At 38.2% G+C, this 144179-nt stretch overlaps 1 protein-coding gene across 2 annotated transcripts; it reads left to right on the top strand.

Moving 5' to 3' along the window:
* The first annotated feature begins 34106 nt into the window (after positions 1-34106).
* On the top strand, positions 34107-141708 carry Man1a2 (mannosidase alpha class 1A member 2). Of its 2 annotated transcripts, none has more exons than XM_051199212.1 (13): positions 34107-34517; positions 59891-60146; positions 62383-62479; positions 66558-66676; positions 70232-70312; positions 82108-82202; positions 95979-96102; positions 99053-99146; positions 114317-114432; positions 118761-118980; positions 123755-123927; positions 126630-126745; positions 139301-141708. In XM_051199212.1, exons 1-13 carry the CDS (start codon positions 34216-34218, stop codon positions 139431-139433), a joined length of 1926 nt encoding a protein of 641 aa, XP_051055169.1. In that variant the 5' UTR covers positions 34107-34215; the 3' UTR covers positions 139434-141708. The 2 variants fall into 2 exon arrangements, with proteins under 2 accessions (XP_051055169.1, XP_051055170.1); XM_051199213.1 differs by lacking the exon at positions 34107-34517 and adding an exon at positions 52244-52267.
* The last annotated feature ends 2471 nt before the right edge of the window (positions 141709-144179 follow it).

The raw sequence follows: 144179 nt of genomic DNA, 5'->3' as shown, positions 1-144179 counted from the left end.
AACTTGCTAGGGCTCTGTTGCTTAAGAAGACAAATCTTTGGGTGTGTCCCTAAGGGAGTTTACAGTGAGATGTGACTGACCTGATAAGACCCACCCTGGACGTGGGTGTCACCTGTCTAAGGACTGGGTCCCGCACTAAGTAAAGAAGGACAGATGCACACAGTGTAACCTGCTGCCTTATGCTTCTGGGGCTATCCCTTCCCTGCCATGATGGGTTGTACCCTCACAGCAGGGGACAATGTAAACCTTCCTTAAGTTGCTTGTGTGAAGTAGGCAGCAAATAAGTAACCAATACAACATTGGCATAAGCTTTTCACAAGTGTCTTTTTTATTCTCTTACTAAAGCTGATTCAGAATAAAACTGTAATTACTACACACACACACATATACATACATACATACATATTCCTGGATTCCAGTTTTCGCTAATAAAACAGGTTTGTTGATCTTATTAGTAAGCTTTCTAGTAAATGTATTATATTTCAGCTAATATGTTTCCTCAAGGAAGTTTTTTGCTTATTTATTATTTTGTTTTGTGGTTTTTTTGGACAGACTCTCACTATGTAGCTCTGGCTGGCTTTGAACTCACAGAGAATCACTTGCTTCTGATGCCTGCATGATGGGTCTAAAGGCATGCAGTACCACACCTTCCCCCAAAGTGTATTAAAAATTGCTTTACTTCAACATTAGATATTGTTGAGGGAAATACAGTTTTACTGTTTAAGCAAACCCAGTTTATGCCAGGGAAGCCCCAAGGTTGTTCCCAGCATCAGACATACAACACCCTCAAGCAGTATTATTACACTTAGTCCTTTCCTGAAGCACAGTATCACCTTGAAAGAACACTCTTGAAAAACCAGGGCCAATTCTCCCAAACTACTTTTCACTTTTGAAAAACCATTCAGAGGATCTAATGGTCTCTTTGCACTTTAAAAACTGTCCCAGGAGGGAAGACATTCGCACTATATCATTAAATGAAAAAAAAAAAAAGCAAGCTGTGGGGAAGTCTGGATGTGTCCAGCCTGTTTTATGAAAATGCACAGCCCAGTCTTGACAGATAAGGTATGGGTTATGTTACTTTTATAGATACAGCAGGCCGGACTGGAAGCACTCTGCCTATTTTATCTCACACTTTACCCATGATCACCCAGTGAGGAGGAGAATACCATTGTCATTTTTGTTACAGCTGAGAGTGTTGATGCCCAGCCTTGAATTATGAACACACAGAGAACGTTCTGAAAGTGTGTCCTGAACGTTATGAAGCCACAAGTAACAATACCAAAAAGAATTTACATTATTTACTTATTTAATTAAATTATTTGAGTCAGGGTCTGTTTGGCTTGGAACTAGATATGTAAACTAGATTGATCTTGAATGCACAGAATTATGCCTGCCTATGCCTCTTAAGCCCTGGGATTAAAGGCATGGGCCATCATGGCCGTCCTGGATTTATTATTATCTGTGTAACAAAGTTAAAGGGAAGCTGGAAACCTTACACTTGTTTTTTCCCATTCTCATCTGAAGTCTAAGAGTAGTGAGCTGAGGACTATAGACCTGACCAGCCAGCAGATGTTGATCTGCTAGGATTTGGGAGAGCTCACCTGCTCTGCAGAACGTGAAATGGTTATCAGGAAGAAGTGATTACGTCAAAATGTCCTTGGTAAGAAACCATCCATCAGATGCTCTACTAGGCTAGGAACAGTCAACACCAAGCCCCAGATAAGCCAGGCTTGTGGAACTGTGTTCACCCACCTGGCTCCATGAGAATCAGATTTGATGTCACACATGTTCCACTGCACTGTTTATTTTTGATTTGTATTACTGATCTATGTCTCTGGTTAATTTGCCCAGGGAGGTTGTAAACTCTTGGACAGCAGTGATGCTTTGGGAAGTAGCACGTTCTTCCCAGGATGCATAAACATAAGAAGTGTTTGGAAAATGGGAGTTGAATGGAAAGGAAATAAATATGTCATTGTAGATCTGGGCAATTTGGAGTATTTACTTTCTGTTTTAGACTAGGGAGAAGAGTACGCTGAGTATGAAGCCCATCACTACAAGAGAGTGTTTTATACAAAACAGATGAGTTAGGTACATGTTCTAAAACATAACAAAAAGCCAGATGTGTCCAGTTACTTTGTGGTGCTGTGAGCTGCTTTGGAGTATCTAATCCAACTACAAAGGTTGGATCCATTGGCTCATGTTCAACAAAGGATGGTAGAATCCTCCCTTCTTTCCCCTTCTCTATCCTTTCTCCTCCTTTCCTCTTCCCTTGCCCTTTTGTATGACTCAATCCTAACTCCTTTATATGGAGCAAAGCAAGACACACCTGTGTTCCGGTGGGTAGTTGGGTATGCAACATTGGAACTTCTTCATTGCTGTGACAGAATCCTTGATGAAGGAAAGACTTATCCGGGTTTACAGTTGGGGGTACAACCTGTTATGGTGTGGAAGCCATCCCATTGTTAGTATTTAGGCATCTGCACTGGCCTGCCTGTGGGGTCCTGACAGGATACACCCTCAGCTGCTGCCACTAAGAGCACCACCTGTGCATATCTGCTATGTTCCCTTTTAAAAGGGTACTGTCCACCTCCCATCCCCCTTTGCCTCTCCCTCTTTGTTTCCCCCTACCTCTCTCTGCCTCTTTCATCTCCCCTCACCTGCTATCCTTGGAGGCCAGCCCCCCCTTTTCCCATTTTTATGATCCCTTTCCCAGATAGAAAAAATCCTCTGCTTGAAATCTGTTGCATGGTGTCTTTCTCTTTTGAGCTGCTTTTTTAAATAATTACTACACCCTGGGCTGGAGAGATGGCTCAGCCATTAAAGGCTAGGCTCACAACCAAAATTACAACACCCATGATGGAAAAATTGGGAGGAGGCAGTTATACTACTTCCAAGTCAGGAAGCAGAGAGAGATGAACGCTGGTGCTCAACTCACTATTCCCTTTTTATTCAGTCCAGGGCCCCATCCCATGGATCCCATGGGTGAGGCCCACATTTAGTCTGGGTCTTCTCACCTTGATTGACCTAACCTAGATAATCCCTCACAGGTGTGCTCAGAGATTTGTTTCCATGGTGATTCTACATCCCCATCAAACTCAAGATCAGGTTAAACTATCTCAGAAACCAAACAGGATGAAGAATGTATTGAGGAAAGGGGACAGTAGCAGTGATGGGAGATTGGTTGTCTACAGGGAATTGATCTAGTAGATAAATTCACTGAAAATGATGGAAGCTAAGTTTCCCAGTGTTGTAGAAGAGAGACATAAACTAAGAAAGAGATGCTAGTGTGAACAATGTGGTATTGAACTGATATGGAGACTCACTGGATTTAAGTGAATATATACAGATAAGGAAATAAATATTTCTGTATATCTATGTGCTCATACATTTGTGTAGACATATAGTTCTTACCAACTTTCCTAACTTTGTTATATTTTCAACCACAAATTCCACTAGTTTTTAAATTCATCACTTTTAAATTTACCTGGTGTGTGTGTGTGTGTGTGTGTGTGTGTGTGTGTGTGTGTGTGTGTGTGTGTAGAAAGAGAAGGGGCAGCACACTTTTTTTATCAACTTGCCAGCCAATTTCTCCAACACTATTGAATAATTCATCTCTTCCCATTGATCTGAGACATTTTCATTATCATATATTATGCGGACTGAAAACATATTAGAAAAACAACCTTGATACTTAATGATGGAGCAACGCTGACACATGTCTGTTTCTTCTGCTCTGATATCTTAAGCATCAGAGGCCAGCTTGGTGTGTGTGTGTGTGTGTGTATGTGTGTGTGTGTGTGTAGATCAGAAGTCAACAGCCACGTGTCTGCCTCAACCCTCTCTGTCTTATTTTTTGAGATAAGTCTCTCACTGAAAATGCAGCTCCCCAATAGGATGGTCTAGCTGACTAAAGAACTGCCCACCTTATTCCTGATCCCAGTGCTTGGATTACAGACACATGCAGCTCTCTTTGCTGGCCTTTATGTGAGTGCTCGAGATCCATCCAAACTCAGATCCTTGGGCTCGTGTGGCAAGCCCTTACCAACTGGGCCATCTCCCCAGACCCCAAAGGATATTTTAAGTTCAACAGACACTGCCTGCCTGAACTCTTGCCTCAGAAAACATCACCATCAGTTTCACTGCTCAGTTGTCCCAACTATCTCTGTCCCTGCCTTCCCTGCTCAGCAGGCCTCCTTCTTTTCCCTTTTCTCTGCAGACCCTCCGGTTAGGCTGTCAGGACTTCCCCCATGTTACTGCAATAGCCTTAAATTCTTCAGATTCATTCTTCATACTGATTCCTGGAAAACAAAAAAGTCAATAAGTAAGCATGATATGGCATGACCCTCTGGCTCTGCAATTCAAAAGCCTTCAAGTCTGCTCTCCGTCTTGAGCAGTGCAGAGTTGTGGAGCCCGCTGACTGACCTTCCAGAAGCTCCTCTCCCACCTGCCCCATGCACATTCTACACCTTACTTTCCAGAGCTAGGTTTGAACCTCTGAAGGCAGCAGTGTATCTTTGTTCTGTCTGAACTCTATCTAAAATGAGCAGTTTCAGTCCTATTTGACACAGGACCTAAAAAATGACTTTGCCCCCCCCCCCCACTTCCCAACCCAACTCCTTCCACATTGATTTAGTAAGTGACACTAGTCTAGCAACTTAGGATGTTGTCATTAATGAGACAAAGTACTTGTCCTCAGGGAGTTTACACTCCAGGAGGATTTTTGTTTGATCCCATCAGGAACCTGCTGACAGAAAGGCTATTATTCTCGAACCATTAATTATTCTTTATTTGTCAGGTGCCAGAACCGGGAGTTTAGACTCTAGTCTGCTCTGAGTCACTTGTCCAAAGCACCAGGCTTTGCTGAGGATTTGTGATGTGAAAAGAAGTTCAAGCAGGGTCCTGCTTGGGCGCTAAATAGAAAGGAAAACAACTTGTTGGCAATGTTGAAAAAGCCACAACCCCTTTGCTGCCTCCAGTCACTCAGAAGTAAATATCGGCATCATGTCTTAGATCAAAGTTGGATCTTTGATTCTATGGACTGGCTTGATTGCTTGATTACAGAAACATGAAAGGAAGAAGGGAGGGAGGAAAAGGTAAATGCATTTAGGCAGTTTAAAATAAAATTGTTTATTCAGTACTGTGGACTGAGCCAGCTTTCAACTACCAAATTTACCCTGTCCCTGTTTGTTTTTAGTGAGACCTATCTCACTAAACTGTTCATCCAAGGCTTGAACCTGTGATCTTCCTGCCCCAACATCCTAAGTAGCTGTAGGCCTGTATCACCAACCCAGCTTAACTAATTTACTTTTAATACTCACAAGAACAATGCAAAATTGACATTATGGTCTTAATATTACACGTAGAAAGACAGACTCAAGAGGGTTAAATAACTGTCCACCACCCCATGGTCTTCTGGCATTACGTTTGCAAGAATTTTATAGATTATATACAGAACTGGCACAAATCAAATCACTTTGAAAATGAACAGGGCCAGTTGCTGTTTAAAGAACTCCTAAATGGCTGGGGGTGTGGCTCAGGGATAGAGCACTTGAGAGAGAACACCTATGAAAGACAGATTAATTCAATAAATAATAATGGAGGGTTGGTGGTATGCTATTTTGAGGTGAAAAAAAAAAGGAAAGATGGAGAGAGATGGAGAAAGGACAGTTAATAAGCCAGAGAGTGCAAATTGATGGGAGAGACACCGTGTAACGTTCTGCAGCACAGTAGGAAGATGGCTGATAACAATTCATTGAATATTTTAAAACAGCCGGTAGAGAGGATTTTGAATGTTCTTAACATCAAAATATGATAACTAAGATATAAACCCGTTACTTATCATTATACATTATATACCTTTGTTGAAATATCATACTCTACCCTATAAATAAATACAATTACTATGTGTCCAGGCAAAACACAAATATAGTTTTAAAGAACTATATTCTAGCCTCTCTTCTTAAAAAAAAAAAAAGATTTAAGATTAAAGTAAGTGTGTGTGTGTGTGTGAAGATTCCTCCTGCAGTTGGAGTTACAGGCAGTTGAACCACCCAGTGTGGATGAGCCATCTTTCCAGCCCCCCCTTACCTTGCTTCCTTAAGCCAAAATAACTACTAGATACCTCAAAGACTTACTTGTAAAACATGAAATCACCAATATCCCAGAAGAATATACATGGGTGCATAGTTTAATATATGTGGAATGAGCAAGACTTTTAAAAATATAACACAAAATCCGGACATTATAAAGGAAAAGGTTAGTAAATCTGCTTATGACGATTAGAGTTTGGGGACTGAAGAGATGGCTCGGTGGGTAAGAGAGCTTGCTATGCAAACCTGAAGACCTGGGTTTGGATCCCAACACCCATGTAAAAAGCCTGACTGCCACGGGCCTGTAACTCCAGTGCTGTGAGAGGCAGAAAGAGAAGGACAGCTATCGTGGGCCCTATCAGCCTATCCCCTAGGGGTCAGTGGGGGAAATAAGGCAGAGAATACTAGAGCAGGGCAGCTGACATCCCCCTGGCTTCCAAACCCTTGAACGATATGCACATTTGCATACAGAGGTGTGCATACAACACACACACACACACACACACACACACACACACCCTGCAATAAAAAGTTTTCTTTGGTTTTAAAGCTCAGCATTGACCTTTGTAGTGAAATCCCTGCTGGTGATGTTGGACTGTATGATCTGCCAGACGTCTACACAGAGCTCTTGCTTGACAAGCTCCACTGATCATAGGCATACAATCAGAAACAAGATGGGGATATATATTCTCTGTCCTGGGCTGTGCAACTTTGTTCTTGAGTACTTAACATGGCCAGATGTCTGAAGCTTCAACAGCAGAATGGACATAGGGGTCTAACACACTTGACATCATAGACAAGGCTGAGCTGATGAGCCTCAGTGACCAGATCCCCAGGGCTCCCTGTCAATCCTTCCTTAGTTGTTTTAAGACAAGGTCCAATGGTGCAACCCTGGCTCGGGTTTGACACACTCCTGTCAGCCTTCCCAGTGCCTGCTTGAAGCTGGGCTTATGCACACAAGACAAGGGGAATACAAGCATGAAAAGACAAGTGCAACCTATTTGCTTCTTGATGGAGCTAAATTCTCCTATGGAAGGTACTGTTTTACTATTTTAAGAGCTATTTAGCTGAAAGGAAGCTATAACTGTGTTTATATGGCTTTCCTTAACAAAATTGTGGGATGTATCAATTTAGAAAACATTAGGGACTGACTTAGAGGTCTGTAGGGGAATTGCTGTGTGGATGCTTACACTTTGTCATTTGCAAAGTGCATATCCTCTATTAAGCACTGTCTCAGGGTGACAAACATGCACTAACACTAACGGGATGAGCAATGAATATTTTTTAGTTTTGCTTTTAGTCTCTTCAGTCATTTAAATCACAGTACTTTAAAATGAGACTCCTGAATAATACTGAAGCTTTGCAAGAGAAAAGTTTGATGTGTGGTGGTGTATGAATGTGGATATGGGTGTACGTAGGGGGTAAGCATAAGCATGTGGTGAGTGAACATACAGGGGGTGTGCATGTGGGGTGTGTATGAGTGTGTGTAAAGCGTGTATAAACCTGCATGTGCATGTGTATGAGAGTGTATGTATGTGTTTATATGAGTGTATGGTGTGCATGTGTGTGTGTGGATCTATGTACACCCATACACATGGGTGGTGTACATGAGTGTGTGGGGTGTGCATGAATGTGTGTGGTGTGGGAATGAGTGTAGGAGTGTGTGTAGTTTTCTTCTTCCTGTATTTTTTTGCTTTTCTGAGCAAGGATCTCACTATGTAGCCTAGGCTGGCCCTGAACACGTTGTCCTTCTGCTTCAGTATCTAAAATGCCGAGATTACAGCATGACCAATAAGTTACAGCAGGGCCATAGGCTAGAGACACAGGAAAGGCCCTGCCTCTGAATACAAAAAAAAAAAAAAAAAAAATGAACAACAACAAAAACATCTTAAAACATTAAAAACTTACAACAGGAGAGAAGTCATTAAAGAGCAGTTATTGCTCTTGCTGAGGATCCAAGTTTAGATCTTAGCACCCACATCATGCAGCTCACAAACACCTGTAACTCCAGCTCCAGGGGATCCAACACCCTCTTCTGATCTTCACAGGCACCTCATGTGTGCATACCCCCACAGGATAGACATAATTAAAACTTAAGGATAAATCTTAAAACCAAGAAGCAAACACAGCAACTACAACACTTTAGGCTCTGGGTAGTTCCTTCATATCCTTACTGTGTAACAGGGTTCCAGAAAGCTGGCCTTCCCATTCCAGAAAGATTACCACGCTGTTGTAGCATAAGAAGGAAACAAGAACTTGGGTGGCATATGTTTGTGACTCCAACCATCAGGCTGAGGCAGAAAGTTTACAAGTTTGAAGCCATTTGGACTATGGCTTGTGAACCTGTCTAAAACAAAAGGGAGATAAATTCCCAGTATACTTTATCAAGGTGGGCAGCTGATAAGTCAGAGTGGCCCAGAGTGCATGTGCAAACAGCCTTGAGGAATCCATGGAAAGACTTAAATGGTGAGGCTCAGGAGCTTCACTGAGAGATGGTCCAATGGTTAGAGCATTTGCTGTGCTTTCAGGGGACATGGGTTCAATTCTCTACACCCTCAGAATAACTCACAACCTCCAGGAATTTCAGTTCCAGGGAACCCCATGCCTCTGCAGGTATCAGGTACTAGGCATGTATGTGGTACACATATGTGCAGGAAAAATAACCATATACAGAAAATAAAAATAGATCTTGTATATTAAAAAAAAAAAAGAGGCGGTGAAAGCCAGAACAGACCATGCTCTTGGCAAAATCAGGAAAGACAAAGAGATAGAGATGCAGCTTGGCGTTGGTGGCATATGCCTTTAATCCCAGCATTCAGGAGGCAGAGGCAGGAGGATCTTTGTGATTTCAAGGTCAGACTGGTCTACAGAGCTAGTTCCAGGATGGGCTCCAAAACAATACAGAGAAACTCTGTCTTAGAAAACAAACAAACAAAACAAAACAAACAAACAAAAAAGAGGATAGAGATGTTACAACTTGGGGATAAACACCTTGATGCCACATAAGCTACTAAGTCTGAATGTCTGAATGCTGTCACATTCTAGGGTCCTTCTGGAGTTTTAGTGACACCTAAGTGCTATCTATACATATGTGTAGCAAAGACTACTATGAATTTCAGCCAACTGATATTTGAAAATGATAGTGATCTTGTGGGAGGGCTAACACATAGAAATGGATTCTCAGTTCATACAGGCAACAAATGGAGAACCTGAAGTGAGAAAACACTGACATCTGCCTTCAAGATCCTGTAGAGGGCCGGGGGCTGAGCGGTGGTGCTGCACGCTTTAGTCCCAGCACTCGGGAGCCAGAGGCAGGCTGATCTCTGTGAGTTTAAGACCAGCCTGGTGTACAGAGTGAGTTCCAGGACAGGCTCAAAAGCTACAGAGAAACCCTGTCTCGAAGAAGAAGAAGAAAAAGAAGAAGAAGAAGAAAAAGAAGAAGAAGAAGAAGAAGAAGAAGAAGAAGAAGAGAAGAAGAAGAAGGAGAAGAAGAAGAAGAAGAAGAAGAAGAAGAAGAAGAAGAAGAAGAAGAGAAGAAGAAGTAGTAAGAGAGAGAGAGAGAGAGAGAGAGAGAGAGAGAGAGAGAATCCTGTAGAGGGTTATGGCAGTGGGAGATGCAGCTTCCTTGGCTTAGTTCCTTGGTGCCCCCTGGGGGAGTAAGAAGATGCTCTGCCCAACCTTCCTCTCTCTCTTCTACCTTGACTATAGATCTTTCCAGATCAAGAACTTAGACAGGTTTAACAGTTGAGGTCCTATCCCAAGGCATGTAATACTGTAGTAAAAGTAGTTAAATGTCAGAGGACTTTCGAGCAAGTTTTCTGAGTGGAGTCAATTACAAAGCTACACATAAAGTTGTTAAACAAACAAACAAAAAAAGAGGACCCTGTTGTGGAAGAAAGTGGAGAAGAAAGCATGGATCCAGCTTTCTGTGAAGGAGCAGTTGCTGGGTATGGTATGCCAATCAAAGCTCTAGCTGCCAGCCCGGGAGCAGGCTCCTAATTGCATACAGCTACGCTTAGGGGCAAGAAGTAGGAAATGCCTATACAAATCACAAAGGAGCCACCAAGACCAACCCGGATAGTCACTAAACTGTGAGAAGGCAAAGGTCCAACCTCAACCCTCATTATTCTGAGGCCTGGGGGGGGGGGGGCTTTTGCCAGCCACAGGGTCAGTCAACCCAGAAGCAAACATAGAAAACGGTATCTCTAAAATTACCAAACAGGCTTTGGTGACACATGCCTTTATTCTCAGCACTCGTGGAGGCAAAGGCAGGCGGATCTCTGTGAGTTCGAGGCCAACCTGGTCTACAGAGTGAGTTCCAGAGTGACTCCAAAGCAATACGGAGAAACCCTGTCTCGAAAAACCAAAAAACAAAAATACAAAACAAAACAAAAAACCCCAAAAGCAAAAACAAAAAAACTACCAAACAGGACTGTTCCTCGATGGATTCTGTAGAGGACAACACTATATTCATAGGGGCTGTGTTTAAGAAGAAAGCCTAACAAAGCTAGAGTCATTTGGCCAGAGGGAACTTCAACTGAGAAAAGGCTTCCATCAGACTGGCCAGTAGGGAAGTGGGGGGAGGGTCATTTGCTCGATCTTGATTAAGATTGATGTGGGAAGCCCAGCCCCCTGTGGGTGGTGCCACCACTGGTAGGTAGTTCTAGGTTGTATAAGAAAGCAGGTTGAAGAGATAGTAAACAGCAAGCCAGTAAGCAGCATCCCCCATGGTTTCTGCTTCAGTTCCTGCCTCAAGTTCCTGCCCTGACTGTGAGCTGTAAGATAAAATAAACCCTTTTCTCCCCAAGATACTGTTGGTCATGTAGTTTATCGATGCAATAGATAGCAGATGAAGAAAATCATATATATTTGAAGAAAAGGCTGTCAAAACCCTATAGCTAGAGGAATAAAAAGAGACCATTAAATAATTTATGTACAATTTCAATTGGAGGAATCATAAATGGAATGTCTTTTCTCTAGGTCAGGATACTATTAGCAAATGTGCCTTAATAATAGCATAAAATGCTACAGAGAGGAAAAAACAGCAAAAACTAAGTGATTCTAGGCTGCTAGTTTTCAAGCTTTCATCACTCCAGTAATAATACCTTGAACATCCTTCTCTATCTTTGTACTTAATATTTTCCTTTAAATTGGTGCACATTTTAAATTTGCATATGCTTTTTAAAAGATGAAACATTAACTCAGGACTATAAAAAGAAAACTGATATCATTTGCTGCAAATAGGAGGTAACAATAAAAACAAGCACTCTTATGTAATAAAAACCAAAACAACATTATACAACTCTAGCTAGATACTATTACACATGTCAAAGGCTTTCAGCCTGGGGCCTGCTCTCTTTTCAAAGGGAAGATTGGCAACTGATAGCTACACAAGGACTGAATGGAAAGTTTCTCCTTGAAATGACAGACAAGGACTAGGAGAGAATTAGGAAGGGAAATTGCATTCATTGTGTAATTTAATGTCAGTGTCTGGGTATCATGGATAGTGTCTCTTATGCCCTATAGCCCAAACTATGATTTGAATTCTTGGATATGCATGTATGAGGAACACAGCTGTGACCCTCTGAAATGAAGTAGAACTAAGATTGGAGATAAGAGAAAGAAGAATTTTATCTATTTATTTTAATTTGTAAAAAAAAAAAAAAAAAAGCACATTAAGAGATAGGAGCAGAAGAGACACAAACACAGGGCAAAAGCAAAAGAAACCAGGAGGGTGAACTTAGGCTTGAAAGTTATCAAAGACAGCTCACAAAATAGAGAAGCCAGTCAAAAAAAAAAAGCCAACTGGCTCCAAAGTGGTACTGTGCTCCGTCAGATGCCCCATCAGTAAGAAGTGGAGAGCAGAGAGGTACCCAAATGAGGACGAAGGTTAAGGCTACAGGTCATGTCAATGTTACACGGACCTCTGTTCTTGAGGGGGAGTAGAGAGGGTGTGAGAGAGACAGCTGACACCTCTCTAGAGCCCAGTGAGATCACTGCAAGACTTACCCAGCTGGCAGAAGTAACAGGACCAACTGGCGTGTCAGGTATTCCAACTTCTTCAGTTTTCCCTGGTGGGGGAGGGATGGGAATTTGTCCAGCTGAGTTTTACTTCTCAGAGAGCTATTTTGCATGTAGAGTTTGAATTGCCTATCACTTAATTTGTTTTTCTAGGAGGTAATAAAAAATGTAATTTATAACTGGTGGGTTGAGTGGCCAGAGAGAGTGATAAAATTCCAAACCCAAAGCATTGCTATTTGGTACCTTTAGCAATTCTGCTATATAATCTGGTTTACAGCAAGGCAAAGATGGGCCACTTGGGGCTACTGTAGTTGCCATTTATACCTCAGAAAATAGTGCCTAATGATTGGGAAAGGGTAAGTAAATAGAAGACCAATAAAGCTCAAGGTAAAATCTAAACAGATCACATCAGAAGTTACACAGATGCTAGCCAACATAAAACTGTTATGTTGCCTTAAAAATCATACCATCTGGTTACCGATTGTGACTCAGACATAAGAAACCTAAGCACTTTATATTGTATCTAACATGAAGTAAATACTTTTAATATTTACTTTTGTAGTATTTAACCTATTATTCCTTCCCCCCCCCCCCCCCGTTTTAAGACAGAGTATAGCTGTGTATCTCAGTCTGACCTTGAGTTCACTTATTTAGCAAAAGCTGGTCTCAAAGTCACAATCCTCCTGCCTTAGTGTTCCTAGTATTGGGATTACAGCTGTACGCTACTACATCAAACCTTCCTCTATTACATCATTTTAAGATTTAAAACAGTATCTCTAAAGAACTACTCCAAATTCAGCTTTCTAATTTTTATTTTTTCTTTCAGGTTTTTTTTTTTTTTTGTTGTTGTTGTTGTTGTTCTCATATTGATGTATTGAAGGAGGGAGCAATATTTACAAGATTTTCTCTATTTTTATGTACAATTTAAAATTGTACATTAGGGCTAGAGAGATGTCTCAGCAACTAAGAGCCCTGACTTATCTTTCTGAGGACCCGTGTTTAATTCCCAACACCCACAGGACAGCTCACAACCATCCCTTGGTAACTCAAGTCCAAAGGGATCTGATGCTGTTGCTTGGCCTTCTTGGGTGCTGCACTCATGTGCTGTATAGACATTCATTGTGGCAAAACACTCATACAGGTAAAATAAAAATAAATGCAATTTTTTAAAAAAGCAGTATTTTGCATTTGTATAATGTATTATACTCTACTCACGCGTCTTCACCATGAGTTTCTGAGGCAAGTAGACTTAACAGAGGGGTAACAGGCAAGGTTGAACGCTTGCTTCATGCACACTCAGCCTGTAAACACAGGTGACATTTGAAATGAGCCTCAATTGAAGGTGGTGCTCTGCCTGGGGAGGAGAGGCTGGCTGTCTCCTCAGACCTCACAGAAGGCCTTATTTCATTAAGATGCTTTGGTTGTAGGCACTGTGTGAGAGACTTCCTGAGGAGGTATAACACATCTACTCCTCCTAGAAAGGGTACTCAAAATAGTCCAAAGTAATTGTTGCACCAAAGTCCCACTTGGTGAATCAGTGAATTGGGGTTCCCACAAGAAGTATGGATGAATGGTTACTTACTGGAGCCAGGATGATGCTGAAGGAGCTGTGTCTTGGAAAGCCCACCAAAGCATAGGTGATGTCTCGCCAGAGGAACCCTAGAGCTCTCTGCACCAAGCAGCTCCACAGGTCTGAGAGGTGCCTGGTTGGTCCTCAGCATCTTGGAACTGTTTCTATAAAGCAGAGGAATGTGTCTTTCAGAGCTCTGAAAGTTTCACCTTTCCTAGTCATGTGATGTTTGTTTACCACCTGGGTCTCAAAAGCCTTCTGTCTACCTCTTGTAGAGAAATGTTTCATTTCCCATGCACAGTAGGATCTGTTCCTAGCTTGTTCCAGAGTTTGTTTTCAGAGGTAAGTGAATATCACTCCTAAACATACAAGAGACTGAAGCCTATACCCTTGGCCTGGTTTATGTGCAGTGAGAACCAATGTCACCTCACAGACCAGTTAGAGCCAGTCTGTGTGTACTGTCCCTGATAGCAGAATTATATATGATGATGTACTGTATAATGAGACTAAATGATGAACATGATGGGAGGAAGATGGCAGATGTTGGGACAAAGAGAAAAATGGCATGTACTGATGCTTGCAAAGTGCCTCTTATTGTTGTTGTCCCTACATCACCAGTGCTTGCTGCCATCATTGGTCCCAGTCTAGAAGGGAGGAGATGTAGCTGCAACAAGATTAATTATTTTGCCCAAGAATTTGTTTCATTTTTATTTGTAGGTATTGCTTCTTAACGTGTTGTTACCCTCCAGCCAGAAACTTATAATTTCAGCAATAGAGAACTATCTCATGGAGGGCTAGGGCTTGCAAGTAACAGAACTGTCTGTAGATAGAAAACTTCCCCACTTTGGCACTTGGGAGGTAGAGGCACACAGATTAGGAGTTCAAGGTCATCCAGTGTGCTACTTGAGATCTTATCTCAAACAAAACAAAACACCCACATTAAGGACCAAGTCAGTTTTATTTGTTTGGAGTCTTGGCTCCTTAACTGGCAAATCAGCTGTTTATGTATAAATTCACTTACATGATTCCCACCCCACCCCCCAACACGTGGCCCTCTCTATTGGTTCCCTTACATAATGAAGCTAGCCAGGGCATGGTTCATGGCTTGAATTTAAAATTTTCAAGAAACTTTTTGGAATTCTTTACTTAAAAGTGACATAAATACCCTATGACTAATATTTAATTTGATGAGCAGCAGTCAGGGACTCTTATCCTTTCTACTTTTGCAATTTTATCACTTCACATTAACTTTTAGAGGTTTAAATATGTCATCTCGTCATGACTCTGTACATTTTAATTATCAAAGCAGCTACATCAGTTTTTTTTTCTTTTCTTTTTTTTTTTTTTTTTTTTTTTTTTTTTTAACCAAAAGCAGAGTGACCTTATTTTATAGCTGAAACAAAACCCAAAGCTCGGTCCCAGCAGCAGGCACTTAATAGGTCATTCCATAAAGATTTATCTATACTTAGTGGATAGAGGAGAATTTCAAATAGGGTCAAACCATGTACTCGGTTATCTTTAATCACTTAAGGCAGGCATGTCAGGATTTTCTCCCAGTAAAGGCTGCATGTTGGTTAAATGGCATTTGTATTTTATGACGACTCAAAAAAAAAAAAAAAAAAAAAAAAAAAAAAAAAAAAGAAAGAAAGAAAGAAAGAAAGAAGAAAGAAGCCCAAACAAAACTACTGCATTAACAAATTCAGTGACTAATAATTTTCATATAACCGCAGGGGAAACAGAAACAACAAGCTAGTTTTCTTTTATTTCGGCAGAAGGTAGCTTCTCTATGAAACCAGAGAAGCAGGCAGGGTTTCATAACTGTATTTATACACCTGGCATAAGAAACAAGTCCTCCAGAAAGAAAGCAAAATCTAGGGCAGAAATATCTGTGTGTTGGAGGGAGGTGGGCATGTGTGTAGGAGAGAGAGGATGAGGAGCATGCGTCTCCTGTCTCTTAGATTTAGAAATATCAGTTTCGACCTGTCTTCTTGCTTACTTTGCTGCTGCGCAATTCTTTGAAGAGATGTGATTAAAATCCTCAGCCTCTGCACCCCCATTCCCACTCCCACCGCTCCTTCCCCAGAAAAATTTGTTGCCAGCTTCTTTTCTGTGGCCCTTTCTTGCGTGGATTTTCTCTGCGGACTAACAGCTAAATCAGGAAAAGGTCTTGGCCACAGCTCACTGCTTCAGTGACTACTCTGAGGCCAGCTGGGGGCTGACAGCCTCAGACCCCACAACCACTTGCCACACAGATGCAATTTCCTTGAAAGGCAGATGCCTTCCCCTTTTAACCTCATGTGGAAAAATGAAAACGGGAAGTGCGGCGATGGTTCATGCAGTTACCCCCTGCTCACTCTAGGAAACAGAACCAAAGAAATGTTCTGTTGGAGCGAGACGTGGGTTTTTTTTTTTTTTTTTTTTTTAACAAATAAACATTTCACATGCAGAATCAGTACCAAATGTGGTTTGCAGAGTTCTCTGAAGAAAAAGAAATGGCTTGTTTTTCTTTCTTTTTTTAAAATCGTCCTATCAGCGAGGAGCTGAGGTAGTGGTGGTGTGGAGGCTGGAGGGGAGATGCTTGCTTGGTATTTAGAGAATAGGCCTCATTTTCTTGATTTTACAAAACATCGTTAAAATACACATAAGGCTTTCTAAATTATAACTTTGTCATTACAGGTAAGAGTATCCTTTCAAGCATGTTTTGGATGAGGTCCGAGGGAAGGGGATTGTTAACGATGTTTGAGATCTCTTAGTTGGCTGCCGGAATTTTCTGTAATGTGGAATGTCATTTGTCTGCATTCCCAAGCCCACCTTTCCCTACCTGGGCAGAGATGAAAGGCAGCCTGTCCATTGGAAAACAGTACAAGAGACAGAAACAACTGACTACCAAATGGAATCCGCATCCAGTAGCCCTGACAGGGGTGCATGCCCTCATAGCCGGTCTTGTTCCGGCTCATTCCCTGTAAGCTTGTTCTGTTGGTTAGTAGCCTCTTGGATCTGCTTGAGTAGATATTTCTCCTCAGTGAGGAGCTTGCTTGCTGGGGCCTGCATGCCTAAATGAGCAGGGACAGGCGAGCCCTCCCACCCATGATCTTCCTGTGTAATCACAGTATTCTCTGCACGATGGGAAGGCCGAGAGCCTGCTTCCTGCAATCCAGATGTCACATGAGCCAGCAGTACCCCTCCTCCAGATTCTTCAGGCTGAGAGAGACTTGTAGCTTAACCAAGGACCAGAGGAGCTTAGCCTTACAAAATAGACTCAGAACTAGAATCAAATGATAGAAGGCAGGGGTGTATATGTGTGTGGGGGGGGTGTGGGGTGTGGGCGGGGAGCTGCACAGATGATGGATGACCGGTGTCATTTGAGTCCAGGCTGTAGTCAGATAGTCTGGCTTTCCTACTAATTTACTGGGGATATCTAGTCCCTCCATTGTTTCAATGTCAGTCCCAAGTCTTCTCATCTCTGAAATGGAAATACCTGGGTTCTAAAAAGCATATGTGAGAGCCAAAGTGATTGTTTGGTATATAGTTAATGCTCAACAAATAGAAACTGTTATCAGTAAAGGCAAACTGACATGAGGTTTTCAAATGCCACATGGCAAGCCAGGCATGGTGGCCCACACCTTTAATCCTTGGAAGGCAGAGGCAGGCAAATCTCTATGTTAGTTCTATGTTGGTCTCGTCTCCAAAGTGAGTTACACCAAGGCTGTTACACAGAGAAACCCTGCCTCAAAACAATAAAATAAATAAATAAATCCAACAACAACAACAACAACAACAAATAGGCAAAATCAAATGCCACATGACTCGTCGTCTTTGAACCAATTTCTTGAATGGGCAAGTGGTGGGCATATTTAACTTAGCTTTAAAATATATCTTTTATATCAGTTTTGCAAACGTTGGTTTTGTGTGGAGTTAACTTCTGTGCAGGGAAGCAGACACGAAGGCAAGCTCCCAGCCGAGCATTTTTGCTTTACACTATGCCTGGCATCTACAAGTTGTCTAATGAATATTTATGAATCGGTACTAATACATGTCTACCTCAGAGAATTGCAGCCCAGTATCCTCTGACCTTTCTTCCTGTCTCCCTTGTTTTCTGGGGTCTTGATACTGACAATTATGGTTGTAACATCTATTTTTATTAAATGAGAAAGGGACAAAATTAGGAAAATGAAAGGCTTGGGTGCACTTGGCTCCGCTGCTTTTTAAAGCACGTATTAACTATTAACGTTAACTTTGTTCTGGGCATTCTGCCAGCTGCTTTTCTCATTGCTCTATCTTTTAGTCATTTCAAGAACATAAAAGGAAGTTATTTCAGCTGAGGATCTGAGAAGTTATGCAGTCTGTTCTAAGCTAAACAGCTTGAAATGGTGGGGTCCTAAACTCTCAATAGCTAGAAATATCTATTTTTCACGTCTCAAATATTGTTGGAGGGCCCACTATGTGCTATTCACTTTGCTAGGCACTAAGGGCATGGTGGTGAACAAAAACAGACTGCTCCTGCTTCCCACTGGGCTGCTAGCTTACTGGGGAAGGCTGACAGTAGAGGGGCCATTGCAATTCAGTATCACAATGTAGAGGGTGTGAGTGGGTGGGGTAGGCAGGAAGGATCTGACCTTTCAAAGTCTCAGGTGTAGAAAAGAGCAAGGGACTTCTAAAGCTCTGCAAGGAGTTACTATGTCACCCAATACATTATAATCAAGGCATGGTAGAACACCACAACAGGCTCTCAGGAGGGGGCCACTTCTGCTGCCTGGGTAGGTCGGACCAAGCACAAGTTTACTTGAAGTATTGTGCCGCTGAGGCTCTTGGGATGTTCCACAAAGTGGTAATAATGGGCTCTGGGGTGATTATGTTCATTTCTATGATTAGAGTTTTTCAAAATGAAATGGAATTTAAAGACTCTCCACAGTTATTCCTTTTTCTTGATTCCCCCATCACATGAGCTGAAAGGCAGCCTTGACTGAGTCAGAACATAGAATAAGGTATAGTGGTATGTGTATGAGTGTGTGTGTGTGTGTGTGTGTGTGTGTGTGTATGATGCATGTGGGAACCAGTGTGAGATCTTGATGTGTGTTATGGGCACAAATCTCTTCTAATAATACCAGTTGGGCCTGTATACCTAATACTTGCCTCAGGCTGTGTCCTTGAACTATACAGGTTTTAAAGGCTCATTGAGGCTCCTTATAACCCTAGGAGCAGGATCAACTATGTCTAGTGCTTCCGGTGAGGAAACTGAGGCATAGATACATTAAGAGATGTGTGTTCATACAGAGTAGGCAGCAGAGCTCAATCTTTAATGCCGGGACAGGGTGGCCTCCTGTGGGATAGCTGACAGTATAATAGAACTGTATGATGTATGATGCTCGTGAAATCGCTGGTGTCAATTAAGTGTAACTCTTGGTTCTCTGGCTGGCTGTTTCTTTGACAGTCTCCAATACTATCTTCAATCCCAGATGTTAGAACTTGTGAGTGGCATTGGCAGAAGAGCAAGGTGTCCATTCCTGTCTTGTGAGATGTTATGGAGGAGAGTCCTGTCTGTGCTTGGTGGCACTTTTCACCCAAGCCTGAAGGCAAAGCTAACTTTTCCCCAGATGTCTCCACAAACTCTCAGCCATAGATGGGTGGTGCTGACATTGGCAATGGTGTGTTTCTAACAAAGTGCTTTCGGCTTAGAGTAAGGACTAGAATGTCAAGTTTTTTAAACAGACAAATTCCATGTGTGAATGTGATACATGGGTAAGAAGGTATGATATAAGGATAACAGAATATGATGTACAGATAAGCGAATATGATATACAAATAAGAGAATATGATATAGAGATAAGAGGTCCTTAATATGTCTTGTTAACAGAGAACAATGAAGAATTCCAGGTATCACCCATGATGATGATGGTGATGATAGATTAAGGTAGTTGAATCAAAGACTAGAAATGTTTCCATGAAAACTTGTGGCCTAAACACTCCCAAATCCCTTTTTGAAACGGGGTAGAAGTTGGATTTGAACTCTTTGCAGTCAAGGTTAACCTTAGTCTTCTGATCAGTCTGCCTCTGGCTCCTGAGTATTGGGATTACATTCACATACTACCAAGCTTAGTTTTATGGGTCTCAAACACAAAGGGCAAGCATTTACACCTTTAGCCCCTTGGTCTGTGATTTCATTAGAAACATATTGGAAGGTCTGTAGTCCCCAGCCTTTGTTATCCCGGTGTTGAGATCCTTGGGGGTTATTTTGTTTCTTTGTTTGTTTGCTTGCTTGGTTTTGTTTTGTATTTTAGACAGGATCTCACTGTGTAGCCTGCACTGGTTTCAAATTTACAATCCTCCTAAAGTGAGCAATCCTTTATAGAAAGTAGTACCCTAACTTAGTTGTCATTTCTCCCTGTGTTTCTCATATAAAACCAGCTCCCAGATCTGTATCCTTTGTTTTGTCCTACTTACATAGTCTTTTCTTGTATATGTATGGTGTGTATATGAGTGTTCGCATGTGTGTGGGAGCACCTCTGTGAGCACATGTGCTCTTGGGTATGGAAGCCAAAGGCTGACAAAAAGTGTTCTCCTTGGTCATTTACTAATATTTACTTTATTTGCTGAGGCAGGGTCTCTCCCTGAGCTGAGACCAGAGCTCATCAATTCATCTAGTCTAGCTAGCCAGGCTCCCATCCCATTTCTATCTCCTGAGCCTAGGATTACAGGAGATCTACCACACAAACTCAGCATTTGTGTGGATGCCAAGGATCCAAATGCTGATCATTAGGCTTGTATAGGCAAGACCTTTCTCTCCTGAATCATCTCTCCAGCCATTTGCCTACATTCAGAGCATTCTCCAGTTTTTAAATTCAATAAGCCCTGAGTTTTAATGGCTGCCTTGACATCCCCAGCTCTGCCCTCTATCTGTAGTGAGTTTTCTACTGTTCCATTAGCAGATGTGACTCTGTTGTTCAGAAGCTGCTTCCACCATTCCACCAGCTGCCTGCAGGGATCTCCAGCAGGAGAGGAGAGAGGGAGATTCAGAAAATAGCTTTGATAAAATAGCCAGACATTTGAAAGCCTTCATTTCCCCCGAACTCATAGATGGAAGATAGTCATTGTCTTGTGGTGACACAGGGTACTTTGCTGAAAAATGAGAGAAACCCCTCACAACTCACTCCTACTTCCCGGTTACTATGTTATAATAATGAGGAAATGGCTGCAGCAGATGTTGAGATGGCTCATTTTGTTTCCTGTTGGCTGCTAATTCTATCTTTAAGCTTGGTGAGTCTTCTTGGTAGTGTGTGTCCATCCTAAGACATGTTCACATTTGCTCATGTAGTGGTTCATTTGTTTGTCCATCCATCTATCTATCGTCTGTCCCTCCCTCTTCCCTTCCTTCTTGAATACACATATCCAGGAAACACAAAAGTTAGAAGAAAATTTCAACCACCACTAATACAAAAACAAAGAGAACATAACTTTATTTTTTTGATAACCAAGAGATAAAATTTCGTTATTATAGCCCCTTTCCCCCCACACTGTTTGAAATCAGTACACTAAGATACTTTGGGGGGGGGCACAGAAGAGTATAGCACATCCATTCTGCAACATTCATTTTATTGAAGATGAACACTAAAGCATTTTTATGGCAGCGGCTCTATGTTTTCAACATTTCTTCTCAAGAGTGAGAGTTCTATAATGCAGCTTATAACTCATCAAGCTCAAGGTTGGTGACACTATATAGTGTGGCTGGCTACATAGACAGACTCTGCCCCTAAAGGAAATGAATCCACTTTGTTGTTTTGCTTGCATGTCTCTGATAAGAAAAGGCTCCAATTTTAAAAATTATGTGCTCTTAATGAGATTTACAGTGGCTTATACAACAGACTCCATGAGAGAATATGAATATAATGTTAGGCTTCAAGTAAGTGTTAACTAAAAAATACATGACTATTGTTTTCTTGGAATGCATTCTTGTCATCATTTATGAGACAACATTAAGCTTAGCATGGTGGTGTATGCCTATAATCCTAGCACATGAGTTCATGCCTGCTTTACAATTTAAGTATAGGACAGCCAGAACTGCATAGTGAGGTCGTCTTAAGAACAAACAAAGCAAAACAATAATAAACGATAACACTAGAGTCACACACACAACCTCATTATGACTCTATTACTATCCAGAAACTTTCCCGTCTGCAGACTCCCAAGAAAATTTCCTTCAGTGGTTTCAAAAGGCCTCATGCCTATTTGGGCAGTTATTACAGACTCAAACTTTATTCACATTTTTAGCAGATTAGCCTGAAATTGCATAGCACATTTGGAATGTTAAAAATCTACACCTCATTTGCATTTGGGAATTACTATAAAGTAACTACAAAACCTCACAATTCATAATTGGAAATCTGTAAATCCTTTAAGCCCTTTCCATGCATGAAGCTGCCAAGTTAAATGCCTTTGGAATAATAGCTCCTAATGTCCAGCATTTTATACCTCAGTTTGCATGTATAATATGTGCTCATCCCCATCCCCCACTTTCCCATTCCAGTCACTGCAAAACCATTGTTCTCTGAAGAATAATTACTACTTGTAAATGCAAACATTAGTTTAAAATAATTAATAGCAACCAGTAAAAAGAAAGGGATTTATGCATCATGAAATGTATGCTCAAGAATTCATGGCAAACTGGGCAAGTGTGCTTGCTTTCATTTTTTTCTTTTACTTTGGTGCTGGGTACTAAGCTCAGGCCCTAACATGTGCACTCTATTGTATTGATAGTTACAGCCCTTGCCTTGGATGTTCCTGTTTTTGTTTGTTTTTTAAATTTATTTTTGTCTAAGTGTGTGTGTGTGTGTGTGTGTGTGTGTGGTGTGTGTGTGTGTGGTGTGTGTGTGTGTGTGTGTGTGTGGTGTGTGTGTGACTGGATTTGTGAGTTTGTGTCTCATGTGCATGCCGGTGCCTATGGAGGCCAGGAGAGGATATCACATCTCCTGGAACTGGAGCTACAGGTGGCTGTAATCTGTTCCATGTGAGTGTGGGGAACAGACCTCAAATCCTTTCCAAGAGCTGTAAGTACTCATAGCGGCTAAGCCATTTTCTAGACCCCCACAAACCATTTCCATGCACTGTCAAATGTCAAATGTGATTTTCTCCCATTTATTGAAGTATCTCTACACATGAGTTTTGAGGTGGAGGTTATAGGCCAGTTGGGTAGAGCACTTGCCTAGCATGCATGAGACTAAATCCAGTCCCCAGTACCACACAAAAAATGCTTTTTGGTAGATTTTTTTAATTGATATTCTTACTTTATATATTGAATATAATTTAAGTTTTCAGTGAACAATTTGAATGTCAAAGTTGAGGGGAGGAGAGTTTTAAGTACTATAACCAGAAGCAAGGAAACAGTATCCACTTCCTCAAGCAACTCCGCTTTCCCCTGCTCTTGCCATGCAGCAAGTCCTCTCTATAAGGTTGTGGATGCTGTCCTCGTCCCTGCTATCCAATCAGCCATGCTGCCTGTCCCTCTTTGCCAAGGATTCTCCTATCATTCAGGGCATCTTTCTTTTAGATGGCCGAGATTTCTAGCTGCTCTGTCTCTGTTGTAGTCTAAACCATCCCGAAGTCCATTCTTCATTTTATAGTCAGAGTGACCCTTCTAAAAATGGATATGTGATCTAATCACGCCTCTGCTTAAAACTTTTTAATGGCTTCCTGGCGCTTTCAGAATAAAGCCTTCCGACTTTAATGTGGCCTCCCTCAAGGCCCTTCATGATTCAGCCCCTACTACTTGTTTTTTTGTCTGCTTGATTTAGCTGTTTCTGATTGTTAAAAATGCCCAGCCATATGGTGAGCTTGTCAATTCCTCTTTGCAACTTTGGCCATTCTTCTTTCTATAATTGAAAGCTATGTTGTTGGGTAAATTAGGTTTCTTAGTAAAGACTTTTATTATTATACTACATATTTTGGTTTAAAGGATTATTGTTTGATATTTATAGCTTTATCAGCTGTCTTTTTTGTTATTATTTTAATATATATCTTGTTATAGCACCTTTCTGTGGTCTACTTTGTGTATCTTATGCTAACATCACATCCTTGAATATTACTTTTATTTTTTGTTAAATTTAAACCAGTATGATGTTCCATGTCTTTATAAAAAGTAATTACATTATGTTTATTATACTCACTGCTATTTGGATTTAATTCTATTTTGCTTTTTTTTTTTGGTGCCTATATTATGTTTATTTTGCTTCCTGCTGAATTATTAGTTTTCTTTGTTAACTTTCTTCCATTCTTGGCTACCCAGTCTCTCTGCTGACTGAGAAGCTCTGGATTTTCACTGGTATAAAACAACCAAAATATGAATTGATCAAACTAGTGGCATAGTGACCTAGCTATTTGGGAGGCTGAAGGGGGTAGGGTCATTTGAGCTCAGGAGTTGGATACTTGTTTGGACCACATAGAAAGACCCCTTCTCAAAGAAAAAACAGACTTCAGAGAAAGTCATTGATCTTGCCTTTTCCCAGACATGACAAAGGTCTTACTTAGAGCTCTACAACTATCCATTTTACATTTGTCCACATGCATCTATTTCCCTGGTTGTGTGTTGTTTTTTTATGTTTTTTGTTTGTTGTTTTTTCCTTTGAGTCAGGCTTAACTTTGACTGAGTACTGGGATAACAAGTGTGTTCTACCATGCCTAACGTTTCCATCTATTTAAAAAAATAAAAACACAAAGGTAGGGATTATTTAATTCTTCTTTATATTTTCTTAATTCCTTTGCTTGTTAGTATCTCTTCTGTCTTAAACTTTCTCCCCAATGTTTCTTTTTGTTTGTTTTGCTTTTGGTTGGCTGGCTTTGCTTTAACAGTTCTTTTAGTATAGAACTGTGATCCATAAACTCTCTTAGTTTTTGTGAATGAAAGTGACTGCTTCAATTTCTTCCTTAAATGAGTTTATTTAGAAAACAAACTCTAAGTTGATGGTTTTCACTCAGCACTTCCAGCATATTCAATTGTCTTCTTTGAGAATCTAACTATAGTTCCTTTGCAGATAACCAATATTTTCCCTTTAATGACTTATCTTTACTCTTCATCCTCCTGATCTGTGATGTCACAATTTTGTGGTAAATGTCCTTATCTTCATATGAAGTTCTGATGTTTAATAGTAAACTTTGAGCCCACTCACACTCCCTTGAGTATAGCTTTTCTGGTCTTCTTGGCTGTTTTTATTATTGGGATTCTTAATAAATGTAAGTTGGAGTAACCCAATGTAACTCCAATGGGTCTGGAAGTTCCCCTCTAATTTGCAGGTCTCTATTTTTCTTGACTCTATTCTGGGTGAGGTTTTGGTGTATCCCATTGATGTATTCCTTTTTCTCCTTGACTTTGGTTAGCTCCAGAGAATTTTTTCCTATTTTAATAACCATGTTTTTATTTTTTTAAGATTTCTGTTAATTCTTTTTCATATTTTGCCTGTTTTTTAATTTATGCTTCCCATAATTTGTCCTTTTAAAAGGGATGCTGTGCCTCCATTTATTAACTTGAAAAAGCAAATGTACTTCGTTTAAAGATCTTTGTCTGGGGCCAGAGAGATGATGACTCAGTGTTTAAGAGTACTTAACTGCTCTTGTGGAAGACCTGAGTTCAGTTCCCAGCACCCACAGTAGGCGGCTCACAACTGCCTGTAGGTTCAACTCCAGGGAATCTAATGTCCTCATCTAGCCTAGGAGGGCATTGTGTGCTGCACACATAAATTCAAAAATAAAGCTTAGCCTTTGGGGCACCTGCATTCATGCACACATATTCACACAGACATACTCACATAATTTAAAATTAAATTTAAAGTTCTTTTAAAAAACATGTAGATCATGCCAGGTGTGGTGGTGCATTTCTTTAATGCCAGCTCTCTGAAGTGAGAAATAGGAATGTCCTTACAAGACCAAGACCAGCCTGGTCCACATCCTGAATTCTAGGCCAGTCAAGGCTACTTAATGAGGGCTCCCTTCTCCCCTTTCCCCCCTTTTAAAAGGTTTTATTATTATATTATTATGTTTAAGATGGGGTTTCTCTGTATAGCTTGGCTGTCCTAGAACTCACAGAGGTTCACCTGCTTCTGCCTCCGAAGTGCTGGGATTGTTGGTGAGACCTACAGCTGAGACCCTGTCTTCAAAAAAATTCTCTAAAAATCTCTTTCCATTTGTAGAGTTAATCTCATCTGGAGGACACTCGAGTTCTGAGTGTTTGTTGAATAGCTTTCTTGGTGTTAGACATTCCCATGTATTTATAACCTACTGGTTAAGGTCACTTTGAAGAGGGCATTTCTCCTTTGTTTTCCTGGTTTGTGTTAGCATAATTTTTCCTCTCCTGCTGTGCTTCCTCCTTCAAACTTTGTCATTTTCACCTCCAATTGCCTCCTGGGCCTCAGTTCCAGAACCAGGTCTAACGTTAGTATTTTGATGTCCTCACTTCATCCACAGGGATGTGGGGACACCATGGAACCAGCTGTGTGGCTTGGTTCCTGGGTCCAAGGCTGGCTTTGTCCTCCTGCTTCCCTGGCATGGGGTGGCAGTGATAGTTTCAGCCTCCTTTCATTGGCTCATACACTCAGTCTGGTCCTGTCCTCCCTACTTTGAAGTCTGTTTTGTTTCTGCCACCCCACAGGAGACAAAAATCTTGGCTTTGGGGCCGAGCCCCCAGTGGGCTCCTGGCTGTAGACTGCCAGGTGTTTTCTGGTTTAGGTCCATTTCTGCCTCACAGTTTTTGCTTTGTTTCTGAGCCCTTTTGTTTTTTGTTTGTCTTGTTTTGTTTTCTCTTTCTGTATTTTAGCTTCATTACTTTTTTCTTTTAAACTTAGAAATAAAGTATTTTCTTTATTTTTACTTTAAGTGTATTGGTGTTTTGCCTGCATGTATGTTGTATGTGCATGGTGTACATGTCGTGTCCACAGAAATCAGAGGAGGGCACTGGCTTCCCCTGGAACAGGCAGTTGTCAACTGTCATGTGGGTGATACAAATGGGATCCAGGTCCACTGGACCACCTTTCCGGTCTCCATCATTGCTATTTTTATGTAGGAAAAGGAAGGAATGGCTAAAACTTGACCTTGTTGCACCAGCTTGAACAAATGTAGTACCCCGTGGGCCTCTTCCTCTCTTCGCTCATTCTTCCATTAGAAGCTTTGCTCTAGAGAAAAAGAACTGCTTTTACTTTCCACATTGTCAACAAATTACATGCCTTTTCTGGAATACCAAGTTAGGATGATATAAGCCATAGCAGACATATAAAGCAAGAACCCACTAGTTTCCAGATCTGTAACCCAAAAGGGCCTGTTAAATTTCTGATGACCTTGACCCTCACAAAATCTGACTTCAGAAAAGCCACCAAAAAGGAAGGATCTATAAGGCACTCATGCTTATCTGAGATTGTTGCCTGTGTAGGTCAGGGGGCAGGAGAGGAAACTATGAATGAACCCTTCATAACTGAGTCTTTTTTCGCTAGAATAGCTCCAGTCAAGAATAGTCAAGGCTGATGATGTGATATATGCACTCAATTGTCCAGCTAAGTCAGAGTGCAAAGAATGGTGTAAAAAGCCTTAAGTGGTACTTCAGTAAAAACCCCTCTTTCTCCTCATGACATCCTCCTAGGCTTTCCAAGGCTTTCCCAACCTCATTTGTCCCAGAAACTCCTATTCATCCTGATGCTCAGAACAAAATTAATGTTTATTACATCCCAACCACAGAGGAAGCATCATATTTATCTATTTAATCCTTGGGACAAACCCTATGAGGTTTGCAATTTCTAAATGAAGTTTCTCATTTTTAATATTATGAATGAAAAAAAATTAAGGGCAGGGAACATATTAAAAAACTAACAAGTAAATGTGAAAAGCAAATTAGACCTCAGTTTCCCCAGCACCAGAGCTATATTCTTTGTCATATGTAGGCTATCTTAGTCATCTTTGATGTCTATAGCACAGTATAGCACCAGAATACATAAATCAACAAAATATATTCTCAAGCTAGCTGCCCAGAGTAGGCTTGAAGAAACTTTAACGCAAGGATTTATACTGTTTAACCTTTTTTTTGGCATCAGAGTCCTCTTTATAAATATGGATATGAATATCCCATCTGAAGGTGTCTGTAAAGGCTGCTGAATTCAGTAGCTTTCCAATGTCACTTCTGAGCAGCCTATTCAACTTACATCTTCTTTCCCTGGCCGCCTGAGGAGACAGCTGTTCTCCTCTGTCCACCCTGCTTATGTCCCTGGAGCAAGTCTGTTTGGTTCCAGAAAAAATGGATTACTTTTGGTTCTTGATCTCTTACATTTTTAAAGTGAAGGAAATTTTACAAACTAGTGGCAGCCATAGTTCTTTCATGTCAAGACATGCTAGACATTGCTTAATAGTTGGTCACAGGCCACAGAAACTAATTCCAAGAGAAAAATAATTACTATGCTTGTGTAATTGTGTTAGTACCTTCCTGTCACTGTAACAAACGCTTGAGTTAATCAAATTAGCAGGAGGAAAGGGTTATTATGGATAATGGCTTGAGACCCTGAGATCCCACACATCCATTACCTTTAGTCCTCTGGCAGGGATGCTGGGTAGCAATGGCATGGGGCACAAGCTAAAGCAAAGCTTCTCTCCTCATGGGAGTAACAGAGAAAGAGAAAGAGACAAGTCCACCAATGTCTCTAGGGCCATACCTGTAACCATCTGAAGATCTCTGGGTAGGTTCTGATCTCAGTTTCCATTACTTTTTAAAAATAATGTTATGAGCTAGTGTCCAAGCCTTTGACTGTGTGTTCTTGGGGGACAGTCCAGACCCAAATTTTGGCATTCTGCTTATAGCTCCCAAAAGCCTATGCCCATCTCCCAATGCAAAATGCAATGTGCTTTTCTTTAAGAGTCCCTGATAACTTAATTGTTATGATTGCTCACAAGTCCAACTCCCACTATCTCAAGGCAAGCTCAGCCATGAACCTTTCATAAAAAATCAAAACAAGTTGCACTATTTCAAGGTAGAAAGGCATAGCATAAGACATCATCATTCCAAAAAGGAAGGACAGGGAGACAGACAGAACCCAGAAGGACTATGACTAAATCTTAACATCTCCATTACCAGCATCCAAGGTAAATTGGTGAGATGTGGACATCTGAGGGCTTTGGGGCCTCATCCTGTCCCTATGGCTTTACTACAGAGAACACTTGATTCTGCCAACTGCCTGCAGATTCTCATTCCATAATGCAGACCTCTGTGACTTCTTAGGGTCCCCCATGAGCCTTGGTGTCACTCTCAGAACTTTGAACACTGCCCTGCCAAGGATTGCTTGCAGGGACTTTGGTCCTGACATGTATTATATACTCAGGCTTTCTTTTGACTTCTTAGTGCAAATTAATGTTCGGATGTTGTGTGCTTGCAGAATCATTATTACACAGAAGAATCATGGTCTGTTTCTGTGTGAATTGCACCAGGTCCACCTGGGCCATAGCCTCAGAGTACCTTGCTGAGTAATGACAAGGACATGGCTTTCTATGCACTTTTGGGCACAATGGACACCCTGGCTTTCTGGAAAATCTGAGCACTCAATAGGAGGCATGTGTAGATTTTCTCTTCAGTGTCTCTGCTACTTTCATCATGGCTTCTTTCAAGGTAGCTCAACTGAGACCCATAGACTAAGTTTAGAGAAAGGATAGTTAGCCAGAGGAAGGCTAGGTATACTTCAATCTCTAGGTCACATAAATGGGAAACTTATTTTATACTGAGCCAATGAGTTGTTTTTTGTTTTAGATTTTTTAAAAGAATTATTTTATGTGTATGAATCTTTTGCCTCCATATAATGCATATATGCATTTTTTTTCTGACTTTCCTGGAAGTTGCTTTGTAGACCAGGCTGGTCTCTGCCTTCTGAGTGCTGGGCCACCACTACCCTGCATATATACTTTTTGTTTGATGTGTGTGGTAAATACTTGTGTATTCATGTATGTATCTCAGAAATTGACATTAGTTATCTTCCTTTAATTCCCTTTTGTAGCACGAATTCCAACTGTTCTTAAAAATAAAAACCCGGAGTCATAAACAAAATATCACCACACTCTTTTCCTTAATTTTTTTGAGAAAGGGTTTCTCACTGAACCTGGGGTTTGCTGTTTGTGCTAGACTGGCTACCCAGCAAGCCCCAGGGACCCTCTTGTTTCCAGTCGATCCTAGTGCTGATGTTACAGGATCATGGTTCCATGCCTGGCTTTTTTATATGTATGCTGAGGCTCTCTAGAACCATGGAGTCAATTCCCTAGTCACAAGCTTAGTTGATTCTTACAAATAAGAATTTACTTGACCGTAAACAGTTCTAGTAATAGGCACCACTTATTATGGTTTTATAAATAAGCAAGTGTAGTAAATTCAGAGATTGGACTAAAATATATGTATTTTAGCTACTGGTTCAGTACTCTTGTCCATAATCTACAGTACCTCTTCTTTGTCTGAATAGCTCCATTTTACCAATGGATCCAAAAAGAAAAACCATTTACCTGAAACCACAGAATAGCGTTTATGAAAGCAAGGATCACTGGGGGGAAAAAAAAAGTCTTTTGATTACAGGTAGGTGTTGATGACATGCATTAGTCATTGTGAGCCCATTTTACTTACAGTGTAGGCAATAATACCTCACCATCTTAACTTTCTCAGTTGAAGGATATGGGGGAGGGGGTGGATCAGAGCTAGGCAAACTATTGGAGAGTGCTGTGGTTACATCACACTAGGCTAGAACAGACCCTGACTAGGTCACTGGAGGCCCAGCTCGGGTGACACTTGACCCATTCCTCCCTCCTTCCCTCACTGAGGTGACTGAGGTGCCCTGAGTTCTCCTAAGAGCTTTCCCACTATCTGGTAGTGGTCACCACACACCTATTTGCCCAGATAACTGCAAGCTTATTGGAGATTCCTGCTACTCTAGTCTTAGGACTTGGTAGATTTGCCACACGTAAACAGATTTATCGTTATGAGCAAATAAACTATGCATCTTCAGTCCCAGAGAGTTGGCCTAGGCTTGTTTGGGTTTGCTGACTTTCGTGCAGCTAACCTGAAAATTTCATAGCTTTAAACTACATATTATCCCAGATCTTTAAGGAAAATGCTTTCTAGAGACAAATAGTAGTGGAGGAACAAGCAAGGCTGGAGCCTAGTTATTTCCCTAAGAATCCAGTGGTAATACCCGGTCATTTCTCATCTGACATCTTTTCTTGGACAAGTTGGAAACCAGTTGGAACAAGGAAGAATCAGGTTAAGTAAATAAAAACCCATCTTTTTGCACTACTCCCCTCCCAGTTTCATTTAGAATGGGGCTAGATGATGATACAACCTGGATCAAGGTCAGAATTGTTTTATTTTAACAATGGAAGAGTCAATATAAGGCTAAACAAACATAAGGAACATCAATATTGTAGTACATGGGTGGATCCCAGGAATGGTCACGTCAATCTGAAATCTGTAGGGATTACTTTATTTTGTTAAAATTTAATACTTCTAACCTCCTAAAATAGGAATTAACTTATATGGATTTGTAAGAGGGAAATTACCATTTAATCTGCCTCTTTGGAATCTTGTCTACACCTTTGATCAAAGCCTGACTATGCTTTGAAAGTGAAATATTCTCTTTAGGCATCTGGAATGAAATTCCTCTGTTATGTACTCACACATAACCCAGTTCATTCTCTGCTTTCTGTGCATTCCCCTCAGATGCATCAGTCTGTGTTCACCTTGATATGACTGACTCCTTCTCCTGAAATCTGACCTTAACTTTCTCAAGTACCATTCTTTATAAATTTTTAATTAAATTAATTATAAATGTAATACAAACAGAACACATGGGGAAAATTACACATAATACCAACATCTTAGCTAGTCTCAATATTCCCTTTTACTGTACTTATATGCATATTCTCATACTTGTAATCATGAATTTCAACATGCTTTTTAAAAACAGTATCGATCCTTTTAATTCTGTCTTTTTAGAAGTGAAAGATGGAAAGGGAGATGAAGGAGAAGACAGGAGGTGGGTTGGAGAGGGAAAGAGGGGGTAGGGAGAATTAGTAATGATTTGAAGGATGGTGTAGGAGTATAATAAAACAGTTCAAAAGTCTGTAAAATTAATACTTTTATCTCATGCAGAAGAAAAATAGGCAAGGGCAAGAATGAGAGCCAGGCGTGTATAAAACTTTTCACCAGCTCTAAGACTGAAATTTCCAAAGTCACATTTGTAGAATAGGTTATGGCAGATTTCCGACGATTGCTATTTCTTGTGGCTAACAGTTGGGTGTCAAGCTAGGTAATATTTACTTTTCAAGATTTATACAACTTGCTATTTTGTTCAGAGTTCGGTATGTATTTCCCTTGAGCCTCTTATGGAAAAGAATGACCTCAGCAGGACAGCATAGCATTTCTTTGCCTCTGGCTGCCACAGTCTCAACACTAGAGATCTATGAAAACAACACATTCGGAAGGCAGGGATTTCTTACATCCATTCACAAGTGTCCCACAAAAAATTCACTTTGGATTCAGCACCCTTAGCAATGACCCTTAACATTTTTATGTCTTGTGTTGTTTTATTTTGTAAAGCAAAGACTTCTTTTGTCCTGTGGTAGGAAGTTAGGTATGCAGTGCCTCTAGAAATTTCTACTGAAATGTAGTTCTGAATCCTGCCAAGGAACATGGAGTTTTTCGGGCTGACTTCCCACCCCTGCATTTACAGGCCCCCTCGCCAATTACCAGCCACCAATGAGGATGTGTACAAGAACAGAAAGGAAATATTAAGATTAGAGAAAAAAACAAGCTGAAAGTAAATTGGATCCAAGATACATATGCATTGCTATGAAACCCATTATACTAAACCACAACCTGATTCTTCCCTATGTCATAGATAACACAATTGACTCAAATTGTTTCTAAGCCTCAACTTCAACAATATTTCCTTTTAACACCCGCCCATTCATCTCTATTATCTTTTGGGGGCGGGGAGGGTGAAGATGACTACAGCGTGTCCTAGGGACCGAACCATGGGGACTCTCCAGTCCTACTCAGGTAGCCGGATTCCTTAGGAAGGAACCCAGTTGAAAGGGCAAGGCTGCCATTTTAACACGGAACCGGCACGTGGCTGGTGCCACCTTCTTCATCCAGCCTCGCGTGCCCAAGAACGCGTGGAAGTTTGAGACTCTGCAGTTAAACCCCGGGCCCGAGTCTCTGTTACCGAGGCAGGCGGCAGCCTTGGCCCCCGGAATCCGTCAGCTCCGGTAATCCCAGATCCCAGCGCCACTTTCCAGTCCCGGGCGCCCGGTCCCCCTCGTCTGGCCGCCGGGGTTTCCGGGAGCTCGCGGCTCCCGGCAGCGGCCAGGCCCGAGCGGCCCGGCGGGCGGGGGAGGGGCGCGGCGGCCGGGAGCGTGCGCGCGCACCTCACACTCCGCCGCCCGGGGACGCCCACTCGCGAGTCGGGGCGGCAGGCCGGCCCGCACACCCCGCCGCCGCTCCGCTCGACCCAACCGGTGTCCGCCCGGCAGCCGCCCCGCGTCCCACGGGCTTCCAGAGGCCAGGGACCAGCTCCGGGCTGCGGACCCGCACCGCCGGCGGCGAGAGCGTGCGAGCCACCCGAGGCCCGGCCCAGCCGGAGCGAGCCGGAGCCGCCCTGCGCCCGCCCGAGGCGCGGCTGCTCGCCCCCGCGCGCCCGCCCGCCCGCCTCTCCCAGGCGGTGCGAGGAATGAGCCGGCGCCGGCCCCGGGTGGTCGGTCCGAGGGCCGCGGCCCGGTTACCTCGCACGCCGCCGAGGCGCGGGAGCTCGGCTCCCGTGGCTGGGCTCGGCCGGGAAGCGGGCGGCGGGGCTCGCTGAGGAGGAGGAGGAAGAGGAGGAGGAGAAGGAGGAGGAGCCGGGCGGGGGCGGCCGCTCGGCAGAGGAGGAAGTTCCGCTCCTGACAGAACGCGCGGGGCGCGGGCGCTGAGGTGTTCGGGACACGGTCGCCCTCGCGGCCCCGGCTGAGCCTCGCCGCTGCTGCGCCCGGCGCCGCTGCTCGGAAACCGCGGAGGTTGCGGAGCGGTGGAGCGCAGGCTCCGGACGCGATCAACTGGACCGACCTGCTGCAAGTGAGCGTGTCGCCGGGCGCCCACCGGGGCGGGTGGCCGCCTCTGAGCATCGCGCCGGGGCGCGGGCATGGCAGAACCCACCTTGCAGCTTCTCTGCAGTGTGGCTCGCACGCTTCACTTCCAGGAATGAAGAGGGCATTCGGCGATCACCCGGTGAGGCACTGAGCGCCAAATGGCGAGAAGATCTTACCGGACAGGAACCAGCGATCGCTTGGGAGGTCAACCGGGTTTCTGGATGTAATTGGAGAGCGTGAAAGAGGTGGCCTTGTTTAAAAAAAAAAAAAAAAAAAAAAAAAGCAAAAGCACAACAATCCTTTGACAGGAGGGAAATTGAGTTTGAGTTATCCATTTTTGCCAAGCTTTTGAAAAACGGTTCGATGTCTTGTACGTATGATATAAGATGAGAACTTTATAAAGTATTCCGTCCAAGAGCCTAAACGATGACTACCCCTGCGCTGCTGCCCCTGTCTGGTCGTAGGATACCACCTCTGAACCTGGGGCCGCCCTCCTTCCCACACCACAGGGCTACCTTGAGACTCTCTGAGAAGTTTATCCTTCTCCTTATTCTTAGTGCCTTCATCACCCTGTGTTTTGGGGCATTCTTCTTCCTTCCAGACTCTTCAAAACACAAACGTTTTGATCTGGGCTTAGAAGATGTGTTAATTCCTCACGTAGATGCCGGCAAAGGGGCTAAAAACCCCGGAGTCTTCCTGATCCATGGGCCCGACGAACACAGACACAGGTTCGTTTGTTTCTTAAATTCTGGTACTCTCAAATTGAGGCTCTCTTCTTTTGGTAGAGCAAGGAACAGTTCACTGCTTTCTCTTTTTCTGTTTTTGCTGCTGTTGTTTTCAGTGAAACGTCAGTGTTAAAGGTTGAGGGCTCATAGCTAGCTGAGTGGAATCATAGCCGGCTAGAGTCCCTTAGTTTTCAGACTCCTCTGTTATGGACAGCTGTGAGTGGGGATGGGAGATTCAGCGTGCGCTCATCGAGGACGTGTTGCGGTCAGTCTTTCTGCCATCCCATGAAGTCACTGAGTCTTGACAGCTGCTAGACTTTGCTCACCCAGGGTTGTGCTCTGTTTTTTGTTTTTGTATTTTTTAAATGTAAGACATAGGCTTTGTATAAATTTGGTCAGTTAATCTGACCTGAGCTCTTGGGGGGGGGGGTGTGTCATGAAATGGGAGCTCTGCTTGCACAAGCCTTTAAGTCATTTTTGTATTTTTACCTAAAAGGAGACTTGGGAGGCAATTCACTTTTAACAAACGTGTCTCTTTTCTCATGAGCAAATTCTCGAATGTGTGAGGAAGGATCATGTATTTGAAGTGAGACCACCTGAAAGATAGAACCCCTGTAGAAAACTGGTAGTGGAACTTAAGCGTGAGGATTTTGAAAAGCCTAGGTTAAAATTTGAGCCCCAGTTAAATAATTGGGACAATACATTATTGTAGTGAGGGCTTTCTCTGTCTGTCAGCATAGTTAATAATTGCTTGCCTGGTGGTTCATTTACTTTTGTTTGTTTACCTATGGAGTACTTCTAGTATAGTTTCATACTATTTTTCTGTAATTTGGTTTTTTTTTTTTTTTTTTTTTTTTTTTTTTGCTATTTCAACTTAGGTACTTTCAATTTTTTTTTAATCTTTGCCTTTGTAACTGAGGGAAACAAATCTTATTTGATCTGGGAAATATCTCCTGAAAAAATAAAGCAGTTTTTCTGTACAGCTTTATTTCCCATGGTATGTATATAAGATCTGATGAGCATTTGGGGAAGAATGTATTTAAGGCTGGCATCAGAGCTCTTTTGACAGCAGTGATGTTTTAAAGTCAGTTAGCTATTATGGTCAACCGCCATGTACTAATAAGTAGCTTCCTTTATATTTTGTATGGGCAAAAGTTTATAGAAATTTCTAATTTTTAGCTTAATGAATTTCTATTTAGACAGTTAAGAATTTTCAATTGGTTGAAGTTAAAATACAAATTTGAAGGAAAATGTAGATGTGTACATTTTATGGCATAATTTTAAAAGGTCTATTTAAGTCTTGTAATAACAACCCTTATACTTTATAGCCCATGAATGAATGGATATATATTGTTGTTCCTGAGTTCGGTGTGAGAAACAGAGTTCTGATGCTGAGGGGTGGTTAGTGAGCTGCATCCTTAGTTTGGGATAGGAAGCAAATGATATATATTGCATTTGCTTGGTACTGAATCAGACAATTCGAATTCATGTGTCGAGAGTCCAAGTAGCGAAGGACCTCTGTATTATCTATTTCCACAGCATTAACAATTTATATTTCTCTTTGTTTAGTATTTTGTTGTTGTTTCCTCTCATCTGAAAACAGTTTATTAAGAGTAATTTTACTTTGAGCAAGCAAATACATTTAAAGTTAAGTGTACATTTAAAATGACAGCAAATTAATGTGTAAATATGGACTTGATTAAGAATAATTCAGAAAGTATTTTTATAGAATCATTTGTCATTGAGATCATACTTATTTTGTGTGTTTGTAATATAGAAGGTAAAAATTGTGTGTGTGTGTGTGTGTGTGTGTGTGTGTTTAAGGGCTAGGGACAGGAGTGAGGAACCTCACTTTACTAGGTGATTGGAAGCAAATCATGGCCATATTTCCTGTTAATGGTGTTTAAGAGCTGCTTGTTGGGTTAGTGTTTCTTTATGAATGCATTAGTTAGTCTAGTAGGGGTTTAAGTTCAGGAGTTAGTCATTTTTACAGTTTTTCAGTGACTAAAATGTGTGATTTTTGAGCTAATTTCTAATCAGCTCAAATTGTTTTCCTCTGTATGACCGAGACATCTACTTTACAGGTTGTACTGAGTGACATAATATGTGCAGAGTCCTTAATATAGTTCATAGCATTCAGCCAATTACCAATAAATCTTAGGTTATTATTACTTGTTATAGTTGGAGTATTATAATTCTGACTCTGCTTTAAGCATTTTATGTTTCTGAAATGCTAGGTATAGTTTGATAATTATTTTAAGAGGAACATTTTATAACTATACTGTTTTATAACCAAGTTACTAGTTAATAATAAATATTGTTCAGACTGCCCATCTGGAGCCTCCCATGTGGAGAGGTTAGTGGACATTTAATAGGTGATTTTTGGTTTGGGGAGTTAGAAAGTTGTACTCAGAGCAGTCAGAATTTAGGGAAGGACTGTCTAGCATTTGTCGTGGAGGTGGAGAGCAATGAGAAGAGGAAGGTTTCATTGAGGGAGAAGGGGCTCTGAGACTTGAAGTGAAAGAAAGCTAACTGAAGTGTAGTGATGGGAGGAAGGGAGTCCTGGTGGGAAAAAGGCTTGGCATCCTCAAGGATGCAAGAAATGTTTTAATGACTCATATAGTAGTTGTGTGGCCAGGTGAAGTGAATAGACAGGGGCAGATGTGGCTTACAGTTGCTGTCTATTCCCTAGTCATAGAAACCTGAGTTAGTTATTAGCATGCACAGAGTGGGAGATTCATGTGAAAGTGGATCTCTGATATTTCCTAAAAGATTTTGAGGCTAGATCCACACTCCAGTGTGTATTTTCAGATGGCTAACACTCAGTTGGAATCTGACTCCCTCTGGACAGGCTTGTGCTCTCCATTTTATGTCACTCACTGAAGGTGTCAGATAAGTAATGTAATAAATCAGTGCTTAGTCTGCTGGTAGTTAACTTTGCATCTCTAGGCTGGATTCAAGTATCTGTTGCTAAGTATTTTGGTCTTCATCCTGAGTAGCCTATGGGAAGTCACTGAAGCAAATGAACACCATCATTTTGAATTTAAAAACAAAACCAATTATTTAGTACAGGAGGTCAACCAAGCCTTGAGGGTCCAAGACACAGAATATTGGTTTAGGCTATAGTAGTAATACTAGGGAATAAGAGAAATTAGTGGAGAAATGAAATTAAGTGTTTGGCTAAGGTAGGAGGAGGGAGTCCAGGCTAACCTGAGTTTCTGGTTTGCATGATCTTGGATCAATGCAAAAATTTTTTCTATTAATGCCTTTTAAAAAAATTATTGTGTTATTCTTGCCTTTATTTACATAATTGGCATTATATGAAATTAATATATTTCCTTGAGGATACCTTAGCATGTTCCCTTCCATTAAGTAGTTTACACATTTTTTGATAAACTTTACATGTTTATAAAAAAATATTTATAAAGTATTTCAGAGTATCAGTCAACTGTCAAGTGATAATAAGACAAACAGTTCCAATATTTAAAAATTACATTTGTGATTTTAAATTGCTACAAATAGGAATTTGTTACAGTGTGCATTAATGTTATTACAATGTTTGCTGATTTATACAAATCTTTCAAGTTTGTGTATGTAATCAGCAGTTTCAATCCATTTAGCAGTCTTTCATTTTGAAACATGTTTACTTATGTAAATGATATTACACAGATGAGCTTGAGCCCCCCCCCCCATGTGTACCTGTGTTTAAAACATTGAACATATATTTCTAAGTTATCCTTTAGTTAGGATAATGTTAGTTTAAATTAAATAATTGAGAGTTATGTGTATTTGTTTCTGGTAGTATTCTTAAAGAGGAAAAAAGTAGGTTTTGCACGCTATATGACAGTGTAGTAGATGTAATCATTTTGAACCTGCAGTGGTCCTTACTAGTTACGTCAGACAAAATGTGTACTTTAGATGGATGTGGAGATGGCTTAATAAGGTACTCTGGAAGTAGAGGTGGATGTATCTCCATGAGTTCAAGGCTAGCCTGGTCTACCTAATGAGTTCCAGACTATCCAGGGCTATATAGTGAGATGTCTCAAAAACAAAACACAAACCCAAACAAAAATGAAATCCCACAAAAGTGCTGTGATGAGAGATTCTTGAACTCTCTCCATTCTTAGATTGAGATTTATTTATTTGAGTATCTTTCTCTATGTGTATGACATGTGTGCACAGGTACCTATAGAGGCCAAACAGAGGAGGCGTTAGATCCCCTGTACCTGGAGTTTTATAGGCCATTGTGAGCTGTTGGATGTGGGTCCTGGGAATTGAACTTGTGTACTCTTAACCACTGAACCATCATCTTTCCAGTACTTTGAATTCTTTAGTCACATCATAATTGCTGTGTTTTGCTTGTGATTCATCATTAATTTTTAGTGCATTTCTACTAAATGCTGGACAGGAAGTAACTTATAGGCAAAAGGGTTTATTTTACCTCACAGTTGAGGAATGCAGCTCATTACATGGCAGTGGGAACAACTTGGTCTGTAGTGCTGTGGAATCAGAAAAGGAAATTCCAGTGTTTATCTAGCTTTCTCCTTCTTCTCTTTTTATTTAGCCCTTGATCTATTCCATAGGATGGTGCTCCCCAATTTTAGGGGGGGTGTTTTATTTTTTCTCAATTAAATGTTTCTGGAAACACCCTTGGCAGACATACCTGACTTTGTGCCTTGTAGGGAGTGGAGGAAGCCCTGAGTGAGTGAAGTCCTTAGTGAATGTTTATTGTTGAAATGGACTCCAAGCAGACCCATGGGAAATTGGCAAACCTGTTCCCTCTATAGTTCAGGCTCAGAAAGATTTGAGTGTTTACTGATAAGTGATCAGGGTATACAAAAGCTAGCAACTGTAGCTTCCTCTCCATGTTTACAGTCTTGCCTACAGAGACCCACTACCAAAACTAGCAAGCTCCTTGTTGTCTTATGCTGTACTTGAACTCACTGAGGTTCTGGATGGATGGCAGAAGTAGTAGCTTAGAGTCTTAACAGTTTTCAACACTATTCCAAAATCTATGGTCTCTTTTGAGATTCAAGGTAGTCTCTTATCAATGAGTCTCTCATCCAATAAAATTTAAAACAAAAACAAGGCAACTTATATATTTTCATTTATTGTGGCAAAGAGTAAACATCCCTACTCCTAAAGGTATCAGTGAGGGCATAGCAAAGAAAGATAGTGCCAAAAGCAAGACTGAAATCAGACAGGACATATGACAAATCCTGTAGCTTCATGTCTGGTAGCCAGGGTTCTTGGTTGATATCATAGGGGCTTTAACAACCTTGGGTAGTTATTCCCTTCCAGTTGTGTTGTCTACAATACAGCACACCTAGCCCTCTCTCTTAGGCTGGCCCCATTCCTTCCCTGCAGTATTTTTTGAAGATATGACAGGTTCTAGCAATCTCCAACTTCCTGGGATCTCGACTTAGGCTTCACCTTTATAACTTTATGCAGTCGCTTCTGCATTTTGTGTTGGGCTGTCTTTAGGGGTTTTCTGAAACCTTGGTACAAGCCTCCATGACCCTGTAATCCTGTGAAACTAGCACTCTGTGTACAGCCCCAAGTTTTATTCTTGGCTCAAAATGTAGTCTGTACACATGGCCTCTGTGTACATTGGCAGTTGAACCTGGGAAGACACTTCTCTAGGCAGTTACTTTCCAGCAAGAAACTCCTTCAGTAGTATTCTGAGTGCAGTCTCTTTTCCTATGAATTATGAATTTGCATTTTACAAGCTAAGTCTAATGGGTGGTGTCTTGTCCTATAAGGGAATGTTATTTTTTTAAAAATATTTTTAAATTTACATTTATTTCTTTTGGGCATGTGCGTGCGTGCGTGCATGTTTGTATGTACACATCCAATGGTGCACATGTAGAGCTCAGAGAACAGATTGGTTCTTTATACCTTGTTGATTCCAGAAATTGAACTCAGGTTGTAAGCCTGGCAGCAGGTGTCTTTGCCCACTGACCCCATCTCTTTGTTCCCAAAGGGACTTTTTTTTTTTGTCCTAGTACAAAACAAGTGATTTCTCTTTAATCTCTAAAACCCTATCCCTTAAACAAAATGTTTTTTTAGATTATTTAATACATGTGTGTATGTTTGTGTACATTTGTTCAAGTACCAAGGGGGCCAGAAGAAGGTGTTCGGTCCTTTGGACTGGAGTTACAGGTAGCTGCAAGTCTTTTGCTATGGGTGTTCAGAATTAAATTTTGCAAGGGCCTCTTTAAGAACAGTGCATCCATCCTCCTCTAACTGCTGACTCTTAATTTCCTTAATAACTGAGATTCTTTGCCTCTGCCTTCCAGTGTACTCATGTTCCTTTTCTTGCTAAACTGTACATTTCCCCTATTTTTCTGCTCTCTTTCATCATTAATCTGGGCGAGAGCAATGGGTAGTAACCATGCCACAGGCTCAATGCTCTGCTATGAAATTTCCTCTGCTAAACAAATTACTCCATTACTTTTGAATTCAGCTTTGCTCAAGTTGTCTGGATATGGACAGAACACAGACATATTTTCTGCCACAATGTAATATGAATGTCCTCTTGTCCAGTTTCCTGCTGAGTCTCTTTTATTTCTGACTGAGGCTTGGTGAACTTTAATTTCACTGTCTGCATTTTTATTGGCTCTCTCGTCCTCTGCACTCCCACTATAATGGCTGGTTAAGTTCCATTTATAGCATTCTAGTGCATCACCCAAGGATTAAACTCTTGCCACTTTTGATTCCTGTTGCCTAAATACACAGAAAAAAAATACATATGTTAGGTATAGATATCAAAAATTTATTTACAGTAAGTCAGATTTGTTTAAAAACTCTTCTTTGATTTTCATATAACCTTACCATTTATTAAGCACAAAAGCAAGTTTGCATACTAATGATATAGATATGTTTATTTTTATGTAAATATATAGCTACTTTAAAATAGAAATCTTGAGTGTATATTTGATACTGCAGGACATAGACCATCTTCATTTTTCAGAGTTGATTCGTATTTTAATTTTATAATTATCAATGCTGAGAATGCTGCTTCACTTATATTAGTATAAAATAGCAAATTGTACACAAATATATTTTTATTTTTTTTTTTTACATCTATTTACTTTTTTATTTAGTGTGTGTATATGTGTGTGTCTGAGCATGCACATGCCTCAGGGCTCATGTGGAGCCCATGTGGATGTCAGAGGACAACTTGTAGGTGTTGGTTTTCTCTTACCCTCATGTGGGTTCTGAGGTTTGAACTCAGGCTGTCAGGCTTCATGGCAGGTGCAGTCAGTCACCTGCTGAGCCATCTATCTGGCCCACAAAAGGCACCTTTAAAGTCTTTTCAGAAATTGCTGGAAATTGTACCATAATCTCGAGCCAAAATTCACTTAATGATTTTTACAATAAAACTTGGAACCTGAAATAGCATCTTTAAAAATGAAACATTTTAACATTATACAGAGATGAACTAATACATGCTGATCAAAATATTAGAAGCTTTTGGTTTTTATAATTGAATTATTTTTTTGTTTAAGGAAAAACATATGCATAAGAAAAAAACATTGCAGCCCATAACATACAATGCTCTTGAAGCTGAGTTTCAGGAGTTTATTGCATTGTATGGTGTATGGTGACATGTACAGTACGAAGTGCCCATTTCATATGTTCAGAATCAAGGTTGTAGTGAAGTCATGTGATGCAACTTGAGTGAGCATTGCTAGAAACACCCCAGATTCAATACACATTTGATATTGAATGCATCTTGGGTTATTGCATGTGCCCTGTTGCCATATTTTCATGCCTCCTACATTCAGTTACATGTTTCTATCTATGGTTGTGACCCACATTTTAAGAAGCCTAGTTATACTCAAAGATCCAAAGTCTTTCAAATTCCTCTTGCAAACCAGTTTTAAAAGACCGTAAACTATGTAGACAAGCTGTCTTAGTTCCAACTTTTCTTTGCTGTGACCAAATATCTGACAGGAAGCAACTTAAAGGTAGAGGGTTTATTTTGGCTTTTAGCTTAGCATGCAGTGTAGGGGGAGGCCTGGTGGGAAGGGCTCGACTCATGATTCTGACCAAGAAGTAGAATGTCAGTGTTCATCTGGCTCTTTCCTTTCCCCAGTCAATGGAATGACACTACCCTGCTTCAGGGTGGGTTCCTCCATCTAGTTAACCCTCTTTGGAAATCATACAAACACACTCAATGGACTGCCTTATTAACTAACCCTCAGTTTTTCTTATTCCAATCAAGTTCATAATTAAAGTGAACCATTATAGTGTGAGCTAGAGATTATAAATATCAGTATTGCAGTTTTAATTTTTTTTTCATTTTGTATTCACCTGATCCCTCTTTTATGTCTTTAGACTTCCTAACATGTTTATTTTTTGAGACAAGGTCTTGCTATGAGGCTCAGACTTTCCTTCCTCAGTCTCCCCGGGTATCAGAATAACAGTTATATATACTTAAAGCTTTTTGGTCCTTTTGCAGATTTGATGTTTTGTCTTCTAGTAAGTCTGTTGGATATTCCACAACCTTTGTAATATATGTCCCCATTTAGCTCATAGTTTATCTTCTCTTTACTTAGATGTGAATTGTATATAGTTTTTTTATACTTTATATTTCTGGACCAGACTAGAGTAGATTTCTTTATTATTGTTCTTCTTTGGATAAGAATATGACTGAATACCCTTTCTAGATCTGTAGTTGGAAAACAAGTAGTTTGTATTCATAGACTTAACGACCTTATTGCTGGAGTAGATTTTTATGTAGTTCTCAAATTCAGAATACAGTTGGCAGTATGGATAGTCTCTATGATTCCTTCATCTCTCAGAGTATAGTTCTTCCTAGTTTCTCTGCACAGCTCCTCCAAGAGTTGCTCTCAGATAGAATGAAGGTGGTTGGAAGATGAAGTATGAAGGGCTCTGTATAAATATTTTTATATCATACATATACATACATACATGGATGTTCGGACCTGTATTGGGTGGACTATTGGCCTTCACTGAGATATGGAGCACTTGCTAGGGAGGTAGATTGAGTATTAAGGAAGGCCTAGTTGTTTTAAATCTAAGAGTGGTTATAGACTTGTAAATAATTTGTCTGGATTCTGATGCTAAGTTTGTAATGGCTGGTTGCTTGTTGATTTGGGTTTTTTTTTTTTGTTTGTTTTGTTTTTTGATTTTTTTTTTTTGATGGTCTGAGTTTTTTTGTTTTTTCTCCACTTTAAATCATTTCTAGTTTTTTTCACAAGATGTTGTATAATGAACTGCTCACTCACAGGGTAACCTTTAGTGTGTTCTTATTTAAAGCCTAATTTTGATCTGAATCAAAAGTGCCTTTAACTTTGCTTTATTAGTTAAGCAGTTTGAAACCACAGAGTATGTTTTTTTATTCTTATTTGATATTATAAGAGGTGAGTATTATATGCCATAATAGGTAGATAGTATTTATTGAAGGGCAGTATTATTACTATCATCATCATTATCATCATCGTCTCATCATCATCTTCATCATCATTTATTCATTTATGGTTCATACCTTTAATCCCAGCACTCAGGATGAAGAAGCAGGCAGATCTCTGAATTTGAGGTTAGTTTGGGGCCAGCTAAGGCTACAGAGAGAAACCCTATCTCAAAAAACCAACCAACCAACAAACAAAACATATAAATGTTTTAAGGAAATAAAGTTTGTTCAAACTCTAGTTTATTTCCTCCAAAAGTTATGATAGCTTTTACAGACTTTTCTTTGGCTTTCTTAAAAAGAGTTATAGGACTAGGAAATGTTTTTTCTTATCATTTCTTCTTTTGGCTTCCTTATTAAAATATCAAATTTGTGATATATGGTTATCCCTTCCAAAATACTGATAATTGATTTATTTAGTATAGATTAAGGTTGTCTTTTTAAAAATCTAAAACACAGAGACTTTAAAATTGCTACCGATTCTTTATTAGCAGTGGAAATGGAGTTTCTCTTTGTGTCCTTATCCAGGTAGCTTTTCTGATAATAAAGGTAGACTATAATCCAGGAAGACTGTTTGTGTAACAGTCATTTCAGTCAACATTGAACTGTGGTTCTATACAGGATAGAAATCTTGTAACATTACAGTGGAACTAAGAAATGCGTATCTCCTGACTAATGCATAGCTCAACAAGGGGTAAGGGAAAGGAAACTGCAGAAGGGTGGGTCTGGGAAGACTCCGGGAATCAGTCCACAGTAGATTTAGCAGAGCTTTTTAGAGCTTTTGTAGACCTTAACGAACTCCTTTAAGCCTTTGAAAGTATGGCCCCCAACACTAAAAGGCTTTAATTAGCAGAGATGAGTGAGCATGTTATATTATCTGTTTATAAGTAAAATATTATTTTCTATGACTGTTGTACATCTGTGCTTTTGAAATATTCTGAGGTTTTTAAAAATACTTTTCTAATGGTGATTTTCTTTTAGAACTTCAGAGTTCTTGTTACTTGGAGCTCTGTGTCCTTTATTACTAGCTTGCTTGGCTTACTCCTTTAGCTCCTCTGCTATTAGAGTTTCTTTAAAAAATTTTTTTAGTCTTTTGTTATGGTATATTCAAAAGATTATATAATCATTGCTTCCTGATATGTCTTTCACAATGATCCTTGATGACAGATAACTATATTTTATCTATTTCCAGTGCATGAAGGCCTTTTATTAAAAAAAATGACAAAAACATTAGAAATAATTTGTATTTGCTCAATCTAGAACAAACTTATTCCTGGAATTGTACCTAATAGTACTCAATGCCCCAGCACTGAATTTCCATTTTTTTTTTTTTTAAAAAGAGTAGAAACATGTGATAAGTGTTTTCATGTCTTTAATCCTCTCTAGTTTTCTTACCAGAGTTGTAAGTGGGTTTTAGTAATCTCATCTTGATACTCTAACATTGAAATCATGCTTATATTTTGAAAGCTTCCTCCAGAAGCTATGTATCTACTAAACATCATTAATTGATGTTTTAAACGTGTGTACATGTTATATTTCCTCTTGATTGAAAATGACAAAAAACATACAAACTGAGTCTGTTTATTTCTTGACTAGGAAAATGATTTTGTTATTTTCAGTTTTCTATTTGTGCAAATTCTGCCAAAGATATTTATTTGCTGTTGTTTTTGTTGAGACTTCTTTTTTGTTAGAATATAGTTGAAGTAAAATGTATGATGGAGTATTGAAGTATATTAAGATAAAGTATTTAACTTTCTTGTGCTTTGATGTCCTTATTTGTGAAGTGAAGGAAGTGATTGAATCATCTTTTGCTCATGAACATTATCCAAAAGTAATCTATGCAATAGGGAACTGACATGTGTGTGGTACTTTACACAGCACAAAGACTGAAGATATAATGTATCTTTTTTTGTACATAAAATTAGAAGGTTTTTTTTTTGTTTTTGTTTTGTTTTGTTTTTCCAAGACAGGGTTTCCTTTTGTAGCGTTGGCTGTCCTGGAACTAGTTTTGTAGGCCAGGCTGGCCTTGAACTCACAGAGATGTGCCTACCACTGCTTCCCCAGTGCTGGAATTAAAGGTGTTCACTACTGTCTGGCTATAAAATAATTTTTAAAAAGTGAATAAAATTTATAGCATGGTTATATAGTATTGGAAATTTAATAAATAAAAATGGTAGCTAAGGAGGTGGTTTGTTGGTTGGGTAAGAGTGATTGAGGCACAAATGTGAGGACCTAAGTTTACATCCCCAGCACCTATATAAAAGCTAAGTGTAACCATGAACGTGAGCCTCAGCACTGTGAGGAGTGGAGGCTCACTGGGGCTTGCTGGCCAGCAGCCTAGTCAAAAAACAACAACAACAACAAAAAGGACTCCAGGTTCAGTGAGAGACCCTGCTTCAAAGTGGAGAGGGATAGAGTTGGATACCCGACATTGTCTTCTTGCTTCCATCATTATATACATACATACATACATACATACACACACACACACACACACACACCCCTAAGTAAAACATTAAAACAAGTGAAAAGACTTTTCACATATTCTTGTTTCTCAGTGTAAACAATTTATTGAATGTTTGTATGTACCATTTGAAAGAAGAGTTCAGTATGTTTAGAAAAATGTTCCTAGGTGTCATTTTTTGGAGTTGGGTCACAGTCACACTATCTAAGCTATGAGAGTAGATTTTGAGAAAACAGTCCTTGAGTAACTGAGCCATCAGGCCCTTTAAGGGCCTTCACTGCTACTGAGGTGCACATTACCTTTGACTTAAGACTGTCATTTTCTAACCTTAATATTGAGAGATGTCCCTGAAAAGATTTGCTCTCTTTTGTTCAGAAAATTGTACAAGTTAGGCACTGTGTTTTGCTTTTGGTTTTGCTTTTAAAGGGAATAGGGTAATCTGGAGATAATATGGATTATTGCTTTGCCTTTTGGTATTTTGTCATTTACATATTTATAAAATCCTCTATTATTTTTGTAGCCCTCTTGGTTTCTCCTTAACTGATACTGATACTACTATTAAATTATTATTCAGCAAGTGTTTTGAGATTTTATTATGTATCAAGTAATATACTAAGTATTAGGCATTATTGTGAAATATAGAGGACTAATTTTTGACAGTGGACACTACTGCAATCCAGAGTTTGTATTCAAAGCCAGGCAGTGGCAGTGCAAGCCTTTAATCCCAGCACTTGGAAGGGAGAGGCAGGCGGATCTCTGAGTTTGAAGCCAGCTTGGTCTACAGAGGTAGTTCCAGGACAGCCAGGGCTATACAGAGAAACCTTGTCTCAAACAAACAAACAAACAAACAACAACAAAAAGTTTAGATGTAAATCTTTTTTTATATAATTTATCTAACCTTTATTTTATGATCATTGATGTGAAGCTCTAACCTTTATTTTATGATCATTGATGTGAAGCTATCAAATCCCCTGGGACTAGAGTTAAAGACAGTTTAAGCTGCCATGTGGGTGCTGGGAATGGAACTCTGGTAATTGGGATAATGTAGTTTAGATAAGGTAGATTAGATCAAGTGTGGTCTTCAAAACTTCTTACCTTACTAATTCCAAGATCATAAACACTTTTTATTCATATAAATTTACCTAAATGAACCTAATCATTTTAAAGTGATAACTTACTTAATGGCATTTGTAGATGTAATATTACCCAACTACCATCCCTAATTTGAAAACAGTTTTAACACATTGAAAGGGGTCACTATTTCCTGTAAAGATAGGTTTCCTAGTTTTTATAGATTGCTGTTAGAATTTTGTAAGAGATTACCTTAAATCTGAGGGTTGCTTTGAGTACTGTTACTGCCCTAAAAGTGTCAAGCCTTGCAGTTTATGATAAGTCTCTGTGACTTAGATCTTCCATACTTTCTGCATTGTTTTTAGGTTTCAGTCTAAGTGTTTTCTCTGCTTTAAATTCATTGCAGGTATTTTTTCGTTTTCTCTTTAGATTTTCTTAGAAATATGATTGTATTTTTGGAGTGACATGGTGGTGCACGTCTTCAGCTCCAGCACTCAGGAAGCAGAGGCAGGTGGATCTCTGTGAGCTTGAGGCTGGCCTGGTGTACATGAGTTCTAGGACAGCATGGACTACATAAAGAGACTCTTCCTCAAAATAAAAAGACAGTCCTACAGGTGGTTTTCTCTGTTCATTAAATATAGTGGCATCTAGTTTTCTTTATTGCTTTAATTTGATTCTGGAGCAAAGCAATGCTGGCCTCATGCAATGACCTGAGGTTTTCGTCTTCAGTTCCCGGAAAGCTTCTGTGGAGCTGATACTAGTTTTGCCCTAAGTCCTTGGGGGAATTCTCAAGTGAAGTCATCTTAGTTGAGGAGTGTGTGTGTGTGTGTGTGTGTGTGTGTGTGTGTGTGTGTTTTATATTTATAAGATTGCTATTGTGCCCTTTTTGTCATTTCTGATGTTGGAAATTTGTTATGATTTCAATACCTTTCACTCAAGTAATCAAGAGAAGTATAAAGAAAATCAGTAGGGACATAAAACCAACTTGACTTGACATTTATAGAACACTACCCAACAACAGCAAAATATACATTCTATTAAGACCATTATCTAGGCCATAATAAAGGGATTTAAGTCAGTGAAATTAGCTTCAGTGAAATTAAAACACATTGATGAGGTAAAGATACTGGATAGTCTCCAAATGTCTGGAAATGGACATCTCTCTGAATCATGGGTTACAGAGAACATAAAAAGTGCAGTTGGATGAGAAGTAGGTGTCAGTGGAGTTTTCCTGTTCCACAGCTGCTCTCAGTGATCAGTCAGAGACTTACTATAAATTATAAATGCTGGGCCAATAGCTCAGGGTTGTTACTAACTAGTTCTTACAACTTAACCCATTTATTTCTGTTAATCTGTATGCTGCCCCAAGGCTTGTGGCTTTTACCTCTATCTCATTTTGTATGTCTGGCTAGGGACTCCGGACTCTACCCTTCCTCATCCCATCACTCTTAGGCGTTCCTGCCTAAGTTTATCCTGTTTACTATTGGCCAGTCAGCTTGTTCCTTCTTCTTCCCTTCCCCTCCCTCCCCCTTCCCTTCCCCTTCCTTCCCTCCCTCTCCCCTTCCCTTCCCTCCCTCTCCCCTTCCCTTCCCTCCCCCCTTCCCTTCCCCCTTCCCTTCCCTTCTGCCTTCCTTTCTCTCCCCCTTCCCTCTCCCTTCCCTTCCCCTTCCCCTCCCTCCCCCTTCCCTTCCCTCCCCCTTCCCTTCCCTTCCCTTCCCCTCCCTCCCCCTTCCCTTCCCCCTTCCCTTCCCCTCCCTCCCCCTTCCCTTCCCTTCTTTTCCCCTCCCCTCCCCTCCTTCCATTCCCTTCCCTTTCCCCTTCCCTTTTCTCATCCTCATCCTCATCCTCCCCTCCCCCTTCCTTCCTTCCTTCCTTCTTTCCTTTCCCTTCCTCCCTCCCTCCCTCCCTCCCTCCCTCCCTCCCTCCCTCCCTCCCTTTCTTTTCAAGACAGGGCTTCTCTGTGTAGCTTTGGAGCCTGTCCTGGCACTCACTGTATATACCAGACTGGCCTCAAACTCACAGAGATCTGCCTCCTCTGCCTCCTGTAAGCTTGATTCTTAAACCAATCACAGTTACTGTGTAGCCTAGGCTGGCCTCAAACACAGTATTCTTGCCTCTGCTTCTCAGATGCTGAGAATGTAGGCATACGTCATCATGCCTAATTGTTGCATGAATTCTCTTTGGTTTAAAGGTTAACAGAGCTCACATCAGCACTAGAGAGGTATAAAAGATAGGACCAGGGACTTCAGTTGTCAGTCTCAGGAGTCTCTAGCCAAGTTGAGGAAAGCATAGCAGTCTGAGTGAGCCTGAGGAGCAGTGAAGTGTGGAGTAGTTTGACAATCGCCCCTTTGGTCTGAGCTGAGGTAGAGATAGGAGCTAGTGGCTGGCTGCTTTGCTTTTCTGATCATCAGCTTTAAGCTTGAACTTCGTTTTTAACTTAGCATGTTACACATGTAGCCCAGGGCGGCCTTGAATTCACAGAGATCCATCTGCTTCTGTCTCTGGAGTGCTAGGATTAAAGGTTTCTACCAACCCTGCGGGCTTCTATAGATAACTAGTGGTTTAGGCAAGCTTTATTTGTTTCAGCATAAACAAAATATCACATCTCCCTCCCTTCTTTTTTTTTTTTTTTTTTGTCTAAAATGAATGGCCCAATTTTCTTTCCTACTTCTTCAATTCTGTCCCAAATATTCAAAGCTGCTGCCCAACATAAAGCCAGGGTGTGGCCATCATATAGGGTTGTCTGTCTGTAGTAGTGTAATCTCCTGCTGCAATAAGTTGATCTTGGGAGCTTTCCATACCTCTACTCCACTCTGGTGTCCAGTGGTCTTAGCCTATTTTTTCTACCAGGTCCTCCATGTAATTGTGGATCAGCAAGACTGCTGCAACCAAGTCTCTTCAGTATTTAGGGATAATTCTGTTACAAGTAGATCATGAGTTCAACATTGATTTATAAATGGTGAGTGCATGCTATATGAGACTATCACTTCTTTGAGTCTCCTTAAATCTAACATTGCCACAGGAGTCCAGTCAGCTCTTACAGAGCCTCTATCATTCAGCAATTCCTGTTAGGTTACTGGGTATATTATTAAGGTTGGTTGTTTGAAAACCTTAAGTTTTTCCTCTCCAACCTTATAATGTAATGATGAATTGGTTCTCTTTTAAATTCCTTTGTCTGGGTTTCAATATCTGTATGATCTGTTTTATTAAGTTTTTCTAAGGCTTGTATCTTGGCACTTGTATCAAACAACTTTTTAAAAAATAAACTAAGAATTTTCAAAATGATAATTAACATGTCAATCTTGATTTAGCTGATTATCTCTTCATTTAATTGTTCCATTTCTAAATTATGCATTGCCTAATCATATAGAGCCCTAACTTTATTGTAATTGTGTTTACCATTTTTTTAACATGGAGAAAAACTACTCTTTTAACTAATTCCTCCCTTTAAGAATTCCCAATTTTCTCACCAAGTCTGCTGACTATTATGTTGAAGATGTGAGGCTGACTGCTGCTGTGTAGATGGTAAAACCTGACTGGATTTCAAGGCAGCTACCTAGTTTGGCAGCAGCCTGAAAGGGGGGGGGGGTCCAGGAAAAGCCCACCAGGAGAGAGGAAAGGAAAATCTAGCTGGAAGAGAAGTGACTCTAACTGCATGTAACTCTGGTTTGTGCTGGTGGCTGCAAAGCCACAGACAAATGAGTTTTTTTTTTTTTTTTGGTTTGTACCCCCAAAAGTTGGGTGCCAGATGTTGTACAAATTCTCTTTTGTTTTAATAATAAAAACTTGAGGTCAGCTATCAGGGTGAAAGCTGAAGGTTCAGAGAAGCAGAGCAGCCCGCCACTCGAGTTCTTACCTTTCTATCAATGCTCAGACCAAAGGGACGATCCTGTCCTCACTCAGACTGCCTGAACTCCTGTCTCCTCCCACCTTATCTAGTTATTGAGGTATACTTTACAAATCATTTTAAGTGTACCCACTTAAATTTGTTACTTAGCTTTCTCATTACTGACAGACTTAACAGAAAGGAGGAGTTGTTTATTTTGGTTTGCAGCTCTAGAAGTGTCAGTCCATTGTGGTATGGAGGACATGTTGAAGCAGAACAATCTATGTCATGGTGATGAGGCAGGGAGAGAGATACAAGATACACACAAGAACCTGCTCCAGTGACCTACTTTCTGCAGTTAGGGATCACCACCTAAACATTCTGGAAGCCCCCAAAATGGTGCCACTAGCTGAGGACCTTTGCCTTAATGTGTAAGATTGTATGTTTGTGTGTGGGTATAGGTCATTTCATATTAAAGCATTAATATTTGTGTAGAGTTAAGTGAGAGCTTTTACTGCCTCTTTAGGGCATATGTTTTCCAAATCCATGTGTTCACGCTTAGGTAGCTGAATATCTTTGCTTTGTTGACATTTGACTTAGCACATCTTAAGTCATATTAGTTATGTTTCTCACTCTTTTTATCTGTTTCCTTCTTTGTGTGTGTGTGTGTATGTGTGTTTGTATGAATGAGGGTGTGCATGCACACACGTGTTTGTGCATGCATGTAAAGGCCAGAAGTTGATGCAGTGTCTTCTATTGCTCTCTACATTTATTTATTTACTTATTTATAGACAGAATCTTTCACTGAACCTGGAGCTGACTGACTTGGCAAGACTAGCTGGCGGTAAGGCTCCAGGGATCCTTTTGTCTCCACTATCCTAGAATTGGTATTGGAGACATGCACCGAAATTTGCCAAGAATACAGGCATGCACCATGGTACCTAAGTTTCCATGTTTGGACTCTGAACTCAGGTCTTCATTACTTATATGTCAAGTGCCTCATCGACTGAGCCATCTCCCCATCCTGCCCTTTCCTTCTTTATTCTCTACGTTAATATACCTGTTTTACATGCATAGAAAAATACTGTTTTTAACTTCCTCCCTTTTCTATGAATATGAATTCACCCAAATTTATTGATTCTGCCTTTCTAAGATAAACAAACAAAACCCCCCAAAAACGTCTCTCTCTCTCTCTCTCTCTCTCTCTCTCTCTCTGTGTGTGTGTGTGTGTGTGTGTGTATGAGCTTGTGTATGCAAAGAGAGCATTGTATTTCTTGGAGCTAGAATTACAGATAATAGTGAGGTGACTGGGTGATTTGAACTTGGGTTTTCTGGAAGATCAGCAAGTGCTCTTAACCAAAAAGCCATCTCTCCAGTCTTTAGGTTCTGCCCTTCTAAAATTAGACCTTTTTCCTCATATCTAGTGTGTATGTGTGTGTGTGTGTGCATGTGTTCTCCCTCATGGACTATTTGACCTTCTAATTCCTTTCCCAGTCTCTGTTCTTTCTCTACCAAAGTCAATCCTAATATCTTTCTAAATGTAGTTATGTTGTTTCAAGTTGAAGTCCTTCAGTAGCTTCCTCTTGTACTCAGGATGCACTGTAGTATCAACTCGTGCATTGCTCCCCCTCCCCTGGTTTTCTTGTTAAGCTCATTCTGTCCTTCTGTAGTATGTTTTCTTCTCATGATTTGCTTTATTAGCTATACCAAATTATTTTGTCTAGTATGCTGTGTCACTTCTTTATGCCATCATACACTCTAATTTCTATATTTTCATTTCTTGTTCAGCCTGGCAGATTCCCATTCTTTGAATTTCTTTTGATGTTCACATCTATCTCTATACAAATCTGTTTTCAGATCATTCTCTGTGTGTTTAACATATAGCTGTTTTTTCCATGCATGGATTACATTTTTTGTAACAGTTGCTGGATTGTACTTTCTTTGTTGTGATATACTTATTGTGTACTTACTCTTTACGTATTTGATTTTTTACTCCACTGAATGAGTAAATCTTTTGCCATGTATTTATATGTGGTGTGTGTGTTCCCAGAACCTATTTTAGTATTCCTTACCTTTTGGAAATATTGATTATCATTGGATTCAGTGACTGATAACTATTCTTTTGACCTAAAATTATTATTAAGATGAAATCCTATTAAGACTCAAGTTAGACTAATCAGTTAGTGTTCACTGTATAAGCAGAAAAGTATTAATAGCCAGATTGATGTCTGTGTCTGAAGAAAAAGAATGGGTTTATGTTGATGGTCATGGGCTGCATCATTGTGTAGCATGCTTTGGAGCCTGTGGAACCTGATGACAGATTGGCTTTGGCATATGTGCTTGAGGCTCAGTAGGTTTCTCAGTGCTTATCTTTGAATCTCTCTTGAACCTTTGTCATGTGGCTTATGCATTACTTGTATTGATACAGAGTTAGGCTTCTCTATTAACATGTCTGAAAAGGAGGGTGCATTCTTATGGGATGGGGAGTCCTATGGTACAGTTTGTACTCTGATTCTTAATCAGTATCCTAGAAAGTGTCTTAGTTGGCCTACCATGATATTATACAGAAACTTCTTTGTTACTTTGTGTGAGTGCTATTCTGTATAGATAGAGTGCATTCATTTGCTACTGAGAATCATCTTAGACTGAATTGTGAATAACTCCCTTATAATAGTTGGCACCATGTTATCTCCTGGCCACCTCCAAGTTTGAGGGGTCCTTCTGTCATGGCCTTGAAGGTGAAGCATTTATTTTAGAAGTCTTCATTTTCTTCAGGTGCTTTCACTAAGTTGTGCAGAATTTCATTTGTGTTATTTTACTGTTTTCTTTATTAATTGTTGATTGTCCTCTAGTCATTTACTAAAACTATTCTTGCTCTATATTGTACATCAGTAGCAATTTACCTAACTTTGTAAGTTTTTTTTTTTTTTTTTTTTTTTTTTTTTTATTTCCTACATTGTGTGAGATTTCCCTTTAGAGCTGTTTCATAGCTAATTTTTAAATTTTGGTATAGGCTGTCAATCTTAGCAAGGAAATAATGACCAAGCTCATCAGTGTAAACATGATATTGCCATAGAAGAATCCATGAAGACTAGGAGTTTAGAAAGGCAGGACCACAGGTAGAGGAAAGTGTTTGCTAAGTACTGGCTGGCCATTCCCTTCCTTGCTGCACTTACTTACAATAGAGTGTTAATTCCTCTGCCTGCAACAGAGACTGTTTTTAAGTCCTCTTTATCTGTTTTGTTCTTTCTTTTATTGCTTGTTTAGTTTTTGCTGTGATGGTTTTCTCTGCAGTCAAGTAGAAGCTGTGATAGCATCTTGTTCACTCATCTTGAAGGGGGTTGCTTTTGTAGCTTAAATATTTGCCTTTGGAAAGTATTTTTTATTTTGTTTTCTCTTTTTCTTCTTTGTTATTAGGTATAGACACCAGAAATTGATAGGGACTTTTACTCTTTTTTTTCTTTTAATGAATTATTTTATTATTTTTCTTTATTATTAGACTAATTTTATTGCTAAAATTCTCTAAAGGTTTTAATATTTTGGCAACAATCCAATTATGTATTATTTTTTCTAGTGCTTTTTTTTCTAAAACACTAAAATGTAAGGAGTTCAAGTTTTTAGTTTTGAAATTAATTATAAAATTATGTAAATTGTCAGTTCACACATGTTGCTTTCAAATGTACTTGTGGCTGAGCAATTCTAGCATTTACCTAATAAAGTAAAATGTTGGGAGCTATTGCATGACAATATTATTAACAGCTAGATGTTCTACCACATGAATTTTTGTTTGGGTTTGAGGGTGAATTTGGCAAGTTACTTACTTTAAAGACAATTGTCACTTATAGCTCTTTGTATCTCTGCACTGGGGTAGCAACTTGGAACTTGTTTGCCTTTGAATCCTTCTTGAGCCTCTCTTACCTGCCTGTTGAGCTAAGCTTTCCATGGTAAATCTGAATAAAATCCAAAATCTCTGGACTTAATATCTTTTATTTTATTTAGAAAGATATTTAATCACAACCTTACATATGCCGGTATTATGAAAGAAAGAATTATGATGCCATGAGACTGTGTTAGAGAAACTTCCTAATCCAGGAGTTACTTGAAATTGTAATTGATCTATGGCTTGAAGGTAAAGAAAGAGTTTAAGAGTGTTTTAAATAAAGAGGAAATACCATGAACAAGAAGTTATTAGTGGAAAGAGGTTTAGGGGACTGCAGGGAGTGTGGCTGAGCACAAAGGATGCTTGTGCAAGATGAAGCTGTAGAGATGGAAAGAGGTACATTTATGTAGCTTTTTTTTTTTTTTTTTTTTTTTTTTTTTTTTGCTACTATAGTAGGATTCCTCAGAATAAGGAGGGAATAAATTTCAAATGAGGGTGACGTAGTTTGTCTGATGTCAGAAAGTTTTGGTTCTGCCATATAGCGGAGAAGAGCTTCCAGTGGAACCACAGTGAATATGTGAAGACTATTGGGAGGCTATTACAGGTACAATGGTAGCCTGGATCACAGATAGAAACACTGGAGAAAGCAGACAGTGTTCAGAAATATTTAGGGGGTAAAATGAGAGCAGTTTCTATTGAGTTTCATTGAGATGACAAGAGAAGTTGCTATTTATTAAGATGAAGAATGAAAAGAAAGTGAATTTTAGGGATGGAACCCACTATTCTAGTATGGATTTTTCAGTAGAGGCTTTGGTTAAACCATTACAAACACTATTTGGGGACTTGGATTAGAAATAAGAATTTTCCTTTTGCTAAGTGAAGAATATTAATTACATTGTATCTTTGAGTTCATATTGTTAGTATTTAGGCATCTTTACTGGCCTGTCCTTGGGGTTCTAACAGGATATATCCTCAACTGTAGCCACTAAGAGTACCTTCTGTGCATATTCACTATGTTCCCAATAAATTGAGCCCCTCTCTCTGTTACCCGCTCTTTCTCCCCCCTTTTTCCTTTCTTTCCTCCTGCTACTCCTGTCTCCAGAGGCCTGTCTCCTCTGTTCCCTTCCCCCTTTTTATGATCCCTTTCCCTAATAAAAACCCCTCTGCTTGAACCCTGTGGCATGGTGTTTTTCTCTCCAGTGCCTCTTTCCTTAAGTTACAGCACGTATCACATGTGTTTTATAAAAGTTAATCACATTTCTGAAAGAAATTTTAATTTTTGTAGATCTTCTAAAGTTGTTGGTCTATGAAAGGGAACTTTGATTCATAAATTTTATTCTCTTCCTTGTATACTGTGGCTCAGGCCTTGAAGGAGTTTTACCTGGAGGCTTGCTCACCTGCTACTCTGTGAGAGGCTGTGTGGGGTTCCTCCTCATAGGGTTTCTTTGTGTAGCCCTCTCAGCCCTGGAACTTGCTTTGTAGACCAGGCTGGCCTCGAACTCTGCTGGGATTAAAGGTATGCACCACCAGGCTGAGATGCCATGTAGTTAGAGAAAAAACTAATGAGGCCATAGTGAAGTAGTTGAACTGGAGTAAGCTGTAGTTGTAGGGTATCCTGGGAGTTTGAAGTTCCACTTTGGGAAGCTTCTTTGTCAAGCATTTTTTGGGCCACCTAGAAACAAACACCGATCCTATGCATATAGTGTGACCTAATGTTCACTTCTTCAGGGACCTACTTGGACTAAGAGCTACAGGAAGAATTGAGGAATTATAATCTTTAATGGTGGCCTCAGAAATAGGTTGGTGCAACTATGAGTGTTATTGTAGGCACATGGACAAAGGAAGTGTTGACACTGGACTAGAGGGGAGAGAGAAAACATAGTTTCCCACCAGTTTTGTCTTATGGCTTGGTGCCTTCTACATTTTTTGTAAGTTTTCCAACAAGTTTCTATTATTATCCTATTTTGGGAAGCTGAAAGGTGTAAGAGTACAGGTCTTGATCCCAAAGGACAATGACAGTATATTAATTAGCTATGTATATGGTTGTGTGTGGAGAGTGGGTGGAATGAGAAAGGGAGAGCAGCTTGGAAGAGAATGAAGGAACCCAATTTAGGGCTTGCTGGACTTTCAGCCTGGGGTCCTCTCATGCATTCTTATAGTAATTGTGTTTGGCAGAGGCCTTCTGTCATATGAGAAAGGAGGTTCAGAGAGGTGATGTGAAGTATGTTTAATTTACCCACTTAGTGAAGATTATGCAGGCATTGCAGAGAGATGTCCTAGGTTAGTGTATTTTGTCTTGCTGTGGTGAATAAAGTGACTATGACTAAGTAATCTTGGGAAATACTGTGTTAGATATTTCTGTAAAATGGTCATGTTTCATTGAGCAGTTTTGAAAAGACAGGTGAGATATATTGTGGCTTGTATCCCTTGCCATCTACTTCAGGGCCGACTCTAGGGCTGTTTGCAGGGGTTCAAAGGTGGGTGAAGATGCTGTGCAGTTATGCCTGTGAGCCTTTGCAAACTTGGTGGGCTTTTGAATGTTACTCAGCAGTTAGGTGAGGCAGTGAGGTTCTGGACTAGAAGCTGTTTCTTTACTTAGTGGTTACATAGTGTGCCCAACTGGTTTGGCCACCCATTCTTTACAAGCCCACTAGAATCCACTTTAATAATGAAAGCAGAAAAAGGGTATTTGTTCAGTGTAGCCACATTATGATGGATGGACGTGAGGGGGTTGTCACTGGATCTTTGTTCTTTATTAATTAGCTCCTTTAATTGAATTATTGAGAACAGGTGGCTTGTTGGAGCATGGGACGTTAGTCCCTAGCTTCCTTCTGGAGACTCCACTACTTGTCACAGAGACCGAACTTCCCTTGAAAGGACTAGTTCTCCTGTTTGACTGTACTCTTCCTTGGGGAGTATTGAGCCCTCCACTGTTCTGAACCTGTGCTTGCATAGAGTAAGTCAGGGAGACTTAGCTGAAAGAGTCAGAGCACCCAACTGTCAGAAACTCCACAGAATCTGAAAACTGGGGCAGGCAGTTGAGGTCTCCAGTGGAATCTCCCTTTCTTTTCTCTCTTGATTCATGCTGGCAATTTGTCCTCATGCTGAGATTGTCTCATGGTTGACTCATAAAGCTGTAACAGCTACATTTGAAGAGAAGCATAAATAGTTGTGTCAGTTTGGACTTAGTAGTCAAAAGGCTATTTTCTCAGCTGGCTTTGTCCATTTCTTAATGCACAGAGAAAAATATTTCCCAGTAGACCTCTTTTTTTCTTATTTATTAAAGTATGTGATTACACGTAGCTGTGGACAGGTGAGGAAGATCTGGTTGGCATAGATGGATTATGGTATGTTCTATTGGGCAGGCACAATATTCTATTTTTGGTAAACTAGCTTTGAATTTTTTTGTATGTGCTCAAGTGTGTGTGTGTGTGTGTGTGTGTGTGTGTGTGTGTGTTTAACCATCTATTGAAGGACATCTGGATTTTCTAGTTTGTGTCTATTATGAATAAAGCTTGTATAAATGTTTATATAGACTTTTCTTTGAATTTAAAAATTATGGTAAAATATAATTTATTATGACCTTCTTGAAGTACAATGACATTAGGTGCGTTCATATTGTTGTATAGCCATCAGTTGTGATATTTTGTTTATGATCTAACAAATAAATCTTACCTGAAGATCAGGGTACAAAGCTAGCCACACTAGTTAGCCATAGAAACCAGACAGTAGTGGTGCTACCTTTAATTCCAGCACTTGGGAGACAGAAACAGACTAGTCTCTGTTAGTTCAAGGCTACTCTGAGCTACATGAAATTGATCCAGTCTAAAAGAGAAACGAGCACACCCAAAGGTGATTCCAACACTTGGGATTCCACACCTTTAATCCCAGCACTAGAGAGAAATATAAGGCAGGAGACAGTTCAGTGCAGTATGACGTTTGATGGGGAGCAGTGTAGTCTGCAGATGAAATCTAGTGACAGGCTCACCATGACACAGGTTGAATAGCCCTTCTGAAAAGCCGGCAGGCATGGCACGCAAAAGGTTTCAGATTTCAGAGCATTTAGGAGTAAGGGTTTTTACATTAGGGAAACACAACCAGAATTTTCAAAACCTTATGATAAACTGAAATCTGAAACACTTGTGGTCTCAATTATTTAGATAAGAAACAATATATTCACCACTAACTAAAGTAGAACTTGTATTTAAAGAAAGGCTGAAGAGAGTTTTATTATTCATCAGTTGGGAATCATTGTGGTATTTAATCTTGGCATTTGCAAAGCAGCTTCAGCAGCATATGCTGCACTAAATAAATGAAAGTTTCCTACCTCTAATTTCCCATCTTTTTTCTTGGTGTTTGTCCCCTCTCTGCTATTTAAACCCACTGATTTACTTTCTCTTTCCCCCTGGCCTTCTTGACCCCTTCTTTGCCCTCTTATGGATTTCCTCAAGTTACTGGTTGTAGTTTTAGAACTTTTTTCTAGCCTTCTTCTTTCCATATTAAATATGTGCCCAGCATCCAGAATACATTTTCCTTTTTATACAACCTTATTTTTATCTCACTAGTCTTATCTTTTAATGGGGGGGGGCTAGAAAACAAGCATTAGAATTTAGAGGAAGAACTTTAAGCTTTGGTGTACTACTCTTTCTTACCAGTTTTTTAAAATTTAAATTTATTATTTATTTTTAATTCACAGGGAAGAAGAAGAGCGTCTGAGAAATAAGATTCGAGCTGATCATGAGAAGGCTCTGGAAGAAGCAAAAGAAAAATTAAGGAAGTCAAGAGAAGAAATCCGTGCTGAAATTCAAACAGAGAAAAGTAAAGTAGCTCAAGCAATGAAGATAAAAGAGACCAGGGTACTGCCACCCGTCCCTGTCCCACAGCGTGTAGGGGTCAGTGGTGGAGACCCAGAAGACAATGAGATCAGGAAGAAAAGAGAAAAAATTAAAGAGGTAATAAGCTGAGGTTGGTGATATGGAGTGGTTGCAGATACTTGTCTGACTGGATATTGTGTGGTGTTAAACATTTATTATGTTTGTTCTTTAATGTAGTTTTAATTCAGCTTCCAGGTTGTAGCAAGGATTGGAGTTCTGTCTTCTTTCTCCTCCTCCTACTCTTTTTTTGATAATGAAAGTTTTTGAAAAAGCACTTGATTCAAGTTACTTTAGATGGTTACTTTATCTTCACCATGCTAGAGGTCTTTTGAAACACAGGACTTTATAATAGAGTCTGTGTATAAGTTTATTGAGTAAGCAATTTAAAATAGTCAGTTTGAAGGAGGTGCACTAGATGCTATGCAGATACTGTCATAGACAAGGTTTTAAACAATTCATGCTGTATGAGCCATGTTTTAAGGAACTGTATTGCTGCTATTAGGACCATGCTCCTTCCAAAGATTCTTAATGGATTGAAGGAGAGAAAAAGGTAAATTTCAAAGTACTTTAAATTTATTTAGCCTCAAAAGTCTTTCAAGTTGTAGTTCTAGGAATTCCTGATTAAGGGAATAGCAGCTCTAGTGAATATGAATTTAACTGTATTAACTGGGGCTTCTGGTAATTTTGAGTATAGTTTACAGTTGTACTGCTTGAGAAGAAGCTTCATGAGGTGTAACAGCATCAACAAGAATAAATTTAATTTATACAGTCAGGTATCTCTGTATATATTCTGATAATGGATATATATTTTTAAAATTTGGTCTGGCAGTTTTCCTCACTGCCATGACACATTTGATAGGAGTTGCAAAAAGGAAGAAGGGAAGGAATGAGGGTGGGTAGGTTTATTTTGACTCACAGTTTGAGGGGAGGTGAGATGGCTAGTCATGCTGTATCTGCAGTCAGGAAGCAAGAGAATGGTGAATCCTGTACTCAGTTGGCTTCCTCCCTTTCTCCCCCTTTCCCTTAGTTTGAACCAAGTGGAAGGGATGGTGTCACTCACTTTCAGTGTGGGTCTTTCTTCCTCATTGAAGCCTTCCTGGAAACACCCTCACAGATGTAGCCAGAGTTGTTGCTAAGTGGTTCCTTATCCTTTGAACGAGGGCGTTTGGCATGGCTGATTCTAAGTCTGAAATATGCATTTGTCTCTGTCTCTTTCCTCTTGTTTCTTAGTTTTTCATTATTGGGAGAGTTAGCCATTACCAGTTTTAGGATTAAATTATATTATGTAAACCTTGAGATCATATAATGCGATGATCTCCTTTCTCTTAATGTTTATACTAATATGAATACAAAGGACTTGATTGCCCTACTTAATCTATGTACTCATCTAGTCATTGTGACTAGAGCAAGCATTGGCAAATGACAAACTGTGGGCTAAATTTCTTTCATTTGCCTGGTTTTGAAAAATCAATTTTAGTTAGAATACAGACATGGCCATTTGGTTACATATTATCTAGGATTGCGTTGTCCTTCTGCAATAGTTTAAATCTTTTGGTCTCTGGACTAAAGGTAAGAGATTGTGTAGTTAGGCTAAATTAGTTGGTGGTAGAAGCAAAGTCCCTTGATTGACAACCTAGTCATTATCACAGTGAAGAAAGAGGAGCTGTTTCCCATAGCATTAGCAGTTTATAAAAGGAAAGAATGCCAAATAGCTACCTTTCTTTCCCCAAATAACTTTTTGATTACATCTCATTTTTTTGTTGTATAGACTGAATTAAATGTAAGTGTTTTAGTTAGGGTTTCTATTGCTGCTACAGAATACCATAACCAAAAATGCAAGGGGAGGGAAGGGTTTATTTGGCTTAAACTTCCATGTTGCTTTTCATCATTGAAGGAAGTCATGATAGAAACTCAAACAGGCCAGGAACCTGAAGGCAGGACCTGATGCAGAGGCCATCGAGGGGTGCTGCTTACTGCCTTGCTAAGTCTGCTTTCTTATAGAACACAGGATCACCAGCTCAGGGATGGCACCACCGACTATCTTCCATCAATTGCTAATTAAGAAAATGCCCTACATGTGGGGAGCTATTTTCTCACTTGAGGTTCTTTCCTTTCAGATAACTCTAGCTTGTGTCAGGTTTACAAAAGACTAGCCAGCACTGTAGGTATCCGAAACAAGTGTTAATTGAATAATTTGCTAATGTAGGAAACATAGCAGAATGGGTAAAGATATAATAACCCAACTCTAAATTATATGAAGTAAAATAGTCTTTGGATAGCTTCAAGTGGTGCATTGTAATTTTTCTTTTCTCAGATGATGAAGCATGCCTGGGATAATTACAGAACGTATGGATGGGGACATAATGAGCTCAGACCTATTGCAAGGAAAGGGCACTCCACTAACATATTTGGTAAGGTAACTTTTTTGAATTACTGTGTTTTTCTTTAGTTTTGAAAACAAGATCTAACTTTTTTTTTTTAAATACTCTCCAAGATCTCTAGTCTATGCAGTTATAATTTGAACTTTTTGTTTTAGTGTGCCAAGATTGAGTTCTAGTTGCACTGGAATACATAGCTTTGTGTTAGATAATCTATTTATTTAGGCACTTAATAAGTTTGAGGATTTCAAAGCTTTTTTTTCTGCCTTTTTGTTTGTTTAATGTCTTGATAGGTAGGTAGCTATTTGTAGGGTTCTTTTCTTCTTTTTTTTCCTTTCAAGATAGTAAGTACCATTTGTGATACTTAAAGGAAAAGGAGCAGTTTAGAGATTCCAATGTGCTATTAGAAGTTTAATATGCAGCACACCAAAGGTGATTTGATTGGTAATTGAGTGGATGATACTGTACTGAGTGGATGATGCTGTGCATTGATGGTGTGTGTGTGTGTGTGTGTGTGTGTGTGTGTGTGTGTGTGTGTGTGTGTGTGCGCATGTGGGTGTGTGTGTGTGCGCGTGTGTTGAGGAAGGGGTGTAAATAGGTCTGAGCTGTATTCTTGAGCTTGTTCCTTTTTCCTTTTCAGCTCAGTTCACTTGTTAAATGTAACTTCCCCAATTAATTTTGACTAGTATGTTTCATTAAACCCAGGGTTAATTTTGGGAATTGTCAGAGCTGTTCCTTGGGTCATCACTCTTTCTTGTTCTGACTGTTGATGTGTTGGCTATCTTGGTAATATCTATAGTGTATAGTGAACACACTTACATGTTGAAGTTGCATCACTATTCACAGGCGGTGCAGTTATCTTTATTATTTCCTTCCTTCCTTTTTTTTTTTTTTGGTCATAAAAATGTTTTAAAAGTTGTCTTGGGTTTGAAAGTTGTGGGAAGAAAAGATTTCCTTTGGGTGGCTAGTCAGTAGCTACCAGCTTTTTCATAATATACTTTATTTAGCTGATATCATTTAATGAAATAGGGTATATTTCCTCTGCAAATGTGTTACAGATGAAGAGTTCTTGTTGCTTTGTAGATGTCACAAATGACAGTTCACTAAAAGAGATTGTATATTTATTTAATGGTCAGTTAAATTAGGCCATCTTCTGGTGACTATCCTTATATATTTAGCACAGTGATAAACAATGAGCCTTACGGATTTGAAAATAAACATATATTGAAAATAAGAAGTGGATGTGAATTTTCTACATTAAATTAAGTGTGTGTGTGTGTGTGTGTGTGTGTGTGTGTGTATGTATGTATGTATGTATGTACATATGTACACGCATGAGCTGTGGAACTGTGTGGAGAAACACATCTATCCCCTGGGTGGAGGTCATTTTTCTTCTTCCACCGTAGAGTTCCAGGACTCAAACTCAGGTTGCCATGTGTGTTTAGCAAGTGCCTTTACTGCTGAGTCTTGTCCCCAGCCCTACTTTTCACATTTTGCCTGTTGTATTGTGCAGTTCATCTCATGTCTTATCATGTACCAAATAGACACTAGTTCTAATCCTGCTTTTAAAATATTTTTTATTTTAAATTAAAATTAATTATAATATTTTCCCCCTTTCCTCCCTTCAACCTAACAAAAAAAAAAAAAAAAAAAAAACAAAAAACATATTTTAGCTCATGGAGAACATGCCCTATAAGAAGAAAGTTGTATTAAAATGGTAGATAAGAGCCCAAGTGTAGTCTGTGATTTTCAGTAGTCAAAATTAGGTGTTGATAGAGGTAATTTATTTATTTATTTTTTTATTTTCCAGACAAACAGTTTGCTAAGGAAGATTAGATCATTTACTATTCTTTGTCTAATATTCATATACAGAAAGTTTATGGAAGGTTTTTTTGAAGTCCAAAAATTGTTTCTTGTTTCTTGCTCTAATCTTTTTGTGTATCTCATTCTTGATAATAAGTATGATTTGATGATTTGTTTTTTTTAAAGTTTTTACTTTTTAAAAAATACAAAATGTTGAAGAGGGGTAGGGTAGTTCAGTGTCTCACCTGTCACTCCAAATTTTTTATGACTTTGTAGAAAACAAAACCCAAAACAGTTTTCTTAAATCCATTCTTGGTTACTGTAGATCATGTGGACATGTATTGCACCTTTACTCACAGTCTTGCAGGTTGCAGGAAGTTAATATAAAGCTTATCTTTATTTCTTTTAACTTTACCTGTAAATGGTCCTTTTATATGATAACTGAAATCAGTATTCTCCTGGCTTCACTCTAGTTAGTCCTTGCCACCAGAATACTCTGCAGATAACAGAAAACCCATTTCAAATGACTTCAACAAAAATAGCATTCAGTGATCTCTGTAGGGTCCTCCTGGTAGAGACCTAACTCAGCTCAACCTTTTTCCTATCCCTTCTTTCCCTTTGTTTGCTGGTTTCTTAGCAGTATAGGTAGACTTCAACATTTGATGTTTCAAGTGTTTAGACTACTTACAGCATTTGTAGAACCAGAGAAGGGTTTGGGTTTTTTAGAAATACGATTGAAAGAATCATTGTTTTTTGTGGTTGCTAACTGGTGGACAATAGTCATGTGTCTTCCCCTCTGTGGGCCTGCTGCTGTGGAGACCAGAAAGAGAAGACTGATGTTGAGGACATAGCTTAGCACTGATCCTAGTGATCCAGATGTGATTAAGAGAACAAATCTTTGGGTTTTCTAAAGTAAAGTTTTGGCTTGCTTATTGCTTGTCTATAACTTATCCTCTTGCTTCAGCTTCCCAAATTCTAGAATCACAGGTTTGTACAACCATGGTTGACCAGCATGGATGCTTTTTATTTGGATATTCTGGAGAATTGTGCAGTTATGTTAGAGAGAGGTCTTTTTGCACTTAAAAAGAGGAATTTTGATTCAGCAAAGACTGACATTGCAGTGCATTATTATTATCATTACTAATATTGTTGAGATACATCTGCCTCCACCTCCAAGTGCTGGAATTAAAGGCATATGCCGCCGTTACTACCCAGGTTGCTTTTGACTTTGTGTGTGTGTACAAATTTTTTTTTTCATTTTTGATTTAACTGGGACTTGATTTGCTAATGTTTAGTTATTTTTGTTTTCATATTCATGAGGAATATTTTATAATCCCTTTCCTTCTCCCCCCTCTCTTCCTCCCTCAGTTTAAGAACTCTTTATACTGAGCAACATCCCTGAAGTATAGTAGTTAGTATTTATTGCTACGCATATTTCCTGCTAACTGCTAGATTTAACTTATCCTGAGATTTTTTTTATGTCATATTTTCATTCAGTTAAAATATTCAGGAATATTTAATCAGGAATAATTAATTCAGGAATAAAATAATCTGGAATCCATATATTGATTTAAATATCTAAAATCTGATGTCAAGCCTCCCATGTAGCCTACCAATTGACCTGGCTATTTCTGCGACACTAGTGAGATCAGATGGTAGTTTTATTTTTCTTAGTGAATTCTTATTTTTTTTCAACAGTGGTATATGGTATATGGTATATGGTATATGGTATATGTTTGTTTTATTAACATTTGTATAGACTTGGAATTGTCAGCCTAAACACTAAAGTAGAATTTATTTTATGAAACTTGTAGAATGTGTGGCACTTTTATAGTGAGTGGCTCTTGGAATATTTGATCAAATGAATTATCAGAAAGGTCTCTGCCCTGCTAACCCAAAGTTTTGAAATTTATTGTGAATAAAGTAAGACTTTTAGTTTCTCTACTCATTGCATTTTTATTTCCTTTTTTTTTTTTTTTTTTTTTTTTTTTTTGTTGTTGTTTGTTTCTTTCCTCTGAAAATCTAGGTTAGGAATAGAATTACTATATGGTTGTTTTCATAGACCTATCTTTCAAATTAGTCATTTTGACACTTTTGTTTCTAACTTATTTCTGCCTTTAGCTTTTCTAGTATTACTTTGTTGTTCATGTTTGTTGGTTCCTTTTCTTTCTCAGTAATGTTGTAAAGTGAGCAGTGATGTTATTTTTTGACTATTATAATCTTTGATTTTTATAAAAAAAACCTATAAAATGAACTCATATGAAGGGGATGTTTTTGACAACATCTATTTCTTTCCTCCTAAATATAGGAAGCTCACAGATGGGTGCCACCATAGTGGATGCTTTGGATACCCTTTACATCATGGGACTTCATGATGAATTCATGGATGGACAAAGATGGATTGAAGACAACCTTGATTTCAGCGTGGTGTGTATACTTTGGCAATTCATCTAATCTCTAAATTATGAAAGGACAGTTTTAATGCTCTGGTCTGAATATTTTTATCCTCCCAAATTTATTTTGAAATCTAGTCACTAATGTGCTGGAACTAGGAAGGGTCAGTTCTTCAGGACAGAGCCATTGTGGATATAATTAGTTCCCTTATGATGTAGTTCTCAGAGAACTACTTTGCTCTGTGCATGAGAGGTCACATAAGTGCCATCATGAACCAGTTGAGAAGCTCTCACTAGTCACTGAATCTGTTGGTGCTGGACCCTGGACTTCCCAGATTCCAGGAAGGTGAGGAATACATTTCCATTAGTTGTCAGTTTGCATATGGTGTATGCTGCTTGATTACAGCGGGCCTCATGGTTGAAGGTATCAGTTGTGCTGTGAACATGTCCTCAGCGGTTTGCTGAACCCATGCCAGGTAATCATTCTTCTTTTAGGATTCTCAATTGTTCTGTTATTTTTGTGTACTCATCCTTTCTCACTATGTTTTCATACTTCTTGCAATTATCATTTAAGGCAGTGCCTTAGCTAGCTAAGGACATAATAGTAGGGGGAGAAGCAATTAACTAAAGTCTAACAAACTAACAAACTACTTTATTAATACTTAGTTTATAGCATTTATAATAAGAATAATAGACTACATCTGATTAGAGTCAGCAGTGGTGGAATATTGCTAACTATTGAAGAATCCCTTATTAATATGACATTTCTGAGAAGATAGCCAGAAAGCCTTTTACATGTGGCCATAAGTCTTATTGTTAATAGATAACATGGCTGAGGACAGAATTAGAGGTTTGAGATTATATTCTCTTGCCTTTTAAAAGTATATGCCTGTCATCTTTGCTTGTTATATTGTGTTGAAAACATCTGTCTTTCCCTCTTGCTTCCCCACTGCTCTCTAATTCTATTAGCAGTGAACTGTTCTTCAACTTTGCAAAACTGTCATTACTGTACTGATATGCCTCTTCCCTCTTCTGTCTCTCCATTTAGAACTTTTCTTACCTTCTCTCTCAAGTGAGCGAAGACAGGAATTTTACAAATAATTCTATAGCAATAGATGATGTACATATTACTTGTGAATATAATGTGGGATAAAAATTATTACTAATGCTGACTATTTTAAATTCAGTAGCCAGAAAAAAAGTTGGATAAGGTGATATTTTTGTTCAGAGACCTGTAAAAAGTGACAGAATGATTCACATAATAAGATGTGGGAAAACGGTTAAGAGAGTATTAAGTATAAAGTGACATCAGGCCTTAAGTTTGCCATTCTTGGAATAGCAAGCAGGCCATATGACCAAGTCAAACAAAAGAATCTTAAATTAGTGAGATGTCAGAAAAAAATGTGAGGGATTTGAACATGATAGATCTTAGTGGGCATTTTACTCAGAGAATAACTTAAGGCTGTTGAAAGAAGTGTTAACAGAATAGAGACTTAATTGCTACTGTAAGAGTTAAAATGCTTAGACTATATGGCACTGAATCTGATATTGAGTCTTGGACCATAAGGGTTGGGTATGGTTTTAGGATGCTACTTTTTATTTTAGTCTTAAGGGTCTTGGGTAAGGCAGAGATAGACTGAGCATTCTTATCTTTTCACTTATGACTGAAAGTGTAATTAAAACAAAATAAAAACCCTAATAGAGCCCCGTTAAACTTGGACAAGAGAGATGAGGGCATGTACAAAAGCATGAAATAAGTGTGAAGGCTATTGTTACAGTCTGAAGAGGCTCCTTTTCCTCTGTGTACTGAATGTCTACTGCATGTCCTATTGTTTGCTACATATTGGACAATTTGAATTAATATTAAGCACTGCTTTAAGGGATAGTGGTGGAATGAAGGATGCCACCAGACTATCATGGAGCACTAACATGGAGCTCCTCTGTTTCCTATTGGCCCAGTTATCCTGTGACTCTTGTCATCTCTCTATGGTTCCTAGCTGTCCTTCTGAGGGTTAAACTTTGCTGGTGGCAGGCATTCTGACCTCTAATGTGTAGGAGAGGATGTGCCTTAAGTCCACAAATTTCCAGGACTCTTTTGACCTTATTTGCAGTGTTGCAGCCAATGTGACCACCTGGGAGGCTGGATGTCTACAGAGCTGCATGTGGAGATGTGGAGGCCAGAACTTAATGTTAGATAAAGTCTTCCTTGATTGTTGATTGCTCTCTACCTTAAATATTGAGTCAAGGTCTCTCACTTGAACCCACAGTTTACCTGTTCCACCAATCTAGCTAGCCAGCTTGCTCTGGGGATTCCCTCTCTCCCATCTCTGCCTCCTATTCTTTGGGATTACATGGAGGACTGCCATACCTATTTGGCATTTATGGGAATACTAGGGCTCTGAACTGTAGTTCACATGCTTTCATGGCATTTGCTTTACCTGATGAGTTGTCTCGCCAGCCCTAGAAATTTCCCAATATCTAAGCCTAATGCTTGTAGCATATAGATTCTCTATCTATACCAGGCATCAGATCCTCTGGGCCTTGAGTTACAGACACTTCTGAGCTGCCATGTGGGTGCTGGGAATTGAACCAGGTCCTTTGGAAGAGCAGCCAGTGCTCTTAACTGCTAACTCTCTATCCTCTGTTTAGTTTTTTAAAGGGTTTTATCTATTGCTACTTATTATAAAAAACTTTCTGCCATATTTATATGTGTATGCATACTACAGTGTACAAATAAAGATTATTGGGCAGTTTATGAGAGTCTGTTCTCTCCTTCCACAATAATTCCCTGAAATTGTTTGTATATTACATATGCAAATATTTGTGGTGAATTTTCTCCAAATTGTTTGCCCTTTAGTTTTGTTTATGATCTTTTCTTGTAGCTACTTTGCATGTTAGGAAACGATAAATTCCTAGTTGATTTATTACAAAATTTTGAGTTTATTTTTATACATTATCTGCTTTCTTAAGTTTGCAAGTTGTCACATTTCTGCTTCTGTATTTTATTTTTTAAATTTCTAGCTATCTTTTTCATTTTAATATATGTGTGCTGTGAAGCTATGAACATCAATATTAGTTCCTGACATAGGAGCTGGTTTTCAGGAATATTAACCATACCTCTCTTGGGTTTTGGCATCTCTTATAACAATTATTAGGTTATTAGATACCAGCAAAAATGTTTAATATTCATGAGAAGAGATAGAAATAGTTGATGCTACAATAATTAAAATAAAAATAATGGAGTCATTAGAGAAGTTTTTTTTTTTTTTTTTTTTTTAAATGTACTTGAGATCTATTATTCAGGAAGTGGAGGCCTTCATAAGGAGCCAACAGTGGTCAATGGTAGTGAATACTGTCATAATTTCCCAGGATTGTGTAGGGTATAAAACGGTCCATTGGTTTTGTCAGTTAGGAAGCTGTGGTGATGGTAATAGAGGAACTGTGGTGAACAAATAGATGAGGTTGCATGACATGAGAAATGAAAATACAGAATATTAAAACATTCTGTCTGTGAGAAATAATTGAAATACTAAAAACACTTTGAAACTATAATGTATTTTGTGTGAGTGTTTTCACTTTGTCTCTACAGAATTCAGAGGTGTCTGTATTTGAAGTTAACATTCGATTTATTGGAGGCCTCCTCGCAGCATATTACCTGTCAGGAGAGGAGGTGAGTAGTCAAGTAATACCTTGTTTGTTTTCTTAAGAAGGGTTGGAGAAAGGATAGGCAGGACTAGCAGGCAGAGAGAATAAATAGGAGGAACAATCTAGGTGAAAAAAGAATAAAGTCAGGCAGTGGTGGCACATTCCTTTTAATCCAGGAACTTGGGAGGCAGAGGCTAGCAGATCTCTGTGAGTTCAAGGCCAGCCTGCTCTACAGAGTAAGTTCCAGGACAGTCAGGGCTACACAGAGAAACCCTACCTCAAAAAACCAATTAAAAGATGGGGGGGGGGGAATGAAATATTTTCCTAGCAGAAGAATATTGTTTTTTCTAACTTGCATATTACTAAACTAATATAAAGATTTTCTTTTAATACAAATATTAGAATCTACTTGGCTAGTTTTTACAAATTAAAGTTTTGGTTGGGTTTTATAAGCTTAGAGAGAGTTGGAAGATTAATAGTTTGGCTCTTTGGATTTATGAACACTTTGTTTTCATTTTAGAATTTTATTTAGGTTTTTGAAAAATATTTTGTATGAGTGTTATGTCCATATGTATTTCTGTATACCATGTACCTGCCTGGTGCCTGGGGAGGTCATAGAGGGCATCAGATACCCTGGACCTGGGTAAGCAGTAGTGAGCTACCAAGTAGGTGCTGGGAGTTGAACCCAGCTCTTCTGGAAGAACAGCCAGTTTTTTAACCGTTGAGCCACCTCTCTAGCCCTTATTTAGGATCTTAAAGGTTTTTTTTTTTTTTTTTTTTTTTTTTAAATGTGTTGGTATTTCCTTATAGAACATTTTTATTATACGGGACAGCTTTCAGGAGGCTGTTCTCTCCTTACACCAGGAGAGTTTTCTAGTTTCAGTAATTAATTCTGATAGCTCTAAATTGAATAGATTATTTGTTTGTTTTGAGACAGGGTTTCTCTATGTAGCTTTGGAGCCTGTCCTGGCACTCACTTTGTAGACCAGGCTGGCCTCGAACTCAAAGACATTTACCTGCCTCTGCCTTCTGAATATTGGGATTAAAGGAGTGCACCACCACCCAGCTGTAGGGATGTTCTTTGTGAAGAGTAATATTAATTAGTAAAAGGGTTGTCTTACTTTTCTCTGTAGAGAAGAGTTTTCTTTTTCTTTCCTTAATGCTTTGCCTAAGATGTCCATTATAAAATTTAATAGGAATTGTCAGAGTTGGGATCCTTGCCAGGCTCTTAGTCTTGGGGAAAGCATTTGGTTTTATACTATTAAACATAATGTTTGCTGTGTTATCATCATCATCATTTTTTATTAATATTTTGGTAGATACCTTTTATCAACTTGAAAATGTCTCTGAAATTCCTAGTTTGGTGGATTTTTTTTCCCCCATAAATGGATTTTTTTGAACATGTTTTTATTTATGTTTTACATTCCAATCCAAGTTCCCTCTCCCTCCTTTCTTCCCACTCCCTCTCCCCCTTCCATCTGCTTCTCGGAGAGGTAAGGCCTCCCCTAGGAAGTCTACTAAATCTGTTCCATCATCTCCTTGAGGCAGTACCAAGGCACTTCCCCACCTGCCACACCCCTGTGATAGGCTGAGCAAGGTAATCTCTCCATAAAGAATGGCTCCACTAAGTCAGTTTGTGCATTAGAGTTAGATCTTGGACCCACTGCCAGTGGCCTTATATATTGTCCTAGCTGCACCTATATTAAGGAAGTCTAGTTTGGTCTTATGCAGGTTCCCCATTTGTCAGACTGGAGTCAGTGATCTCTCATTAACTTGGTTCAGCTGATTCTGTGGGTTCCCCCATCACGGTCTTGACTTTGTTCATATTATCACTCTTCTCTCACTTTGATCATACTCCAGGAGCTTGGCCCAGTGGTTAGTTGTAGATTTCTGTATCTACTTCTGTTTCTGGAAGAGGTTTTAGCTTCTTTGGGGTTGTGGATTGGTAGGCTGGATATCTTTTGCTTTATGTCTGTTCTCCACTTATGAGTAAGTAGATGCTGTATTTGTCTTTCTGGGTCAGATTACCTCATTCAGGATAGTTTCTTCTAGTTCTATTTGTCTGCAAATTTTAGGGGATAATTGTTTCTTACTGCTGAGTAGTACTCCATTGTGTAAATATACATTTTCTTTATCCTCAGTTGAGGGGTATCTAGGTTGTTTCCAAGATATGGCTATTACAATTAATGCTATGAACATAATTGAGTAAATGTCCTTGTAGTGTGAGTGTGCCTCTTTTGGGTATATTCTCAAAAGTGATATTGCAGGGTCTTGAGGTAGGCTGATCCCTAATTTTCTGAGAAATTGCCATACTGATTTCCACAGCAGCTGTACAAGTTTGCACTCCCACCACCAATGGGGAGTTGTGTTCCCCTTTCTTCACATCCTCTCCAGCATAAGCTGTCATTGGTGTTTTTTATCTTAGCCATTCTGATTGGTGTAAGATGAAATCTCAGAGTTGTTTTGATTTGTATTTCCCTGATGACTAAGGATGTTGAGCATTTCCTTAAGTGTCTCCCCACCATTTGAGATTGTTCTGTTGAGAATTCTATGTTTAAATCTGTACCCCATTTTTAAATTGGATTATTTGGTCATTTGATTTCTAGTTTCTTGAGTTCTTTGTATATTTTAGAGATCAGCCCTCTGTCAGATATGGAACTGGTAAAGATCTTTTCCTATTGTGTCGGGAGCTGTTTTGTCTTGATTGTTTCTTTGCTTTACAGAAGCTTCTCAGCTTCAGGAGGTCCCATTTACTAACTGTTGCTCTCAGAGTCTCTGCTGCTGGTGTTCTATTTAGGAAGTAGTCTCCTGTGACTAGGCATTCAAGTGTATTTCCCATTTTCTCTTCTATGAGGTTCAGTGTGGATGGATTTATATTGAGGACTTTGATCCATTTGGACTTGAGTTTTGTGCATGGTGATAGATATAGATCTATTTGCATTCTTCTACATGTGGATAGCCAGTTATATCATCACCATTTATTGAAGATGCTTTCTTTTTTCATTTTATATTAGCTTTTTTTTTTGTCAAAAATTAGGTGTTCATAGATGTGTAGGTTGATATCGGGGTCTTCAATTTGATTCCATTGGTCCACCTATCTGTTTTTATGCCAATATCAACCTATTTTCATTACTATAGCTCTATAGTAGAGCTTGAAGTCAGGGATGGTGATGCCCCCCGATGATCCTTTATTGTACAGGGTTGTTTTGGCTATTCTGGGTTTTTTTTGTTCTTTCATATGAAGTTGAGTTTTGTTATCAAATTATTTTGGCATGCAATAAGGTGATTATGTTTATTTTTAAAATTACATCACTTATTGAGAGAGAGAGAGAGAGTATGAGCACACATTAAGCTTAGGGGATAGTTTGGAGGAGATCTGTTATTTTCTTCTACCCTGTAGGTCCTGGGAATTGAAGTCAGGTAATTACCCTGATGGCAAACACACTTATCCCCCATGTGTATATGTGGAGGATTGTGAACTAATGGGCATGTGAACTAATCCAAGAGAAAGAGGCTGTCTCATGTTCTGCATGAAAATCTGCGATGAACTTTCTCCAAAGGCAAGAGAAAGAAAAAATGGGAAACATAGTGGGATGTAGGGAGGGCACCCACAGCTGTGAGAGCTTTAAGGATCCTTTGTGAGTGTCATTTGGGAACTGGATGAGACACCATGGCTTATGTGGGGAGTTTTGAGAGGGTTAATAGCTAGGAAAGTTTAATTATGTAAAGGTATGCTGCATCTGTTTCACCTTGCCTGCCGAAACCATCTGGTTGGTCCAATAAAGAGATGAATGGCCAACAGCTAGGCAGGGGTAGCAGGCAGAGAGAATAAATAGGGGAAATTTACACTTAAAAAGAAAACAGAAGAAAGAAGAATGAAACCAGGGGTGGTGGCGTACACCTTTAATCCCAGCACCGAAGAAACAGAGGCAGGTGGACTTTGTGAGTTTGAGGCCGGCATGGTCTATAGAGTGAGTTCCCAGGACAGCCAGGGCTATACACAGAAACCCTGTCTGGGGTGAGAGGGCAACAAACAAAAATACCAGGGGCCAGAAGCCAGGGAGCCACCAGGCAGCCAGACACAGAGAAATAGTTAAAGTAAGATATACAGAAGATAGGTAATAAGCCCCAAGGAAAAGGGTAGATAAAAAGAAAAAGGCTTATTTAAGGTAAAAGAACTAGCCAGAAACAAATGTAAACTAAGCTGAGCATTTAAAACTAATAATAAGCCAAATATCACAAAAAGTAACCACTCATATACCTTGTATGTGTCCCCTGCCCCAACCTTCTCCCGTACTGCTGTCTTCCATGGTAGTTTATTTGTTACAGCTGATGAGTTTACACTGTTAGATTCTCATGTAGTAAGTGGTTTACATTGTGGCTCAAATAGTGTGGTACATTCTGTGGGTTTGGACAAATGCATAATGACATTTACTCCCCAATATTATTTATAGTGGTATTCCAGCTGTTCTAATTTTCTGTTGCTGTGATAAACAACATGACTAAAAGCAACTCGAAGAGGAAAGGGCTTGTTTCAGTTTACAGTTCTAGGCCATTTAAAGGGAAGGCAGGCAGACTCAAGGCAGCAAGGAAGCAGAAGCTATGGAAGAACACTGCTTACTGGCTTGCTCTTCATGGTTTGTTTCGCCTGCTCTTTTCTGTTATCCACAAGCACTTGCCTAGGGTTCACACCACCTTCAGAGGATGGTTCCTTCCCCGTCAGTTGGCCACCAGAAAAATGCTCCGCTGACTTGTCTACAGGGTAACCTGATGGCAGTATCAGTAGGAGGGAGAACATGGGACTGTTTCAGACCTGGAAGTACTGTTTTCTATGTGAGTGTTTGATGTAATTGATTTGTTTTCATCTCAGTAGCAATGAGAACCAAAATTATTTTGAGACAGTTTGTGAAAGGGAAGCTTCAGCCTTGGCTCTCTGCAGAAAAGTTGAAACAGAGAGGAAAGGTTCTCTTCTGCTAATGCGTTGAGGTTTTAGTTTATTTCATCAGGGAGGGCATGACAGAGCGGAGAAGGAAGTAGTGAAAAGGAACTGAGCCGGGGCAAAGTAGGGCAGCCGAGTCCTTGTGCCCTGTGACTGACTTCCTCCAGCTAGGCCTGACTTTTCTGCCCTTCTGTTTGTTCGGTCAGGCCTTTCACCATGGAATTGTTTCTGGAAGCACTTCACAGCTATGCACAGGGGTGGTGCATCTCTCTTTTTCTGGGTGTCTCTTAATACAATCAACCTGGTAACATTAACCAGCAATTTGTGAGGGTAGTAAAGATTTTTACTTAGTTTAAAATAATAACACATGAATTTTTAAGAAACTGTCCACTCAGGGGTAAGGACATGCTTTTCTTTCCTGACTTTTCTCATCCAGTAGAATCCCAATAATGTATTTGTAATCATTTTGACTTGAAAGTTAGGACCATACCTTTTTCTGTGAGTCTGACAGCGAATCTGAGATGTGCTAAAAACAAATGCATCCTAGAAAAGTAATTTGAGTTTGGTATTACCTAATGATGAATAAGTAGGAAGTACACAGGCTCCTTTCATATGAGCCAGAGAGTTGATTGTAATTTATAATTTAACAAGGTGCTTTTGTTATATAGAGGTCTAACTAGAATATGGAATGTTTTACTTGTTACCCATTTTATGGTGTAGGAAGACATGAAGATTACAGGTTGTCCTCACAAAGTGTTGCTTTTTCTTGATTTGTTATTATGGTAAATGTGAAGCATTATTTTTCTCAGAAAAATGCTATTTCTATTAAATATTTACAAGTTAAGAACTTTTGATGATTTAGTTTACTTGACACAGATATATGGCTTTTCTTTAACAAGGTGGTCTCTTCATTTTTTTCATAGTATCAAAGTACCTTTCTACCTAAGAAAATATAATTTATATGGAAAATGGTACCTGGAATCTTTCAGATAAAATAGGAATTGTTAGGTGGAGTTCAATACATACTCACAGATAATAAAAACAAAAGAAATAACAGCAATAAAATCTGTCTTTACTATAACATAAAATTACTGAGTCAGTTTAGGGATATTTTCTTGGACAAATGAATAGCTTTTAAACCTCAGTAAACTCATGAATACAGAAAAGGAAATGTTGAACATTAATGTTTTTGGGTTTAAATATCAAGTTATTTTGGAAAAAGTGATCTTGCTCCAGAGATTGCTGCAATTTCTATTGAAAATTTGACTTTTGTTATCTACAAATGTTATGGTAATTGGGCAAATTATTCCACTAAGCTTTGCTGACTGTCCTAGTTTGCCTTTTTTTTTTTTTTTTTTTTTTTTTTTTGATAAACACCATGACCAAAACCACTTAGTTAGGGAAGGGCTTACTTCACCTTACTGCTTATTGTCCATCAGGAGGAACACTGACTTGTTCTTCTAGGTTGCTCAGTACCTTTCGTAGACCATCAGGCCCACTTGCCCTGGGATGGCATTGCTGCACAGCTGAGGCCCTCCCACGCCAATCATTAAGACAGTGTCCCACAAACTTGCCTACATGATAGTCTGATGGGGCATTTCTCAGCTGAGGGTCCCTCTTCTCAGATGGTAGTACACTGATATAACGTCTAAATATATTCTTTGTTATTTTCCCTTTCAGTGTGTTAGGTCACATATGCGTCTGTACAGTTATGTATGTTGTAATGTTTCAGTGGTAATACCAGTTTATAGTTGATTATGTTCCTGCTTATAGATTTGAAAATTGAGAAGATAGAGTTTATAGCAATTTGTAGCAGGTAGAATTTTAGAGGTAAAATTTCTCAAAGGAGACTGCTCTAGAGGAAAAGATCCAGATGTTGTACACAAGTCTACTTGTTAGACTAACTCCCAAAAGTAAGCATTTGTAGAACAAACATCAAACTTCCTAGATGGTACTCTTGATTCAGAACATTCCTGTTCCAGCTGCTGTCTACTATATGGAACGATGGTTGGATTTTGAGTTTAGCTATGTGCTTCAGAAAACATAAAACAAGCATTCTTCAGAGGATATAACAGTAATGAAAGTCTCAGAATTTATAGTGATCAGTTTTCAGTTAAAAAATTACTAATATGTGAAAAAATGTTATCTGTACTTCCTCCATAAAGGTTTTATAGTATTTTTTACAACTAGGATTAGTGACATCAAGGAAAATATTCTTGAGGTTACTGGATAGATGAAAATCTTAGTAAAAATTAGTTCTGAAAAAGAACAACATTGAAAAGTCTAGAGATGCTGAATATGGTATCCAAAATTAAAAAAAAAATTACTGTTTACAGCTGTCATTGGAAATAAGATCAGTAGACTTGAAGATAGAGCAATGTAAATTATTTTACATGAAGATAATAAAATTGGAAAAGGAAAAAAAGGACAAGTGCTAATATTAAAACATCTGATGTACTTGTACTTTGGATGACGATAGCAACAACAACCATAATGTTCTATTTTGGTGGGAGACCTAAAATGAAATCATGTTTTCTTGCCATGTATACTAGTTAGAATTTCTATTGCTGTGACAAAACACTATGACCAAAGCACCTTAGGGAGGAAAGGGTGTATCAGGTTACAGTTGTATATCATGAAGGGAAGTCAGGGCTGGGACCTGGAGGCAGAAACTGAAGCAGAGGCTGTGGAGGAGCACGCTTACTGGTTTGCTCTTGTGTCTTGCTCAGCTGCCTTATATGCTTTAGGACCACCGACAGTAGGCTGGTCCTAAGGCTCACATTAGTCATTAATCAAGAAACCCACAGTAGTTTTGCTTATAGGCTAATCTGATGGAGACATTTTCTTAAGGTTCCTGCTTCCCAAATGACCCTGACTTGTGTCAAGCTGACAGATAATCTAACTAGGGCACCATGACTAAGTACACTTAGTCATACAGCTAGACACCAGAAATAAAAAGTTTGAAAATACTGAGGGAAAAATGATACCATGAAAAATTATCATTTAAATAATTGAAACCATGCAGTTTATTTTTCATTTAATACCATTAAAATGATGTATTTATTTAATACAAAAAAGCCAACCCAGAATGTTCTATTACAGTATTTAACTGTAATGTATATCAGCTATGAAATAAGACAAAGTGATTGAGAAAATGACTTAAATAATTGGAAGCTTTTCCATTTTATAGGGATTTGTTATAACAATATACCTGGTAGTCTGAAAAGTTAAGGATTTTACACTAAGAAAATTTAAAAATAATGGTGAGATGTATGCGTCTATAAATAGATTTCTAGAAAAAGATCATTTAAGAAAAAGAAAAAAAGGGCAGATAGGAAGGCCTAGAGGGACCCCTCAAAATTCTGGAGGTGATAAATGGAAAACAAAAAGAATAGAATAGAGTGTATAGCTTGGCTGTAGAGCATTTGCCCTGGGTTGGATGCTTATTATAGGGATGAAAGATATGAGGCCAGGCAGTGATGGTATACACATTTAATTCAAGCAGCCATACTAGTTAGCTATAGAAACTGGGCAATGGTGGTACATGCCTTAATCCCAGCACTAGAGAGATTATGAAACAGGAACAGGATCTCAGACCTAGCAATCAGTCTGCAGCCACACAGAGGATTCAGGAGTTAGTCTCTAGCCACATTTGAGGACAGGATTGCCCTAGCCTTGGTAGGTGGGTAGTTTTATATTCTGATCTCCATGCAAGCTTTATTAGATCATAAACAATATATCACCATAGCTCATTATAATCCCAGTACTTCAGGAGTCTGGACTACAAAGTGTGTTCCAGTTTAGCCTTGGTTGAGGCTTTGGGGAAAAAAAATGCCTTGAAGTAATAAAAACATCAAATAAAGAATTGCAAGGGAAATTGAAAATGTTATAAAGTTGGTTCTTGGAAAGTATCAACAAAATTGAATAAAACCTTTAAGCTAAATACATTGACTAAATTAATAGAAGATAGCTTACCAAAATCTGGAATGAATGCTATTTCACAGACACCATGAAAATTGTTGGGAGCACAAAAGACCTTGGGTTTACAGCTAGCACCGGAGAAACCAGGAATGTTAAACATTTAGGATTGTTACTCAATAAAGAGAAGTATGACCTGTTTTTCACCAAGAATGCTGGAAGTGGGGGTGGTCAATAGCTTGGTGACCTGTGCTATCTATATGGCCAGGCCACAAGCAGGATCAGAAGAGACTAATAGTCTAAGTGACCTTTGCATTATCTGTATGGCCATGGTGTTCCCAAAATCCCACAGCCAGGACCAGAGGTGGCTAATAGCCCAAATGAGCAGATCCTCCCCAGGCCCTTGAGATAATACATGTAGCCTATCTCTAGAATCCATTTTCTTGGAAGAAGTCACATGTACTTTGAGAAGTATGCCTCCTTGTGCATAGGGGTTTGAATTACATCAGAAAACTTTTTTTTCAGATTGTTCTGTAGTTCAGTATGCTCACAATAAATGGTCTGAGGCCAAACTCTAGAAGTGTGAATCAACACCAGCCAAATAAATCATGTTGAACTGGAATTCCTTTTTGCCTCAGGCAGATTGTTACTCTGTCAGCCTGGTGTTCACAGAGCCCCCAAAGACATTAAAACATAATAATGGAATTGCCAAACATTGTTCTGCAAACAAAGATTTTAGGTAAAATGGAAAAAATTTTCTGAAAAAGATGTATGCATGAAAAATTGATGCATGAAAAAGCAAAAAGGTGTGAATAACCTCATATAAAGTATTGGTAATGAGAATAAAAACTTTCACAAAATTAATTCCAAGGTAAATGGTTCTGTTGATTAGTCTTATTAGGTATGAAAGGCAAGAAAATTCAGTCTAATACATCCTTTTTGAATGAATAGTTCAAAAGTCATTTATTTACCAACTTTCTGTTTTTCTGATTTAGGCTGTAAATGGTGGAGAGTGGTGTTAGCCCCTAGAGGCCCTTTTAGGGTCCTCACAGAAGTGCTTGTCTGGGTGGAGCAGACCGGCCTGATGCTTACCCAGAACCTTTCTCTTGGATTTGTTGCTTCTTCCCCTCCTCCCCCATTTGTAATTAGTGTTTATTAATTACAGAATAGTAGCTTTCGTTGTGCCATTTTTTGTGCGTGCGTGTGTGTGATATACTGTGATGTACTGATGGTTACTTCATACCCTTTTGCCCCCATTCCTAGTAGTTTCCTGCCCACCTTCCCAATATAAGTCTCTACCTTTTCTCAGATAGTCCTATTTTCATGGCTTTGTTTTGACTCTGGAGTTCACATGTGAAAGAAAACAGGCTGGGTTTGTCTTTCTGGGTCTGGCTTACTTTGCTTAACATGGAGATGATTGGATTCCATTTTCCTACAAATGGCATGATTTTGTTCCTTTTTTAGATGAATATAAAATCTTCATTACACACACACACACCATATCGTATCTTTGATCCATTCATCTGTTGATGGACACCTTGGCCAATTACATAACTTGGCCAATGTCCTTCAGAAGTCCAGAAAGAAAGTCTTGTGTGGGTGTTAGGGATTGATTGAGCCTCTGTAAACTCAGGTGCTCTGCCCTTCACAGGAAACGGCTTCTTCCTTTTCTAAGGCCATAGTGTCACTGATATCACAGCCAAAACAACAAAGCAAAAAGAACATTACAGATTTATAAACTCCAAGCATATAAGTAAAAATACTGAGCAAAAAATTAGTAAAGCTCAGCCAGTAAGAATATGGAAAAAAGTCTCATATATGTTTATGCTTCAGAAAACAAAGATGATTTAATATCAAAACAGATAATATAATTTGCCATGTTAATTAAGTAAAGAAGAAAAATAATGAACTATTTACAAAACTTCAGCAAAACAAATGTTATTTTGATGGTAAAATATTATTAGAAATAAAGTGAAATACCTCTGTTTCATATTGTACCAGCACTACAGTTTTAATGCAAAGATAAAGACCATATTATATTGCATACTCTTCTTTTTTATATGCCTTCAAATTTTTGAGATATCCAGTTATGTTGTTTGCAAATTTTGCTTTTAAAAATTTGCTTTCTAATATTATGTAAAAACATATTTACAGCAACTCAAGAGCATCTGTCCAAACTGTATTACAGTTTTGTTGTTGTCATTGTTAAACTGTGAAATAAGCTTGCATGTTGATTAAGATTCCATAGCCTCATTGTTTTCTCTTAGATTTTTCTATTCTTTTTTCTGTGTGCACATGTGTGTGGATGCACATGTGTGAGTACATGTGGAAGCCAGAATTTTCTTGTGTGTTAATGTGTGTGGGGGCTAGAGGGTGCATATATGTGCAGATACATGTGGAGGTCTGGGGTTGATTGTGGGGATCATTCTGGAGTGCTCTTCCACCTTAATGAAGCAGGGTTTCCCAGTCAAACCGAGAGCTCTCCGATAGGCTAGTCTTGTTAGACAGCTTGCTCTGGGGATATCTATTCAGCTTGCAGCTTCACTTTCTGGACTCCCATGCCTACCCAGCATTTTTGTAAGTGTTTGGAAGTTTGAACACTAGTCTTGATGCTTTCATGTCAAATGCTTCAGCCACTGATACATCTTCCCAGCCCTCTCTTAGATTTATTTTTTTATTTTTTTCTTTTCCTTTTTTTTTTTTTTGGCCAGGTAAAAATACAAATGACATGAACACCAAAACTATGTCTTTTCTTTGCAGTGATGTGTAGATTGAGGATTTTGTATACTGGGAAGCCTTCCTTATGTACTTTGCAGATAGCCACTCTAGTTACTATATACTCTGTAGTAAGAACGACATGCAGCCCCTTACCATAAGGCTTCCTTATAACTTGTACATTGTGGTATGCAATATTACTTACAGTTTATGATTATCCATTTTTTTTTTTTTTGTCTTTATCTCAGATATTCAAGACTAAAGCAGTGCAACTGGCTGAGAAACTCCTTCCTGCCTTTAACACACCTACTGGGATTCCCTGGGCAATGGTCAATCTGAAAAGGTAAACTCTATTTATTTGATTAACTGAAGTTTGATATTTTTATTCATGGAGAGTTTCAGTTATCTACTTCCATCATACTTTTCAAGATTTATTTTTCTCTGTATGTGTAGTTGAAAATCAAAACCCTTTTTTTATTTTAAAACTTAATGTCCTTTACTTTGAGACAGGCCTCCTGCCTTAACTTCATTCCAATGGCTAATACTTGTCTCCAGTTCTGTTTAGTACTGTATTCAAAGTATTTTCCCTCCCCTTTTTATATAGTATATACTACTCTTCTAAGGCATGATAGACAGTAGCACACCTAGAAATCAGGACTGTTGTTCGCCATACTAAGGATAATGATACAAGCTCCTCATTATAATGTCTAGGCTCAATCAAGGCTGAGCATGGATCCTTAAAATAATCATGTTTTGTCATGTGTTTCATTTGAAAACACTGATTTTTTTTTTTAATTTAGAAAAGGATGAAATACTTTCTTTGTATTTATGTAAGTCATACAAAAGTTTGAATAATGTCAATATTTTAATTTGCATTTAAATCATTTATGCTGAGTGAAATTTTGCTGTTCAGGTTTTCTCCAGGTAGTATTTATTATTAATGTTTGCATTTCTAAATCACATGAAAATGTGACGGTTTCCTTAGGACAAGTTGGGCGCATCTCTTTTTCTATAGGCATGAACCTGTGACACTCTAGATCGTAAGCCCTTGTTGTAACTCTAGTTTGCAACTGTTTTCTCCTGCTCCATGGACATCTGCCTTCCTGTGCTGGCTGTTCCTTCACTGTGGATTAGCATTAATGTAGCTCCTGGTAGTTCTCCTCTGTTCTCCTGTGTTCTTCCTTCTTGTCCCCTGCCTTTGAATTGATAGAGTACAATTTGGAGCTTGTGTTCATTTTTACTACTTTTATTTACCTCATTACCTTTATGAGATAGCTGCTACGGCATCCTACTTACACAACTGCCTTTTCAGTGAGCTCACATTTGGTATTGTATGACTTAGTTTAGAAGACAGGTATTGTGGCTTCTGTCTGCTTTTCCTCCTTCCCGTTATTTACCTGTATTTTAAAATGAATTACACCTGATTCACTTTAATCTCAACATGGTGTGTGTGTGTGTGTGTGTGTGTGCATATATATATAAAATGATTAAAATATTTAAACTGCCATGTGAAAGACACAGCAATGGCCTGTCTCTAAATGTTCATATTATATCCACAACTTTTACTTAAAGTTTACATATAAAAATATTTGTGAGTGTATGTTGTATCGATGTATACATGCATCTGCATTAATATTATGGAATACATATGGATGTCTGATGACAGCTTGTGGGGATTTATTTTCTCTTTTACCAGGTGGGTTCTAGGAATCAAACTCAGGTGGTCAGCCTTGGTGAAAGGAACTTTTACCCACTGAGCCATCTTTCCAGCCTTCATTTCTTTTAATTGTAAACTTTTAAAAGATTTGTTTTTATTTTTAATTCTGTGCATGTTATGCATGTGAGAGTGTAGTGTTCTTGGAAATCAGAAAGAGCTTCCATGGATCTGGATCTCCTGGAGCTGAAGTGACAGGAATCAGAAGACTCTTGTGGTGGGTAGTAGGAACCTGCAGGGGCTCTTAATTGCTAAACCATCCTTCTAACTCCTGACCTTCATTTCTTTTTGAAGAGCTAAAGTTTAATCTGTTGTTCGTATTAGTCTGTTGGGATGGATTTATCAAGGTTTTCCTTATGTAGGAAGCCTTTGTTTTCCTCCTTTTCTTTCCTTCCTTTTTAAATTTCATTTTATGTGTATGAGTGTTTTGTCTGCATGCATGTATGAGCAGCACCACATGCATGCTCTGGTGCCCAAGGAGTTCAGTCCCCTGGGACTGTAGTTAAGGCTGGTTGTGGGCTGCTGTGTAGATGCTGGATGTGGAAAGCTGGGTGCTCCGTAAGAGCAACAAGTGCCCCTAACTTCTGAGCAACCTTCCTATTCCAATTTCATTTCTTGAAAACAAGGAGGTGTCTATTGTCATCATAGCCAGCACTGGGGAAAAATACCAGCTGTGTGTTACATAGAGAGTGCCTGTGGAGTTACATAGAGAAATAATGTGGACAGGGCTTGACACTTCTGTCTGTGTAGTAGGCGATCTTGGTTAGGACATAATCTAGTGAATTACTGTCCTAAAACTGTACTTCTTTCCTAGCATTTGAAGTCTTTTATTGTTTTAAGAATTAATTATTTAAGATAGCATATCTGTGTATATGTGTGTCATGTTTTCTTGTTCATTCCCTCCCTCTCTCAGTGGCCTCACACATGTCACTGCATCTCTGTAGGCTGACTTCCTTCTCCTAGATAACCTACTCCTGTTTTCATATCACAGCTATTTTATCCCCTTTTCTTCCCTCCTCCCTTAAGATCTCTTCCTCTTCTCTCATTATCCCCTTTCTAGTTCCAAGATCTACACATGTGGTTTCACACATGCATATGTATGTAGGTACAAATGTACTTTTAAATGTAGGTTCTACATATAAGAGATAATTTCTTTCTCTCTTTTGCTTATTTAATTTCATATAATGATACCCAGTTCTATCTATTCCCCATAAATATTATTTTGTTTCATTTATCTTTATGGCTGACTAAAATTTCATTGTTACATGTACTGCATTTTCTTTACCCATTTATCTGCTTGTGGACATCTAGGCTGGTCCCATTGCTTGGGCTTTGTGAATAAAACCTCAACACACATGAATATGCTAGTATTTGTATATATTGACCTACAGTCCTTCAAGTATACACCCAAAAGTGATATATCTGGGTCATATGGTAGTTCTGTTTTTCGCCTTAAAAATGTGTATGTGTTTGGGATGGGGTTCAGGTATGTACACATGTGTGCACATAGTGTGTAGCGCAGCTTAACCTAAGGTGTCATTCATTCCTTACTGAGACAGGATCTTTCACTGGCCAGGGCTGGCTGACTTTGCTAGAGTGGCTTGCCAGTAAGCCTAAGTAAACCTCAAGGGTGCACCTGTCCCTGTTTACTGAGCACAGGGATTACAAATGTTGCCACTGTGCCTAGTTCTTGTTACTTGACTGTGTGAGTTGAGCTTCCTGCCACCTGCACGTTTTGATTTCTCACTGCCTCCTGGCAGTCTTGCTTTCTGCAATTGCCTCCCTGGTTTTTTTCCTTTGTTCAGAGGCTGTGGAAGGCCAAATTGGGAAATTTCTGATCTTGGCTGTTTTCTGATATGAGGCCTGCAAGGTAGCTGGATTTTTAAACAATAGTAGTTCTGAAGGTGGTGGCCTGCACTGCCCTTTGCTCATATGGAAAAATAAAATGGAATGCCCCTTTACCACTAACCCATCCCTTGGAAGATTTCCATGTTTGGTCTTGAGAGGGCTGTGGGCCGGTCTTTAGGGCAAGACTGGCTGTCTCTGATCTGGCTCACCTTTTGGAAGTGGTTTGTGTTTCCCTTTGCTTCCAGGCAGCAGGACTGAAGCTGTTGCTTCTCTTCTTACCTACACATTGCCCGTCTTTTTCAGTGGCTTTCTGGTGTTGTCCTTTCACTTATGTTGACTTCTGAAGCTCTTCCTCCCCCTCAGTCTTTGGAAATCTTTAAATGCATGTTCAGAGGCTATTTCCAGTTTATGTAAATTCTAGGTTTATGTTTATTTTCCATTAGAGAGGTTGTTTCTCTCTCCTCTGTTGTTTTTAAGCAAGGATTTGAGTTGTGTATCCCTTGATTTTTCCCTCTGACTTTCCCTTTCATATTTGCTATATAGCCGTTTGAAAATGTGAAAGAAGGTGCTCTAATGTCTTATTTACTTGGCTCTTGATTTCCTTCTGCATTCAAATTAATTGCACTTAGAGCTGCCTTTCAAGTTCCATAATTCTTTTATTTGATAATTTGTTTCCCATCTGTCTCCCTGTATTTTTTATGTAGTTTTCTGAATTTCTTGGGCTCTCTAAAAAATGTATAATACTTATTTTCTAATTGAAGATACTGATATGAAACATGGTAGATGTTTTTTAATTATTTAATTTAGAATTAAAAGACTTCAAATTTGACACAGTGCATCAAAGCTATACAGCCTCTATTAAACCAACAGTTTGTTTGTTTGTTTGTTTGTTTATTTATTTATTTGTGGTTTTTCAATGTATTGCTTTGGAGTCTGTCCTGGAACTCACTATGTAGACCAGGCTGGCCTCAAACCCATTTTTTATTTTTATGTGTTTATTTTTTATTGGAATCATTTTTTTTTTTTTCATACAATGTGTTATTACATTGTCTCCTCTCCTAGTCCTCACAGTCCCTCTCTACTTCCCCTCTCATCTGGATCCATTACCCATTCTGTCTCTCCTTAGAAAACAAACAGGCATCTAAGGAATAATAATAATAAAATAAGATAAAACAAAAACAACCAAATTGGAATAGGATAAAACAGCCAAAGAAGCAAAAGAGTCAAAGGGATGAAAGAAACACACGAAGTGCATATAGTTGAAAAACACACACATTTTCACTGAGGAAACCCATTAAAAACAAAAACAAACAAACAAAAACCCCACAATACTGAAAGCCATAATATATACACAAAAGACCTGTGAGTTCTAGGTAGGCACCATGTACAATGATTTGTTTTGGTATTGTGTTCAGTAATTAGGGCCTTACTTTCAGTTTGTGAAGAGCCACTTTAACAATAGCCTGAGTTGTTTAGGGGTTCCCATGGGACATCTTTGGCCAAGAACTCATTAACTGTAACCCATTCCTGGTACTCAAAACTTATTTGGTGACAAAAGATATCCAGTTGGGGTTCTGTCTTCCTGTTATTTGCTGGTTTCATTTAGATTATCTTCATGTATGTTTGTATATTTAGAAAGCTTCTACTATATCCCCATATGACCCCTCACATGTCTTTTAGTTTTAGCTGTTCCTCCACATATTCCTTCCCTCTCTGCCTTCTTCTCTCCCCCTCCCTGTTTGATCCTCCCTTTCAGTGTCCCCCCAATTCATCCATAACTGTCTATTCTATTTGCCCTTCCTAGGGAAATCCCTCCCTCCCCCTTGGTCTCTTATTCTTTACCTAATATCTGTGGTTATATGAATTTTAGCATGCTTATCTTTGACTTACATGCTAGCATTTTTCTGGAGATATTAACAAGTATAATGTTGCTAGAGGTTTCTGTTGTCCCATCAGGTCCCACTGCCCTTCCATATTAATTGTAATCTGTTGGCTGATGGCTGGAGCTTCTTACTGGCTAGCTGTCTTAATTATTAACCCATAGTGACTAATCTATATATTTCTACATGGCCTTATCTTTCTAGAGAACGCCTGGTGCATCCTGTCTTTCCAGTCTCTACATGGTGCCTTTTCGTGGTCTCTCTCTGACTACCTTTTCCAGAATTTTTATCTCTTAGTCCCACCTATCTTCCTTTCTCTATTGGCCAAACAGTGTTTTATTCATCAGCTAATAAGAGAAACATATATACAGAAGGATATCCCCCATCAGTATAACAATAGGAATGAGGAATAAAAGTAATAGATTATAAGCAAAATTATAATTAATTATATATATCATACCACTGCTTAATTTAAAGGTAATTTTAAAATACAATCATTTGAAAGGTAATGGGTAACTAATTAAAAGATAAGGGACAAGTTTGGATTTTTCAGGATAATTGCTGGCAGTCACACAGTAGAAGAGCTCATTCTGCCACAAAGAAGGTACAACTGTAAGCCTCACAGCTAGTTTCAAACCGAAGAATTACACCTTCAAAAGGGCATTCCTGCCTGACACAAAGAAAATGTCAAGAACAAAAATGAAGCCAAGTTATTAACAACGTAATGTCTTACTACCTAGAATCCAGCTAATAATTATTAGTCATGCTATGAGTCAAGAGAATGTTACCATAACCACAGGTGAAACCTGTCAGGAGAAACAGGCAGAGAAATAGAACTAATAGAGATGACTTCCAAAGACTTTAGAACAGGCTTTGTAAGTATGTATAAGTGTTTAAATAGAAATGGCATCAATGAGAGAAGTGACTTTTACAAGGACCAAAATGTAGCTTCTAGAGCTGAATATATATAAATACATATATATATTCATTAGCACATGTATATTCAAGTGAAAAATTTAACAGTTTTTTTTTTTTAATCACATCTTGAAGATCTGTGAGTTTGAAAGTAAAGTACTAGAAACCACTCAAAGAAAATCACAAAATAAAAACTAAAAGAAGCAGGTATGAGGAAGAAACCACTGTGTGGCCTGAATACTGCCCATGAGGAGCAAGGGACTGGGGGTGGGAGCTAGGGAGTGGGAACAGAGGCAGAGACCCAGGTTCAGAGAAATGTTTAACCAGGGAGCGTGCATGGGACTGACCTAGGCACTCTAGATATATGTTACAGTTGCATAGTTTGGTCATCTTTTGGAACTCCTAACAGTGGGAATAGGGACTATCTCCAACTTTTGTATTGGCTTTTGGGACCCTTCTCCCCATACTAGTGTCATTTTCCCAGCCTTAATACACAGGGAATTACTTAGTCTTACTGCAGTTCTATATGCCATGTTTTGTTGATACTCATGGGAGACTTGCCCTTTCCTAAACAGAAATGGAGGAGGAGTGCTATGAGCACTTTCCCGCCAGCCTGGTTCCACAGCCACATCAGCCCTAAGTAACACACAGAGACACTGTATTAATTATGAAACTGTTGGCTCTGTCTAAATTATTAACCCATAATTGTCAATATATGTATTTCTACATGGTCTGGTCTTACCAAAAACACCAGACTCATGTGTCCTCTCTTCCTGAGCTCACATTGTGACTCTGTCCTACATTTCCCAGAATCCTCCACCTCTCCTAGTCCCACCTATCTTGCCTCCTTTTGGCCAACAGGGCTTTATTCATTAGCCAATAAGAGAAACATACTTACAGAATGACATCTCCCATCAGAGCAGTGGATGGGGGAGGACAGATAGAGAGGAGATGATGTGGAGCGACTGGGAGGAGAGAAGGGAGGGGAAACTTTGGCTGAGATATTAAATAAACAAACACAAATAAATAAAAATTTTTGAATGTTTAAAACCTCACATTTGATGAACAATTAAGTTCGCAGATTCGGGTATTTCATGAAACTTTACAAGAAGCATAATTTGTTAGGAAAATCGGTTTTTAAAAAGTACCTTATCTCCTCTCCTCCATTCTCTTTCATTCCCCACTCTGTGAAATTAAAAGAGTAATATAGGCAATTAAGAAGCTTATAGAATTTCTTATCAACAGTTCTCTTATTACTCAAAACAGAAAGGAAAGTTCCAGTGCTTCCAGTAGGAAAGACAAATCTATACAAAGAAAATGAAGAGCAATGAAAGTATAGTTAAGTCAAAAGGCATATTTTCTGCTTTTAAATTATTTTTAAAAGTTTTTACTGAGCTTTATTTTTCTTAAGAAATTGACTATTCAAAGCAAAAATAGTAATTTGCATTGTAGTCTATAACACACACAGAAGAAAACACATGGTCATAGCAGCCCAAATTGTGCTGTGTGGATGTGAAAGTACAGGTGCTTCTATGTATACAGGGATGTGACATTGTAGTAAACTAGTCATAAACTGAAAATAGCCCAAGTTCAAAGTGTGCTTAATGTAACTACTGAACAGCATAGTACGTAGTGTGTATTGTTTACCTTTGTAGCTATGTAGCTGATTGAAAACTTGTGGCTTGTTGCTACTCAAAGCATCTCTTAAGGATATGTGATCACATGTCCTTATTGTAGGCAAAGGTTGGAACTCAAAATTGGAAGTACGGTTCCTACTGAATTCATACCACTTTTATACTGTCCAAGAGTCAAAAGCCTCATGAGTTAAACTCTCAGAAATCATGGACTGTCAGTATACCATGGCAGTGTTCTCATATTGTAAAGTACTATATGATAATGTGTATTTATAAATTAATGGTGTATGTTATAAGCCCTAGGGCATCATATTTGGACAGAATAAGTCAATAGAGAAACTACTGGAACATTTAAAAAATACTGCATGTCAAAGATAAAAAAAATGAACTTGGTAGAAAAAAGAAAACAAAAACACTTAAGAGTAGACTTAACATTGGTAGGACTTGATGTAGTATAGTCACTTGGGAAAAGTTTGGTTGTAACTAGAGGTTCTTTGTCCCTGCTGGTCCTGTAGCCCTTGAGCCCCAAATTAGCACACAGGTGCTATATTAATTATGACTGTTGACCAATGGCTAGGGCTTCTTATTGGCTAGCTCTGTCTTAATTATTAACCCATTTCTATTAATCTAAGTATTTTCACGTGGTCTTATCTTACCAGAAAAGAGTCCTACTCCTTTGGCGGCCTATAAGGCAACCCTGTCTGTCTGTGTTTCCCAGAATTGCTCTCATCTCCTACCTTTACTTCCTGTTGGGCCATTCAGCGAATCAGTGTTTTATTCATCAACCAATAAGAGAAGCATATATACAGAAGGACATCTCTCATCATTTGGTTGTTCTTATAAGATTAAAATGGAATTGTTACATGTCTGAGAGAAAGTAACTGTCCATACAAAGTTTGTTCATAATATTTTTTTTATTAATAATATTACAAAACTGTGATGCACCCAAGTGTTGAGCAGCAGGTGCTTAGCCACATTGTTGTCATATTTGTTCAGTGAAACACTGTTTAGCTATAAAAAAGAATTGAGCCACTAAATCACAGCAATAAATCTCAAACACATATTGAGTTAAAGAGCAGTCACTAAAGAATATATACAGCATGATGATCATACAGCGTTCCAGGAAACAAGTAAGCAATCTCTAACAAGATAATTGGTGAAGGGAGAATGCATGGTGACAGCAAGAGGGGACAAAGTCATGCTCTGTAGGTACTGACTTGATAACTGTGTGCCTGAATGCTTGCATTTTTGTATGATATGTTGTTTGGGTTTGGGAAAATGTAGTTTTAAGTCCCACTTACAGTGTAGGTACTAACCTTGCTGAGATGCTGAGGTAGCAAAGGTCCTCACCTGTCCTGGAGTCTGTCTCTTCATTTTATGTCTCCTATGTTGAGGCATGGAAGCTTTTTTCTTTAACACCATCTCATTTGTCAGTTCATGGTGTTTTTTCTGGGCCGCTGCAGTCCTTCTCTTCAGGAAGTCCTTGCCTACACTACACCTATATGAAATGTTTTCTCTCCTGAGCACTAGGGTTTAGGATTTCTAGACCTACATTACGGTCTTCCATCCATTTTGAATTTATTTTTGTTCAGGACGAGAAGTGTGTATCCATTTTCATTCTTCTATATGTGTATATCCAATTTTCCTGGCACTGTATGTTGAAGAGGTTATCTTTCCTCTAATGTATATTTTTGGCCTTTGTAAAAAATAACCATAAACAGCTTTCAATGTGGCTTTAGTTCTGGGGCTTCTATTCTAGGCCATTGACCAGTGTCTTTGTGGCAATAGGATACTGTTTTTGTTACTACTGTTTTATAGGGTAATTCAAAATTCAAAATACCTTCAACATGATTATTTTTGCTCAGGATTGGTTTGGCTGTCTGTAGTCTGTGCCTCCATATGAATTTTAGGATTTTTTTTTTCTAGTTCTGTAAAAATGGTTACTGGAATTTTGATAATGATTATGTTAAAGAAGGTCAGTTTTGGTAATATAGCCATTTTTTTGCGATGTCAATTTTACTATCCCATGAACATGAATTTTTTTTTTTCCATTTTGAAGTAGTTTCAGTTTCTTTCTTCAGTGTTGTCAAATTGTCATTGAAGCATTTACTTTTTGTTAGGTTTGTTCTAGTTTTCTGTTTTGTAATCATTGTGAATTGTGGTCTCCTAATTTTCTCATCGTGTTATATATTAGAAAGCTACTAATTTTCACATGTTAATTTTGTATCCTGCCACTTGGATGAAAGTGTCAGTTCTAAGATTTGTAGTGGAGTCATTACATCACTTATGTATAGGATCATTTTGTCTGTAAGCAGAAATAATTTGACTTCTTTTGTTTCTGTTTGTAGTTCTCATTTCTCTCATCATATTTCTCTAACCAAGATGTCAAGGATATGTTAAATAGGAGGGAAGAAAAGTAGACAGACACCCTTGTCTCACTCCCGATTTTAGTGGAAATGCTTTTTTTCTTTGTTTAATTGTAGCATTGTTTGTTTGTTGTATATGGATTCTGTTAATGACTTTTCTGCATTGAGATGATCATATTGTTGATGATCATTGAGATGATCATATTGTTCATATCTTTAACACTATTAATAGGCTATATTTATTGATTTGCATATGCTGAAATCCTTTTATTCTTGTAATGAACCACATTTTGAGCTAGCACAAGGTTCTGTGTTGACCACTTCTGGACCACAGACTCTGTGTGTTTTCGCTGAGGAACTTCAGAAAATTTGCCTCAATTCTGCTGTTTTCTTGTTAATCACAGTTGATTCCTCCTCAGCCCCAGCTGACTATAACCACAATTTATTAATATGAAAGAGTACGTGAACAACCCGGTAGACTCCGAAACTTCAGTCAGGGCTCCATCATCTGCACTGTTTTCAGAATTATCATCTAAGTTCTCACAGCAACTCATTATCTTCCACATCACAATGTGATCCCGTTTGTCAGCAACATCCCACAAACCTGGTACTCATGTCTGCCTTAGTCAGGTTTCTATTGCTGTGATTAAATGTTATGACCAAACAACTTGGAGAAGAGTTTATTTTAGTTTAGCTTTAATGCCCCATGATGGGGAATTAGGGCAGGAGCTCAAGGCAGGATCCCAAAGGCAGGAACTGCCATGGAGGAGTGCTGCTTATTGACTCACTCCTTATGGCTTTCTCAGCCTACTTCTTTTATAACTCAGGGCACCTGCCAGGGGTGGAACCACCTACAGTGAGCTGGGTCCTTCCACGTCAATTATTAATCAACAAAATGATCCACACACTTGCTGGCTAATCTTGTGGAGACATTTTCTCTGTTATATTTTCTCTTCTCAGATGTCTAGATTTGTATCAAGTAGGAAAAAAAATCCAACTGGTGCATCTCTTTTGTCAGATTTTAGTGAAAATGGATCTGCTAACTTTCTAATTCCGTTTCCTTATACTATCCTTTTCCATTCTTTCACCTTACAGCTGTTTTTGGTCTTTGCTAGTAAGCTGTGTTTCTTGCAGGCAGCAGAGAGCTGTTACTAACTATAGTGGAGAACTGGTAATGTTAGTACTCAGAGGTATTATTGAAAGTATGTGTTGTTCCTGCCATTGGTTGTTTCTGCGGTGTTTTGTCCTAGTGTGGTTTTTTTCTTTCAGTGGCCTTATAGATATATTTATCTTCTTTTTAATTAAAGCAAATGTTTGCTCGTGTGCTTTTAAAATAATTTATTAATTTAAAAATACAAATATTTTACATGTGTGTTTTGCTATGTGTCCATATATGTACCACATGTGTACATGGTGTCCACAGTGCCAGAAGAAGACATTGAATCACATGGGACTGAAGTTAGAGATAGTTGTGAGCTGCCACATGGGTGCTGAGAGCCAAACCTGGTCCTGCTGAGCCACTCCCCAACCCCAATTTAAAAATTTTAAATAATGTATTGTGAAATAGTTCTGCTTAAGACTATTTCCAAAGTAAAGTTATTTCTAAGAAAGTTAAGGAAACATTTATCCACATTTGAAGTTATTAATATCCTCCATTCTTATGGAGTTTGAAAAATGTTGTATATATAGTTTATTGCAAATTCTGCTTAAACATAGTTTACCCCTATTTTAAAGTTTTTGCATATTATAATGTATAGCTATTTAATATATCTTGAGTGAAAGTTGGAGCTCCATTAAATGCTTATTTGTAGTTTTGGACTCTGAGTTTAAACTTGTACATTGTGCAGTGACTTTAATTTATTTAGTTAATTTCTTGGGTTTTGATGGGATAAATATGAACATCACTTGTTGGCAAGCTTTGTTCTTAAAATTGCAATAAACTAGAAGCTTTGTTTTTTTAAGTACATAGATAAAGATTTTGTTTTATTTTGAGCAAAATACAAATTGTAGGTGATCCACTGTCAGAATACTTTAAAGTAATTATAGGACCTTAAATTGATTACTATTTAACCATCAAACATTTTTAATGTCTTGTTGTGGATGTTTAGCTTAACACACACACAGAGAGAAGTCATGTTGTTTTTAAATATTTTGTTTATTAGTATTCACTGCACATTTTTGTCTTCCTTTGACCAGTTGAAAAAGCATAACATTTGTAGGAAAAATTGTTTTGGGCAACTCATCTTTTTTTGTTTACTCCTCAGTAATTTTATTCTTTGGAGTTAGAATATATATATATATATATATATATATATATATGTGTGTGTGTGTGTGTGTGTGTGTGTGTGTGTGTGTGTGTGTGTGTGTGAAATTTTATATTTTAGAATGCTTTCTATGAAATAAAAGATAAAAAAAAACCTTGTTTAGAATTTAGTATTTTGAAAAGTATACTTTGAATAATGATTTCCTTTGTTGCTTTTAGCTGTTAAGTTTTCACATGGTCAACTGTGGACTTGGCAAGGTTTTGTGTCTATAGCTGACAACAGAATAATTCATTAGTTAACTGAAAGCTAATTGATCTCTAAATGTTATGCTTTATTCCTAAAATGTATACTGTATTCCTTAGATTTCTTTTGTCATTCTGTCACAGTAAAATAAAAACCCTGGAAATTTACCATGTTCCCATAGCATTCTTACATGGTTTGGGTGATAGCTAATTCTCTGATTGCACCCTGTAGCATTGCCTTCCTAAATTTCAGCTACAGGCAGGCTCTCACTTCTCTCCAGGCCTTTGAGAATTTTCTTCTTGGAGGTCTGTTCGTCATAGGCTCCTCTGTGATCACGACTCACCTGGAATTTTATCACATCATAAACACTTTGTCTGATCATAATACAGAAAGAGCCTTTTTTCCCGATGTGTTTCCTAATCTTAGTATTCAGTACTCTATTTCTCAACTTTTTCTTCATAGTAGTGTTCCCTATTTTAATGGCCTTATTTATTACAAGAACAGATATATGTCATGTTTATGGATGTCTGTCCTGAATAGCTAGTTTTTGCTGAATATGAAGGTCTTACATAGTTACCTTTTTGATTCTCACTTGTAGCTATAAAAGAAAAAGCTGATAGTGGTATTTGCATCTGATAATTTTAATGAAAAAAATTGTATAATGAAGGAACTGTAAAAGGTAGTGTTATGTACGTCCTAATATAGATTTTGATGTGTTCTTAATCCAGACCATTAGAGTTTAGTGTATTAAATTGACAGCATATAAGATCAGAATAATATACAAGTCCATTGATTACATGGAATTCTCTACAGCTATTGAGCCATGAGAAAGCTGTTATTTGTGAACTGATATGGAAAGACTAATATGGAGCAATACGAGATTACAGTACCCAGTCAGAGCAGTTAGTGCATTTTGCTTATGCTTTGCTTGTAAGAGGTAGAAAAAAATTTTAAAGTGGATTCCTTATGTATTAATAAAAATTCTGAGTGTGTAAAAAGCAGGTGAAAAGTGATTATAGAACTAGGTGATGTAAAGGGAATGAAAATGTTTAAAATATATTTGATGCATATTTTTTTACATTGTCTTGATTTTAAAAACTGACTGTAATTATTGTTTCAAAATTTTTGATAAGCAAAAATTAAGATCGAAATATTATGTTAGATGTAGTAATTTTTAAGATCTATTTAAGATGCATGTGTTCATTTAAAAGAAGTTTTGCTTTTTCCCCAACCTTTTTATCCCTCTTTCACTCAGTGGAGTAGGTCGAAACTGGGGCTGGGCGTCTGCAGGTAGCAGCATTCTGGCTGAATTTGGTACATTGCATATGGAGTTTGTCCACCTCAGCTACCTGACTGGTGACTTGATTTACTACAAAAAGGTTAGTTATAAAAGACTCTTACAATTTCCTAAAAGATCTTAATACTTAACATGTTTTTTTTAGGACTTTGGGTTTTATTGTTTTCTTTTTCTTTCAGTTTTTTTAAAATTCCTTTCCACTTATAATATATTTAAAGTGTTTATTGAGAAGTTATAACCACTATTTATTTTGTTAAAAAATTTTATTCCCATTTCTACTCTTGGTTCTGAACTCCCTGGCCCACATGCTAAGACAAGAAAACAAAATTTAAAAGCTTAATAATTGCAAAGAAAGAGAGAAAATACTGCTTCTACATAGAGTATGTGATTATTCTACTGGATATTTTAAGACAGTCTTAGGGATTTTGTTTGTTTGTTTGTTTTTTGAAAGGAGGGTTTTTCCTTTCCTTTTTAGAGAAGTAGCTCCATCATTGCCCAGGGTCTTGCTCATGCTGACTGCAGGCTCTACTATTGAGCTATGCAGGAATGTTAGGACTCTTGACTATTTAAATGTAAGTGACTACTGTGAATGCAAAGCTCAGTTCTCACCTCAAAAAATATAAGAGGTGTGTTTATTCTAGAGCTAAAGATGAACAGCTTTAGGCTCCCTCCTCCCCAACACAGATTCAGGTTATTGCTGTTTCAACAGAGTAACAGTTTCATAAAATTTGTATAATAAAATAATAAAATCATAATATATATTAGTGGAAACATCAGATATATGAGTTACTCCAAAGTGGGGAGATCTCTTTGTTAGATGTTACTTGATAGCTGGTACTTTGTTAGATGTTACTTGATAGACTTTGGGCTGGTAGAAGCCAGGAGTCTGTCAGGACACTTCAGGAGAACCTAATAGTCACAAGGATGTTAGGTTACACACAGAGGTAGGCAAGGAATGGCTATTTAGAGGACTAAATATACTCTTAAGATAGTTTTGTTCTGAACCAAAACATTCCAACACTCTATAATTATGGTGTTTTAACCAGTTAATTGTCCTTATAGAATCTTTAACATGGACAAGACTATTTTTTTTTTTTCTTCTTAAGCTCTGAGAAGAAACAAATATTTAATTGGGGGGAGCTACAAAATATTAGTGTAGACTTAAAATCCTTAGCATCTGTCTAATCTGTCTCTGTCAGCTGCAAAGGGTAAGAACGTGTCATTTTATAAAGATGCTTTATGTGGTAGGAACAAAACATATGTTTAGCACAAATTTAAAATCTGTGGAGGTAAGTTCATAGTGAGGATGGGGTCACAGGCAGATGAGTACTTTCCAGACTATAAGGACGTACAATGCTAAGAAGCTAGGGAAGGATGCTCACAAAAGTTCTACAGTGCCAGCTTCAGTGAAGGAAGACATGACAGTATCTCTGGCCTACAGTGCTAGCCTCCATTCTCATGGCCAGGGAGAAGTAAAGGCTGGAAATCACACTTACATTTGTGTTTATCCTCAGTCTTCGATGTCAAAACTTTCTTGTGAATAGTTGAGTAAGGAAACAGATGAACGTCAATGTGGTGGTGTAGATCTGTAATCCTGCCATTCATAAGGTTAAGGCAAGTGAATATTTACACCAGTGTGAACTCCATGCTGAGTTTAATAGGAGTCCTCCCTTCCCCCAAAGTGGAAGGGAGTTGATGAGTGATGAATAATTCATCTAAAAGGTGAATTTGTAGAGATTTAATCAGAACAAAAGGGAAGGGCCATGGAATGTGACAAACATCAGGGAAAAAATAAAAATCTTGACCAAATATCACCGTAAGAAAAGCATGTATTCCCTCATGCCCCGATTTTTGTAGAATGAGAATATAAACTGAGATAAAATGCTAATAGAATGAGATGTGGTATCAGTACCAGAGCAGAAGAAAACATTACCACCAAAGAGAAGGCCAAAGTGGAAGCAACATGGGGAAAGATAGGGATTGAAATGTGGAAGGAATGACTTAGAAGACAAAGCTGAGAAATGCTGTTAGAGAAAATAAAATGAGTGAGATTGAAATAATATACTGAGAAACACAGAATTAAGTACTGGACATAATTTCAGATGTCAAAAAGCAAAGTTTCTCATCTTTCCCAGTGTCATTTAGAAGTATCTGAAAGTGCTGTGTGGAGATACTCACATTGTACTTGTGCATGATGGCAGCCTTGCATATGAAAGAATCTAGAAATATAGGTAACGTTCTTGAGCTTCTTGGTGCTATGCCAAAACCCAGCTAAAGACAAAGCGATGAGAGTCATTGTGGTAAAACTATTGATGTGCTTAAGTTCACAAAAGCTAGTGTATGCGTGCCTATGAGAAAGAATGTATTCTAGGTTGTCAGTCATGTAAGGCAGTGTGGGTACGTCACCTATTCAAAATTTGAGTGATCAAAATTTTAGGTATATCTAATTAAAAAAAACTAAGAATACAGGAAATAGAATATCTTTTCTGTGGCACTGCCTGCTCTCCACATCTGAGACCACCTATCAGGTATGACCAGCCTCTGACAGATGGAAGACAGTTTTTTGGGAAATCATTTAGCCTCCAAATGTATTTTGTGATTCTTTTTACTCCCTTAACCTCAGGGAGATCTTTAAGAATTTAGGGAAATATTTTATTGGGTGGGTATTTGATTTTTTAAAACTTCATTTATTAAACTCAAGTTCTTTCCATAGAAAGTTTGGATTCCATTTCTATGAAGTTATGTTATTCATAATTATATGGAATATCTGGCTGATGTTTCTGATGGTCAAGTCTGTATAATAGACTGTGAGAATTTAAAATATTTTGTGAGCTTTTTTCTTTTGCTAGTTTTATTATTGTGTGATAAAACTGTTGAATCTTTTAAGAAACAGAGCCTTTTGACCACCACACAGACAAGGTAGAAGGTGGGAGTGGGTTCCCAGTGGTGGAAGAGTCATAGAGCATAGGCCAGTAGAAAGCCATAATGACATCTGCCTCTATTCATTACATTCTTATTTTCATTTTCATTAGGTCATGCACATTCGGAAACTACTCCAGAAAATGGAACGCCCAAATGGTCTTTATCCAAATTATTTAAACCCAAGAACAGGGCGCTGGGGTCAGTGTAAGTATTTCTTGCTGAAAAGGTTGTTTGAAAAGTCTTTGCTTGATGTGTGGTACACCATGTGGAGTTTAAACCCCCAGTCTAGGCCTGACCTTCCCAATTGTCTACTAATGCTGCTCTGTGGATTAGGTCCTGATCTTTTGAAGCTGCTTAAGTTGAGCTTTTATGGCTGGGCATTGGTGGCGCCTGCCTTTAATTCCAGCATTTGGATCTCTGTGAGTTCTACAGAGCTAGTTCCAGGACAGGCTCCAAAGCAATACAGAGAAACCCTGTCTTAAAAAACAAACTAAAAACAAACAAACAAACAAACAAAAAGTTGAGTTTTATTTGTAAAAATGAAGTTTTAGTAAAGTGCCTCACAAGAATATTTTCTTTCATGTAATCTGTAAGTAATTTGCTGAAATATGAAGGATAATGCATAGTAATCATATCTTGTGAATAAGAGTTGCTTGAGATAACTTTTTATGAGTACTTCAGAATATATGTAACTATATAAATTACTAGAAAAGGGGACAGTTGCCATTGGATAAACTATGTCTTGTCATTCATTTAAGAAAAAGGTACCATGCATCTATTATTTACTATGCTGTTGTATGAGACTAAAGATAGTAAAAGAAATAATGTTCATCTGATTTTAGGGGATTCCCGAGCTAGCCGCATAGGTAGAAACACTTAAAGTGGTTAGACTATATGATCAATGTTGTAGTGATATATTGTTTATGATTTAATAAAGCTTGCCTGGGGATCAGAATACAAAGCCAGACACACTAGTTAGCTATAGAAGCTGGGCAAGTGGTGACACACACCTTTAATCCCAGGACTCAGGAGACAGCAGCAGATGGATCTCTGTGAGTTCAAGAACACCCTGGGCTACAAGAGAGTGAATCAGCCTAAAAGAGCTCACATCTTTAATCCCAGTACTAGAGAGTATATGAAGAGCTCCATGCAGTCTCTGAGAGCAGTCTAGGAGTCTGAGATTTGGTGAAGAGCAGTGCAGTCTGGATTGCAGTCTGAGGATTTATAGAGAAAGGATCACCCTTTTGGTCTGAGGTAGAGGTAAGAGCTCTTTGGCGGCTGGCTGCTCTGCTTTTCTGATCTTCAGCTTGAACCCCAATTTCTGTCTCTGGATTTTTTTTATTTATGCTACACAATGTAATAAAGAAGTGTACAAGTTCGTAAGAAGCTTGTAGAAATGTTATGCCTTGTGGGAAAATGTTTTGTTTGCAGAGGTTAGTATTATCAGGGGTTTAGAATTCCTCTTTGAAGGTTTTGAGTCTCAAACAGTAAATGTTAATGTGGAAATGTTGAATTTATAATTTTAGTAATTAAGGTTTCTATAAATGCTATTCTTTTAAAAAGTAAAGAAACTTAAATACAAGTAACAACTTTGCCCCTAATAGGTCATGTTTTTGTTATTTTTCAAATTAACAATGGTGTAATGAAGTAGTAAATGAGAGACGAAGGCAACAATCATTTAATTTTAAGTATTGGAAGCACTACTAGCTTTGCCAGTGCAAACCACATGAGTCTGAATACCGGCAGCTGGAGGATGTTTGCCAGGGATTGCCTTGCAGGCTCCTTGTCAGGACTTTGCGTTAGATCCTAGTCTTGTATTTTCCCTCTCCATTACTTCTTTACGTGGAGTTCACTTTTCTCTTTACTTAAGAAAATGTAAGCGCTAATGTTCATATTGAATGGAAATAGTTTTGAAAAAGCAAATGTAGAGAGCTGCATTTGTAAAACAAACTGTAGTTTTCTTATGCTAGAGATAGTGACTGGATTGGATGCCTACTTAGTAATTTTGATGAATCAGATTATAGAATTTACTCCCTTAAAGTGTTAAGATTTGGAATTTCTAATATTGTGGGGAAAATTGGACTCAGTTTCTACAATATTTTATGCCATTATATATTTTTATATGGTATAACTATTTCAGTGTCTACAATTAAAAACTTAAACTAAATAATGGTTGCCAGAAGCATAAGGTGTCACTTTAACCATATATAAAGATTAGCCTACATTTCATAACAATTAAAAGGCAAATTTTATAATAAGAAGATGAATATATTTGGAAAATGATTTTTATATCCTTTCAATATCATGACTTATAAGATCATAAGAAGTAGATGATCACTCAAAGAATGCTGAGATAAGAAAACTTAATTAATAAAAGCAGAACATAGGTAATCAGTGAGACAATATTGCTTAGTTCTAAAGTTGTGGCAGTAAGTAATTCTTGGAGACTACTTGCTGGGACATTTCTTTCCATATAGACTACTGCTATTATAGCAAATACAGTCTTGTAGACCTTTATCCAGATACCTTTGTCTTTCCCATTTCACTGTACCCAGGACCATCAATGCACTTTTGAACAGGGGCATAGTTCTTTAACTGTTAGATTGGTAAAGCAAGTTAAAACCCCTGTATACCAAGTGTTTCAAACAATGTTAATATTTTTGAGCCTTCTGAATCAAGCAATTATCTAGTTTATTCCTGGGAAAATTTAAGAACTATAAGCTTTATGTATTGAACCTAGGAATTATTTACAGTTGGAATAATTTTGAAACTTGCTAAAAGTTTTTTATCCAAATGATAATTGTATAATTGTATAATTATAGAACATGAGTATAATCACTAGACAAATAATAGGCAGTTCGTAAGTACTTAAAACATTACTGTTATACTTATGAAGCTATGCTTTATTATTTAATAGTTTTTTAGAACTTTATACATGAGCACTGCCTACTCATCATTCCTGCCCCCCTTTTCTTCCTCCAGCTTTCTCCTTGCTTTCCCTTCCCACATTCATGATTTCTCCTTCAGTAATAATTGTTACATGTATGAACATATGCATATATTAAATGCGTATGTTCTTTAGTTTTGCTTTTATGGGCATGTGACTAGGGCTGACACTTGGGATTGGAAAACCTGTGTGGGAAGTCATCTAGAGGAAACTGATTCTTCCTCTCTTAGCCACTGACTGCCTGTAGCTCTTCATCTAGGAGTGGGACCATTTGTGATTTCTCTGTCCATGTTGGCCTGTCAACTAGTGTTGTCATTGTGATGGCCTTGAAAGTTCTTGGTCATGTTTTCTTTGTCATGTCTAGGAGACTTTATCGAACAGCAGATGCCCTAGGCCTCTGGCTTTTATAACTCTTTACCTCCTCTTCCATGGTTTTCTCTCAGCTTTAGGTGCAAGTGTTATGCTGTAGATGGACACTTGGAAAAGACAGGGTGAACTTCTACTGTATCGTCTATGAAATTATTTCAAAATGGATTTTACAAATATAACCAACTTTAAGAGCCTGAACTATAACACCCTTAGATGAATATCCAGGCCAATAGGTTCCACAATATGATGCCAAGACTAGATAAACATAGGAAAATAAGTTAGACTTAAATAGAATTCAAAACTTTTGTGCATCTAAGGACACTATCATGAGTTAGAGATTAACTACCAACAAGAGTTTCATATGTGGTAAGGGTATGTTTCCACAATATATTAACTCATGCAACTCAACAAGAAGGCAACATAAATGAAAAATAGACCAAATGATTAGAATAGTTGTTTTTCCCAGGAAGATATGCAGGTGGAATATAAGCAAATGAAAACTGATATCCTTATAGAAATGCAAATGAAAACCACTGTGAGATACCTACCATTTCACAGCTACCACAGTGGCTGTAATCAGAAGTGAGCCTTAGCAAATGTGGAGAAATTAGAGCACTTGTCATTTCTGGTGGGAACTGGAAACCTTGCAGCCAGGATAAAACTCTGGCAGTTTCCAAAAAGGCAAACAAAATTCCCCAATGAATAACCACCAAATGCATGAAAACCAGGCTCAGATGCTTATATCCCAGTATCCCAAAAGCCAGGAGCTAGAAATGAGCTGCCTTGGATGTGCTTTGTCTTCTAGAGGTTCAGTTGCTGGAGACTCTGGCCTGAGGGTGACAGTAGTGGCATAGTGGAACATTTGGGATGTGACAAGGTCCCAGGGATGGGTAGCAGTCATGTTTACCACTCTCTGGGAACACAATTACTATCACTATAGAACACTTTACAGCTATACACAGGAGCAAGGTAGTTGGGTCATTGGAGCCCTGTCCCCAGAGGGGCTGGGGCTGGTCTTAAAGGGGGAGATAGCTTTCCTGAGGATGTAAACCCACCCCTGTCTACCAGTTCCTCTTCTGATTCCTTGTTGTGTTGTGATAGAGTCAGATTGTCTTCACCAAAGTTGAGCAAATGCTGACGACACCACATTCTTGAATTTTCAAAATTGTGAACTAAATAAACTCCTTTATTAGTTCTAAAGTTTCAGGAACAGGTAGTGATCATGGTCACTCACTGATTGCAGCTAGAGTCATTGACTAGCACACTTCATCATAGTGCCAGTGACACCGTCTGTGTTATGCATAGATCACCACAATAAAAGGCCCTATCAAAAAGGAGAACTCATTTGTCACTGTTTTTCTCCACAGAATAAATCGAAACTGCTTCATCATCATCAGTTATTAATTTTAAGAATGCTAGAGAAAGTGCTGTTCACTGGGTGTTTTGGCAGACAGATTTCAAAACCTTAGCAAGCTGGCCTCATAGTCCATTAGCAGCTGCAATCCTACTAAATTGTCTGATTTGTTCTTTTTCGAGTTTTTGTATGCTTTTTATCAGTTCTGGAAAGTATTAAATTCCATAATTATCTTTGAGCAGTATACATCTGTCATATCTATAAATAAGCTGCAAAACAAACATTTAATTGAACTGAAAGTTAACCATTCAGCTTTGGCTAACTGTATTATAATTAAAGTGATGATAATGTCTGATATGCACATAGCAATCAGAGAGTAATTGCTAGTAATTACTCTCAGGATAAGGACTTGGCAACAGAGTTAAAAGAATATCATAAGGAACCTAAATTTAAAGGCAAATCATTGGTTCTCTCCCTTTTTACTTTAGTTCTCTCGTTTTTCACATACAGTGAGTGATTAGCCTGTGCAATTTAATGATTCAAAGTGAGACCAATCTAGGAAACCAGTCACTACCAGTTCATTAAGTTTTCTGTTACTAACTTCTAAATTGTGGAAAGATTAGAATGGATATAATGTTTGGAGTTACAGTACAAACCCTGGCTTTCCTGCTTAACAGTTCAAATAAAGTGTTTAACTTCTGTGCCTCTGTTATTTCTCCTGGTGAGTTCTTTAGTCTGAAGCTTGCAGGGATCATATTTGTGAGGCACTGTGTTTGAAAATGCTTCACACTAGCTTGTATTCTAGCATTCTGTTTGGAGCTGCTTCTAGAAAGAGCTTCTGTTAGAAACATCCCCTCAGATGGCCTGATCTGCTGAGATTGATGTGTCAGTGACTAGTGTGCTTTAAAATGCATCCCCAGTATCAGAAGACTTTTGTAATGCGTGGTTCATCCGCTCTGGCATGTAGGCTGTCCCGAGTCAGTGGTTCAAGTAGAGAAGCCAGAGCATTGAGTGATGTTATAGTCTTAGATCTTAGATCTTAGATAGGCTTTAGATCTCTAACTTCTGCAGTTTTTCCCCAGGCCAGCTGCCCAGGAGAGCTTGAGTGGGCCTATGACAAGACTGAGACCAATTCCCATGAATTAAGTAACCCTAACAATAGCTCATAGATAGAAAAACACATTTCCTGACCCATGGAGCTAAATAAAGACTTGCATCTTCTCCTTTGTGTTTCATTTCCTTTAATCCTATTTTGTGAGTTGGTAGTGGTCTGCAGACCCCCACCCCCACCCCTGTAATCCATTTGTAACTCAAATCTCAGACCTAACATCTTTTGGCCCCTGGGGGAACTGCATGTGTGTGCTTCACAGACAACACATGTGGGAATAACAGCTATACACGTAAAATTTTAAAAATGAAAAACCAACAAACCAACCCTTACATGATGCTGGAGCTTATTTGCCTTCTGCTTGGATGGTTCTTTACCGTTAAGAAATCTTTCCTGATGACAAAGACTAGCTCTTGAGGATACGCCTCTGTAACTTTGCCCTATGACACATTACCATTCTATAGTGTTACTTTTCACCAAAATATTCTGTTCCTGTATTTTGTCTGCAGCACATTTCTTTGAGTACCTAAGTACAGTCCCTAGAACCCAATGTGAAAGGAGAGCACCAGCTCCTGGAGCTTGTTCTCAGTTATGTGTTCAAACCATACCCTCTCACCACACTGATAGATAATCATAAATAAACATTTTTAAAAGGCACATTATGTTTTCAACTGTTAAGTACACTCTCCTGATGTCTTAGAAAAATTTGGAATTTCATCACAATGGTCATAGTTACTGGGAATCTCCATGTTATATAAATGCAGCAGCCACTTTGGACCTCAGCTGTGAGTTCATCAACATCTATTTCTTGCTTTCTTGTTTGTTTTTGTTTTTGCGAGACAGGGTTTCTCTGTATTGTTTTGGAGCCTGTCCTGAAACTCACTCTGTAGACCAGGCTGGCCTCAAACTCCCAGAGATTCACCTGCCTCTGCCTTCTGAGTGTTGGGATTAAAGGCAGGCTAAAAAACTTGCTTTCTAAGACATTCCTTTGCTTTCTTTAGTCTCACTTAGCTATACATTATGAATTTGCTCTTTAATCCTGGTTTTCTTTGCCTTCTTCCCAGTGCTATGGTGTGAAATACCACCTATATTCTTACTGTTGTATAACACTATTTCTGGGGAGATGAGGGATATTATCTTACTCTAGATAGGGAACCAAGGACAGACTAAAGTAAGGATACCAACAAAGTCAAACTTGGTGAATTAATGAATTTTTTTGTGGTTACTTAGAGAAAAGTGGATGAGGGAGCAGAAATGACTCTGCCTACTTCAGCATGTTAAAAGCTCATGAATACTGGAACTTCAAGTGTATGTCACAGCTTGCAGGTAGCTCAACAGCTTGGATACTTTATTTGAGGCAACACATGTTGTCTGTGCCTCTTCTAGGCATCTCTTCTTCCTTCAGGCATCTCTGCTTGCCTGCTTCTTCTAGGCAGCTTGGCTAGTCTCTGTTTCTAGGTGGCCCAGCCCAAACCTCATCTAAGAAGCTCAGCTTGTCTAAGAATGGTCTCAGCAGTCCTTACTGCTTATATATGCTTGCAGAATGAGGAAGCCAATGAATTAGGTCAGTTTCAGGGACTTCCTGAAATCTGTGAGTTGTTTACTTCCTGAACTTATTAAGGAGCTTTCCTGTAGGATGGAATGTTCATCTCTTTTTAGAATATCTTGTGTTTTCACTAGCTCCGTCCAAAGTCAGTTTTATTTGGGAGGAAATTGCCACATAGCACTGACAAATCTCAGATTTAGAGCACCAATCTTCTATTATCCTTGGCCCCCTGTTGTCTGTTGGACTTCTTTGTTGAAATATCCAGTAGATACCTCAAGTGTATATAAATATCAATAACCCAATTCTTTATAGTTCTTGATGTCACCAGGTATTCTCTGGTTCGTCCAGTTTCTGTTAATGGCTTTTCTGCTCTTGCTTATGCCATAAATCTTAGTGCTATTTTTTATTTCATTGCTTCACACCCAACCTCCAGTTCTTCAGGTTTTTTTGTTTGTTTGTTTGTTTTGTTTTGTTTTTTCCTGTTTATTCTTGAAATATACCTGGAATCTAGGTACTACTTACCCTGAGCTGAATTACTCTCTCCTGTTTATATTTTTGTGATAGTACTTTTTATGAACTTTATGAGCTTTTTATATCCTTTAAAAAGGCTCCCATGTTTAAAGTCTTAGTTGCCAACAAAAATGGGCTTGTGTGAAGAGAGTGGATCCCAAGGGCTCTTACCTTACCTCTTGATAAAGCCCTTGTGTAGACACAATACAGTGACATTATTGGGAAGGGGGAGGGGGAGATCACTGCAGGCATTCCCTGGAAAGATCTACCCTGACTCTGCCCCCATTTGCTTCTGATTACCATGAGGTGAGCAGTAGGATTCAATTGCAGACTTCCTGTCCTGAGACTCTTCCTACAGTGCAGCAACTGGAATCATTGTCCAAGAACTATAACCTCTAACACTGTTAAATAAGACTTCCTTTTAAGCTGTTCCCCCCCCCCCCCCAATTATCTGTAATAGTGATGATAAACAGGTGTTCCTGGGACTGTCTTCAGTCTATTCTAATACAGGAACCAGTCATTTTTTTATTTTATAAATTGTGCTACATTGTATGACTCTCCAGTGACTTTACACATTACTGTCCAGGGTATAAGCTGAAATCCTTATGAGCCTTCTTTGCCCTCTCTCCTATTTAGTTTTTGTGGTCCACCTCCATTGACAGCCTCCCTCTTGGTTCTTGAGTCTAGCAAGCAAGTTTTTTTTTTTTTTTTTTTTTTTTTTTTAAATCACAGAGCAATTGTTCCTATCACTTGTGTTTAGACCAGTCTTCCCAGAGTTAGTCGCATGGCTCACCCTCTCACTTTCTACATTTTTTTTTAAAATAGAGATAAGAGTCTCACCTGCTTACCTCATCTAAACTTTTTACTGTTAGCCTGACTACCAGATCCATGGGCTATACATTCCTTTGCTCCTGGAAAATTACTGAGAACACTGAATCTGAGCAGAATAGCTGGATTTGACTCATGTCTGCTACATTCTAGCGTTGTGACCCTATTATTTAATCACTTTACATCTGCGTTTCCTCCTCTGTACAGTCTGTATAATAGCAGTGCAATATACTTTGTGATATTATTGTAAGAATTGGCTTATTATGTATAAAGTACTTGAAACAGTATCTGATACATAGTGGTCCTTTTTGTTTGGTTTTATTGTTCTTACTTTTCATCTCTCAACAGAATACAAGATCCATGAAAACAGAGTGTTTTGTCAGTTTATTCCCTGCGTATCAGTAGTGCCTAGAATAGGGCCTGGCACATTGAGGCCATTCAAGATATGTATGGTGAAGGAGTGAAGAAAAGTTTTAGTTTTTATCTCATTTGATCTATTTGTAAATTTAAAAATCATGATCATTCCTAAGTTTTCAAACATGCCTCTCCTGTGTTTCCCTAGTAAACTCATAGTTCAGAACAGTCTATGCTGATTCATTCATTGATCTGCAAGCTTACATAGACATAAGAGTTAAATGCTATTTTTATTTCCCTGTCTGTTGATGGGGAAAATAAAGTGCAGAGAAATCAAGCCATTTGCACAAGGTAATTCAGGTAGTGATCACAGAGCAAAGGCAGGGTTAGCACAACAGACTGGCTACAGAGATCATGTTCTTCCTACCGCTCTGTGTGTGCCACCTCCTGGGACCTTACACTATGCCTTCTTTCTTGCATGTGCCTGCTGATCTGCAGTGTGTGCTATGACCTTCTCCTCTGTCCCTGATTCATTAACTGTTCATATTATCTCCAAAGCAGCTGTGTCTGTTAATATGCATCCTCAAGTGAACTACCTTTCACACATAGACAAATTTGTGTCACCTGATTTAGCTTCCCCCTGATTTCTTGTTAATCTGATTGCTTTTTTTTGTTAGCTGCATTTAGATATGTAAGTAACATCTCAAAATTCAACAGACCAGTTGTAATCCCTTTTCCTTTAAGGCATTCGCCTCCAGTATTGTCAGCTTTAATGAGGCACACCATTTGTCACTCTGCTGCAAGGGGAAAGCTGGCATCACCCAGAATTTTCCCCTTTCAGTTAGCACATCTGATAGATTACACACACAGGAGTGTAATAGTCAAGGAAGATGATTAAATTGTAAGAAGTCCTAATAAGTATCAAATGCTAAGGGGCAGTTTTAATTAAAGGCTAAAGGTGACAAATGAAAAGAGCCCTGAAGCTGAAGTGGTCAGGCTTCAGAGCCAGAGTACTATAGTAGAAAACAGGTGCTCTGTCCTCTTAGTAATCAAAGGGTATGGAAGAGTACAGAAACCTGAAGGATGTGTTTTCTGCACCCTCTTCCTTCAAAACAATGGGGGACTTGGATTTCAGAATCTGCTTTAGGTCACAGTAAAGAACACTAATCAAGTAGTCATGAAGAAGATAGGCAGAGGCAGTTGGATCTCTGTGAGTTCAAGACCAGCCCTGTCTACAGAGTCAGTTCTAGGACATCCAGGACACACAAAGAAAATCCTGTCTTGAAAAACTAACCAAACAAAAAAAGATGGTGGGCAACACTGAGGTTTTCTTTAATGGTGGATGTTGTGGGTTTGATGCTAATAGTAGAGGAGATAGCTGAGTTGAACCAAAGTTGCTGTGTTGATTGGATACAACTGAAGAGCAATGGAGCAGTGTTTATAAATGCCGAGACAGGAGGTATTCCTGTTACTTCTTTCCTGTTCAGTCTCTGTTGTGAAGAGCTGCACTAATAAGAGAAGGAGTATTTGTGCATGTTGCTCTCTTTTATCTGCCCACATGTTTCTATTCATGCAGTCAGCCAGGTAGTTTAGGTAAGTTACCATACATGTGTGATTTCTAGTTCCCTGTGGATCACTGCTGGTCAGCTCTGTTACTTTGATAGTTTATTCCCTATTCTCTTTAGATTTTCTGTATGATCCTCCTACCAGCCCTCTTTCTGCCTATTTTCAACTTTGCTGACAATTTTACTTTAGGTGTATTTTTAGTATCAGAGTATGTAGAGTTTTGAAATTTTCAGTATAAAAATCTTGACATTCTGAAATCTAAGGTAAAACAAGTTTGTTGGGTTTCTAATTTTAAATATCGTTTTTGTTTCTTTGTTTAAAAATATGCTATTCTAAAATATAATTAACATGCAGCAAGCTGTTAGAAAATGTTTATAGCAAATTCCAAAACATCACACTTATGACAGCCATCACAGCAATCAAAATAGGTGACATATCCATTGCTTCTTAAAAACACAGAACCTTCAAGTATCCACTTCCTCCATTTAACTCCACATGTCCTCTTTTATCACATTCTAGGAATTGCATCATAGTCACCATAGCTCTTCCTATACTTAGTTGACCTATGCGCAAAATCAAAACGAAAGTAAAGATGGAACCAGGAGTGCGGCTCCGTGGTAGAGAGCACTTGCCCATTATGCTTGAACTTTGAATTGTATCCCAAGTACTTTAAAAAAATCTCATTACCAGTCAGGTCATGAACTCATTTGCTTTTACCTTCATTTATCTAGTTGTAGAGGGGGTACTGTCCATTGTTGTAACCTATTGTGTTCCTGATACCATCGTCTCCTACTTCTTGAATTCTTTTTTCCCATTTCCCGAAATTTTATATGATTCTTTTAACTTCCCAATTCCATTTTCATTGCAGTAAGTCCTGGCTTACTTCTTAACTCCTTTTTTATTGACCTTTACCACCATGACACAAAAAGTAATTTCCTATGTGGCCTTTAGCCCCCAAAGACAAAATACTGTTTCTCTGCTGCTAAGTACCAAATCACTCTAAAACTCCTATGCTTAAAATTTACAATTTCTTTGGAACCTGACTAATGTGAGACTCTTTAGTCAAGAGAGAACTGAGAAGAGTGGAGATAATCACTGAGAATAATAGAAAATAATTAATCCAGAACTGAAAAATAACCAATCTTTAGTTTGAGTAGTACTTGGCATATAAGGAGTTGATGGTGGTGGTGGTGGTGGCTAATGTTAAAATGAAGATTCTGAGTTTTGGAAAGTGAAGTTGAATGTAAGGAAATGGGAATATATTGAACCTGCAAAATGGCATCAGGTTTCTTACTAGTAAGAATAGATTTGGAGAGGTGATAGGATAGTACTCTGAAGAAACTCTGAGGAAAAATGGTTTCTGCCCTTGAACTTAATACCCATATACTACAAAATGAAGTGGGAATATGGTAAAAACATTCCAAAAAGCAAGGTGTTTTGTCTGACATGCTTTTTCTTAGGAATTTACTTACCAGTGTTATTCAGTAAATCCCTGTGTAGACTAAGATGTAGAATTAAAGATATAGTAGGCCTTATCTTACTGTGGAAAGCAAGAAAAGAGAGCTCTCCCAGTCACAGCTGTGGAGTAGGCCTGGAGGTAATTGGGTTGGAAGGAGAGCCTATGAGGATAAGAGGAGAAGAACAGAGTGTGATGCATACGTTGTTGAGAAGCTAGACAGTAGTGAACAATAAAGAAAATGGTAAACACTAGAATGGTGGCCAGAATATAGAGAAGACTAAGAGCTATGCAAGAAAGTAATGATGAAATATGAATACAGCAAATAAACCTCATGATACTTAAGCCCTTGGTGGAGTGAGAAGACATGAAGGAGATGGGAAGATGCAACTGTTCTGTAGGAATCAAGAAATCCTGACATGACCACAAAGTTGAGACTGTAAAATTGATGACAGTATTGTGCCCTCATTTTGATCCATTTGTTTTTAAATGGTTCCTCTCCAGATGTAACACTGCTGTTTCTGCCAAACAGCCCCCAGAGGACTGTCAGTCTCTGTCCTGTTGTGAACTCCCTTTGGGATTTTCTACTATTTCATTTCTGTATTGCTTCAGTATTTATGTATCAGACTGTTGTGGCTGTTTTGGTTATAAAATGTTGATGTTAGATTTTTTTTTTTTTTTAAAGCAAAAAGTATAATTTACCTTATAAGCCTATTATCACTTGGCCACCATAGAATTCTTAAATATAGTTCTATATTGTAACCTATTAGAAATGTAGTTAAGATATATTCAGTCTGAAATTGAGTGAGTTATCATCTCACATCCCTGTCTTCCCCTCCAGCCATCTTCTGTGATGCTCAGTTAACTTTAAGTGACTCAGAGCAACTTTCCTTTATATACTTAGGTAGAAAACAAGAGAACAGTTCTTAGAAGCATTAAGTTAACAGATCTTAGTTAAAGGTGATGGACATTTTATATTGTATAACTTAGGAAAAATGGTGACACAGGTCAGAGAAACTGTTCTCTTTAGGGATTGAGTGCTCACTGAAGGCCACGTGAAGTCTGTTAGGATGCTGGGAATGTTCTGTACCTAGAGCTGTGTTATCTTAGTGGTGCACAGTGTATTAAAATTCATCAACATATTTGCTTATGCTTTCAGGGAAAATGGTGAAATAAAATGGCATTTAAGGTATATGTGAGCGATGGGAACATTGAGTGTATTGCTTACAGTGTAAATGATAGCCCTTTCACCATTTGTTTTCTGCAATAGAGGTTGACTTTGAGTTACATGAAATTACATGCGCCCAGGTACTATATTTATAGATACGAAGTTAAAACTTAAGGCTTTTATCCGCAGAGATAATCACTGTTAGCAATTCTCTCCAAAGATTTTGTACCCTAACATTCTTTAATATATAATTTTTAGCAATGTCAAACTATAAATATTCTGAGCTTGTTCCCTTTCCACACTTAACAGTGTAAAAATAGATACCCTTCAATGTGAGATTACAGACGTGCTGGATTCTTTTTAATTATCGTGTAGTACTATATTTATACTCAATTTCTTTATCAACTTCCCTAGATATTTCAGGCTATTTTAACTTTTTACAAATGGAAGCAATTCTATAATGGGCATTTTTACCCCTGTATTTGTGTTTTTCTGATAATGTTATAAAATATTTCCAAAACTAGGATCATATATTAAATTTCCATATTTACCTCCAGTCCCAACAAATTTGAATTATATTGTCAGCACTGAATATTACGTCTTTTAAAAATGTTTGAGGATATAAAACAGTGGAAGAATACTTACCCTGAATATACAAGGCCCTGGGTTCAATTTTTAGCACCATGGATAGATGGAAGATGATAGGTAGATAGATGGATAGATAATTCTCTCTTCCTCCCTTCCTTCCTCTCTTTCCCCTCTCCTCTCCCTCTTTGTCCCTCCCTCCCACTGCCCCTTCCTCTATCCCTCCCTCTCTCCCTCCCTCTCTCCCTGGGTTGTCAAGAGGGCTCAGCAGATAAATGCACTTGCTGTAACACCTGATGATTAAGTTTGATTCTTAAGATGCAGTTGGTGCAAGGAGAGAATCCCCCAAATACACATGTTGTGGTATATATGCCCATTTATATACACAATAAATAATTAATAAATATCCAAAAATATTCTTTGGGACTTGCTGGAACAGTAATAGAATCTTGTTATTTTACTTGGCTTTTCTCTGGTCACTGGAATTGAGTGTTTTCTTAGGTAATGACTGAGTCCTGTTTCTGTTAATCGTTTGTCTTGTTTTTTGTTTATTTTTTTGTTTTTTATTATTATAAATTATTAGGGCATTACCCTTTTTCCTGTCATGTGTGCTGCAATTATATTCTATTCAGTTTCCTCTTTCAGACTTACTTGCTTTAAATTTAGTTGTGTCATTAAAAGTTAAAACTTTTCCATTATGACTCCTTCATTTTGTGTTTAAGAGCATCTGCCTAGAAAAACCAGAAATATTATATTCTCTTCTGGTTTACTTGTAGTTTTGTACTAATAGTTCACAGGTATATTTTGTGATCTAAAAGATCAATTCTAACGTGCCATTTCTTGTGAATTGCAAGTTTTCCTCATAAGCTATCTTCCTGTGATAGTACTGTCTGATTGGTTGAAAGGTTTATATGTGATAAGGTGTTTTTCTTTTTTGTACAGAGACAGTGGGGATTTTATGATTAAAATCCCATAATGTACTTACATTTACAGCAAGACTTGTGGAAAGTAAGGCATGACAGTGTACTTGTCTTGGTGTTCTAGTTTAAATAAGTGATAGGTAAGAGTATACCTATGAAAAAGCAATGTATACTAATATGTGATAAATATTAAGGACAGAACTCAAAACCTCATTATATGAGGAAAATATATTACAAAGTGAATCTTGCTTTCCAAACAGGACTTACCACTAGACATTGTTGTATAGAGATGTCTAGGAGTTGGTGCCTTTTGTTTAGTAGCAAATACAAGTATCATTTAAAGTGGTTGTCTATTTAAAGCCATTATTATATAAATGATAATTATTTTACTTCTGCAAAATTCTGGATGGACAACAGTGTACAAACTATGTGATTTAAGAAAAAGACTCATCAATGTAAAATACCACATACAGAGATGAAAAGATTTCCTAGAAAATTAGGGGAGCCTAATGTATTCTGCTTTACTAAGTACAGTATGTTGGGAATAGGCATGCCACTGTGATTAATTAATATGTTGAATGGCATTTGTTAGTCAAAATACTATTTTAATTGTCTTTATCATCTTTTTCTCCCACCTATATCCTCTTTTCTCTTTTGCTACAGATCACACATCAGTTGGTGGTTTGGGAGACAGTTTTTATGAATACTTGCTGAAAGCGTGGCTGATGTCAGATAAAACAGACCATGAGGCAAGAAGGATGTATGATGATGCTGTTGAGGTGATTATTGTTTGAATCTTTACTTATAATGACTGGAAAAATGAACCATTTAATTATATGCATCTAGGAAAAAAATATATATATATTATATATAACCATTGTGTTCATTCACTATAGTTTGTTAGTATTTTAATGAAGTCCTTACATCAACTCTTATTTATGACACTTTAAAGAAAGTTGAAGAGTTTAGTGAGTGTATATATAAAACTTTGGTTATTGGTATATATTGGTATATATAAAACAGTTGGTTAATTTCTACAGAGACTGGTAAAACTACTGACTTCATCCTTGTCTGTAAATGTTTCTTTTTTAAAGTGCTGGTTTAAGCCAGTATGTTGAGAGTCCTTGAGTAAAGAGTTGTCATGGCACCCACTTGTGAGGTGCTTCCCCTGTGCCAGGCACTGTTCTAGCCTATTTACATAGATGATTCCATCTGATTATTGTCATTACTTCACATGGGAAGACCTTAAGACACAGTGGCAGTGCTCAGGTGGCTTGGTGAAGGTCACAGAGGGTCACAGAGCTGAGAGTCTGGAGCTGAGACTGTCCTTTTCATCACTACTTTATATTGTTTGATGTGTGTGTGTGTGTGTGTGCCAAACAATATAATATCAAATGCATATATATACACATACATACATACATACGTGTGTGTATGTATATATAATACATATATATGTGTAAATATATATGCCTAAAAACTTGGAGTTAATTCTGTGAAATTTCTAGGAAAAATTTAAAAGTATAAAACTGTTAATCATTTAAAAAGTTACTGACTGTCTGACCCATTGCAAATATGAATCTCCTTGATGATTTTAGTGTAACACAATCCTTCTGATATAGTCATCTATCTTTAGCATTATAGTTTTGTAAGTTTAAAAACCAAACCAAAAATATTATTACCCATTTTATGTCCTTTATTTTGTCAGTAGCTGATTTACTACCATTGTTTTAAAAGTGTTCTGGTACGCAAGTTAATGTGTGATGCACAGTGCTTTGCTCACTGTATTCACTAAAGCCTTAAATTTCAAATATCTTCACAATTTTGTTTTTTTCTGTTAAAATTTAAGCCTAGAAAACGATTCCGAAAAGTTACGATCTAAAAATTTTCTAGAATATTTTAGAACCAGAGTGATGTATTGAAAATAGCTTAGTCAGTTTCCCTAGTTTCTTAAAGAATAGAGAGTAATTTGTCAGTTTTGGTATCCAGCACAAATCCCCAAAATATAATAGGTACTATAAGTAGTTGAATGAATCTATTTAATTTTTTTGCAAAATTGTCACTTTTAGCATGTATTATATCATTTTTCTTTATATTTTTCTTATATCCTTAACCTAAAATGTTTTTTTAACCTTCCTTGTCAGAAGAAAAAAAGAAATATTTTTTATTAGTTTTAATTATCACTTTTAAAATAGTCTGTGATATATTGAATAGGTGTGATTGTTTTGAAAGTTAATCTTAAAATTTGAAATTATTTTCCATTACATGTATCATATACTATATGTACATAACTATGTATTTGTTTCTTTCACTCTGTTTTTATTAGTTTTTAAGTTTATAATGGATTCCTGCTTTTTTTAAAAAAAAAATAATAATTGGTCAAATTTCATAGCAAAATATGATCTCAGCTATATAATTTTTGTACATTGTTATCTTCAGCAAGTATTTCTATTAAGAGACAGTATTTTGAATTGTAAAATAACATTATGTCCATAGAAGAGACAGGACTGATTGAATGTTTCAAGATTCATTCTAAATTTATGTGTAACTTCTGAGAAACTCTGTTTAAAATGCTTCCCTTCTCATCCTCCTCTCCTCTACAGATTACTATAATCCTGATTTCTTCGTTTTAGTGTCCTTATAGGTTTTAGGCCAAATATACATTCAGTCTCTTTATTTTTTTAGGTACTGTATGAAATATATATTTTAAAGGCTCTTTGGCAGCAAGGCAAGTGTGGTAATGCCAGTGAAGATGTGTAAAAGTAATATAATTATCCCTAACTGCCATTCAACAGTTGGCATTTTGTTTAAGACCCTGTTATATTCTTTAGAGGGAAAAGTGCAGTAAAATCAACCTCAGGAGCCCCAAAAGTAGTTTAGGGTGCAAAGTCCTGTGTTAACCCACCCTTTCTTTAATCCTAGTAAGTTCTTGAGCATGTTTGGCTGTCTTATATAATAGTAAGATTTGTTTAGTAAAGGCCAAAAATGAAGAGAACAATGTAAATATTGTGTAAAAAGTTAAACTCCTAGATGTGGTCATTGTAATTTAAGAAAAGCAGCACTTAAGAGAAAACAACACATTGTAACAGGGTTCAAGCAGAGGGATATTTTTCTCTCTTTTTAAATTAGGGAAGGAGATCTTAAAAAGGGGAGTGAGGAGACTGGCCTCCTGAGACAGGACAGAAATAGCAGGAGAGGAAAGAGGGGCAGGAGGTGGGAGGGAGAGAGAGGATGAAGAAGGATGGGAGGTGGTTAGAGGCCTTTTATAGAGGAACAATAGTGAATAGGTACTCTTAGTGCAGCAGCTGAGGGACTACCCTGTCAGGACCCCATCGGCAGGCCAATACAGATGCCTGAATACTAACAGTGGTGGTATACACCTTTAACCCCAGCACTTAGGAGGACCCAGAGACAGGCAGACATCTGTGAGTTTCAGGCTAGTCTGAACTTCACCGTAAGACTCTGTCTCAAAAACAAACAAACAAAAAATTATAGCCAATTCTTCAGGTAGTTATTATGTGTGTTGAAGCCATGTTAAAATCACTTAGCCTGTAAGGATGAAAAACTTAGCCCCTCTATTCAAAAGATTAATCTTTGAAATATATGTATATGTGTCATCCTTTAAAAAAAAAAAAAAAACTTAGAATCCAGTGGTCAGCTCTAGCTCTATTATTTGATTATCAGCCACTTATCATTGCCTTTTTCGGTCAGATCTAATTATCTAAGAGAAGTATCATTTATAAAATTATTTATTGAGTTCATATCACATTATAACAGGCCTTCTGGAACATATGATGAAAGCATAATCCCTACAATTCTGTAAAACACATGTTCTCATTACAGAGAATATAAGGTGTATTTTTCCAGAACTGGATATTATTGAACATGTCAGAAAACAACCTGTAATCAAAATGTGAATTAATCCTTGAAGAAGTACATATCGTATTTCAGAAAGAAAAGCATGGCCCTTCTCAACAGTGTAAGAACAGAGTCCAGAGGTACAAAACTCATTTAAAAAAAAAAAATCTCATTATTAAAATGAAGTGGGATTGATTGTTATGTCCCACTTTTTTATATGTATTTTAGTGTAAAATATTTCCTTAGCTATACTCATTATCTTTAGTAAAATTCACATTTCAGGAGAGTAGCCTGTTTGTGATATTGTCTCCCTTTATCCATGACAAAACATCCAAAACAGATTACCCTACTTTGAGAAACCAATTTGCTGAGGAGTTAAGGGATGTATATATCAACTTTCAACTAGTTTTGAAAGCCTCACCATGTACAAGGTATACTATGCTTTTTTAAAATTGCTTTGCTAAATGGCATAGTTACATGAAAATTAAAGAAAAAATTTAACTACTTACTAAAACATTAACTTATTCAATCTTCTGTTCAGGTTTTGTTGTTTGGAATAGAAAATGAATTGGGAGAACCTTTTGGGTTATAACTTCTTAAGGTGATCTCAGTGGATTAAATATTAACAATTTTCATTTAGCTCAAGAAGATAAGCTATGTGGGTAATATAATGGAGAAAAGCATTCAGTGGCCATGTGTCTTCTCTCCTGTTTTGTTTATAGTAGTGACTAGGATGTTCCAGGATATATATAGTTTCATAACTCATTAAAATTGTATTTACAAATTAGGTCTCCAGTTTGTGAAAGTTACTGCTTTATATAGTATCATACTGCCAACGTTTTTCTGGTAGCCCAAAGTCCGGACATTGTGCTGTCAGAGTTTGTGCTTTTATTTGACTTGCAGTTCCATGTTACAGCCCTTTGTTGTGTCAGGGTAGGAACTTAAAGCATCACTCCTGCCAAGTGCAGAGAGGGCCTTTCTGCCTGACACATGTGTGCTTTTGCTCAGCCAGCTCTCTTTTACACAGTCCAGGACCAGCCCATGAACTGGTACTGCCATATTTGGAATGTGGCTTTCTCACCTCACCTGACAATCCAGACAGTCCCCCATAGACTAGACCTGGCCTCAGACCAACCTGGATAATTCCTTATTAAGACTGTTTTCCTTGGTGATTCTAGGTTATGTCACATTGACAGTTAAAATGAAGCAGAACAGTTTGTGTCTAAAATTGTTTATTTTTTCCTTGAAGGCTATAGAAAAACATCTTATTAAGAAATCCAGAGGAGGTCTTGTCTTCATTGGAGAATGGAAGAATGGACACTTGGAAAGGAAAATGGGTCATTTGGCCTGCTTTGCTGGGGGAATGTTTGCACTTGGAGCAGATGGTTCCAGAAAGGACAAAGCAGGTCACTATTTAGAACTAGGGGCAGAAATTGCACGAACATGCCATGAGTCATATGACAGAACTGGTAAGAATATTAATAAGGCTAATGACTTAGTCTAAAATAAGATCTCAGTTAAACATGTTTTCAAAAATTAGAAGGAAAGTAGCATATTTGTATTGTTCACTTCAAAATACTGCACACTAAAATAGTAGATAATTTTTTTCAACTTCTAATTCGAAGAATATGTTTCCAATATAATTATTAAAAATTCTGGGGGAATTTTTGTTTGTTTTATTGTGTAATATTTAGAAAATAATTGTGGTAAACACAAAAGGTAGAATATTTGGCATAATGTTTTATTTTTTTAATAAAAATCCAAAACTGTTAGTTTATATCACTATGCTTATACTCTTAAGACAATAGAAGGAACCAAAGGAGAATAGTCATTACCTCCAAAGTACAGTTGCTATCTGGCTATCAGACAGTTTGCCTTTTGCTTAATTCACCAATAATTTTTATATGTTTTCTTAAGAAAATCCTCTGGCATTACTTTGGGAAAATATATATTTTCTGACCCTCTGTGGTTTAGAGTTGAGATAGTTTTTATTGCTAACAAAAATTGGTTCAGAACACAGATACTGTGCACATTCACAGGTGGATAGTCAGCGTATGGAAGGGCTCCTTACGGGCACAGTAAAGAAAGGGGGTGCAAAGTACTGGGCTAGACCTGCAGTTCAGTTTGGCTTTACAAACATGGTTTTCTGTTTGAAATGATTAGTGACCTGGAATCTTACAAACTTGTAATTTCTGTTAGTGGTTTCAGAAGTTGAATTGTTGCTTTTCTGCAGTGACTGAAATTTCTGTTTCAGGGTTAATTTGTCTAAATATAATTGGCTTGGAATTTGTCCTTCATAAATCTATTGAGATACTTTTATGTAGTAAGGAATGGAATTTAAGGTGAAATAGATCCTTCAGTTCTATCATTGACAAAATCAGTGTTTGTTTCTTTTTAAATGTAGCTTAAAAGAATATTAATACATGCTGTTTCAGTGTTGTTGAGTGTTGGTATTAAGTCAAATGATCTGATTTATAAATAAAATTATTCCTGTGATAATATGGAGTGTAAGTTATACACTTAAGATGTAGTTAACATCTGAGTAAAATTCCATTGCACCTCTATGTCACATTGTTACTTCCCTTTCAGCTGGTGGTGGACGTCTAGGCTAATTCCCTTTCCTCCTGACTGTGAGGTGGACAGCAGTGAACAGGGATGTATAAATATCCTGTAGTACGATGTAGAGTCCTTTCAGTATGTCAAGAGGGGTATAGGCGATTCATCCAGTAGTTTTGCTTTTAATTTTTTGAGGAACTACCCGATAGCTAGTGGTTAGTGGTTAGTTTTAATCCAGTTTGACACAAAGAATCAGTTGGAGAAGAAGTCTCAATGAAGATTTGTCCCTGTCCAGATCAGGTTGGGAATTGTCCTGACATGCCTTGACCTATTCTAAAAGTGGGCAGCACCTTCCATGGGTTTGAACTCTGGATTATATAAAAGGAGAAAGCAAGGACGTATGTATAAAAGGACATAATTATATATGCATTGATTTGTTGTACTCCAGTGCTGACTGGATGTAATGTGACTAACTGCCTCAGGTTCCTGCTGCCTTGACTTCCTCACTGTGATAGACTGTGACATGGAATTCTGAGCTCTAAAATAACCTTTCCTAAATTGTATTTGTCAGAGTGTTTTATCGTAGCAATAGGAAATGAAACAAAGACCTCCTTACTGACTTTCATAGTGACATTGCTAGTTTAGACTCCCACCAACAGTATTAAGGGGTTCTCTCCCTCCCTCCCTCCTTCCCTCCCTCCTTCCCTCCCTCCCTCTCTCCCTCCCTTCCTCCTCCCTCCTTTCCTTCCCCTCCTTCTTTGTAGTTTCTTTTTTACTCTTTTTATTCTTTGGCTTTTTTTGTTCTTTGGTCTTTTGGTCGTAGAGTCTTACTCTTACTTATGAATGCCTGACCTTAGCTTGGTTAGTTTCTAGCCAGCTTTTCTTAGGTATGTTTTGCCTCTGGGCTTTTTCCTTTTCTTACTTCTGTGTATCTTACTTTCGTTCTTACTCTGTGGCTGACTGGGTGGCTTGTTCTCCTCCTCTTTGTGTTAGGATCTAGACCTCATAGGCTTTTCCCCATCCAGTTTAGCATGTCTATTGGTGTCAAACTTGTTCAGCCTTCGTTTGGGCAGTCATGTGGATGACACTTTACAGGTATAGCTTCTGACATTTCTAGGAGACACAGTCTTACTCCAGATCCTTTGGCACTTATAGACTTCTGCCCCCTCTTTTTCAGTGTGCGAGTGTTTTGTAGATGTATCCATTGGTCCTGGCCTCCATGACTGCTTTTAGTTGGCTGTGGTTTTCTGTAATGGTCTCTGTCTACCTTGATAGCACTGTTGATCAGTCTCCTATTATGATTGTCAGTTTTATGTAGCAAGTTAAACCTGTGACCCTGTTAGGGTATCTCCAAAAGCTTGCTGTTTGAATGTGCCTTTTTTAATTGTCTGTGTTTTCAACTTAGATCCTAGGATTAGAAAGTACAGTCCTAGTTTGCATTATATTTCTAGTTCTCCTGTACTCTGTCTGCTGCATTTTCTTATGGCTCTATTCATTATAAGTTTTTGGCCACCATATTTAAAAAATTCCATCTCCTCTTTAGTAATTACTTCTGCTAATTCATAATATAGTCATTTCCTTGGGAGTTGTCACTTTCATTCATTGTTGGAATTGTAGGATTAAAATTAATTCAAAATTGAATCATCTTAATGTGTTCACCGTGTGGTGAACACAGCCATTAGTAATATTTGGCTGCGTTTATGGGAAGCATTACTGACCCTCTTCATGAGATGAGTACTGCCTCAGCAGCGGTTTAAGCGTGATGTACACACAGGACATGGTTTCAGTTTGTTTTGAACACAATTTGGTGCGCTTCCCCTTTTTCATTCATAAGGCTTTGCAGGGAACAAAATCTGTTCTCTTTCTTGTATGTTTGTGAAGTTATACATGACCACTAAGCAAAATAATTTTTCAGTGAGAAGCTCACAATGCTAATTTCTATTCCAGTTCTGATGTTCTATCATTATAATTGTGGAAGTTGTTAGCTAATGTAATCTGATCACTTCTTAGTACTAACAAATTTAAAGTTAGCCTACAAAATTAGCATCCATTATGGCATTTTCACATTTTATTGCAGTAGACATTCTCTTCTGCCTCTGTTAGTCTCTTTCCCACCTAGGTATCTCGTAGTTATTACCCTGCCTATTAGGACCACATAAATACGTCTTTATTTGTATGTCTATATAGCTGTCTCTGTATAGAAACCGATATACATTCAAAGCTGGTATCTGCACATCAGAGAGAATAGACATGGTATTTATCTTTTTGAGTCTGGGATTCCTCACTGAATACAGTAATTTCCAGATCCATCCATTTTTCTGAAATTTGCTTTTCTTTAGAGAAAGGAAAAACACACAAGAAATCTAGACCAAATAATCTACTCTTGGTTGCTTTCATACTTTCATCTTAGTGCTTATAATGTTTTAGAAGTATTTAAAAAATTAGTTTTGTTTGTTTATTCTTAACAGAGTTTGATTCTGTACCAAGGATGGCCTTAAATTCAGTCTATTTCATATAGTACTAGCAAGAATAGTCAGACAAGAAAAAGAAATGAAAGACATTAAGATCAGAAAGGAAGAAGAAAAATTATCCTGATTTCCACATAGGATGATCATGTATGTTGGAAATCCTAATGAAAACTTCATATGCACACACACAAAACTCTGTTAAGATGAATGAATTCAGTGCAGTGCTAGGATACAAATCAATGTGTAAAAATCACTTGTATTTCTTTACACTAATTGCAGTCTGTTGGAGGGAGAAATCAGGAAAAGAACCCTGTTTATGATAACATCAAAATGACAAGATAATTGGAGCAGAGAGATGGCTGTGTGCTCATGCTTACTGTGTGGATTTGAAGATCAGAGTTCCTAGCACCCACTTAAAAGCCAGCCTTGGGCCTGGGAGTTTAACCCCAGCACTGGCAAGTAGAGACAGGAGGATGGCTGGGTGTGCCTGGCTGCAATATTGCAAGCTCTAGATTCAGCGAGAGACTCTGCTTCAAAAGAACATGACAGAGAGTGATGGAAGAGGTTGCTTAGGGCCTTCCTTTCCTTGGCTTCCACATGCAGTGTGTGTATACTCACACTTGTGTTCATACTCCTCCCTGCCACCCGCAAATGCACAAGAATACTCAACGAATCAATTTAACCAAAGAGAAAGACTGTATGCTGAAAATTAGAAAATATTGATGAAAACTATTGGAGGCACAAATAAAGAGACAGAATGGTATCTGTGTTCATGGATTGCATGCTATAATTACCTTTGCATTTGTTTCCAGGGTACTACTTAGCTTTTGATAGGAGTCAGATTGGGCCTCATGTTGATGTGTTGATGTATATTGTTTAGAGAGATACATCATGCCAGAGCAATAGAATTATTTGTAATTCTGTTAGAGGGAAATCTAATGTGGTTCTTTTAAAACAACTCATTTTGCAAAATAGTAACAATAAAAATAATCAAAGTTACTTCAGGGCTGGGGTGTAGCTCAACCTAGTATGTGAGATGCTCTGGGTCTTTAATACCAATCAAATAAATAAAAATTGAAACAATGGGAAGAAAAAAAAACTCACAAAAGATAAAGATTATTTCATACTTCTTTCTTTTAGGGAGAACAGTGAGTATTCCTTAAAGCACATGTTGTTTATGTAGCCTTCTTTCTTTCTTTCTTTTTCTGACACGTTACAGCGTTAAAACTAGGTCCCGAATCATTCAAGTTTGATGGTGCAGTGGAAGCTGTGGCTGTGCGGCAAGCTGAAAAGTATTACATCCTCCGTCCAGAAGTAATTGAAACCTATTGGTATCTATGGCGATTCACCCATGACCCAAGATACAGGCAATGGGGCTGGGAAGCAGCACTGGTAAGTATCCTGATTTCTTCTTTTTTCCATGCTGATTGGGCAGGGCTGCCCCCTGTGCCACATATCCTCATGAGCCACATTTCCTCATCCCTGTTACTTGATTTTGAGAACTGTACACTTCGATTTTTCTGAGGAAGAAAAGTGTTCTCAGTTTGTCTTTTGAGCAGCACAAGCAAACCTTAGAGTCCTGTTTGCTCTCTATGAGAACTTTCATAACAGTGTGCACTCGCTATTCGAGTAAGCAACTATAAGGAGTTATTTAAAAGGCAGTCTCTCAGTATTGTTACAAAATAAGCAATGTTATTTTTATTATGTCTTTTTAATGTTTAACCACTGGAGAAAAGAAGCATTGTCATATTAACCCAGATTCATAGACTAGAGGATGATTCTTGTTCATTTTACCCTGTGTTCTAATAATTCCTATGTGGATCAGTAAATTATTTTTAAAAATACAAGACAAAATGAGGTATACAAGCAGAAAGTATATGTGTATATATTTGGAAGCAGGAATTTTTTTACAGTTAATAAATAAAGGAAGCAATCCATTTACTCTTAAATAGTCAACATCCACATTAAGTGGTGGTGTGTGCTTATAATCCTAACCTTCAGGAGGCTAAGGTAGGAGCTGTCATAAGTCAGAGACTTATGCCAAGCTGGACTGCCAAGTGAGCCTGGAGCTTGCCTGGGCTTAAACTGTTCCCATATGGTGACAGGCTAGTCTTTAAAACAGGCAAAAACATTTATTTATTATTTGCATACCCCATATTATTTGTATTTGGAGAGGTTGTTGGATCCTCTGGAACTGGAATTACAGGTTTTTCTGAGCCCTCTGGTGTGGGTGCTTGGAACTAAACCCAGCCCCTGTGCAAGAGCAGAAAATGCTCAGTCCTGCTGAACTGCCAGTGCAACCTGATGGTGTGTCTGTTCTTCACATGGTCATTATGGTTAATAGGGTGCTTGTATTGCTCAGATAAAAGCACCAGTACCCGGGTAAAAGGCTTTAAAACCCAGCGGCAGCAAATAGAAACCTTGAAAAAGAAGAACTTGGACCCTGGTGGTGCACACCTTTAATCTCAGCAGTCAGGAGGCAGAGGCAGGCAGATCTCTGTGAGTCTGATGCTAGTCTGGTCTACAGAGTGAGTTCAAGGACAACCAGAACTGTTACACAGAGAAATCCTGTCTTTGAATTGAGAAAGAGAGAGAGAGAGAGAGAGAGAGAGAGAGAGAGAGAGAGAGAGAGAGAGAGAGAGAGAGAGAGAGAGAGAGAGAGAGAGAGAGAGAGAGAGAGAGAATGAGGGAGACATTTGCGCCTGCAAGATACTCAGTGGCTTTCACTTAAAAGTAGAGTTGTAAGTACATTGTTTTTGATGTAATACATTTGATTTATATGTATTCAAGGACACAAGAAAAAGTACACAGTAAGCATTCTAAATTCCTGTCAGGTATTAGTAGTTAAAAGAGAATAAATTGCTCTGCTCAATTTCTCCATCTGAAAAATAGAGCTGTTAACCTCCTAGGATTATGAAATTTAAATGCCAGTGCATGTGAAGCTCTTAGAATGGCCTCTGGCAGATTGTCAGCTCTTAAATAGTCACCATTACCATCTAGGCATGTAGGGGTATACTTGCTGCTACTTCTCACCACCTATGGTGCTTAACTAATAGGAATGTGTGAATACAATGTCTCAGAATACAGTGTGGTTACAATAAATATCTCTTATTCATTACCTCTACCCTATAAAGCTCCTAAATAATACATTTTTAGGATGTTATGAATTAGTATTTGTTCTTGGGAGTGATCACATTGAAATTCATTTTGTGTGTGTGTGTGTGTGTGTGTGTGTGTGTCTGTGTGTGTGTGTGTGTGTGCACTAATGCATGTGTATGTGGAATTCAGAATATAATCTCATGTTCCTCTTGTGCCTTACCCTTACACATTTTAAATAGGGTCTCTCATTGGCCTAAGACTTCACCAAGTAGGCTAGTCTGGCCAACCAGGCTAGCAAGTTCCAAGGATCCACCTTCATGTGCCTATGGCTTTAACCATTGCTGGGATTACAGAGCACACCATTGACCTCTGTTTTTTACATGGATTCAGAGGAGCTGAACTCAGGTCTTTACTTTTTTTTTTTTTTTTTTTTTTTTTTTTTTTACATGGATTCAGAGGAGCTGAACTCAGGTCTTCACTTTTCAAGACAAGTGCTTTATGAGCCATTTCCTCCACCCCTAATTATAAGCTTATTTCTGTCTTGATTTGTGCCAGACAGCTCCCTAATTCAGAAAGAATTTCTTGACATTTAAGTCAAGAGAATACAAGCTTACTGTAGAGAGATTATAGTGTTAGAGAGGGAAAGACATCCCAGTACAAGTTTGGTTTTTTTTTTTTTTCCCAGTATGAGACTATTTCTATTTGATAACACTATGCTTAGGCTTCATGTATAATCAGTTATAAAAATACCCAATTTTCCTACAGAAAATGAGTGTGTGTTTTTCTTTTTAGTAGAGACAGGTTCTCACTAGGTAGCCCTGACTGTCTTAGAACTCACTTTGTAGACCAGGCTGGCTTTGAACTCACAGAGACCTGTCTGTCTGCTTCCCAAGTGCTGAGATTAAAGATCATTATGTCCATCCTTTCTGTGAACTTTTGAATGCAGCCTTTCAACAACTTCACAATTGAATTGTATTCTCTGCTCTCCTTCACAGGCTATTGAAAAGTATTGCCGAGTCAGTGGTGGGTTTTCTGGAGTCAAGGATGTGTACTCCCTCACGCCCACGCATGATGATGTACAGCAGAGCTTCTTTCTTGCTGAAACATTAAAGTAAGCATGTACTACTCAAAAGTGTTTTAAGTAAGCTTATTTTAGGTGGCATATGAAAAAAAAAGTTGTTCCTATTACTGAGGCAATATACAATGTTGCTGTATAGGTATATATTAGATAATTAATCATATCATTCAACTCAAATAATTAGTTCTTTATAGTGACAACTTTTAAAATTCTGGCTTTCTGAAACGTAACATTATCTATAATCACCCTTGCTGCAGTAGCACACCAGAACTGCTTTCTCCCCTATGACTGACAGTACTCACTGGTCCTCTGGCCCTTCCTCCTTCTCTCCAGGCTCTGGTTGCTGCTCCTGAGCACTCACTCTTTTTACATTCCACATGTGAAGAAGATCATACAATTGCTTGCTTTTTGTGCCTGACATCTTTCTCTGGACATAGTAATTTTTAGATCACCCAGGCTGATAGAAATGACATTGTAGATAATGTGCCACGTTTTCTTTATCTATTCATAAACATTTTTGTAGAGTAGTATTGATGTAAGGTTACTACTTATGTTACTATATGTTACATGTACTATGCTTATTACAAGAGTTTTATGTAGTTGGGTTAGTAAATATTAAGCCATGTCTTAAAAAAAATGACTGTAAGTATAAGATAGCTATTTTATCAAATAAATGTTCTGTTGTGGTGGTGCAGATCTCTAATCCTGAAACTCTGGAAACAAGCTATAACAGGCTTTTCCTTTTGGGCCATCAACCAGCTCCCAAATGATGACATGGAGACTCCTTTCTAGTTATGAATACTTGACCTAGCTTAGGCTTGTTTCTGGCTAGCTCTCTTTAACTTAAAATAACCTGTTTCTCTTCATCTACCTTTGCCTCCGGGCTTTTTAACCGTTCTTTCCTCCTGTATATCTAACTTTCACTGCTTCTCATGTCTGGCTGGCATTCTGGCTTCAGGTGTGTCCCTCTCTTTCTCCCTTGTTCTGTCCTTCTCTCTTCTCTCCTTTCTCCTATTTATTCTTTCTGCCCACCAGCCGTGTCTGTCCTTCCTGCCTAGCTATTGGCTATTCAGCTTTTTATTAGACCAATCAGGTGCCTTAGGCAGGCAAGGTGAAACAAATGCAACACATCTTCACATCATTAAATACACATCCTTACATTGTTAACAAATACAGCATTAAAAATGTACACATCTTTGCATAATTAAACAAATGTAGTACAAATAAATATAACACATCTTTACATTTTAACAAAAGCAGTAAAAGCAAATGTAACACATCTTTACATTTTAACAAAGGCAGCAAAAATGCATTTTTGCTTAGTTAAAACAATACTTCACAAGAACAAGACCCAAGCATTACCAACCCTGGGCCATCCTGAGCTATGTACATATGAACATATATAACAAGGCTTTGTCTCAAAAAATAACAATTAATCAGGTAAAGGGGTTGTTAGTACCTTTAAATAAGTTATTTTGTTTCTTTGGTGTATTTTATGATCACCTAGAAAACTCCTTAAAGCATAGATTCTATGGTAACTACAAAATTTTAGTAGTCTGAGGTAGAGCCTGGCAGTATGGTGGTCATCTTTGGACCCAGCTGACTTCAGATTACATCTCTTAGGAATGCTTCGATGGTACTAAATGATAATGTAGCCATCATTGACCATTTCTCCCCATAAGGTTTTGTACAGATAGATGTAAAGGGAAAAAAGACAATTTGGAGCTTATACTCAAAAGCCCAGGTGGCTTGGGCTGGAGTGTGTGTGTGTTGGGGGGGGGGGTGGAGACATTAATTATATATGTATGCTGTCTTAAAGGCATGCAAAGCAAGTATCTCTTATCACAAGTAACTGAATTTCATGTTTGTTTCCTGTATCTTACACATGGGTGACTTATAAGGATATCATTTTCCCAGCAAATGTTTACTGCCCAGTACTACTCAGATCACTTGGGAATGTATCAGCAACACAAAGGATGAGTATCCTGCTGCACTCTGATATAAATATAGTTTATTATTTATGTCTGGCCAGCGGGATCTCACACTGATAAAAAGTATAGTTCATTTATATCTGGCATGTTAGAACTGAACAGTACACACATCTCAAAGTGAATTATCCTGTGGATCCATATTTTTTCTTTTATGAATACTAGTCTTAATGTTTTTCAATGTCCTTTAGACTCTAACTTAGTGCTATTTCTGCTTTTCCTTTTAATATATCAGTATGCTGTGTGCATTTATTTTCTTGCTGCTTCCTTTTACTCCTTTCCACATCTATAATTGACCCTATTCCAGACAGTTTAGAACATTACCCTGGTCCTGGTTTCCCAACTCTGGTCCTTCCTTGTTTTCGTGTATCCTACCTATGTGGTTAGGCTTGCATCTATATAAAGTCGTTGTAAGAGCACTGGACCATAAGACAGAGTGACAGCTTGAGTTATTCAGTGCTATATCCTAGCTAAATGAACATGTCACAGTACATTTCTGTGCTTTACATGTAAAGCTGTGCAGTTTGACACCCTAGCTCCTATATGCTACACACACACACACACACACTAGTGGGGATCAAGCCCAGGACCTTGTTAGCACAGAGTTCACAAGCTTTCTACCACTGATCTATATCTTTAGCCTTTTGCTTCTTGTTTCTTTTGCTACCTCTCACCTGTCACCATAGCTATCTAGTTTTTCCTTTCCATATACACATATGTACATGTAGTTTTTCTCATTTAAAAACAACACTGGTTTTCCTGATAAATTGAGAGTTTGTAGCATTTGGTATTTCACAATGGCTTTTAAGAAGGGATGAAGTGTGGTTGACACACAAAAGGCACAAAAGTCAATGATACATCCTTTATAAAAACTGATGTCATAATGTTAAGATAAGGTAAAATAAAATTCTGTGATGGTCAGAATTATCAGTCTTGGTACTTTACAGACAATTGTAGGTTAGCATGGCCCCTTAACTTCTCCGATGTCAGTTAATTCAGACAAGCTCAGAAAGAGGCTGAGACGGTTCTATCAGATGTGTGTTTGGTGTGAATCCAGTAAAGGCTAGCACTATGTTTTAACTATTACAAGTGGTATCTGATTGGTATGGCAGTGGTGTAATGAAGTCAAAGTAGTGTCCTTGACCTGAACTAAGGGCTATTTTACCTTTTATATTTTGCCATGGAAGCTGTCCTGTGAATTAGCTGTTGTGATAGCTTTTCACCCTGAAAATACAAATGGCTCTATGCTGTTTCTTTCATTTTCTTTGGTAGTTCCTGCATTATTTATTATGTATGTTGATGGCTTAATGAAATACTATATAACGAGGAAATCAGTAGATCCTTTACCAGTTCTTTTCTTAAAAGTTTTTTACTCTACAAAATAAAATACATTCAACATGTCAAAAACCCACAAATATATTAAGTTCATAAGAGAGTTATTAACAAAATAGTCTTTTGGAGGCACAATAGTTGTTTAACTTGAAAACCCTGAAGGAGGTACAATGGAAGTTGGGCTGTTTTAACCATGGTGGAGGCTGAAGTCGTATGAATTAGTGTTTGGGAACAACCACGAAGCTGACAGTAAAACATCGTGCTGGGCTTTCCAGCTCTGGTGTTGAGTGGTTCTCTGCAGAAAGACTCAGTAAGAAGGGAAATGAAAAGATAGTGTTGACATTTCCAGTGTGGGTAATTATGAGGATTATGATGGGAGTTTAAGAAGAAATAGATTTTCAGAATTAAAAATTACTTTTAATAAATATTTTTGAAGAAGCAGTTCAAAAGATAAATTTCCAAAGACTGAGAATGAAGAGTGAAGAGAGCATCTATATAATCTCTTAGGGTTGTGTCTACCTAACAGGATATTCCAGTTCAATTTGTCCAACCAAACAGCATTCACTTATTTATACTTTCTTGAAAGCCATTAAAATACCTGTGAACACTTAACTACTGAGATGATAGAGGTTAAAGACAACTTCTGTGAACACGTTTAAAAGACAGAACAGAGAAAGCTAAGTAATTGTGTTGGAGGAGTTAATTTGAACAAACTGATAGACTAGTAACTGCTGGACACCTTTGAAAACTGGACTTTGAGAGTGGGGGTGGGGAATGTTTACATGGGAATATTAGACTCTTATTTCTATCCTGCCTTATCTTTGTCCCCCTACATGGAAAGAGATTTCTTAAGAGAGTAACCTCAGCTATGGGACCTGTGGACTTTGAGGTAGCAGGCATTATTGAAAGTACCTAGATGACTGAAAGGCTTCCTTTGGGGAAGTTCACTAGCTCACAGAAAAGAAAAAAACCTTGATAGTGACACATGGGATTCCTCATTAAGACAAAATAACCATGTCCTCACCCACTGCCCAGTGGCAAAATCCTAGTAAATACCAACCTGCCTACTGCTTCTAATTTGCCTTTCAGTGTTAATGAGCTGCCCTGGTTTCAAGTGTTAATGAGCTGCCCTGGTTTAGGAATAGTTAATACTGTGTGTAAGATTTGGGGTGTGTGTGTGTGTGTGTGTGTGTGTGTGTGTGTGTGTGTGTGTGTGTGTATGTATGTATGTATGTATGTATGTATGTATTCACGCTATGAGATTAAGAGGGTAATTCACCCAGGTTGGTTTACACAAGCTTAAGAGATTTCTTCAAGATTCAATGTGTAGAATGCTCATATACAAATAGGTAGATATTATCACCAGTTTTTCTAATTGCAAGAAAGAGCTGCAGGTTTTTTTTTTTTTTTTTTTTTTTTTTGGTAAGGGCTGTTATGTCTATGGGTTTAGTAAAGTGGTAGCTGATAAAAATGTCTATGCTGCAGGAGTGAGGCCAGCACTGGAAGCAGCTCTCTCTAGCAACCCTCACATTGTTGGTACATTTATCCCCTTGAATTCTCTGTGGTTTTAGACTTTTGTATCACCTACTGGCATCAACCAGTTCATCTTAAAAACTTGGGGAGTAATTTCTATCTAACTTTAGTGTCTACACCTCTTCCTCTGTATTTTTTGTCAGTTAGGTTTCCATTGAATCTCACCTCAGTTAACATTTATTTGGACATCTGATAGAAAAAATATAGATACTGATGTTACCTCTCAACCAGTTTTTCTGAGTTCATATGCATCCAGCATCAAGGAGCTAAGAGAAATCAGAGATTAGTGGGAAACTGTCTTCTTACCAAATTTATTACTAAAGGAAGCAAGGCAGCAAAAATTAGCAGATTTGCCGTGTTGTCTGCTGCCACTGATAATAAAGTCTCTGTGGCAACAATTGTGTTTGTAAGTCTCCATGTCTAAAAGTCACTCTTCTAGTGTTTGAATATCAAGTGTTTTAAATAAATTCATCAGAATTAGTCATTTAACTTTTCCTGTAGATTAAGAGTACAGGTTACAAAGCCAAACGGAAGTTCTTGGGAAATACTGAGTATGGAAATTTCAGCATTTCCCCTCCCTTCCTGTTTGGGCCATTGTTCCCACTTCTTTGCTCTTGACTTTAACTAGGGGACCCAGCACTTTCACATAGACATTCAATGTATAGAATGCTCATATACAAATAGGTAGATGTTTTCACAATTTGTTTTCACTATGAATTTGTTTTTAAATATAAATAATCAAAGTATAGAAAGATACAAAATATGAACCATGTCATCCAGCAAGTGCTTATTGTTGAGAGCCTGATCTGTGTTGGCTGTTGTTTCCATATATCAATGTGCATAAGTAAATATCTTGGAGAGTAATCCTGTAGTAGTTTACATCCTAAAAACTCTCCCACTCTTTCCTAACTTATAGTTGCTCTTTTGATAGCCTGTTGTGAAGAAATGCCATGTGTGTTTTCTTCCCCATCATTTGCTCCCCCAACTCTGCTTTGTCTTCGTTGTACTTTTACTTGATAATACAGATGTTTGTGTACTTTATCTGCTTCTACCAGCAGAATTAAGTTTTACAATCAAGGGTCTCCTTAACATCTACCACATGGTACTCAGTAAATGAGTATTGAGTCTGTTCAATAATTCTTTGCTCTGTTATGTGAGTTGAGTGTTTGCATCTCTGATCACATACATAAATTTTAAAAAATGTGTTTATTTATTTATTTGTGTGTGTTGGTGTTTTGCCTGCATGTATGTCTATGTGAAAGTGTTGGGTCCCCTGTAACTGGAGTTAAAATCAGTTGTGAGCTGCCATCTGAGTGCTGGGAATTGAACCTGGATCCTTTTGAAGAGCAGCCAGTGGTCGTGCGGTCGTGTGTGTGTGTGTGTGTGTGTGTGTGTGTGTGTGTGTGTGTGTGTGTGTGTGTGTGTGTGTATGTATGTGTGTGTTGATTTTTCAAGACAGGGTTTCTCTGTATCGCTTTGGAGCCTGTCTTGGAACTAGCTCTGTAGACCAGGCTGGCGAACTCCCAGAGATCCTCCTGCCTCTGCCTCTGGGTGCTGGGATTAAAGGTGTGTGCCACCACCACCCGGCTTCAGCCAATGGTCTTAACCACTGAGACATCTCTTCAGCCCCCACTTAAATAATTTTTAATTGTGTGAATTTTTTTCAGTCCCAGTTATACTTTTAAGACATTATCTGATTGGTCTATGTCCAATTTTAAGTTGTTTTATACATCATCCTTTTACCTTACTTTTCTCTATAGTAGCTGTCTTAAAACAATTTTCTTTGTTTTATTTTGTATCTGTTAATTTATTTTCCAAGGCAAGGTTCTTTGTGTATTCTTGTCTGTCCTAGAACTTGCTCTGTAGACCAAGCTAGCCTTGAACTCAAAAAGATTCTCCAGCCTCCTGAGTACTGGGATTTAAGGCTTGCATATGCCACCACACCCAACTTACAGCATAATTTTCTAAACATTCTCAAAGTAGAATGTAAATTTCCTAGAATAGATAAGGTTTTTTTATTCTTTTTCTTATTTTATCTTCATAGGGCTTGCACATACATGTTTTAATATTTAATATATTCCAGATGAAGACTTGAGTCACTTGACTCCCAGGGAGACAGCTGAAAACAACAGCAGTTATTTTTATATGGTCTTATAAAAACAGGAGTGGCATTAAGAAGACAGTATCTATGTCCTTCCCTGGCTGTGGCATAGGGCTAGATTCAGTGCTAGCAGTGACTAATAACTGGTAGAGGAATTGATAAACCTGGAACCCAGGGTTAACTGTGAAAACCAGAGGAATCAGAGTTGTGGGGCTGTTTTCAGAAGAGTTGAAGGCTCCAATGAGCTAAAGAAGGAACTGTGAAATAATATACCTCTTAATAGAAGTTATAAATGTAGGAGACCTATAGAAGTGGCTCTCAAACTGGAGCAGCATGAACCAAAGTCATCTCAAAGGATTTCTCACCAAGGCTTCTTACTAATAGGTCTAGAGTGGAGCTTAAGAGTGTGCACTGCTGGCAAGCTCACAGGCCTTTCTTACAGCTGCTGGTCTGTAGAGAGCTCTTTGAGAACCACTGACGCCCACATTGGTGGAAGTGATTAAGAATCAAGAAACTAACTGCTGACAGAGCAGCTGCCATACCATGTCAGGTGGCAAAAACCTTACTTAACTAACCACATAGGTTAGTCTCATTGAGTCTCTGGAGTACTGGAACCATGGTTTTCCGTCATTAATTCTTCTATTGCATGTCGCAGTGCAGTCCAAATGCTTAGATATTTTCACCTTCAAAAGTATGTACTTCAAAAATATCTTGCCTAGCCTATTTTGCTACAGTAGAGGGAGCTGTAACACAAATTGAACTAAGTGGCAACAACAAAATTTTTGCCTTTACATTTTTGTCAGTCGTTATTGAAGTATTCTAAGTGAAGTGGTTCGTTGGTGTTTTATCAGATTCATTAGACTGGAGAACTACTACCACATTTAATATAGTTGTGTTCTGTGTAATGATGTTTCAATCAGTGATAGACCACATAGTACACAGTTGTCCCATGGAATTCTATAATCAGCTGACCATCTTAGTTTCTGTTGGTCCTCTGTAGTGTTCATACACTGAGGGGATCGCCTGACTGCATTTGTCCAAACCCAGCCCTGTGGCTCCGTGACACCTGACTGCAGAGAATACACCTCCACCTTTGTTTTGCAGTCACTTCTATCCACACCCAAACTGCTCTGCCCTCTCTCACTGTACATTGCCTGCTTTAGAAACTGATCGGTTTGGGGGCATTTTAATTTGGCATTTTATCAGAGTGGTTCATGTTACAGTTATCAGTAATAATTCCTTCCCAGTGGTGTGCTACTTAGTATTCTGTTGGGGTAAGCACATTTTGTTTATCTCTTTACTTCTGATGGTCTATTAGATAATTTTGAAATGAATAAAGGAAAAATGATTACTTGATTATAATAATGTATTTGCACTTGCCTTTTTTAATTTAAATTTTGCCCATAAACTGATTTTATGTAATATGCTATTATCAATCAGTTATAATTGTTTACTATTATTAAATAAAATTTGAAGTGGTTTTAGGTGTAAGTACTAGGTTAATGAAGGAAAGAAACTGAAATAATGTTAACTGATATGAAAGATGTTCACAGGTTGCATAAAATAGAAATCAGTTGTGTAAAATGAGGGCCAGCTTGGAAAGTACATGGAATAGAAGAAAACTTCATCAGCTTGATAAAGGAACACATACGAAAAAAACAATTAACAGCATTTTGAAAAAAGTATTTGGTTCCCTCCTAAGATTAATAACAAGACAAAAACATCTTCTCTCTTCATTTTTGTTTAACATTATACTTGAAATTCTAGCCAGTGCTGTCAAGAAAGAAAAAGAAACAGAAAGATATCATCCAGACTAAAAAGGAAGAAAAGACTGTTTTAAAGAAAGAATGTGATAATCCATATAAACAATGCTATAGCTCTCACCAAATAATAAAACTAGTGAATGAATCTAGCAAGGTTGCAGATACAGGCTCAGTATGCTCAAATTAATTGTTTATATTAGCAGTGAGCCGTAAGAAGTTAAAAATGAAGAAAACCACATACAAATAGCATAAAGATAAAATATTAATGGGCAAATCTTGATAGAATGTTAAAGAACTGCAGAACTGCACACTGAAAATTAAAATCAGTGCTGAAGGAAGACCCAAATAAATGTTCAAAGTTCTAGAAATTTGATATTAATTTTCCCCAGATTTAATGTGTTAATTATATGAAACTACTCACAATTTTAGTAGTTTTTTTTTTTTTTTTTTTTGGACAGGTTGTTTCTGATTACAAAGGATCTGGAATAACCAAAACAAGTTTGGAAGAGAATGAAGTTAGAAGTGTAACAGTAGTTTTGTCAGGACTGCCAGCATGCAAATAATGACTGAGAGACTAATCATTAAGTATGAATGCTTGGCCGTAGTTTAGGCACTTTCACAACTAGCTCTTAGAACTTAATTAATCCATTTTTTTTTTTTTAATCTACCTTCTGCCATTTGTCTTGGTTACCTCTTTTTGATACAGCTCCAAGTCTGCTGGTGAAGTTATGTGCCTAGAGTCCTCTTCCCAGTTTCTCTCTCTCTCTGCCCAGGAGTCCTGCCTATTCTTTCTAGCTACTAGTCATTTATCTCTTTATTAAACCAATCAGAAGGTGTCTTAAGCAGACATCCATCTTTTCAGTGGAAACAAATATCCTATAACATTTCCTCCTTTTCGTCTTAAAGGAAAGGTTTAGCTCTAACATAGTAAAAGTATACACAGTAAGAACAATTATCAGGCACAAATTACATTTACAATGTCTAGTCCATTTGCATTTGGCAAATTAAAAGAAAAATACTATGTTATCCCCCCTATATTAGTGGGTTCAGAGTTTTATACCTAAACCACTTTCTTGAGTTACCACCCTAAAAATATCTTTTTAGAACTTAAAACAATGTAAGCTTTTATGTCTCTCAACCTTACAAACTTTACACCTCTTTTGTAAGTTTCTTTTCTGAATTTGGTAACAAGGAAAACTGTTTAACTATCTAGTCTTAAAGCCCCTCAAAGGTCTGAGAAAGATGTAATATTACCTGTGTAAACAGTAAGTACAGAGCAAGCAAATTCCAAATAGATATGACAGAAACAGCTGGCTGTCTGGACATTCACCCCAAGATTCCTCTGCAACATTGGGGCATCTGTATGATGTGCGGTAATGCTCTTGTTCACCGAAAGATTTGTCACTCATATTGGTTCAATAAAATGCTGTTTGGCCAGTAGCCAGGCAGAGGTATAGGCAGGCTACCAGATTAGGAGAATTGTGGAAAGAGAAAAGGCAGAGATGCAGTCACTAGCCAAGCACAGAGGAAACTAGATGAGAATTCCTTACTGGGAAAAGGTGCCAAGCCACAGATAAGAATTATGGGTTAATTTAAGTTGTAAGAGTTTATTAGTAATAAGCCTGAGCAATAGGCCAAACAGTTTATAATTAATATAAGCCTCTGTGTGTTTATTTCGGACTGAATAGCTACAGGACAGAAACTTCTGTCTACGTCCATCTTCAACCTACAGGCCTAGAATATCTGACAGATGTCTATAGAGCAGGAATTCTGAAGGACTGCCCTATCTTGTCTTGGCAAAGTTCGGCAGTTGCCTTCAAAGCTACAGTGCTCAGAATGGTAGGTGTCAGAGTATTCTATAGATTCATTGCTGTACAGAATAGAGAGCTCAAGGAGGGCACTATGCATAAATGGAGGACTGATTTTAACTGAACCGATTTCACAAAAAGAGTCATGAAAGGAGGTGGTATTGACTATAGATTGCACTGAAACATTTTACTTTTTTAATTCATATACATAAATGAATTTATAACGGGTCATAACCTGAATTTAAAGCCAAAAAAAAAAACTTTATAAGGAAAAAAACTGGAAAAAAAAGTCTTTGTAACCTGAAGTTAGACAAAGATTCCTAGATATGACAGCGGAAGCAGAATCGTTAAAATAGTCTCAAAATTGAAAGCAATTATTCTTGGAAAGATTCTGTTAAGATGGTAAAAGCAGGGTATAGTGGAGCATAGCTTTAATCCCATCACTTCAGAGACAGAGCCAGGCAGATCTCTGTGAAATTGAGGCCAGCCAGAGGTTTTAGAGAGACCCTATCTTTAAAAAAAAAAGCGGGGGGGGGGGTGAAGAAAAGGCATACACTAGGATAATAATCTTTGCAAAGCAAATGATTGATAATGGACTCCTATCTACAGTATATGAGAAATTCTAGAAACTTAGCTAGAGAATAGGCATTCCAGTTAAAAAACGGGGCAACAGTTTAAAATAGGTGTCTCACCAAAGATGTCAAGATGACAAAGTACTTGAAACGGCTCTGCCTTTGCCCCCATCTTCAGGCGCCCTTCTTCCTTTCTTATCTAGTTCAACTCTCCCTTTCCTCTCACTTGTAATGCTGCACCAGGGGCACAAGAGCCACACACTGGGGCTGTACAGTTTGCATTTGGAAAGCAGACTGCACACAGTCCCCTGCTGTGTGCAACCAGGCATGTTACAGCTTCTCTGTTGGCAGCCTGGTGAGTAAATCAGTCAAGCGGGTCTAGGGATGTAGGATCAAGAGTGAGATAGAAAGTCCTGTTACCCAGTGTTCCAGCTTCTTAGTGATAAAGGCAATATGTTATCTCCTTTTACCTGCAGTCTGTTTTTGCTCTCATCCAGAACTGTAGCGGTAACAAGAAGAGACAGTAATGTATCTTTAAAAAAGTTCTTCACTGGGGCTCTGTTAAGTGGTTCTAGTTACCAACATGGAGAGGTAGATCCCAGGTTTTCTTACTGTGGGGTGTGTGTGTGTGGTGTGTGTGGTGTGTGTGTGTGTGTGTGTGTCTGTCTGTCTGTCTGTCTGTCTGTCTGTGGTGCTAGAAATGGAACCCAAGGCATTGCTCATGCTAGGCAGTGCTATATGACTGAGGTTTACCCCCCAACCCCTGACCTTACAGATTTTTGTGTATACTTTGATGACCTTTAATAGGATTCAGATTGGAATTTTCCTGACCATATTAAAGATAACAATCATTGTGATACTCCAGGTGGTGTTGTTGCAAGCCTTGAATCTCAGCACCGGGGAGGCAGAGGCAGGTAGATCTCTGTGAGTTCGAGCCCAGCCAGGGCTACACAGAGAAACCCTGTCTTGAAAAACAAAACAAAACAAACAAATAAAAAAGAAAGAAAGATTGTGGTTACTGATTCCTATTTGGTATCCAGGTGATTCCAGAGATTTGGGCTTACAGGGAAACCTTTGGCTGCTATTCACCTTCAAACTCCTTATAAATACACAATGCTTCTGAGTCCTATTTAATAGCTTCCCATACAGAAAGCTGTAGAGTCACAACTACTAGTTTTTCTCAGTATTTGCTAATAAATGTGAATCTTTAAGACTCTTATGATTCTCTGAGTCGTCAAAACTTACAATTGATATTATGTGCTTTTTAAAAGAATGTGAAAATTATGAAGTGGTTTGTCTTAGGCTGTTCTTATAATTTAGTTGTTTTATAGGCTTTGGGCAGGTGTGTGAAAATTTTAAGGGACTTTTATTTCAGCAGTCTTAATTGTACATCTTCTTCAGAACTGCTGGCTTTCTCTGCAGTCACCAGTGAGCCCATTTGACTTCTTGCTGGGTTCTGACTGACTCTGACTTCTCTTCCTTTTGTTTTAGATACTTGTACCTGCTGTTCTCTGGTGATGACCTTCTACCTTTAGACCACTGGGTGTTTAACACAGAGGCTCATCCTCTGCCGGTGTTGCACTTAGCCAATACCACCCTTTCAGGTAATCCTGCTGTTCGATGAACACAGCTCCAGAAGGACCATTCTTACCTGTGTTTTGTTTACATGGACCACTACAGAAATTGTCTGGAGAGGCGGCTTTGAAAACTTGGACCTCTGTGTCACCATGCCGGATGAAACTCTCCCCTGCAAGACTTTTCACTTGTAGATACATCAACTTTGAAATTATTCCATTTTATACCTGACCAAAACATGTTCTGGTACATGTAGGACGGAGGCCTGTTGTTCTCTGACTTTTAATGAGATGACCACATGAGAAATAATGTCTTATTCTGTATCATTAGTGCAAGCCAAGAACATAGAACACCTTCCAGGAGTTAGAGGTGGCTTTTGGAATCAATTACACATTTGTTTCCTCCCACAGTGGAGCAGCTTTCAAATCAAATATTACACATTGCTTAATCCCTCTCCTCCATTTTAATAATAATGGGACAAACTGAAGTGAACAAGAACAAAGGAACAGTGTAACTACATTGGTAGCAGGAAGACTTGGAGAAGAAACAGATACCTGGCCATGTCTGATTTTTCAAGCTCCCCATTGGATTTTTAGCAGACTGGTGACCATTTCGTTCCCAACCTAGTTCATTGAAATCTGTTTAGATTTAGTTTTTCTCTGGGGGGCATGATCTCATGAAGAAAACTTTTCAAGTTTCTTGTCTCTCCATATGGTATGCTGAAACTGGTATTTATCATGACTGCTGCTTATGAGCCCGAGTGTGGGAGTGTGCATGTAGCTCACGCTAGTGTTGGTAGCATGCAGAAGGCAGGGAAAGTGCCAGTTTGTTGCCTTGAAACCTGTTCTAAGGAATCCCTTGATTTTGTTGGCAGAAAATTATTCAAGCAAAGAAACCTGCTTTAATTACTAACGCAGTTAATAGAGTTGTTTACTCTACAACTTCATGTGGCTTGGCAAAATTCACTATACTGTTTTGCAGCTCTGCATTTGCTAGAATAAGCTGAATAGCTTTCACAACTTACTAAAGCAAAAGCAAAACATCTCAACATCCCTCAAGCAAGAGTCGGGTCCCTTATTTAATTACCTCACAGGTGTGAGCTACTCACAAAGATTTTCTGTGTTTAAGTTTCTCCAAGAATATTATATATCCAAAGAATTAATAGAATAGCTTCAAAATAATTTCCAGTGGCAAATGTGTGATATTAATCATAATTAATATCACATAATTAATCATAATCACTAAAACTGGCATAAACCTAAGGGACTTACAGATATTCTAGGGTATTTTGGGTTTTTTGGGGGTTTTTTTGTTGTTGTTGTTGTTGGGTTTTTTGTTTGTTTTTTTGTTTTGTTTTTTTTTTGTTTGTTTGTTTTGTTTTTTGGTTATTATTGCTCTGTATTTGGGGGGATAAATTTTATCAAGAACTATAAGATAAACTTTTTGTCCCTTGAATTTCTATGACTACATGGGTAATTTTCCCCTCCTTTTTATTTAGTACAGACATCATTTATTGATGATAATAAAACTTGAGAACACTATAATCTAATATTTACTTTGAATTTGAATATTTGATGAAACAGTTTATTCATGAGCTCTGCTTTGGAATTTTGGAAGCTTATTTCCTTGGTTGGTGGCTTTTCTTTCTAGCCCTCTACTAGCATATACCAGATTTAAATTGTGGAAACAGTCAATGCAATCATACATATAAAGATGACCGTCTTATACCATAAATCATCTGATCCTCAGAGTTCAGCCAGTGCTCTAGAAGCTTTCACCTCACACTTGTTCAGTATTCATAGAAGACAACATGGAGAGCGCGAGTTCTAGCACATTTCAAAATTGTAATATCTTTTACTACTTGAAAATTTTACAATGTAAATGAGAAAGGCTATTACTTTAGAAGAGAAAGAGAAGGTTTTGGTTCTCAGAAGAAAAACAAAGTGAGCCTTCCAAAACCAACACAAGCCCACTCACAAGTCAAGATAACATAAATGTCGGAGGTGGCAGAGACCAGAGCAGCAAGCAGGGAACCAGCCATCTTTCACTTTGTTCACACCAGTGCAGTGAAGGTGCCATCTTGGTTCCCCAGGAATTCTTACAGGAGACAGAACAGCAGCACCTCCCACTCCCACTCAGTGCTCTTGTCCTTCACATGATTCCAGAGCATAAGAGAGAAGACATGGGTGTGAGCAGGGCATGGTTCACACGAAGATCTTAAGATTGTCATTTTAATACGCCAACTTTGTAATGAGAACTCTGAGCTTACAATGATGCTTTTTCTTCTCTGAATACCAAAGGCATTAAAAGTCAGGTGTAAATGACTCACCAGTGTCATGTTGTATTTTGTTAATAGATTTTTTTTTTAAAGATATGTTTTCCAAAATCTATCGTTATCCATTTTGCTTACTTTCTTGCTTACTTTTTAAGCACGTCTTCTTCCATCCTTTATACCCTTGACATTTATTTCGTAGGCTTCCATTCTCAGGCTCCATACTCATTATGTTTATAATGAAAAGAACCCACCGGCCACACTTACAACTGGTGCCTCTTGAAAGAGCTGACACCTCATCTTCTGCTTTGGGCACATTGTGCAGACAGATAATACATAAATATGAGGTTGTTAAATACCCTCTACCTTCCATATTTATTGCTCATTTTAGAATCACCCTTTGGTTCAAACCAGATTTCTAGACAATTTATGAGCCAACATGAAGTTCTTAAAACTAAGAATGAACCCTTCACCAACAAGTCTCAGTGCAGAGAAGTTCTTTCTTCCAAGTGGTCTGTCCATTTTGTGCTCCTCTAATACCCACCTACTCCTATTTTTTAACTGGTGTGTGTGTGTGTGTGTGTGTGTGTGTGTGTGTGTGTGTGTGTGTGTGTGTGTGTGTGTAAAGGAAAGCCTGCTTATGGAAGGAATGAACCATTTTTGCAAAATACTGACCCTGATGTCCCCTAGGGCACCACACCTTTCCCTGGCAAGTTTTAATCAAGCAGTTTGAAATCTTGATCCCAAACTTCTTCTCTTTTCCACTCTTCATAAAAGGTTGTGCTTGCCATACTTCTAATACAGTCTCCCTGTAAGCCAGACTCTCTGAATGTGTACATGTATGAGAGAGTGAGTGAGTAAGCAAACAGCTATGGAACATTGTATATGTGCCAAGCTCTGTGCTTGGCACTGTTCAAGCCTTAGAACACATCATGTGATTCCAGTGGCATTTTCTGTATGAGAGTGGTTCATACCATTTTAAATGTTTTCCAAAATGAATCGTGTTGTGAAATTCTTAGTTTTGTATTTCATTTAAATTAAAGAGGAAGATCAAAGGTTTATAATATATTTTAAACACTGTTACTATATAATACTAACAACTATAATTGTAGTTAGTAACTAAAGTCTCTTGGAAATGTCAAAGAATATTTGATTTCTGATGCATCTTTGACTAAAATATTTACTTTAGAAATAAAAACATTCTTATTTTGTTAAATCATTTTAATTACATGATCAAAGTCAATATTTTGTAAAAGTGCATGTTATTTTATATTTAAAGTAATCTTGTCCCCCTAATTCACGGGTATACACCTTGCAGTTGTAAATTGTCTTTTCTCTCATACACTCCCTACTAATGGTAGCACTTGGATTTCTTACATATAAAGAAAAACATACTGAAATATCTCAAATGCCAGTTACTAGAGTATAATAGTTGTAGCTTCAGGTTCCTCCTTTTCTCTGGGATCTTCACCCTGGAATTGGCCAGCTCCTGCCTTGTGTACTCCGCATAGCTGTGTATATATGCAGTTATCCACAGGCCTGGAATACTGTCTGCTCACTCTAGGCAGCTGATGACTGCTTTAGGCCTCACAGCTTGCCTACAAAGGATTGAAGGAATCACATCTGTTTTGAGTCACTCATCATGGTTCAGGGACCCGGGAAAGGTTGCTTTTGTTCCTCATCTCATCTAGACTCTCACAGATGGGCTTCTCATTCTATGTAACAGCGAGCCTTCCTGTGAACAGCCAGGCAGTAAGTGTTTTAAGGTCTACAAGCCATGTAGCTCTTATTACTCATTTCTGCTGTTACAGTTGTAGGTGGTATGCAAATAAGTGGGTGGAGCTGTGTTTTGACCTTTATATGTCACAGCTGCTAACCCCATCCCAAGTTGATTTTGTATACGATACTCTAACCTGCACCCTTTGTCTGTTTTTTTATTTGCATAATTCACTTTAAAGCTGAAAGATGTATGTATGTACAATTGTATGTATCTATGTTCCCTAAAGGTGTATATTTTGTTATCTTGAAAGTAGATATATTTTTCAGGGTCTCTATGGGTTTTAGGAAAATGTGATTGTCATGAGAGAGGCAGGATGGGAGGGTTAGGCTTTTGGCCCTTGTCTTCATCTTGTAATTCATTCAGTGTCATAATTCCAGACTGCACATGAAAGAAATCTGTATGGTATCAAAATTCTACTTTTTAACGTTACCTGCTGCCTGACCCTTGGACCAAGACCCTGGGATGTAGGATGTATTCACACTACTACTTTAGAGCTTTCAGATGAGAACATAATAGAATTCTGGATCTTGGTGCTTCAGAAAACAATCTTGGAAAACTGTGGACAACACAAAATTGGGTATGTGCCCAGTTTACCCATTGGCACAGCTGCTGCTAGCCTGTAGAGTACTTACACTGTCACCCCTAGGACAGCTTAAATCTGGGTGAAGATACATACCCAGAGTTGTGCCCCCTTCTTTCTTCATTTCATAACTTCACAATACCTTCACAAGTATGTCAGTGTG

The sequence above is a fragment of the Phodopus roborovskii genome, unplaced genomic scaffold (assembly GCF_943737965.1).
Source record: "Phodopus roborovskii unplaced genomic scaffold, PHOROB, whole genome shotgun sequence".
NCBI classification, from domain to species: Eukaryota; Metazoa; Chordata; class Mammalia; order Rodentia; family Cricetidae; genus Phodopus; species Phodopus roborovskii.
Note: the sequence above shows the minus strand (reverse complement) of the source record. Positions and strands in the feature narration are given on the sequence as shown.

Excerpts from the sequence above, each read along its gene's own strand:
- Man1a2 (XM_051199212.1), top strand. The coding sequence starts at position 34,216 with ATGACTACCCCTGCGCTGCTGCCCCTGTCTGGTCGTAGGATACCACCT. Across the intron at positions 66,677-70,231 it reads ACAACCTTGATTTCAGCGTG|AATTCAGAGGTGTCTGTATT; the intron begins GTGTGTATACTT and ends TTGTCTCTACAG. Across the intron at positions 82,203-95,978 it reads GCAATGGTCAATCTGAAAAG|TGGAGTAGGTCGAAACTGGG; the intron begins GTAAACTCTATT and ends TCTTTCACTCAG.